The sequence below is a fragment of the Drosophila biarmipes genome, chromosome 3R (genome assembly GCF_025231255.1).
Source record: "Drosophila biarmipes strain raj3 chromosome 3R, RU_DBia_V1.1, whole genome shotgun sequence".
NCBI classification, from domain to species: Eukaryota; Metazoa; Arthropoda; class Insecta; order Diptera; family Drosophilidae; genus Drosophila; species Drosophila biarmipes.
In genome coordinates, this window is record NC_066616.1 from 25,048,560 (window position 1) to 25,157,378 (window position 108,819).

Consider the following 108,819-nt stretch of genomic DNA (forward strand, 5'->3'; position numbering starts at 1 on the left):
ATAAAACTTTAAAATAATCCTAAGCCTGGTACACAATTTTTATTAAAACAAAATATGAGTTTCATAAGATACTCCGTTCTTTCTAGGGCATCTCTGCTTCACGTAAACCCAGGTTGGTTAAACTTTTTTCCAGTCCAGCACTTCTCCGATAGTTTGAGGAAGAAACATTTTGTCAACTTTAATGCGCTTTGTTGTTAAGACGGCAAAACGAAGAAAGCGCTCGGCAGCCACGTTACATGTGCCTGCAAAGCAGGTAAAAGCGCAAAAGTTCGAACCGATTTGCATATAGTTCAGTAATCCAAAAAACGAATTTTTCGGTTAGTTGGCAAAGTACTTGGCTCAGCTTTTATGCATTTTAAAAATCAAACAACCCCATTGACGACACCCTCCTGGAACTCCTTTAAATAGCATACTTTATTTCGTTAAACAAAGGGTTAATATTTCGGTTACAACTGTGGGGTATGGGTCTTTGCATAATGGAATTTGTAAGTAATTTTGATTAGGCATTAGCCAGCCTTTGGTCGAGGCTAAGGTTCTGGTTACATTTCTAGCTCAGCAAGCAGCGTCAAAATAAATAAATGATAAACTTTAGCCAAAAAGCTGGCAAGAACATAATTTCCGTGTCCTGGTTGGGTGGCTGGGTCCTTGTCGAAAGGCAAGCCGCAGGAATTAATTGCGGGTCCTTTTGCTCGCCTTGGTGGCCTCGTTAAACTTTCTACCAGATTAGGAAGTGCGGGGCGAACATTCGTTTGCAATAATTTAAATATTAGTTACACATAATGTAAAGCATAAATTAATTTTGTATTCGCCAACTATTAAAAAACTTTCCACTCCCCGGCCGGCCCCAGCGAGTTGAGTTTGAAGATGAAGAAGGCGCAGCCAAGAGGGACATCCGTTTAAACTTTCTCCTTGGCCAGGGGGCAATTAGTTATTCACGCTTGCGCTTGTCTTTGGAGCAAGTTTGGCCGCTGCTGGCCAAATCTGAATTGCATTGTGCCCCAACTGCGATTGGAATTAAGCGGGGGATTAATAAACGGAGGTATCTCTTATCCATATCCATGTCATACCGTATCGCCTCAGAGGCGCTGCAACATCCGGCCGTAGACTTGATTCCGCTCGAAGCTGCTGAAGGCCTCGCGGAAACGCTGCCGCTGCTCGCCACTCAATTTCGCATGGAAATCTTGTGCAGCTGTCACGAACAATGCAATTTCGTGTTGACCCAATTTTCGGGCCATCGCCGGTGCTGTTGCCCCTGTCGCCGTCGCCGTCGCCGTAGCCGTGGGTGCCACCGAGCTGGATGCCCCGATGCCGAGCACCAGCGGAAATAGTTTAATCAAATGCAGATTTATGGAGGCGGATAAAAAGATGACGCTGAGACCCCAGACACCCTGCTGCTCCGGCTGGGCCAGGAACGTTGGCAGGGTGCAGATCAGCCAGTCCTGCAGCATCTGCAGGTACGACGAGTCGATGGCGGACCGAAAGACCTGCCGTTGGTGGTGGTGGGGGCGTTGGTGGGCGAGAAGATGGTGGTAGAGCGGGTTAAGAGCCGAACAACGAAATGGTTAAATAAAAGCCGGGCCAAGCCGACAATACGGAAATTAAATTTTATTGTGCTGCTCGAAAGGCGCCTCCTTGCAGCATACTTTGTGGCAGAAAGTTGGCTAATGAAATTCCACAGCCTGGGAATCCCAAACCCAGCAAATGACAGTGCAAATTGTGCCGCTCCGGGATGCCGAGGCTGGCCCAGGTGAGCGCCCAGCTTGTTTTTATTAATTTCCATGCACACGCACCCACTCGGGCTAACCTTGAACCTAATGAAAAAATTTTATGGCACCACAGTGGTCGCCATTGACCCACATACACACACACACACATGTGAGTCCCACGCGTACCTGGACAGGGGCCAAGCTGCGGCCATGAATTCCATTAATTTTCAAGCTGCCAAAAATTCCACAGACGCACACATGTTTGCTCACAGATGGCGGCGAGTGTTTTACCCTTTCGACTTGTGGCCAGGGCAGGCATTAGCGCTGCAGTGGCCCCTTTCGTCATGGTCGCCAGGCATGGGGTCCTTGTTCTGGGCTCGTAAAGTAAACCCCCCTCCAGGCCACGCACGAACGGCCAACATCTTTACCTTTTCCCTAGATCTTTTGGCCAGGCCAACAAACAGCACTCACCTGATACACAATCATGGCAATAACATCGCCGTGCGGTTGATTTATGGCCAGAAACTCCTTTATGACCTTCGTCAATATTTCATTCGGTGGCACTAAATCACGAATAATTTGGCACAGCACTTGTCCATAAATCCAGGCGGCATCTCGACTCGATGATTTAATACAATGCAAAAGTATATCGACTTTATCGTTTTGCTGGGCGATTATCTCCGGGTCATCCTGCACGATGCCGTTCGACAGCTCGGTGTTCTCCAGCTGGCCAGCAGAGCCTGCGGAGAGCAAGGGGAAAATGTGTAAGTCACTCGCAGAAAGTGAAACTTTCTAATTAACAAAGCAGCCTTCCAGGCTTTTGGCCAGTGGCCATTATTCACATGCTCGGGGTCCTTCACACGACAGGGATTCTGCTCCTTTTCTCCCACACGTCCATAAATTTGCATTTAAATTTTATGGATTTTTTTTGGAAACCCTGCTCCTCGCTTTTTGCCAAACTTTCTCTCCACCCTGACCGAAAACCCAATGCTTCAAATTGAAAACTAAACAAAAAACGCCACCAGAAGCTGAGCAACCATAGATTAGAGTTGTTCGATTAAGCCCGCTGCAGAGGGGGGCCAGGGGAGCGTAAGGTCACCAGCAAATAAATGTGCGTTCCTTTGGGCCAGGTGAAAAATGATGGTGGCCAGGACGGGGGAGAAAGCGGTGAAAGCCGCAGCCTGTGTGTGGGCTGCTTAGTGCGGTTTAGCGGCATCGAATTATTTACAATGCGAGTGGAGCGCTGCCTGATCCACCTGGCCGCCTTAACCGCCCCATCGCCCCCACCTTAGCCCCCATCATAACCATCACCTTCTATAACCCAGCTCAGCCGCCTTCTGGCCGCGCCAACTTTGGCTTTGGCCTTTGTTTTGCAGCTTAACATTGTTGGTCGTGGCTGTTGGCCTGCGGGCAGCTTGTTTGGCTGGCTGTTGCCAATTTTGGCATTGTTGTTGCAGGCTTTTCAGCGGGCATGAAGTATGGCCAAGAGGCACCCAGAGGGCGCTGGCAAGGGGCGGAAGGGGGCGTGGCCCGGCGCCTGGCCACAATTATGCGCTCCACGAATGCCGCAGGCAATGCACGAATAAAAAAATAAGAAAAAACCCCACAAACTCTAAAATTCGTTCAAGCAAACCAGGCTGCAGAAAAAAATGTAGTACTAAAAAACAAACTGGGAAATGAGCGGCTAACATAGGCTGTTCTGTAATCGAGAAGGACAATAAAGCGAATAATTTATACCCATTTAAATGGTTTACCACCCATTATAAAGATTCATTTATTATGCAAATGATATTCGTTAGATTAGTCTGTTTGACTGCTTAATTTATACAGGATTGCAGAATGTGATGTCAACTTTTGTCATTGAGCTAAATTTATGATTCGAAACCTTTGGTTTTTCAAGTTAAGTTTTGGTTAAATTAGACTATGAAAAAATTATAATTACTACCAAAAAGTTCACCTATAGACACGTATTATTTCTCAGATAAGTCAGAAATTTACATTACATTTGAAAAGTCAATTTAACCTTTATGTTTATGTTTATATTTAGCTTCTCTGACAAACGGATGATTTTATTTGAATAAAACATGTTACTAAACCATTCCTAAATCGATTTTTAAAGGGTGTTTTCCGTACGAAGACTTTCCCATCTTTTTCCCTACAAGCATTTTCCACCAACTGGTTGACCAATATTGCCGCAAATATTTATTATTGCGTTTTGCAACTTTGAGGGCAAAAGTATATACGTTTTTTTCTGTACCGACTTTCCCTATTCTGCTGCCTTGCTCCTTTTTTAAGCCTTCACTCTCCACTTTTTGTGTTTGAGGCAAGGGCAACCTGTATTGTCTTTGGCGACGCGGTCTTTTGTTTATTTTCGCGTGGAGCCGCAACGCTTTAAAAAGCAGGCAGGCAGAAAAAGAGCAAAAAGCGTGCCCAGAAATGGCCAACTTCCGCTAGGATGCGTTGCGCCCCGCCATTTCCGCCCGAGCCGGGATTTGTGAGGGTGTATGGCGTATGGGCAGTGTGTGTGTTTTGGAAGGACCCGAAAATCGGAGGCAGCCGCCGCCATTTAGTGGCAGAAGTAAGCATCGCGAATGGGCTGCTACACAAACATTGACGTTTCTCAAAGGATTTGCGTGCTGTGGCCATGGCAAAAGGGACTCAGCAGTCGGCAATCCTGCGCACTGACAAAGTGCACGGCAAATACGCCAGGCTCCCACTTCCAATTTCACCTACACATGCATCCCGGCCGCGGGGCATACTTCGGCATATTTGTGGAGCGACTTGCATAATTTCTGGCCAGGAGTGGCACGCACGGCAGCTTGAATGGCTTGAATCAGTTGAATCGGCGGAGAGCACATCCCAAAGCTGGAGTTTTGGAAAACCCATTTCCATTCTTGTTTTTCGTACTGTCCTAGTTGACGGCTTTTATTTTTTTTTCGTTAGAGAACGAGAATGAGGAGAAGGAAACGTGGCGGAGCCAAGGAATCGATTGGCTTGGGATGTTAAATGAAACGAGACTGAGCGGATTACGATTGACCCGCTCCGGAGCTATTTCCATAGGTACCTTTAAACAACAGTGCCGCCTAATGAACTAAGCGAGAATGAGAGCCCTTGTGGCATAAGCCTCACCCTAAGCTGGTACTTTTCCGGGGCTCCAGACTTTTATTGGTCAGGCGGTGTGCTTAGTTAATGCTAGGTGTTCTAGAAATCTTCTGCATTTAAGAAATAAAAAGAGATGTCTGGTATGCTTCTCAATGTTACTTTCTTAACCGATTTCTCAATGTAAAGTCAAGGTTAACAGGAAGTTCATATGGTAGGAAATATATTTGGGTAATTGTAAGAAACCCTGCATTTAAGAAAAATCAGTAAGGTGGTTGGAATAGCATTGCCCTTAACTTTTCTAACCGATTTCTCAATGTCATGTCAAGGCTAACATAAAGTTTAGTTATTGTTGTTAAGTGAGATATCTTAAATTTTAAAAAATTGTATTGTTTTAAATAAGGATTTCTGATTTCTAATGATATTCGTTTGTGACAACCAAAAGAGATATTTTATTATAATGCTCCTATTTTCCTCGCCTACTTTTCAATTTTAGGCTTATAGGTAGTTAAATTGCATGATTCATTGAGAAAAGTTAACATGACATTGAGAAATCGGGCATTAAAAACAATAATTATTATCCAGAGGTTTCTAGGCCACCGGCGAAAGTAACTTGTGGATGAATATTATGCAAATGACCGATAAATTCCGGACTTAAACAACAGCATTTACGCTGACTGCCAGCCAAAAACCGGACTTGTGCCCCCGAAAACCACTGAACTAACATTTTAGCCCAAGAGAAACGAGCGCCTGACAGGCGAGTGTGTGCATTTGTGCATGTGTGCGACAGTTGAAACGATAATAATTGTCCTGGAATTGCGCTAATAACAGCAACAGGGATAATTGTTGGCCAGCAGAGACGGCAGAGATACGCGGCAGCAACAGTCGCTGCAGTGCGTCCCGCTGGCCGGCGACAGCAATTAGCCTTTCTCTGGCAAGGGCACATCCACACTCGCACTCGCACTCGCACTCGCATTCGCACGCCCAATGCATTCATGGCCATAATGATCAGCGCCAAACTGTTGACCCGCAAACACACAAAGTGCACCATGGCCACCACCCATCCTGCACCATCTCATCGCATCCTGGCGAGCGCATTTAAAATGGGACAGTGGACAGTGGGCAGGGGACACAGGAAATCGGACGTGGCAGCAGCCAAATAAAGGATATAGGATGTTGGGCGCGTAAAGAGAATAAAGTTCACTTGGCCCGATTGTCCTAATGCCGCCCCTCCGTCAGGATGTTTTCCTTTAAAATTGCGAGTGCTCCTCTCGCTGCCATTTGAAATTGGGAATTTCGGCTTGCCATTTCCATTTCTCCCTGCCACCCCCGAAAACGCACTTGCCCTTTGTTCAATTTTCTTATAACAACAAAAGCAGCAGCGGCGGCAGCAGTAGGGGAAAACCCCTTTTCGCGGCCCAGGCGGCATAGAATGAAATTACAAAATATTTTCGAACCACCCCCCACAAGCTCCCCTATATTATTTTTGTTATTCTCCTTGACAGCAGCAGGCCCCAATACTCACCCACATACATGCAGGACAAAAGCAATTTCAATGCCGGAATCGAAAATTTCTCATTTTCCATTTTCAGCAATTCGAGTGCAAGTTTTTCAATTTTATGTCGCATCTGCGGTGTGACCACGACTCCAACGGCCGCCTGCTCGGCTGCTCCAGCGACGGCTCCGCTTCCGGGTGCCAGTTCATCCTTGCCAGTAGGCTTTGGGCCACCAGGAGACGGCGCTCCGCTATTGACCACCATGCGCTCCAGGCCCTGGTAGAACGACAAAAAATAAAAGAAAAAGAGATAAATAAGTACAATAAGCAATATGTATATATATATAGCCCCCTCTATATAAGGACAGCTCATAGAAATAGCAATGCGGCGGCTCCCGATTCGCTTTTGAATTTTTATCATTGCATACTTAAGTGGGTTTTTCAGTAATGGCCACGCTAATTGAGTGGCAAATTGTTATTGTTATGGCCGCTGTTGTCGCTGCGCGCCATTGCGCTTTCTCCCGCTTTCTCCACGAGGATGATGATGATGATGATGGTGATGCTGATTCGGATACGGAGTGCGGCCATCAAAGCGCAAGGCAGCAGGACAACAACAAGGACACAACAGCCACAAAGTGGCACAATTGAATTGCGTGCAAATTTCATAAATTGCTTAAAAAGTCGAATTTAATTTTCGTCCGAACCGGAAGTATGCAGTGCAAAAACAGTTTTTAATTACTTGCTGCTCGCCATATACTCGTAAACTGCAATTAAAATCTCAACTCTATATTAAATGGCGGGCAAATTACATTCGTATCGCAGGAATTTCTTTTCATATAGCCAGCAGACAGACAGACAGCTCGCAGCGTTTTAAACAAAATGCTCTACACTTTTTCATTACGCTCAATTTGGTAACGGTCGCCAATTGACCAACTGGCCAGGCCAATAAACATTTGGCTCTGTTGCTCCATGGCCGTGGCTGCTCCGTCAGTTATGACAGCACTGGTTGCGGTTCGAGGTTCGCCGGGGATTGAAGCCACCTCCTCTTGCTCCTCCTGCTCCTCCTGCCGCCTGACAGTCCCGTTGCCGTTTGAAAATTGTCAATCAAAAAACCAATTAAGCGCAACGTGGACCGTGCCCGACTGCCGTGGACAACGCGGACTAAGCCACACCAGTCAAGGGATAGAGGTTTTCCCCCACGGTCGATGGCAGTCAGATTTGTTGGCCCGCCAGCCGGCTGACAGTTAGTAAGTGGCCTGATGGCGGCTAGACAAGGCTGACAACCATTTAAGTGGCATGCTAAGTCTGCTTCTCCTCCATAGACCAGCTCCCAGTGCTCCTCCTTTCTCCGGTTCCCTACAGGGCTACTCACATGCAGAACGCACAGATAGAGCTCCTCGTCGGCGGTCGTCTTCAGGAAATTGTTGGCCGCAATGATTGTATTTGACAACAGATGACACTGCGGCACGAATTTCGATGTCCACTCGATCAGGCTGTAATTGAGCGTCCAGACCAGCTTCGTGTGCTCCACGCTGAAGGGCAGGGGGCTGCAAAGAGAGATGACCGAGTTGTGTTTAGTCCAGCAGATTGTAAAACGATATCGGGAATATCGAGCAGAGTGATTCTGCTGCTCCTGCTGCTGCTGCTGCTCCCGGCATGTTTCCATCTAAATTAATTAGAAGTCTGACGACCGCAGAATTGCATCCGCCGATGGCGTTGGCGTTGCCGTGGCCAATGGCCAAAACAGGCAGCTCCTCCTCCTCGTTCACCCTCTCCCTTATTGCTTTTCGCGCTTAAAATTACAAAATAATTAGTTCGGAAGAGGCGGTGGTGTGAGCTGCGCCAGCTCGCTGATTAGTTGCCGTGGTCGTGCCTCCCAAATGCCGGGGCCATCCATTGATTTTATGCTCCTACTGCCGCTGCTGCTGCAGCTGCAATTTTCCCTGAGGTTTTTGGCATATTGGTTACGCATACGCTGCGTATGCGCAATAAAAGTTGCTTGCTCTTCTGAAAGCCAAACGGGGAATGCGAGTTATTTTCGTCAAGGTTGAAACAGCACAAGTTTTGCAGCACAGTTGCCCCTACAACTTGTCAAAAGACACAGAAACAAGGTGCTGCAGTCTATATGAAATTCCATCAAAAGCCGCGAACGAGCAGGCGGCAGCTGCTCAGCCAATAATTAGAATTTACTGGCGAGCATAAACAAGCGAATGCAACGCAAACACAGGAGCACAAACACGAACCACACACCCCGGCTCCATTGATCAGAGGCTGTTTGGTTTGGGTTTGACTTTGGAAAATCTATCGAGAGCAGCGGCAAAGTTTCAATGGCCATGGTTCATCGATGTTCTGCACGTTGTCGAGTTATGGAAACTTCCTCCGCCTGGATATCCTTTACAGGGCGGCGGCGGCGGCGGCGGGAGGGTGTGACTGCTTCCGGCGCAGTCCTTGAAAACTTTTTGATAACACCCTAAACAGAAAGGGGTGGCGGCCAGGTGGAATCACCACAAGGAGCAGCAGCAGCAGCAGCAGAAGCACCAGAACAGCCAACCACAGCGCCCAGATGCCGATGAGCCGAGGTAACTAATGCGAAATGAGAACTTTTGCCATTAGTGAGTGGATCTGTGGAACAGATATAGACCTGCCGGGAGCAGCAGCAGCAGCAGCAGCAGGAGTTGGAGCCATGAAACAGACCCCCGAAGTTGATGAGTTTCATTTTGAAGATGGTACCAGGTAAGTTCCACTTTCAATGCAAAACAGACTGATAATACCGACGGACCAGCTGGATGAGGGGTTGTTAATTGCGCAGAGAGGCAAATTATGGACGGCAGAATCGAGAATCCAAAGTCAGGCTTCCTATATCGCCCACACCACCTCCCACTTCCGGGCTCACCTCTCATCAATGATGCCATGACGATTGATGTAGCCCACAATTAGGGCTCGCAACAATGCCAGCTCCTCGCTGAGCCGTCCCATTGTCGTGTTGGTCTTGCTGCAGCACTCCAGCAGGCAGAGCAGCCCCTGCAGCGTGGCGATGCGTATGAAGCTGTGCGTGCTCTTCAAGTAGACGTTGCCAATCAAGGAGCACAGGACCTGCAACTCGCCCAGGCTGGGGATCAGGAGGGCCTGGCTGCGGCACAGTAAGTAGATTATGTGCTGCAAAGTACGGAGAAACGTTAGCTTTGAAAACAATAGAATGGCCGAGTGGAAGCAACATGAAAGTTGCAAGAGGGAAGCAAAGTTACAAGTATAAATGGGTAAAAAAATGTGCATTAATTAAAGAGTACAAAACATGGGTAAGTTTTTAAGTAAATAACAAATAAATGGACTAAAATTTATTTTATAAAACCGAACGTTTTCTAGAACCTGCTACATACTTTTTACAACTTCTCACAGTGCACCCACGTACTTACTTGATGCGAAATAGTATCGTCCATGGGCACTTGCTCCTGCAGTTTGAGGCAGCGCTCCTTAATCCATTTGATGTGGTCGCGGCTCTCGCAGATCTCGCAGAACTTCACCAAATTGGGCAGCACCAGGATGTGATTCAGCTGTCAGGGAGTTTCGAAAAGAGTTATGGCTTATGGCAAGTTGCAGCTGCAAATTAAATCACTGCCAGCTGGGCAAGCCCCAAAGGATCACCCCGCCCAGACAACACGCAGCAGTAATGTCCGCGGAGCGGCTTGCATAATCAAATTAAAAGCCATCGAAGGCCCGGGCATGCGATGGGCGATGTGCGATGTGCGAATGCTGGCAATGCACAGGACGTGACTGCCGCAAAAGTTTGACGGGACTCACCTCGATCATCTGCTGCAGTACGTCAAAGACCAGCTGCGTGCTGCTGCGAAAGTCAATTCCCGACAGCTGTGTAATATGGCGATAGTTGCGCATTGCCATGTCGGGCACATCCGCATCGCCGGACTGCTTAATGTCCGCCGTGTGGGGTGGCTCTGCTCCTGGCAGGCCCACGCCCGCGCCCAGGCCCAAGCCCACTCCCCCGCCAGCCTGCTCCTCCATTTGCGCCCAGCTGAAATTGAGATCGTACTGATTGGCCGCAAAGGTGCGTGTGCCAATCACATTGTCCTGGGCCGCCAGCTGCCGCTCCAGATTGGGCTGATAGAAGACATTGCACGCATCCACCAGCAACTGAACCTTGTGCAGTTTCTTCAGGCTGCAAAATACGAAATGATGTGTGGGAAAAAGGTTGGTTTGTGGGCTGGCGATAAGGAAATCCTACATCCCCCTCCTATGGATTTTATAGCTCATACGCACTGTTGACAGAGCAGCAGCAGGAGTGGCAAGCGAAAACTATTTGCTTGTAATTAAAAACTAATTTATAAAGTCAACAGTCAGGGCCACAGGGATTTGTCCGGGTTTCGTGTTACCCACAGCTAATACGGAAAATATGTATTTTTCACAAATTTCCTAGGGGTTGTCAACAGAGTTTTTGATATTTCAGCTTCTACACTCTTTTTTTTTTTGTCCCATATTTTTGCCGTTCCAGGCAATTGAATCTCGTCGACGACCAGGAGACATGTAAAAAGAGAGTTTGGCACTCGTTAACTTTTAAAATTATTTTCATAATTCATGTGCTCACGTCACGCCATGCCCATATATGCAATATTCGTGGTACCGCCGACAAAGACTTTTTGTCGCTTTTAATTAAAAACGCAGACATTGTAAAAGCATCCGAAAACTTGTTTACCAAATTGTTTTTGCCCGCTCCCATGTTAACAAATTAGTTGTGCATTTAAAGTTGAGGGATTTTTTTTGCGCAATGGGTAAGGGTATAATGTGTGTGTGGCAGCAGAGCCAACCAGGAACAGCACAAAATCAGGATATACACGCTCATTCAGAGACTCAACTTTTCGGCCATCGTTCGTTCCGTTCGCATTTAATTTGTACTTTTTGCCATTTACACATTAAAAACTTCACCCACTGGCTGCTGCTGCTGCTCTGTGAATTTTAATTTTCATAAATTTCCACCACCGAACCCGAGCCCGAACCCAAACCCTGTCCCCATCTCCACACCAATCCAGAACTCACCTAATGCTGTCACAAGTGATGCGCTGCCAGCGAGTGGTGTGATGGAACTGGCCGTTGGTTTGGCCCACAATGGGAAAAGTTTTGTACGTCATTAAAAGTTCGAGGATGGCCTGCAGGCAGACCTGCTTGATCTGGAACTGCTCCTGCTGATCGACCATGTGCTCGTCGTACAGCTTGTTGATCAGCAGCAGGCAGGTCATGAAGTACTCCTCGAACTGCTGCCGGGTGGTGAATCCGAAGATGGAGAGCCTGCAATCCAGAGTGGCCATGATGAGTGTCAATTTAATTACCGTCGGCCGATGCAGTCGGCTGACCCGGCTATGTGTGCATATAGTATATAGTAACGATGTGTGTAAAGTAAAGTAATTAATTGAAAATTGGAAATTTCTGCATAAAATGTTTTCAGCCAATGCTTGAAATTTTAATTCAATTAGTCCTGGCCTCTTGAAATATTTAAAATATGCAATATACACGATGGCAAACCCATATATATAAAGTGCGTAGTGAGCAGGCCTAAAATGTCAATTAGTCTTCGATTACTTTAGGCAGTCGGTGAAGCGGTAGCTCAATCCCCCCTTGGAATGTGGCCCACGGGCGATGCTGTGCATCGTGGTGGTTTCTGTGCAATTAGCAACAATGTTTCTGGGGCAAAGGCAGCCGTCCGCATCCGGATCCTCATCCACATCCACATCCACATCCGCATCCTGGCATGACGTGCGCCTTTTGTTGGCAGCCATCTGCAACACGCACACATGCATTTATCTCACTTTGCTGCTCATAATTTGTTTATATCGCTCGCTGCCTCGACGGCGGCTCTTCCTGCTGTGTCTTTTAGCCAGCTTTTATCCCACTCCGAACATCCCCCGCCAGTCATTCCCTTCTGGCCAAAATGCATGGCGATGCCGGCTATGCTGATGCTGATCCTGCGCAGAGTTTCCCCTAATGGAGTTGTTGATGTTCCGCTCCGTCAGCCCTTTGGGGATTTTGTCGTTATCATCCTCGCAGCTTTCCGCGCTGAAGCTGCTGCTCCCTGGCTCCGTGGCTCCATGGCTCCACTGCTGATGTGGTTTTGATGTTTGTGCTCTTGTCGGTCGGCCAAAAGCCAGCACTGGATTGGCTCTGCCGGCTGGGGCGACAAAGTGCGAGTGGAGTGCAAGTATGCATGCATTTTTTGGGGGGCAGGCTGGTGACAGAGTAAGGGTAAGTCAAGTTTTAGGCTCCGGACAACCGAACAACCAACGGAACAACCACTGCCGCAGACATCTAGCCGTGTACAATTATTCCGCCCAATTCCTGGCTGATGACGATTCAGCTTTCGGCAATCAGCTGACAGCGTAATGATGACGACTGCCATCGAAACAATGGAGCAATAGCAATAGCAATGGCTATAACGGGGAGTGGGAGCGCCAGCAGGAGCAGGAGCAGGAGGAGGAGGAGGAGGAGGATCCCGAGCCTGTCAAGTGACAAGGACGAGCACGAGGACGAGGCAAACAAGCCAAGGACAATGACGATGACAATGAAGTCTTACGGCCCGCACTCCCGTACATATGTGCGGATGTTTGGCTGTCCCGATGTTTGGATGTTTGGATTTGTGCTTGTGTTTGTAATAGAACAACAGGATGTTGATGTTTCCAGTTGCGGTTTAGCCGTCGCTGCGTCCTCATCATCGCTCCATGTAGCTGCCACGCGCTCGTCAACGCTGTCAGAGCATTGTCAGCAACTTTGTTGTTGTCGCTACCGCCCTGCTTGCTGCTGGACAAAATGACAACGACAGGAGCAACACCAACAGCAACAGCAACAGCCAGGACAATGCAACAGAGCCTGGCCGATTGATAAGGAAAGCGCCAGTTGACCAGCCGGACAATGGAGCCTACGGAGCCAAGGTGGGGCTCATAACTTGACTGGTTTGAGGTGTGACCCAAAGATAAACGGACTTAAATAGCAGGACTTGGGCATATCATATTTCCTATTATTTGGGACACTTATAGAGCGGAAGGCTTACATCCCACAATTAAGAAAGCTTCATATCAATAAATCACCTTTGGCAACATTGTCTGCCGCCACAAGCACAGTATACTGGTTTTAAGCCAACTCAACGTTTGGAGATTTTGAGTAGGATGAGAAAATGGCTCTAAATTACTTTAAATGAACACAGTTCTTTAAAGAAATCTATATTTTAACTCTCCCTTCAATTAAACTTGATCTCTTTAAAGAACAAGGTGTCTTTGCACCTTCGAGAGATCTCCATATTTCACCCCGCCTCACACTCACACTCACCTCTTGACGAATTGACGCAGGATATCCACATCGCTCAGGCTGTCCACAGGAATGGAGGGCAGCTTGCCATCGGCCTGTTGCTTCTGCTGCTCCTGCTGCTGCTCCTCTGGCTGCCTGATGAGCTCGTGCGGAGTGACCGCGTAGGCATAAAACTGGTGCGTTCGCAGCAGCGAGATGCCGATGGATGCCACCAGCGACTGGAGAGGAAGGGCAAAAGAAAATGGAAAGTGCTCCTGGGTGGGACTGACAAATGGGCAGCCGAATGTCACTTACCAATGCCACTTGGAAGCGGGCCAGATCCTGGCCTGCGAACTGCAGTCGAGCATCCTCGGCGCCTGCCAAGAAGACCCTGCCGCTGTCCAGGGACTCGATTTCAATTTGCGTTTCAATCAATTTGGCCAGGAAAATCGCCTGCGGTGCCGGTCCCTTGGCCTTCTTTCTGTCCGCTCGGTGACGACGATAGAAAATTGTGTCCTGCAGAATGCAGCGGGCCACCGAGTCCAGCAGGGCGAGCAATTCACATCGCAGCCCCGGATCCAGGCTGGAGTTAAGCTCCCTCCAAACGCGTGGCTGCTGCAGGAGGGCGTCCACTGTGGCGAGCAGGACGCCCAGAGCGTCTTGTTCCGACTCCTGTGGTGTTGGCTTGGCCAAAATCTGTTTGGCCGCCCCGGCCAGCCAGCCCAGGTAGGCCAGCAACGGCGGCAGATGCTCGGGGCGCAGCAGGTGCTCGACCACGAACTTCTCCATCAGCCGGGCATCGATGTAGATGAGTGCTGTTTGCTCTACATTCCGAATGCAGGCCATCAGTGTGGCCACGGCCCGCGCCACATCGAGCTGCTCTCCGGTGGGTGGTGCCCGATGTTGTGTGACCTCAACGGAGGCCACCTTCGCCAGGAGCAGGGAGCAGGATACACGGGCCAGCGGCGGCGGTTGCATGTAGTTGATATGCGCTGCATGTTGGATGCACTTCTGCCGGAAGGCGGACAGCATGGCGGCCAGTGAGCCGGAGATGGCGTGGCGCAGCAGCCTCGCCTCCTGCTCGGCTCCCAGACTCCGGAGCAGCCGCTGCAGCTTGGGCTCCGACTGGATCTCCAGGAGCAGCAGCATAAGTTGCTTTTGCTGCTGAGGGGCATCTGCATGCTGGGTGGCGAATTTGATTAGCTGCGGGTGAATGGTGGCGGTGGTGGTGGGAAAATGTTGTCAAAGGAGTCCAGGATGGGGTGGACGAGCAAGGAGGAGGAGCAGGATGAAAAGAACAACAAATTAGCTGTGGCAGTGCCATAATGGCCGAGTGCTTGTCCCATTTACCTGAGCAAAGAGCCAGCTCTCATCAATTATGCGCGACGGCGTTGCAGTCTCATTGTCCTGGCGGCACTCCAAGTCCTTCAGTCTGCGATGCGGAGCAATGAAACATAAATAAAAGCATCAAGGATAATGAGAGTCTGCTGATCCGAACTTGGAGTACTCTTCGGTTTGCTTTTAGCGGGTACTCGTTGGGCAAAGTAAGGGAAACCACTTGCACAAGGGTGGTTCGCGTTTCATTGTATTGCATTTAAATAAAGGAGGAAATGTTCCTTAGATATTACTATCTATTAACCTATCTTATTTACTCAACAACTGACAAATTCGGATACTTTTATAAAACATCCAAAGTGACCATTTTATTATTTTTTTTATCTTTTAGTTATTTTTAAAGATTTTCAAGTTTCAATTAGTAAGTGAGTCCTCTCTTCTTTAAGATTTTCTTCTGTTCTATTGGTAGTTCGTGTTATTTAGTTATTTCCCATATATAATACTTATTTACCAAGTCACCCCCATCGAGTCACCCTAGCATGCAGCCATGTAATCAACTGAGTATAAATTTCCATTGCGTGGAATGAATAATTGCAGGAGGATTACTTACAGCAGGGTTCGCAGGGCGTCCTGGTCCTCTCCGCCGGCCAGATCTCCCTCGACCAGCCGCTCGTAGATGGAGTTCCTGGCAGCCGGGCCGCTCTGGGCGCTCAGTCGTCGGGCCAGCCGCTCCATGGGCAGCTGCAGCGAGCGCTCCCCCTCGTGCAGCTGGTGCAGGCGACTCAGCAGTTGCATGGCCTGCAGTGTGGGATCCGCATCGCTGCCAGCATCTCCAGAGGCCGCCCGTTCAGCGGGCTCACAAAGACGTCCCAATAGCCGAAGGACGATGCGAATGGATGGCTGGAGGGGATTGGAATTGGCAAAAAAGGGGACAACATGGCGGATGAAGGGCCGCGCACACAAAAGCTTTGTTATGCAAAAGTCCAGAGTCTCCAACTTGGGCAACTTACCCGGCTCAATCGATGGGCATTCCGGAACAAGGCCACCTGCAGTAATGAGCCGCACTCGGGACGCTCTTGGCATAGCTCGCAAAGGAATTCCAAGTGGTCAGCAATTAGGAAATTCAGATACCGGCCGTCGAACAAGCGGCGCACTTGTTGCGCACTCCAATCGCAGCCCTGCAATTAGTGGACAATCGTGATTGGTTCATGGGCTCCAGAGGATGGGGGTTGGGAACCGGGATTGTGCCATTAGCCAACAAGTGGCGCATGTTCGAGTGGCAATCATTTAAAATTATGGCCGCCAATGAACTGTGCTTTAAGTAAGCCAACCGTTTAAAGGCTCACTGTCGCCGGCGGGACAGTGAACCGAAAGCCGAAACCGAAAACCCGATGCGGTGAACCACAAAATTGCGAGTGCGACAACTGTCAGCTGGAAAAATTCGCATTGTCGTATATGGCTTGGGCTCTGGGTGTGGGATTGGGGAGGATTTAGGGGTTGGCGGCCCGGCAACGCTGTCGTCTGCCAAATTCAAATTAAACTAATGTGTCTGATTTGCCATTACTCCGCTGCCCGCTCTTTACTTAGCTGCACTGCGAGAACAAATCTACCAATAAGTCTTCTTTGAAATTCTAGAGTTTCTCAACAACAAGTTAACAAACAAGTAAATAAGTGGAAATATTCATGGAAACTTCAAAACATATTCTTATTTTGTTCAATTAATTGAAAGCTACGAATTTTAAAAGAAAAGTTAATTTAAACGGAACTCTTTTCACAATACTTAAATTAGTATGCATTAATATTAAAAAAGAGCGATTGGAAATTATAAAAAATAATTTAACAAATTTGAATAAATTATTTTGTTTGTTAATTGTAAAGGGTCCCCTTTAATCAAGGGCTTTACTTTTTCTTTAAATTGGTATTTAAATTTATAAATGCATTTTTCTCTCAGTTGACTCACCACATTGGCACGACAAACTTCGCGCAGCAACGCCCGCTGCAAATTTCGTTTCAGCGGCAGCTGGGCGGCCTGCTCCATGAGGGCCACCGGCTCCTCCAGCCGCATGGCCAGCACCAGCCGCAGGCAGGCGAGCAACACGGCATCCAGTGAGCCGTATCCACCCTGGCCCGCGGCACTCATCAACAGCAGGCTATAGTATTTGCAGAGAAATTCAGACTCGGCCAAAACCAAACGGAAAACCGATTGAAGTGCATCCTTGTGCCGCGAGCGGCAGCAGACGTTGAGCAGGGCGTCCACGAAGCGCCCGGCCAGCTGGCAGTAGGCGTGGCCCACGGAGGAAGAGCAGGAGAAGCCGGTATCCAGGCCCAGTATGGCATCCAAACAGGCTAGCAGCTTCTCGCTGAGAACTTTGGCGAAATAGTTAATTTCGCTGATGGTGGATCCTCTGGAAAAGGAGGCGGCGGCTGCCGCCCTAGCAGCTGCAGCCGCCGAAGACGTCGAAGGAGCCTCGTCCTGCCAGTGAGGAGCCGCCGATGACGAGCTGGGCATCATGGCCTGCAGACGACGCTCGGCCGTGGGATTATTTTTCAAATAAAGTTTTATGTGATTCACCAGATAAATTTCCTCGGTTTTGAGGATTACGTTGGCCAGCATAACCATGGCCAGAGCTAAATCACCAAAGTTCCCGACGCCCTGAAACGAAAATAGCATAAAAATGAAAAAGATATGTAAGTTTGTTGGCTCTGATGACTCCTTTCGTTGTTGACCGCCAGTGCAGTAAAGTGTGAAACTTTGCATAAATTTGTGTGACAAAGTTGCCAGTGCCAACATCAACATATTTTCCGGCAGTAATTAGAAAGGAGCCACCAGTCCCCGGCCCCCAGTCCGCAGCCCCACCATCCTGCACATGTGGCGAATGCAATTCCATTTGCTCCTCGGACCGCTGGCTACATATACATTTTAAATAAGCTTTTTTTTTGCCTCCTCGAGTCAATGTTTACACGCAGAATGTTATTTAAGTTGCGGCGCAATTTCAATTTCAATTAAAATGCTGCTTCCATAAACTAGTCACCTGCATTCCGCAGCCGCCAACCCATCCAAAAACACCCTGGCAAAGGCCAGGCCAAACTTAATTACTCATGCCACCTGAGCGGCAAAGACTGCGTAAAACCCTGTTAATTTCCCTAACCATCTCAGTTTTTTTTTACAACATGTCCAAATTAAATAAACGATAATTAGTTAAAGTTTTTAAGCTGTGCGCATAAGATACCGGCTAAGTGAAGTTGAATTGCCCAAGGCAGTAAAGTGTCAGGTCGCCATTAATACGAGCGATCGGGGATGGGGTGGGGTGATCCCATAGATGACCGGCGGGCAAGGCTGGTGGACACGTGGATGCACGGGAGTCTTCACAAGCAATTGACTGCCTACGACAAGTACTCGACTCGCCAAACCCCCAGAACCACCCACTGAACCAACACACGCCCAGCTGTGCTAGTGAGACTGTGTAATTAAGTTGGTTTTAACTCTAGCATAACGCTTGACTGGTCTATGAGGGGGCGAAATGGGAGGATTGGGTGGCCTGGGGGGGCGTGGCTGGCCCTAAAGGCACGAGCTGCACGGCAGGCAGACCCTACGCGACCCGACAGTTAATGCATGTGTAGCTTAAATGCGCATTAATAGTTGAAAATGTGCGGCGTTGAAGCGTAGGTATTAAAAATGTCACGTATACGACATGTGCCACATTAACTACAGCGCCACATGGATCAGCAACAGCAGTGGCAACAGCAACAGAAACACCAGGGCCAAATAAAAAATTGCACCGTAACTGCAACTAAGTGCATTCGTGTGTATGTAAATGGGAATGAGGATGCGAAGGGTTGAACGGACCGAACCGAACGGACCGGCAATGACAAATCGTTGATGAGCTTGAAGGGTTCGAGCAGGGCCCCTACAGGTGTTTGCCTGACTCCTTTGTGTACTTGTGTATGTTATTCCGGCTTTAACTCTTTGATGGAAGCCCGAGAAGTGAATGCAAATCGTTTCGTCATCTCAGGAACATCGAACATCTGCCGCCGCCGCCGCCTGGCAATTCAATGACATCGAGTTCAATTTGTGATGGCGTTGGCCCTAAGTACCAGTTAAGTCGCACACGGCCATCGTTGCCAAACTGAGAGTGTTGTAATTTGTGGCATTACTTCAATTATATTATTAAGTGCATGCCAGGCACGCCCGATGACACCTACTCAGGACATTCATATGTCATTGGCATTGGCAGCCTGCCAAACCGGCGACTGATAGACAGCTTTATGTTCATTTGCATGTCGGCTCGGTTCGGTTCGGGATTTTAAGTTTCTGTCTGCATTCATAAATATTACAAATTTCCTGACGCCTCCAAGTGTGTGCGGGCATGTATATTTAAACAGGCATTTCGCATATTTATGAGTTCAATCGAGACAGAGCAGACGGACGGATGGTGGATCTACCGGAGCCATCTTAATGCACAGGCCTTAATTGAGCTTAGGACGGACAGCTTGTCAGGTTTAGGCCACTGCATATTTAACCCACCTGCTCGATGAAAAGCTGCAGCAGCTGCAGGAATCCCTTGCTGTCGGCCAGCACATGGTTGCCGTTGTTGCGGAAACAGCTCTCCAGGAGCCGCAGATCTCCGGCGGAGTGGAGTCGCCACTGGCGCGAGCACAGGCCCCGACACAGCGCACCGTACACGGCGTCCGCATCCTGGGCACTTCGGTGGTATGGCGGCGTGTCCAGTTCCTGAACACTCCGCTCGAAGAGCAGGAGGAGGGCCAGAACCTGTTGACTCGGTCGTGCCTCGATGAATTTCTCCAGCATGCCCAGCACCACTTCCCGTTGGGTGTCCAGCTCGCGTCGCTGCGCCAGCAAGACCTCTCTGGTTTCCGGCGTGGGGGCCGCACTCAAAGGACTCTGGCACGCCGTCCGACCTGAGTTATGGCCCTCGGTGTCCAGCGCCTCCTCCAGCTGGCTGTGCATGAAGAACAGCTCGTAGCTGAGGGTTTTGAGTGCCAAGAGGGCTACCTCGCGAACCGATCCGTTGGCCAGCAAGTTGTTGGTGATGCTGATGATCTTGGGTATGGTGATCAGTTGTCGGTCGCTCTTGTGCGTCAGCTGCACCAGGAATCGCAGCATGGGCGGCACAATGATGAAGGCGTTCCTGGAAGAGCCGTTACAACAAATTATATAACATCAGAATTTACAGAGTATATCTCGTATTATTTCAGGTTAATCATTAACTATCTACTTTTCTCACCTATCTATTCCACTTTCAATCAGTTCCATGTTGCTCATTATCTGGTCGAAAATCACATTCTTGGAGTCCAGTATACTATAGGTTACATTCAGCTCCAGCAGTTGGGATAGCAATCGCAAAATGGGTGCCTGAACCAGCGCATTGGATTTCATGAAGAGCTGAAAAGCGGGGAAGGAAACAGAGAAGGGGAATATGTAGCATGCAGGTATACAAGTAGTCGGCAAATTTTTGCCATTAATAAAATATCAATGGTTGCACTTTGAACCCAACCCACACACGTAACAGATTAAGGACTGCTGCCCCTGGATGGTCAGTATTCGTGTCTGTGCATTTTTAATCAAACAAATTGGCTACAACTAAAATTAATTAGCCATCGCTGGCCACCGTTGCGTCTTTACAGTCGAAAAAAGTGGGAATTCGTTTGAAATAGGAAAAGGAAACAATACAAAAGATTTTAAATAATTGTAACATAAATATGAAATGTTAAAAATATTTATAAAATTCATAAACAAATCTAATTCATGAATATAAAATAATGGTATTAAATATATATGTATATTTAAAGTGGAAGATACATTTCTCGAAGTGCACTTACCGTCAGACAGTATATGACCAGCGGCTCGAATAGCTTTATAAGCCGGCCGCATTCGCCCACCGGCGGAGTGCCCGGCTGCAGGCCCTGCTCAAAGAGCAAGCCCATGGCCTGGAGTGGGGCAGTATCAATTGGTTGTGCAGCTCCTGCTCCTCCTCCTCGCAGGTGCTCCTCTCCCTCCGCCGGTTTTGAATTTATTGTTGGCAACAATGTGGAGCCGGCGCCGTGACCCCTGCCCTTGGCCCTAAAGTAGGGACGTATGAAGGCGGCATGGTGGCCAGCTCCACCGATGGCCGATGGCTGCAGCCGCACTTGGCTGGCATAATTTTGGGCGAATAAATATTTCAACAGTTGCCGCAGACATGCAACGCACTCGGCGGGCGCATAATTTATGAGCTTGGTCAAATAGTGGAGTATTTCTTCGATTAATTTCAGCTCCGGCGGCGAGGCACTCACCAAGCCCTCCAGGCACAGGCCCAACGCATTGAGGCAGGTTTTCAGGAGACAAATTAATAAGCTGCCGGCCTCGTGATTTATGCTTATCTGGGGAGGAAGAAATAGAAAAAAAGAAATAGAGTTAGTAGGGGAGAAGGAAATGAGGGTGGCACCTAATGCAACCCGCACATTAAGTCACTCAGCGCCGAGAAGTTTTCTGTTTGAGCTGCGAGTGGCAAGAGTCAAGTGGGGATGCTACGTTGGCTGCATTTCGTCGCGGGTTGCGGGCTGAATTTTTACAACTCATTGCCATTGCCATTGCTGTGCGGCAGTGGAGGCGGTAGAAAGTGTTGCATATAAAACGGTGCATTGCGCTGTACGTGCATCCAGAGGATGGAACTCCATCCCAGCTCCATCTCCGGCTGAATCCTGGATGCTCAATGCTGGCTTGCTGGCAAATCTCAGTGCACGTGCCGCGCAACTTTTGCCATTTCGGCGCCACCAGCGACTTAATGGCGGTTGCTCGCTCCGAATCCGCGAGTCCGTGGCCTGACTTACCTTGTAGCTGTCATTAGCACCTCTTAAAATGTTGTAAAGTTTCATGTAAACGTAATCGCCGGCAAAGTAACCCAGAGCCTGGAGGGATGATGCCGCTGGCGGTTCGCGGCCAAAGAGCTCGCTCTTGGGCGGCTTGGAGCTGCTTCCGCTCCCGCTCCCACTCCCCGAATGTGAACCGCCCGCCGGTGGGTGGCGCTGATTGGTGACCAGGTGGCAGTAGATGTTCAGCATCTTGACGCTGTGACGCAGCAGAAAGTCCAGGTGGGGGGCACTCGGCTCACCTGAGCTCAGCATGGCACCTGGCAGGGATTGAGTGCAGGGGCAGGGCTTATTAATGGCAAATTAAGTGATCCCGCCTGGGCTAATTGTGTTAAAATGCAAACGAGCTCTTAAAATTATACAAATGCGGCGTAATTGCAGCTCACCAAATGAAAAACGCATTAATGGATTTGCAATTGAAAAATGCACGATTCAATGGGATTGCCATGGCAATATCCTATATACATATATACGCGCAGTTCTGAAGGCGGATAAATAATGTGAAATTAAAACAAAAATTGCATAGGTAACAAGCGGAAAACGCTTCAAAGTATGCTATGATTTATCAACGTTAATTAATGTGCGCGAGTGTGCGTGTGTGCGGGTGTGCGACTCACGAAACATTTCAATTTATGTGTCAACAATGCAACATTCAGCGGCAATAAGCAATATAAATTTGTACTTCTGCGGCTGCAAAAGGAAATGCCGTTGCAAAAAATTATTATTTACAAATAAATTAAATTGTATGCGCATAAATATTTATAAAAATTAAGTGTTAAGGGAGCCATTTAAAGAACCCCTTCGGGGATGCCGCAACGGGCCAGTGGATATCGCCCGCGGCCCCGGATCGCCGTTTGCATTACATTTACTAATTAATTGAAAATTGCACACAATCGCAATGAGACGCCGCCATTCTTCCGTTACCAATTTATATTTATTTATCGCACATTTCAGTTGTATTTCCCCTCGCCCAGGCGCCAGTTCAGTGTTCGATTATGGCTTGGAAAAGGTAGGTAGGATGCATTTTTCACTGCTCACGATATGTCCATAAGTAGAGGAATTCAACCGCACGGTGTAATAAGAACATTACTACACGGACAATTGTGATAAATGATTCCCCCGGGCTCTTAAAAAGCATTTATATTAGTGAAAACTTCAAAATTGCTTCATTGCAAAGAACATCACATGCCTTCATTCATTTGTCCAACTTAATCATCTTGAAAACTCATATTAAACAAGAGATTAGGGGTGGAAAATATACCCTGTGCATCCGAGATGGAAAAGTTATGAAGTTTAGGGTATCTATAAGATGACTAAATAGATATTATGGGCAAATATATTATGCCTCTTAACTAAATTCCAAAACATTAGAGGTTCCACCAATAAAATATAACGTATCTATGGAGTATTTAAGAGCTCATAATATCTAGGAAAACTCAGAAGACCTTGTTATAAACATGGCCTAAACGACCCAGTTATTTTCCCTCTCTGCCAACGACAACAACATCATGATGATGCAGGTGGCTCAGTGGCTTTAAGCCATCGGTGAACTGTGAATTTACATAGGCTACAATTAAAGGATTTTCGTGGGCTGTGTGTTTGGGTTCCGGGCATGAATTGGAAACTATTTGCATACATTTTGGCAACTGTCAAAACTTATCACGAAGCGAGCGCGAGAGTGTCGGAAAACATTTGGCGATTCTGTTTTCAAATCGATGTCCAGATAGGCGGGGCACACCAGACACATGGGCCACATAAGTACACGCGGCTTAAATATTAAATTGTTGCATGTTGTCGACTGTGCAATGCGTGCAAGCGGCACAAATGCAAATGCAAATTGTTTTGGGAGAAAGGGCTTTTGCCGGGGCTATTGGGCGAAAGCAGCCGGTGCGGCGCCACTGACACAAAAATTGTTTAACATTTAATGGTTTATTAATAATTTAATTACTTTTTGATTATGGTGGATTACATTAGCGCGTAGCAAATACGCGACTGGCATGATAAATAATTGAGAGGCTGTCGCCGAACCCCCACCCTATCGCATAATGCCCCTAAATTTATAGCATTCTAATGCATGTCGAGCGATTTGGCCGAAGGGTGGGTGCTTCGAGGGTTCGGCGCTTGTGAAATGCACTAATGAAATTGAGTTGAAGTTTGGTTTTCTGTTTGCCGCTTTTTTGTTGGGCGCTAAAAACATTTCGTAAATTGAATTGAAATGTTTATTAGTGCACTACTAGCTGCATTACTGTTGTTGATGTTGCCACAGTTGCTGGTATTTTTTGGACGCACTTTGTTAATGATGCTGTTCAAAATTATTAAATTAAAAAGGGTCAGCTACATGGTGGAAAATGCGAGCATGAATGCCCCCTTTGTTTGTTAACTATATTTAAATCTATATTTATTCACCAGTTTTAGTTTCAACTAAAGCCTATTACGGAAGGCTTTGTCTGCTTGTCACACGCCTGTGGCCAAATGTTTACCACCTTAATAGAATAATTTATACAATTAAATAAAAGCGTATTTTATATTCGACCTCGTTACAATCTGCATTAGTTTTTCATTTTTTTTTTTGATTGTCAGCCTTTTTTTTGGTTAGCCAAATAAACTTTTAGTTCAACGGAAATTTAAAACCATTTATGCTAATTTCCCGTTTTTCTTGATTAAATTTAAAAATAATAACAGCCAAAAAAAATAGACTGCGCCCAGTCACTTACACCGCAGCATGAAAATATTTATGCAAATCTATTTAATGACAAACAATTAATTAAAATGATTTATGCAAACGTTGCCACAGCATTCATTACAGCATAATGCAATTAAATATGCAGTCTGAGACTAAAAATTACTGTTTTTGTAATGCCATTTAAATTAAATTAGCCAAACGAGCCACAAAGCGTCGGCCGTCCGGCCCAGTCGAATAAATCCAATAAATATCGGAAATATCGGCAAGGCATTCAGGCGCACAGCAGAGAAATCATCAGGCACGCCAGCGAGCCATGAATTAATGCGGTATATGAATGCGAATGTCGGTTTAAATGGGGCTGGGGGTGTGGAGCTGGTTATATAGGGATAGCGAAAGCAAGGAAGTCGCATAGTAACCCCTTTTGCGATCGGCGCACTACTCACCTGCCATTAGTTTGCCCATCACATCAATCAAATCGTTCTGGCAGCTGAGGTCCGCAGCTGTTGCATTGTTGTAGTAGGCATAGCTAATGCAAATTTCAACGAAATTGAATTCCAACCAGGCCTGTTGATAGTCCACGAAATTGAAGTGCCTCAACAGGAGGCGCAGCGCGTAAATTATGCCAAACTGTGAAGGGAGAACAGGATGAGATGGTGAGTATCTGGCCTGTATCTGGTCTGTATCTGGTAGCTGGTCGATTCGTTTCGCTTCAGTTCGATTGGCGGCTGGCTGGCAAACACAAATATTTACCTGCACATTTTTATCATTCAGCGTCATCAATTTATTTGTCAAGCGATACAAAACTTTGGCCAAAACTTTTTCCTCCTGCGCGATTTGACGTTGGGATGCCGATGCCAGGGCAAAAACATGCCCCTCGGCGATGCCGATGCCGTAACTTGCCTCAAAGTAGGCCGACGCCGCGGAGACTGCCGCTATGGATGCGGACGAGGCAGATGCCGATGCTGAGGAGCTGGACGTGCTGCCCGATTCGGGATAGATTGAGGCGGCGGCGGCGGCGGAGGAGGAGGAGGAGCAGGCCATTGCATCCAACTCAGCCAGAGGCGGCACAATCGTCGAACTGGCCCGGAATAAATTACGCAACGTCACGGACATGCTGCCAAATATGCGATAGTCGAAAAAATCCCACAGCAAATTGAAATTAGTTTGTTGAGTTTCCACGTTGACGTTGCTATTGCCATTGCCATTGCCTTCGATTTGGCCTCCATCTGCTCGTCCTCCTCCTGCGTCCTCGTCCTTCGCCTCCGTCGATGGATCCTGGCGCGCCGTTTGCATTATAAAGCGGCAGAGACAGAGGGCCGCGTGCTCCCGCACCCGCGCATCATCGTCGCCGAGCAGATGTAAAAGTTCAGCCAGAAACTGCGCCTGCAACGGGGAGCAAAGTGTTTTTGAGTCGGTTGACGGCACGTTGTAAATCAAAAAGTGAGCCAAGTTTTCATTATGCAGTTTGGCAGTTTCGAATGCCCGTGCAGATGCGGTTTGCCTAGTCGATTTGGCCGGGAAGGTAAAACACTGAGGAAGATTGAGCTAAGTTACCTTCAAATTGAAAACTATTTTTCAAACTTTTCTATACTTTTTTCTAAATTGATTAAATTTACGAACAAAAAATTGTTAAACATAGGAAAAACTCTTTTTTAACTACCTTTAAAATCGGATTAATTTTAAGATATGTATTTAACATTTTTAATGCTTCCAATGACATTCTTGAAACTGCAATTTTTCTAAGTGAAGAATAATCAAAAATGCGGAAAACCAAGTTTTGAACTTTGCGAAAACACAGTCAACCATAATTGCAACTGCGATTGGAATACGAAATTCGAGGCAGCAGTTAAGCCCTTTTCGTACCCATACACTTCCTGGGCACTCAGTTTGATCCGTCAATCGTCTTTGGGCCCAATTGTTTGCCGACTCTCGAGCTGATGTACGGTTTCCCTCTCAGTGCCATTTAGTAAATTGCTTAGCTTTGTCAAAATAATAAATAAACAAATATGTGTGTGTGCGGGCGCCACAAAAACCCCGAAGCACCGAGTTCCGAGCTGCGCCTGTCAGCCAGTCCGTCATGTTGTCAGTGGGTCCGTCATTCGGCATTCAGCATTCTCCATTCCCCCATTCGGCAGGATGCGCTCCTCCCGGACTGCGGGAGTCTCCTGCAGAATGCACAAAGAGCCCGGCCGCACACTTGAGTGCACAAATGTTCAATAAGAGTTGTCAGAGTGGATGGATGCCGTGGAAGCCCTCGCCGGGCGAAGAAAACACACTCGTAAAATAATCTGCACAATAAACAAGCTGGCGAGCGGCGGCGGACTACTGCCAGCGGGCCGGGCTGTAATAAGACGATTTAGCTGCTTACCTCATAAGTGCAGACAATGTCCTCGCCCTCCGCATCCCGGCCAGAAGCGCAGGCATCCCCGGACGGCCGCCTCGAGTCCTGCTCCTGCCTGGCGACGCTGTTTTTGTTGTCGGCGATGGCACAACCGAAATTTGCGTAGTACGACCGCAGCAGCACGTAATTTAAATTCGAAATAACTTCGGCGTATTTATTCTGGACCAGCCAATATTTATTGTGATGGCAGAGCCGGAGTTTGCTCAAGAGCAATTTGGGTGAGATGGCAAACACACAGAAGGGTTCAACCAGTTGGGCACTGGGCTTCGGATCGGGCTCATTACGCAACTGCCCAGTGTGCTGCTCCGGCTGCCGCTGCTGCTGCTGCTGCTGCTGCATCCCAGTCGATTGCAATTGGAAATCATTCAAAAGAACAGCCAGTAGCTCATCATTATCAGTGGCCGAGGACTTGGCACATGTCCCGGCATCGTTAGGACGCCTTTGTTGCAGCCGTTGACTGCTTAAGGCATTATCCTGGTCCTTTGCAAAAGTTTGTTGGCCAAATGTTTGCGCCTGGCCCGGACGCTTTTGTTGTCCACTTGAATGTCGTTGCAGGTCCCTCTCGTGGTCCTGGTTTTCCTGCTGCTGCTCCTGCTCCAGCTGCTCCTTCTGTTGCTGCTCCTGCTTCTGGCGCTCCTGCTGCTGATGAGCATGATAATGACATGGCGGCTCTGTCAAATATTTGGACACCACATGCGGAAATATCTTATCGAATGCATTCAACGCTTGTATAACCACTGTGTGGATCTCGTCCTCAAAGCCCTGCAATAAGTGGGGTGGAGAGAGCAAAAAGTTTTTCGGCTAAATTTCTTTATACAGGATCTCAAGAACAGGCATAAGACGGGCTAGCTACGGCCAAAACGAGACGTTGGCTAAGCGAATTTGTGTTTTATTGTTTGCACAAGCAAAAAGTTTTCCACAATCACACAGTGGCCAGCTTTCGGGCAACCCATCCCCTTTCCTGCCCTCCATCCGGGCATCCATCTGAGAGTGTGTGCATTTTTAACGAATCCCTAACAAGCTTTTCCTAGCTGCAGACCCCGGCCAAAGGGCTATTGTTATCAAAGTTGCTTTGCCTTTGGCCTGGGTTGGCCTGCTCCAGGGAAGATCTTCCCACTGGCCCGTCCCCAACCCACAATCCCTATCTCGTTTTGGCTCCAATTTTGGTATGCTGGCAAGTGCCATTGAGACGGATTTGCAGCCATTATGTAGCAGGCATCTAATGTGATTTTCAGCTAGCACGTTCTGCGTCCCATTCTCATTCCCATTCCCAGTTCATCCTGGCCCCGCCTCCGTTTCCTCTTCTTGGGCCCCCATCTGCGCGTGCATCTCGCTGCAACAACATTGCATAATCAAATTGCACTTTTGGGGAGGCCAGCAGCCAGCAGCAATTTAAATGTTCGGTGCCGGCCACTAAATTATTGAATTCAATAAGAAACCATCCCCGCATCGGGCCCCAACTTACTGCCACGGCCAATCCCCAGACAGAAATCAATGTGCAACTTATGCGCACATTCTGCATACCGGAAAGGGTAAGAGGATGGGGCTGGGATGGTGAGATGGGCGAAAGTAAGATGGCAACGGATGCGCGCTGCTCCCTTTAGGGGCATTTGCACTTGCACATTGCGAAGGCGATAAGAATTTTCTTTCTTATTTTCAAATGAAAAACAACCAACCACACAAAATGCCGCCGGCTAAGCTCCTCCAACTGCAACTGGCTTGAGTTGGAGCCGGAGCTGGGAAAATATTCAAAAGGCAGCAGCCATTGATATGGACACGTGTCCGTGTCCGTGTGTGTTTGCCTGCATGTGTTAAAATATGTTAGCTTGATGGTTTAACATAGAAAAAAGTACAGCGAAAAGGTGGGGGCACATATTTATAGATATAGAATGTTTGCGCAGAGGGCTTGCAAAAAAGAGTGTGAGCTACGCCACTGACACATAGGAAACCAGGTCAGGCCAGGCGAAGCTGGAATGCTCTAGGAAGCTACAAGGAATTCCTTAAACTACATGTTATTACGATCAAAAATTGCATATTTTGTGACAGAATTAAGGTTTTTTTTTAATTGTTAACTACTTTTAAACTGATGCCAACTTCCTAGCCGAGTCCCCATACCTTTCGCAGGGTAAAGCAAATACTCTGTCGTACAACGTGGCGTATGCGTTATGCAAACACAAGGGGGAGAAAATGGAGTAACACGGCGCAAGAGCGAGGGACTGCAAGTGGGCGTTCCATGACAAAGATATGGCGCCAGATATACAAAGCGGGTTAGGTTAGCATACATGTAATGTGGCTTACCATTAACCAAGCACCGGCAGATTGGAGCTACCCATTAAAGGAACTTTCATCGGAGTGCCTGTGGCTATGAAATGCTTTGTGCGAATATCGCGTATGAGCTTATCACCGCACTCACCTTCAGCAAAATGGCCAGCAAGTGTTGCAGACCCAGATTACGTTGGAGTTCCAGGAACAGCCCAGCTCCGCTGGATTGCAGGAAGTAGCCCACAACCTGCTGGACTCCACCGCGCAAAATGGGATCGGTGTGGTCATGGAAGAGCAGTATATCCGAAAGTGACTGGCAGCCTTGAGCTGGAGGAGTTCCAGGAGTGGAAGCTAATCCCACAGCTCCAGAGCGACTGCGCGTAGACTTGGTGCGCTTGGGTGGACGTGGCGGCAAGCTCAACGAAGGCACATCCTCAGCCGCCACTGTGGGCTTAAATGAGCTGCCAATGATCTCGGACTTGGAGAGTTTCTCTTCGTTGGCAGATTTCTTTGCAGGATGGGATAAGGAGGAGCCACCACCTAGTAAGAGAACCGAAGAATCTGCACTGCGACTCAGCGTGGGTGTAGGCTGCTGCAGGTAAACTGGACAGGTGCTGGGGCCAAAGTGATCGTCCTTGATGTCCAGCAGGAGAAGGTTCTCCTCCACTTCGGTTTGAATCAGGCTACTATCCATCGAAGGCTTCTCTCCGCCCCCTTGGGAATTATCGCTGCTCTGGGGACTGGATACTTGAGTGCTGTCCCTAGACACGTCCTCCTCCAGCAGCTGCAGTTCCCTATCACTGATCTCCAGGCTGAGTTGAAGAACTCTGGGAGCCAGGCGCACACACTGGGCAATCACGGCCAAGGAGAGACTCTTGATGGACACTCTACTGATGCTATCCGGCTGTAATCCCGCCGCCTGTCCACTGAGCAGGAATCGAGCTGCCACCAAACGAGCCGTATAGTAGACCAAGGACTGCTCCAGGATGCTGCCAATTTTCACGGTGATCAGGGCACGACCGACAACTGTCTGCCGGAGCGGCGAGTTCTCCACCAGAAAGGGATTAGCTGCGGGGATAAAGCTACTAATAAGTGTCTCCAAGGTGCGACAAGTCGCCCCGGCGACTTACCGTTGGGCGTGCTTCGCAACTGCGGTGTTTCGGGCTTAGGAGCTGCCACATCCACGCCCGGAGCATCCATCATGAGGGCGGTGGAGGCCGTGTGGGAGGCGGTCATCGAGCAGGAGTCCTCCAACGGCGTGGGCGTCTCCGCAATCGAGGGCTGTCGCTCCGGCGGCTCCGTGTTGCTGCTGCTGGCCAAGGAGGTGAGCGAAAGCGTGAGCGAGGCCGTTGAGATGGCATCCGATTTGTCGGCGGGCGTCGACTTGGAGGGCGTGGACTTAGAGCCGCTTGATTGACGAAAGAGCTTACTGACCGACTCCGAGGCTGCAAGGATAGGAATAAGCTCCGAGTTAGTGCGTCCCTTTCGAAGGTCTAGCGGATAACTTGGTTTGACACTAATGCCAGCAATGGCGTTGGCTAATTTGCGGCCACTCCAGACGGCCAATTACCCGGCACATTCGTCCATCCTCTATCGGGGCAAACTTTGCGAGCCAAGCAGCCAAGCCATGAGGCAAAGGATGTGTGTGTGTGTAAAACCGCTAAAACTATTTTCCTTAGCTACTTTTTATGTTGTTCTATTAGCTTGCCGCCGCGGGCAAACTTCCCGGGCTCTCCGTCTTGTATTGAAAATTAATTGAAAACTTCAATTTCATGGAAAGTACGAGTATAGAGCAGCCACTCGCTTCCCCCGACTGACCACTTAAGTGGGTTAAAAATGGCTGCATCTTTTAGATGCACTTGTTGTGGCTTTCCCAGTTGTTGTTGTCTGTTTTCTTTTGTTTTTTTTTTTTTGTTTTTTGTGTTATTGTTCTAATGGATGTTCCGGCCGCATGCAAGTGCTGTAAAAATTAGAGCAACCACGATTCCACGACTGCGGCCAACGGAAGCAGCAGAGCACTTTATGGTCAGAGTGCTCGCATGTATTGTTCGGGGGCGATAAACTACAGAGGAAGCCGGATCAGGGTCTCAGCAATACATCCTTGAACTACAAGTGGTAGCCTACAAATAGGCTACCAAAATACCATACCGAAAAACATTTGAATCCCATGTTATCACGAAATTTGTTAACTGAAAATCAATGAATTCAGATAAATATACGTAGTTGATGCAGCACAGCTTGTAATTAACTAGTAGTAATCCCCCAGAGTTATATTAGCATTGCCTCAAATTAGCAAAATCTGGGCGCTCATATAAACACCCCGGAATCAGGGAATTTTATGGAACTTTCATGCTCATACACTCGCCAGTAATTATGTTTGGGGTTGTGCTGGGCTGGGGGTTTTTGGCTGCCATTTTATGCTTTAATAGTTTCGCCTCCATAAAAGTGAAAACGGCAGCCCAGCAGCTCCGCAACTTCGGTCGAGTGTTTTCCTTTTTATTATAAAATCACGTTGAAAACGCAAACAAAAAATGCAGCACACAAAAATGGCAAATAAAACTTTGAAGCGTACGTAGTATAAGCAAAAGGGGAGCAACAAAACCCCAAACTAGGCGACAATGAAAACCGCGTAGGAAAAGCGCGCTCCGGTCGGGAAAACGGCGGGGAGAAGGTCTCATGGCTGCTACTTTATGCCCGGCACACAGACGGGAAAACCTCTCCGCTTACCAGCACACATGCAAATATTTTTTACAGCTCAAGTTGCATATGTGGATGCTGGGAAAGGCTGGGAAAAATATAACAAAATATGGGGGAAAGACAAGAGCAACAGTCGTGAAAAAATGGTTTATGAAAATAGAGCGAGATGGCGGGCCCAAACGAAATGAAAGCCTGGATTCACTAACTAATTTTGAAGATATCATAGATCTAGTTAGATCCCAAAATAAATCCATTATTAAAAAATATCTTATAGACAGTATTAAGATAGAGGTATTCTTAGTGTTTAAAGCTAAAATACCTAAGAAATTCTTAAGACTGTGGATTGTTTTCCAAGCTGTAAAAGACTTTTTATAAAATATAATATAATTTTTATAATGGATCAGATTTCAAGAGTGTCTTCCTAGAGACCCTAGATTTCGGGTTGGTTTAAATGTACAATAACTTTTTATAATATATTTATTTATTTCTTTTCTGTGATCTGATCGCAAGGACATGTCCCTGGAGTCCTTGATAGAGTGTACTAATCGTCGGGGCTCTAATGCAGATAAGGACGGGTGGCTGTGGCCACATATCTGAGCACACATGTACAAGGCCCTGGATATATATGTACATATTTATAAAAGGAAAACAAACAGGGGGCAATAACTACCGCGGACGGACGAGGAAAGCAGCGCAAAAAGGCTGATAGCGCATAAGTGCACAATGGCAAAAACAACTAATACGGCCCAGAAAGGATAACAACAACGGCAATAACAACAGCAGCGGCAGGACGAAAATAAAAACAGCCAAACGCGGAGCAGGCAAAGTGCAGCAACTGATGGCTGGCTCCTCTCGTTTTGGCTGACTGTTCCTGGTCCTGGCAATGCTAAATAAACCGCCACACACACAGTGTACATCGCAGCGCACAATCCCCCGCCAAAAACCCACCCACACACACACACACTCGGCACACACGTATGTATACCGTGACACAACATGTAAGCTTGCATACATGCAATTTGAGTAACCGCATTTTATCACGTAACCCATTTGTCTTAACCACTTTGTTGCCAACTTGCAGTGTGATGCTTTGGCCAAGTGGCAGTGGCGGCGCAAGAAAACCAGCAATGAGGTTGCCTGGTTGGCGGGGAGGAGAGTTTCGGGGCCATCGCACAGCACAAATGCATTGCCATGTTTCAAGCTTAATCCGCATCCCTGGCACACTCACACTCGCACAAGAAATGCCGGATTTAAGCCCAACATTTACGTCAAGTAGATGTGGCTTTTTATACGCACCCCTCCCTCCCGAGCAGTTGTCTTTATTCCCCACCCACGCCATGCCAAGGACCCTACTCCGCCCCCAACTCATTCGCTTAATTAGTACTTCCGGCTCAGTGCAGTACATTTCCTTTGTTTATTACTAGCCCCCACCCGCGCGCACTAACTAAGGACAGGACATGGGTCTGGCATCGTGTCTGCCACTCGTCCCCGTTCCCCTGCCATTCCGTCCGTCCATCGTTTATAGGTCAGGGGAAAAGTGTGCCATACTTATATGCACTTGACTGGCGCTCGTTACTCGTTACTCCGAGTCGATTTCATCAAGTCAGCCAGGCAGTCGAGCGATTTAAATATTAAAATAAATTATATCAGGGGCAGGCAATCAATATGCAATGAAGAGTCAGCAAATAGCATTGAAATCAAAGCGGGGGCTTCTTTGCCCTTGTCAACTGGCAAGACAAAAGCCAACACCGAGTTGCATCCGAAGGTGCACGGGGAAAAATAAGTAGGTAACTATGAAAACTGGAAATAAATTCAGATACAACTACTATAAAGGTTTATATAAATAGATTTCTGAGCAATCCAGTATAGTTCGTTCCATTAATCATAATATATATTTTCCTCCAACCAGTCCTAGATCAGATGACGACCCCTTGAGATCAAAGCTCAACTAAGTTGCCACCATTGATGTGCAGTTGACTGCCTCCTATCCGGAGGACGATGCTTGTACACGAATTGCCTAATTTGGCTCGACAACCGAGAAGGCTTACTAGATGCAGTGGCCACAATTACGCTTCATTAAATCGCAAGTGCAATTGGCAATCGAGAACGCCGCCCGCCTGCGAGTCACGTCTGGGATGCTGCCGCAATTATGCAAATAACGCCATCAAATACCAACCGAACATTGAAAGTAAACGCTGAATTGTTTGGCGCAAAAAACACAAAAATCAAAAGATGGGGGTGAAAATAGAATTTGGTGGCGACTGCGGTAGACCGTGAAATGCAATAACATCGAATGGAAATAGTTTTGAACTTGCTTCGCTGACTTTGAACTTTGCTAATGAAATATTTGCGTCGAATATAAATTCATAGTTATGGCTGACTCACCTGCATTGGAATGCGACAGCAGATTGTTGAAGAATGTGCCAATTGCTGTTGCATCGCCGGATTCCACCGAATCATCCGCCGGAGGATGTTGCTGTTGCTGCTGCTGATGCGGCTCTTTGCTGCCGGCAATTGTGATTTCGGCTTCGAAATCGATGCTGTTGAAAGATTCATTGTCGATGTCACTCAAATGCTGGGATTTGTCATCGCTGCCGGCGAGCAGATTCTGCAGAGATGACTGATGCTGCGGTTTAGGCAGCCCCCCGACATCGGCATCGGCATCGGCATCAACATCAATCAGTTTATCGTCCTGCGATGTTGCTGTTGTTGCTGCAGCTGCTGCTGTTGTTGCTGCTGCCGCCGTTGTTGTTGCGGGCAATTGCAATGCCGCTGACAGCGCCTGTTGTTGTTCATTTAGTTGCGACAGGGTTGTAAAGTCATCACACTCGGCACTCAGCAGCTCCATGTCGTCGTCATCGTCATCATCATCTTGCTCCGCCTGCGCCGCCGTCCGCCTGTCATCATCCTCGTCCCGCCGCCGCCGGTGTCCTTGCCCCTGCCTGTCCTCATCCGGGGCAACGCATTCGCTGATGCTGCGTGCGGCATTCCTAATGTGGCAGCGCTGCTTCGCTGCCTCCTGCCTGGATCCCCCTGGAAAATAAATGGGGGAAAAAGGGCATGTGAGTATGGGTTGGCCTTACAATTTGTGTAAATATTTGTGCAGGATTCCGCTGGCGGCAAATGCAAATGCAAATTTCGCCTGACCTCGTTGCTGCATGTGCCGCGCCGCCTAAAAGCATGCACTAATAATTTTCATATGTGCATTGTGTGTGGGTGTCTCCATCAGCCTGTGCAATTGCTCAATTTTCTTGATTTCGGCATGGTCTGTCTGTTGGTTCCGTCCGCCTGTCCCTGTCCCTGTCCCTCTGCCTGTCCTCCCAGCTCCTCTGTGATCCTCTGTCAGCATGTCACATTTCCACATGACTGCGCGCACACACTCCACACCCAAACCCAGGCACAAACCCGCAAACCATCTCGACTTGCCATAGCATGCCTTATTTGCCATACCTTCATCAGCAACGGAACTTGGAGCCTCGGTCGTGGCATCTTCCCCGGCATTAATTCCCAGCGAGCTGTTGTCAACCTCGAGTCGCTGCTGCTGTTGTTGTTGCCGCTGCTGTTGACACTTCGCCTGCTGCAGTTTTGCATTTGAATTCTTTTTCATTTGCACTGCAGTGGCCCCAACAGCAGCCAGTGCATTCACATCCACATCCTCGCCCTCATCCTCATCCTCGAGCTGCTGTTGACTTGTCGCCACTTCGTAATTTTTCAATTGGAATATTTGATTCTTTAATGATTTCCTTCGCCGCAAATACTCATTGTGCTGCAGTTGTTGATTGCACAACAGTTGGCGCAAACTTTGGCCCAGACTCGGGCTACATTGGCCGGCTACATCCGACGGGGCGTCCAGGGACTGGAGTATGCCGTTGATGACCTCCAGGGTGGCATTTATGATGGCGTGATTCGCGGTGTGCTGCGTGCTCAGCAGGTGCAAACAATAATCATAAATTTCAATAATTTGCCGGCAGTCGGAGGTCGTTGTCTGCTGCTGTTGCTGCTGCTGCTGCTGCTGCTGAGGCTGCTGCCTCTTGCCGGCCAAGGACTCGGAATCCTCGTGGCCATCGGCCGAGTGGCCTCGTATGAGTTGCGGCAACAGGAGGCGCAGCAGACCCAAGGCTCCCAGCACGCTGCTCGTTTGCTGATCCGTCAGCAGGAGTTCTGCAGAAGAAGGGAGAAGAGGGAAATAATAAGGATAAGTTAGTTAATGGAGTGAAACTTATGGCTCTGCTGTGTTTGATACAAATTAAAAACGCTCTTCAAACTTTTTGCGCAGCGTGCGCTGGCAATTCCAATTTGCTCAATAAGCAAGACCCAGATACCGAAACACCGATACCAGATACAGATACCCATGGCAATGCCAAAGGTAGCCCAGCCACTTCCTTCTGCGTTTGGCCGGCCAATTGCAGTTCATACTTCTTTCGCTCGTGTTCTTGGCAACTTTTCCCTCATATGTTTTGCAACAAATTGCCTCCAATTAAATTTATCTCGTTGAAAACTTTCCATCTGATATTTATAGACTCCGCACACATGCACCCTCCCACTGGGACTGCGAGTGGGACTGAAACTGGGAAACTGGGAAGCGGGAAATGGGAAATGGGAACCTCGACCTCCCGCAGTTCTTGCTCTTGTTGTCTCCGCTTATTTGTCGTTTCATTACGTATACGCCACCAATCACAAAACGCCATGTTGGAAGTTTGTTACTCAATTAGTTTTCATTTTCTTCCTTTGGGGCGCAAAATTGAAAACACTTCTCGCCGGAGAAACTTTTTACATGGCCCTCATGGCTGCCAAGTGACTTTGCCGAGCACAACTTGCGGCCTGTTTCCATGTGTATCAATTAATTGCGGCAGAAGCCGCAGGAACTTTCTGCAAAATGGGCGAGCCCAAAATGGGAATGCCGAAGGAGATGGAGACGGGGGCTGCATGCTGGGCACGTTTAAAGACTGCAATTAATAGCCACCTGAAAGGTGTTCAGTTTGAGGTCTACTTATTGGAGTCTCGGAATCGGAGTTTCTTTTTGAAGACCTACAAGGCCTACAAGGTTTTGTTAATTACCTTATTCTCAAATGAAAACCAATCATTAAATATAGTTCATTCTTTTCTTAAAAATTCAGCTTGAATAAAAAAAATTGTTGGCCTTCAGGAGTTTCTAAACTCAACAAAACTCAACTAGTAAAATGATTACTTTGACACTCTCAACTCATAGAGCTCCACTTTCATAAAGATCAGCAGTGATTTCACAGAATGAATTGGTCATTTGGCCATTTTGTGCTGCCCACAGTTGACATGGGAAATAATTTGCACTTTTTGTTTAGCCCGACATCAGTCAGTGGGCAACATAAACGTAAAGCTCCCTTCTGCAGCAGCTGGCTCTGCTGGCCTCGTTCGGCTGGCATTTGTTTACAACGTTGATTATCCGCTTTAAAGCTGCACAGGAATGAATATCTGATTCAATTTCGCATGAATTATTGCATGGAAGTGTCCAAGTGCATAAATTTCATTTCGTCTACGGGCGGAGACAAACAAACGGAGTTGGCGAGGGCGGGCCTGAGGTCTGGGAAGCCAGTTCTAAGTTCTCCGCCGCTCTGAGGACTAAGGACCAGGGCCGTACTTTGTGTCTGTTTGTTGGGCCGTGCCAGGAGGATGCCAGGATGCGATGGTGATGGGTGCCCATAAAAAGAGGCGCCAGACTGTATAAGGATGCGCTGAAGAGCTGCCTGGCATTGTGCCTTTGCCGAGAAGTGGCATAAAGTTGACACAGGACTAGAAGACCAGTCGGCCGGGGTGGAAGCAGCAGTCGGGCCAGGAGCAGGCACAGGAGCCGAAGGAGTTGATTTGAAGGTAAACATTTGGACAGGAAAAGAGCAAAAGGTAACGTCAAGTCGAAGCTTAATTTATATGAACTTAGGTGAGGTCAGAGTTTTGACTGCCGCATATATGAGTCGCAAAAGTAATCCGAGTAAATGAATTAGTTTTTCCAACCCAGACATCTCACTTTAATTGTTTGCAAATGCCAAACACTGGGCTTTATGCACAACCTTTTTCAACCCCAACTAAATGCATTTATTGTACGGCAGAGCAGATCATAAAAAAAGGATTGGAAACTGTAACTAAGGTGCATTTACCTCTTCGTCGACGTTTGCCAATAATATTTTCATGAAAATTCAATAAAAAATGATTTGTGTTTGCAATTTTTAAGCATTTTTCACATGGCTCACGTTGCCATGACTTTTGTTTTTTGCCGCAGTCCAGCAGTCAGCAAATGCTAAAATAAAAACTGCCCGATATCGTTGTCTAAAATCAAAACAAATCTTAAAAAAGCACTATATATATTCGATGACTCGTCCATCGATTGCGCGTTGGTTACCAACAGCAATGTAAAAATATAAATTATATCAACTGTCTAGTTACTCTTATTGTGCCCCGCCCCCCTTAGCGCCCACAGACCACAGACTAACAAACCTCCATGGCTGTGATTGCATTCACAATGCGAGTTTGAATAAAATCCGAAAAACCCTGCCTCTCCCGCTAACGAAGTTCGCAGTTCGATGGCTTTATATTTTGGTAAGGTATTTTTCATGGATTTGCGGCTTTTTAGAATATTAAAAATATTTTTTCCAATAGCGCGAGCTTGCCCAACCATATACACACATATATCAGCAGAGCTATGTGAGGCTTAGTATTTGGCCGTTACACGCTTTTTAAACACCACTTTCATTATTGATGAGAATATAAAGAGCGTTCTGCTGGACGTGTTCGAAGCGAAAATGCGTTAAATAACTAACAGCAATAACACCGAATTGTGGATTAGTTTATCCAAATCTAGACGAACAATGAAGGCTTTTATGAGGGCAGGTGTTTTCGAATTAGAAGGCTTAACTAGGTTTGAAAAACACAATTGCTGGTTGTGCTTTATACAGGAATTAAAAAGTTGTATATGATACATTAAAGATATAAATTGCAACTCAATGCTCTAAAAAGCGGGAACAAAAATTAAACTGCCAAATCCTGGATAAACAGCTAATCATTGAATAGCATATTAGACATCTGTCTAAAAAGCCTTAACCTTTCTTTTCCCTAGCAATTAAAATACCCATCGCTTATAGCAGGCATTTTTCCATTCCCATCAGGCATTTCATTTCCGTTTTCCAATGGCTTACCCATCACTTTGTTGACTCCATGTCTGGCCATCAGGCTCCTATTGCGTGCATGCTCAATAAGACTGATGCAATTTTGGGCCGAGCAACGACGCTTGACGGCGCATTCGGAGCTAATATTGTCCAGAAAGGTCTGCAAAAGCATACAAAGAATTGAGTAAATAAAGAAGTACAATAAAGGGCAAGGATCCCACCTCGAAGAGCTTGCAGGATTCGCTATCGCTGAGACCCTGCTGCATGTAGCGACCAAAGTGCTTTACAAAATCGCAGAGCGATTCCTGGAGCAGAGTCTCCCTGCGCTGGGATATGGTGGTCATGCATTGGAGCAATCTTACGGCATACCACTTAATGTGCTTCTCCTTTATTTGTGGGGCATAGTAAGAGAACAGGTTCAGGCAAATCCTCAAGGATCTGTAAGAAAGACGATACAATTAGTATACGATTTATGTGATGTGAGGATATTTGTCACCTTACCTCTGGTTACCATTCCGCTTGATCTCGCCGTACAGATCCATGAGGATGCGACTGACCCGGGTTTTTTCCAGCGCCCGCAGGATCTTGTTGAGGTTCTCCTCGGCGCTCATCCGGACCACGGAATCCACATCCTCGCAGAAGAGCAGCAGGACATTCATGGCCGTGCCACAGTGCGCGGCATAGTTGATATGCCCCGCCAGCGAGGGCGACATAATGCACTCGGCAATCTGCTGGAAGCAGGTGATCTTCTGCTTTTGACTGTGGGAATTTCAAGTTCATAATTAATAACCTGTGCAGGTATGTGGCATGACGTCATAGCGGATGCGCCCATTTCTTAAGGTTGAAAAAATTACTTGGTAGCTAGGGTAGCTAGATGGGTCCCCTGGAGGGCATTAAACCCTTCCAAAAAACACCTTGACACCAGCATTTAATCAATATTGTTCCGTAATGAGCAACAAACTGTTGCCGGTTCCCCTCCCCAAAACACTCGATGCAACCGAAAACAAACAAATAGGGTGCAAAACCCACCTGCATTCCGTATTACGCAGCTGTTCCACGTAGCCCACGAACTTGTCGTAGGCACTGGACCTGGACTTGTCCATTTTGGAGCGCGAAATAACGCTTTAAAACGCTATTTAAAAACAAAAACACAGAAAAACATTGCTTTGTTGACAAATTTTACCAGCTGCACTTAGAGATGGGTAAGCCACTAACGATAAGTGTGATATATCGAACATGAGTGCTTGTAAAAATCGAATGTTACGACTATCGACGTGAAACATTCGTTTAGTAAGGATATTCCCAATAAGTTTAATTTCTTAATTGTTAAAATCCAATATAACTTTTAAAACAATAAAGTAAGAAATTATTTCTCTTGATTTAAAAATAGTTTTTTAATACCTGTCGGATATCATCAGTTTTTTAGTGATAGAATTTTAAGGAGTGAAAAAACTAAAATCCTATTAAAAAATATAATGCACTAGTTGGAGAGCTGTTTAAAATATAAAAATAAAACAACTCACAGGTGGGGAATACCCTAGTTTTTTATGGTCTGTAATGCGCATGTTAGATAACAGTGGCGCGAATGTTATCGATAACGAACCAATTTAAAAAGCAATTCCATTCAAAATATTCAATCAAAAACAAATCATATATTTTTATTTACTTTTTATTATTATTTATACATAACTGCGTTCACATAGTTAATGATTTACTTAAATAAGAACTTCACTTTTTCGTTGTTCATTGTCTTTTGTTTTGTTCGTTGCGAAATACTTATGCTCTGCGCATAATATTTCCTGAAATAGATTTCTTTACATTCTCTTTAGGGTAGTGTGTACATTATTGTATTTAATTATGTTTTACCTTAAAAACTTAAACCCATACAAAAAATGCTTTAAGCTACTTAATGTTATTAACAAAACCCACCATTGTTTTTGTTCGCTATTCATTGTGTTTTCTTTTTGTTTTTTTTTTTAGGCTTGCCCTACGTGTATTCGCGTGAATTAGGTAGAAAAAACAATCACAGTCCATTGAAAAAATTATAAAATTAGTTGTTGTGTGTGTGAATAAATCGAGAAGAGGTCTAGTACAGAGAGGGTTGCAAATAATGGACATCTAGCAACGGATTACTGATTTCGTGACACAAAATATTTACAACAATTCATTTAGGTGTACCTAAACCTTACGCTTTAAACTACGGAATGTGCAAAACTTAGCCTAGGGAAAAACGAGTGCCGCGCAGAAAGCTAAGGAAAGCTGCGAATGTGCTTAAATAATTTATGACATTTGGGCAGATACAAAAGAAAGGGGGAAGCTTGGAAGCGGATAAGAAGTAGAGCCGAAGTAGGGGGTAAACTAACTAGGACGACGAGGACGACTAATCGTGATCTAAAGTAGGCATCTAAAAATAGCGTAATATCTGCAGGTCCTAGCCGCGTTTGGCTCGCAGCACGAGCAGCGTCAGCACCAGGAAGCCCACGATCCAGGACAGCGTGCTCACATAGCCGATGTACACGTCCGACTCCAGTATCGCCCAGCCGCGTGTGAGGATGGAGCGCAGCGAGGAGGTGGCCAGCGTCAGAGGCAGGCACAGTGATATGTATCTGGCGGATATAATATATTAAACACCTTTTATATGAGATGTAATCCCTGCAGCACTCACCTCAGCACCACGGGCATGCCCTCAATGGGCCAGATCACTCCGGACAGCAGCAGCGTGGGATAGAAGGAGCCCAGCGCCAGCTGGATGGCATTCCTCTCCAGCTCGCACACCGAGGAGATGAGGAAGCCGAAGCACATGCCGCACATGCCCTGCAGCAGGGTCAGCACAATCACCCAGAAGAGGTCGCCGTTGTTGGTGACCCCGAACACCACCAGCATGAAGATCAGCACCAGGGTGGTCTGTCCACACATCACCACGAACTGGGTGATCACGTGCGAGAAGAGGATCTCGAAGGGCGAGACGCCAGCCACCCAGGAGCGATCCAACAAGCCCTGAAAGTATGTAAATAATAAAGAAATTAAATATAATATATCCCTATTTTCAAAATTGATTTTTCTGTCCAACAATATCATTATTTCCTTAATAGAGTAATCATTTCCTCGACTTACCTCAGTGCGCTCAATAATCAAAGCCGATGACGTCAAAGCTACAGCCAAGAAGAAAACAATGCTATTAAATATAACGAAAAAAAACAAACATTAATGACACTCCCATAAAATGTATATGCATGAAACCTACGTCAAGATCACGCCAGGTGCCACGAAATCGGTGAACGATGGATTCATGGTGCCATAGATGGGGTCCCTGAACTGAATGGGCACGTCGCCCAATTTGGGGTTGCTGCCGCACTGGCCGAGCAGGCCCATGGCGAAGTCCCTGAAGGCCAGCTGGATGTCCCGATTGAGCATGACGCCGATCTGCTGGTTGGACATGTCCAGCCAGACCTTGACCTCGGAGGAGTCGATCGTTTCGTCATCGGAGTCGCGTCCCAGATTGGCTCGGGCAATGAAGGCGTCCGTGAAGTTCTCGCTGATGTAGACCGCTCCCCAAGCTGTGCCCTTTCTCACCGCCTCTTTGGCATCGTCCAGGTCCTCATAATATGTTTTGACCACGCTCGTGTTTAGATGACTCAGATAGCGACAGCCCAGGTTCTTAAAGTGGCAACCATCCTCCCAGTAGCAGTTTTCCTGGAGATAGAAGCAGATGAATTAGTTAAAATAATGGAAATTTAATATTAAAATATTTGTGCTGCGTTGCAAATCTTTTATAATAATTATTTTTTGCTTTTAAAAAGTTGCGGAAATTTTTAAAATGGGAAAAAAGATTTTATATTTTTTTTAAGGCAAATTTATGGTTGTGTTACTACTAAGCAATTAATTAAGTTAATTACCTTTTGAAAGCGTTTTTATGAAGTTTGAATAATTTATTTTAATAACTATAATGTAAGATTGTAAAAATAAGTCAAACAGGTTTAATTAAATAATAAACATGAAACATGAAAAATAAAAGTTAATCGGGGTTCCTCTTTTTTTTTTGGCAATTAAAAATCTTAACTTGAAATCAAAGGTGTATCTAAGTGAAATAGTGTATAATTGTGTATCTTACCCTTACCGTGTCGTTCATCTCTCCGTTGACTATGGCCAGGTTGAGGCCCTGAGGATCGCGTCCGATGGCCAGGCAGAAGAGGATCACCTGCATGACGGGCAGGGCGAAGATGAAGAGCATCACGCCCACGTTGCGCCACATGCGGAGCATGTTCTTGGTGAGCAGGGCGCGGATCTTGCCCTTGGAGGTGATCTTGCAGATGTTGGAATAGCAGTCCTGGCAGCTCTCCTCGTCATTGGGATTGTTGTTTCGCCTGGATGGTGGGGGACTATAGGGTTCCTGGTTGAGCTGGTATATAGATAATATTAGTTAGGGAGGGAAACCATAAGGAGGTAATCCAAAACATACCGTGTATATGGAGCCATTGCTGTCGTTGATCAGCACCTCCTTGCTCTGGTGGAAGTTGAGGCCCACCACTCCGCCCTCCTGACTGGAACTGGGCTTGTCCATCTTGCTGCCAAAGGCCATGGCGTGCAACGAGATGTTGTTACTAATCCCGACCAAAAAACCACATACAGATGGGGGGTGGAACACAGATTGCGAGCATGCGGGTGTCGGATGGCGAAGAGTTCAAAGTGGAGAGTTCAGAGTGGTGATTAGAGTGGTGTCTTCGGGTTAGCCACGTGGTGCATGCCAGATCCTTACCTGAAGTTCACATGGGTCACATCGCCCTTTTGGCTCTGGATGCGCGACAGCTTGAGGAACACCTCCTCCAGGCTGATGCACTTGTAGATGGAGAGCAGGACGCTGGGTGACTCCTCGGCCAGCAAATGACCCGATCGCATGAGGCCAATCTAAGATAGTATTCAAATATTTTTGATATATTTTTGAAAAAATTAATCAATATAAAACCTTACCGTATGCGCCTGTCGCGCCTCTTCAATATAATGCGTTGTGATGATGACCGTCTTCTGACCCGCCTTTGTGATGTGCACCAGATGGTTCCAGATGCTCTGACGCAGCAGCGGATCCACGCCCACAGTGGGCTCATCCAGGATCAGCAATTCAGGATCGTGCATCAGGGCCACGGCAAAGCTCACACGCCGCTGCTGACCACCACTGAGATTCTTGACCAGACGCTTCTCCGAAGGCAGATCGAGGAAGTTGAGCAGGAACTGTAGGCGCTCCAAGATCTCCTTGGTCTCCATGCCGAAGATCCAGCCGAAGTACATCATGGTCTCCTGGATGGAGAACTCTCCGTAAAGAGCTATTTCCTGCGGCATGTAGCCCACACGTTTTCCGGGCACGCCTGATCCTCGAGTGCCGGGCTTGCCACCCAGAACGAAGATCTCACCGGCGTCCATGTACCGTCGACCCACAATGCAGGACAGCAAGGTGGTCTTGCCACATCCAGAGGCTCCCAGGAGGCCATAACTTAGGGGGAAAAATATAAATAATATTATTAAATTATAACATTTTTATCAAGAATTGAATATAAATGATATAAAAACCATTTGTGGCGCAAAAAAATTTTTTATTTAAGCCCTAAAAAATTATATTTTAAAATATGTTACTCTAAATTAAAACTTTTTTGGGAAATAGGCTCTGTAATTTTTCATTACCTATTTTTAGACATTATGGTATCATGTAAATGTCGTATGGCTTCTTGGGCCTTAAACGGGGTCACCAAAGGTTAAGAAGCCAACCATGACAGAGAGGCAAAGAAATTTGATGAAAAGTCAGCGGAAAGCGGGAAAAACATTTAGCCAGCTCAGCACGAAAACTGTCGCCACCATAAAAGGTCTATGTGTGTGAAACTGGGTATATAAAAACGCGTGTGGCATGTCGGCGGCGATGTCAATGTTAATTCCAGCAGTTCAAGTTGAATTATTTCGAAATGTTCACCTTGAAATGTAAGAAATGCCCGCGGCTATCAAAAAAGCGACTCCGCCTGTTTTTTTATTTAGGAGGGGCTAGTCTCCCCATTATTATCACCACCACCATCATCATCATCGTGATGATGAACTTGGTGGATGTGATTATAATGATTATCGCTTTGTTACTCTATCGTCTGTTTTTCGCCTGGTCTTCGGCCTTTGACAAAATATTGCAGCACGTAGGTCGCACGTTTTGGCCTGTTATTGGATCTATTATTATAATTAGCACGCTGCGCCAATTAACGAATTAGACGAGACAAAATCTGATAATCTTGCCCCTGGGGAGTGGAGTCTCCGACTGTCTGGAAGTGTTGGCCAGACTTTAATTGACTTCGATCGTTAAATGCACTGACTTTGAGGGCCCCAAAGCAGTTCGTTGACTCAAAAAAAAAGTGACTAACTCGGCGACCTGACCTAGGTCAAAAAGCTGAACGAACCGCGCTGTTAACTGGGTCAAGACTGCTGCACACAGTCTGTGGCGGAGAATAAAACAAAAATCCGTTACGACACAGCATTAATTCGCCGAATAAATCACTCAGAATGCCAAAAAGCAAGCAAGAAACAAACAAAATTTAATAATACCTCTGCTCAGGCCACAGCCAATGCCAAAGGCGGCCAAGAAAAAAATATGAAAAAAACTATCATATTTACGATTGTATTTTTATGGCCCCTAAATGTTTGCCAAAAATTCATGGAGCCGCAATTAGGCACATGTGCCGCGACAGAGATGGAGACAGATGGCTTTGGCTGCTCCAAACAAACATCCATGTCGTTTGGCTGTTCCATTTGCAATCTTCTCCGGCGATAATCGATCAATATAGCCGGGCATATACGTTTTGGTTTCGAGAATAACGCAAATAACCTCAGTGCCCGGCATACAAATAGATTTAGGGATTAATTGCCAACACGTGTGGACATTGACGTCAGTTGGGAAGCGGCTTAATGGGGATCATAGGATCAGAAGATCCGCAGACCTGCCTTTGGGGGAACTTTTCTAGCGACCCTCGTCGGCCGCCTAGAATTATCATGCAAAAATGCCGTTTCAATTGCAAGATAGTCGTACGACTAAACCGGTTTGCCCTCTCTATAATAGCAGCAATTACGGGCAGGCGTAGCCAAGTGACCTCTGATGGAGACAAGATCGGAGATCGGAGATCGGAGATCGGAGATCGGAGATCGGCTCGGCGCGGATTGACTAGGTGCCAGTGGAATCAGATCGCTGTCACAAGGAAATCGCCTAGCATTGTGCCGGCGTGGCTAATTTCGGATTCGAGTTCAGCCAGCATTAGGTGCTAATTACTTTCGCCGTTTCCATTTTATGAACTCGCTAAATTGAGCTGTCAACAATTCGCTTTTGTCGATGAGACCAGCCACTCACATCGTTCCCTTGGGCACAGTCATGTTCAGGTTGTTCAGCACCTGGTTGGCGTTCTTCTTCTTGCCGTACGCCTTGAAGGCGTGCCGCACGGACACGGCGGCCTGTGTGTTCCGGGGTCCAGTGGCCGGAGCGCCCCATGCCGCCACCGCGTTGGGCTGTGTGCCACCGTCGTTGTTTGTGGTGGCCATCGTGGAGTCTGTGGAGATGCTGCAAAGAGATCGGGAAAGATAAATTAGTTGGGGTTTAAGATAGTTCCAAGAACATAAATATATATTATATCATTATAAAAATTATAAAAAAAATTAATACAAAAATATAAGTAAAGGTAGAAATATGATAAGGAACTTCTTCTAAATTCAATATCTTTTAAATATATCCATATAATTACTATAAATTATTAGATTGAACATTTTGAAATACAATATTAAAACTTTTTATAATTCCAGAAACAATCAAAATATTATTTCAATAAGTAAACACAAATCTTGAAAGATATTACCCTTAACATCTGCCAAATAAATATTTTTCTTAAAAAACAATGAATCACTTAATCCCTAAGCCCACAATACATCAAATAATTAAATAAATATTATTTTTTGAAGGGCTATGGCTGAACTTTAGAAGTTTTTAAGTGATAGGTAATAAATAAAACAAAAGAAAAGGTTAATGTGTTCAAAAGTAAACAATGAAAAGCCAATTTCAATGAATAATTCAAATTAACATTTTAAATGCTATTTGTTATTGAACTCGATAAAAATGGAGTTTGCAAAACCTACGTTTGTTCTAGAGATACATTTCAAAATTAGCTCTAAATACGAAGCCGTTTTATGACTCACTTTAAAGTAATTAATGTTACCAGCGAACTACTATTTAATTTAAACGCCTGATGACTAGTCAATTAAAACGCTGACAGCTATTATTTATCGTTACATTTTTAAAGGCCTTAATAATTTGTCAAACGCTGAAATTTTCTAAAATATTTTTTTATGACTCTTAAAGTCCGGATATTAAAGGGAAGATCGATAAAAAAGATCGTAAACGTTACAAAACTGGTTTCGTTAGTACGTTAGAATACATTATAGTATTTTAATTTGTCAGGTATTGCAGCTTCCTGCTGTCGCATATCGCATTTTGTGATTTGCATAACGATTTGCATCCGAGCCCGCTCGAAAACAATGTGTGTTATGGGTTTTGCGGGCTATGCTTCAATGGCTCGGCATCCGAAAAACTATGTCAGCGGCACACATTGCAAAAAAAGCATAAAACAGAGCGAAACAGCTAATACAATGGACAGACTGGGCAACACTTTTCATTTTCCTCCATTTCAATATTTATAGCTGGCCACTCGCAGCACTCGTCTCTTGGGCAACGCGCTTTTTGGCCACTTTTTGGTCGGCCGAAAAGCTGGAGTCCAGCTGGAGTTGACGCTAAAGCCAGAGTTAAAGCCGCAGTGAATGCGCAAAGTGAGCTCAAGTCGTTGGCCAAGTCTGGTTTTGGACCAGCTCTATTCGCCGATTGCCCAACAGCCAGCCATCCGTCCAGCCGTCCACTACCAAGATGGTTGGCCGTTGAGCAAATATGCAGGCCGCACTCTGCAGTTTGCAGTTTTCATTTGCATTTACATTGGCCCGCGTTTATTATGCAATTTCCCCTGCAGTTTTCTGCATGCGTCGCAAAAGTATAAACAAGCCAGGCCAAAAGCCTCGCCAATTTTTGGGTCAAGGTTAGCTGCACTGTTAGTTGCGAGGAAGAAAGCTCATAATTGCCTGCAATTAATCACACTCGCACCTTTTTAACATATTTGGGACTGCCATATATCTACTCATTTTTCGGGCTTTCATATCATTAGCGCTGGCAAACGGGCCAGTCATACCAGAAAACGAGGAGCGAGACAAACAGACCCAAAAATACACGAAAATAAAATGCTGGCCGGGGGGGAAACTAGTTCAAGGTCACTGATTGAACGCATTCGATTGACGAGCCGTGGCTGTTGCTTTTTCCCCGGACTAATGCCGCTTTCGAAAACGTTTTGGCTACGCTTTTGGGCCGCCTCGAGTTTTTGCTAATCGATTGCGTTACTTCTCGTTAAGATAAATATACGATCGGAGGCAAATATTTGCATTTATTATAAGGCACAAGATGGTTTGGGTTTGGGGCGCGGGTTGCCCAACGGTCGAGGGGCGAGCAAACATCCTCGAATACCAAAGTTTGCAGGGAAAATTAAGTGGCTATATTATGCGGCCTATCAAATATTAGCATAATGCGCTGACAACATTTGGGGCTGGGCCGCACGAATTCTGAATACCAAACGCACTCAGAGAAGCCATGCTGCAATTTCAGCGGCCGACCAGGCCTGTTGACGAAATGGTTTCAAGTTCGTTGCCTGAGTCTTTCGATTTGCGTACGGTGGTCGGATTGGAGTTAGTCACAGCCAAAAAGAGCCAAGAGACAAAAAGCCAACACTCGCTGGCCCGCTGGTTGCGTAAATCGCTGCGTCGCCGTGTGTGCGCCAGCCAACAATGGACAAGGTCAGGCCAGGTAGTTTTTATAATGACAACAAAGCGACATATTTTCCCTCCTTTCCTCACTTTTCTGCGCTTGACATTTATGGCTCGAAGATTTTAGCCCGCCGATGGGTGTTTCTTTGTTTTGTGCATGCCTATTGATAATTTAATTAACTATTAGAGCGCTATTTATGCATGCAACGATGTGCCCAGCACGGGTCCCCCTATATTTCACTTCATTTTTTGGGGACCTTCTTCTCCGCTGATTTCTCCAGAGACGCGCCTTTGTGGATGACAGAGCGTGAGAATGGTTTGGGGTTTGTCAACAAACTGAGTTAGAGGCGGAAAAAAACACATATTGCCATAGTCCAACACACACTAGTCACTTCCCCTTAAGCAGAAACCATCAATAATCTTTACTGCCCTACTCTGCCATAACTGACACATTTTCCTTTCCGCCCTTTGCTCACTGTGCCAAAGGCGGACTTTAGAATGTGTAATTATCGTGGCGAATAGTTGCGAATGAAATCGGGGAGGGAGAGGTGCCAAAGTGCACCAAAGTGACTCCCACCGAGACGGCAGTGAGCTCATCACAAGATGTAGTTTGCCTACTAAACAGCCAGACAAGTTGATAAGATCAAGATGATTACATTTGGGATCTAGTAGGTTCAGACTTTTATAGATATTTTACATGATTTTTGAGTGAAATCTTAGATGTATTTATACTAGATAGGCAATTAAATGTATTTATGGGTACATATTTTTAATAATTTTGAGAAGGGCTTCTATGGAGAAATCAGGCAATATATTTAAGAAGAAAAGCAATCCTTTTCTTAGGAGGTGGAGACATCAAAATGAGTTGTTCTGTCTACTTAAGACAGAACTGTGTTCCCAGTGCATCTTTATATAACAGCCTAAGATGCCAGCATTCCGTGCTGCGATTTCATTGATGATCGAGCCGCCTAATCGTCTGTAATCAGCTAAGGGAGAGGCATTATCAAGGGGGACTTAAATGGTTCCTGGCTCCGTTCGGCTGGAGGAGTCTGTCACGCATCGCTGGCGATGAATGGCAACGAATGCTGAATGCCAAGCACGCCGATCCCCAACAGCCCACGGGCTCTCCGGACTTAGGGGGAATTCCAGAGCGACCGGACCGGGCATTATTATTGACAGGCGAGACACCTCTTAGCCATTTCCATACGAGTCGCTGCCACACGCGGAAGATGCAAATGTCGTGTAATTGCCTTTTGTTGTACCACACTGCCTCGTTTTTCTTCTGGCCCGCGCATATATAATTGTGTGCTTCTATTCTTGGGCCAACGAGGAAGCCATTGAAATGACAGACCTGTCATTCGCCGAATAAATCAGCAAACTCCCATGGCTTAAAGGCTGGGAGATACCCAGACAATGTTTCAACTTCACATCAATTTGAGGCGAAAAGAAGACGAATTCGCGATGGCAAGGCGGGGATTATGCAATGAGCCTTTTCGGTATTTGACATGATTACAAACTTGTTCGCCCCGCTGAGAAATGCGGTCGCATTTTTCTCCCCAGCCTAGCTGGCAGATATGCAAAAGCGCCAAAAAGCAACACAAAATATGGCCAAAAGCGGGAAAAAAGAGACACACAAAAGGGTGAAGCGCTGGAAAAGTCAAATCGAAGGCAACCAGATTATGCAATGCCAATGGGTCGACAAGTGTTAAAAAGTCGAGATCGGGCGTTGACAGCAGGAAATTGGAAGACAAAGTCGAGTCCCCGAAAATCTCCGGTTCCGAATCCCCAATGATTGACTTGCCCAGCAAGTGGGTCAACATCAGTGGGTCAAAATGGAGAGAAAATAGACACAAAACACAGCGAAATTATTGCGTTTGTTTCGCGCCTTGATTGCAATTTATGGCCGTAATCTCTGCACGTTTACCCACGAATTTACTTACGTTGATATCAGCATTTTATTTGTTTTTTGCTCGGGATTTGCTGCTGTTGCCACTGCCTGGTGGGTGTTGTATTGTTGGCTTAGCTCTGCCTATTTCTTGGTCTTTTTTATTTGCCTTTGTCTAAATGCTAGTTACTTTGTTAACCGTTTACTTTTACTTCACTTCGCTGCCGGGCCAATCTTTTGCAATGCCCAAGTGGCTGACAGAGGCTGTGCTTTTGATGTGTTTCAGGCACACATTGCTGAAATGTATAAATAATAATCATGTTTGAGCGTAAATTGTTGTTTGATTTATGCACTGGAGACCTGGAGTTTGCCGAGCTTGTTGTTGCTTGCTTTTTTATTTATTTTTTTATTTTTTATTCACCGGCTTTTGTGTCTTTCACCTGGCCCGACGGCATTGCGTATGCGTCACGTTGTACTTTGATTTGGCAGCGATTTAGCAAAGTCATTGCAGCTGTTTTTTTTTTTGAGAATTCATCAATGATTTTGCTCCATAAAGAGCTTAGAATTTGGGTGGAGAGCGTACGAACAAGCTTCTAGAAAGGTGTATCAAATTCCCCAGTTTCGAAAACGTATCACAATCAACACCTTGCGGTATTGACTGCTGCTGTTGTGATCACATTATAATCGCATAGTGCTGACTCACTGCTTATGACTGCAGCATTATACGATCAACATAAAACTGTGAATGTTGTTTCTTCAGCGGCAATTCGATATGCGAACGGGCCAAAAGCCGCTTAGTTCGCCGCAATAACAATTGAAATGGTAATAACAATAATAATTGAGGGGCCGAAAGCAATGTACGCATTTGACATTGGAAATCAGTTGTTTTCGGCTCCAGAGCCACTTGAAGATGTGTGCTCTGAAGCAGCGAAGTTTAAGCATTTCGAGAAAAACAACAGGCGAGTTCTTAGCAAACAGATTGCGATTCGCTGATGCCTAGTTTGCATGCCGAGTGCGTTGCCATACTGCCAAGGTCGAGAGTGGCTGGCGTGCAATGGCGAGTTTCCGTGAATTTCCGCTGCAGCGGAAAGTTTTATCTAAGCGCTAGCAAATGCGTCATCGAGTAAGCCAAGTGAGAACTCAAAAAATACGAGGAGGTATCTACAAGTTAGTCATCCGAAGCTGGCCGTAAACATTGCCCAATCAGCTGGCCAGTTGGGCATGAAAGCATTTAACCATTTAACTAGTTAGCCAGTTAACCAGCTGCAGACAATGCTTGGATGAATTTATTCATATACAATTTAAATTTCAGTGTGGCAATCTCAATGCAACCGCTGAGCGACTTTTCAGCAGCTGCAGACAGGAAAAACCATAATTAAAACGTACGTCATTAAGCAAGTGGGGAAAACATAGGTACGGCCTCGAAACTTTTAAGAATTAAAGTGGAAAAAACATCGATATTATCGATAACTCGAAAAATGTTTAGCATCAGTGAAAACAAATGACAAATGAAAGAAACTAATTTAAATTTAACTACAAAATACTTAAAATCTGTGTTATTATTGATGGTTACCATAACGCAATGAAATTTTCTAAATTTCAAAACCATCGATAGTATCGATTGCGCTATCGATTGTTTACAAATCCCTAAACTAACCCCAAGAACCGCCTTGGCAAGACGACCCGAAAACCAATCTCCCTGATCAGCGATCAGCACTCACTGCCACTTTCAATCTCTACTGGCCAGTTTTCATTTTCTTCGACTGGCTTTTCCGATGACATAATTTCAGGCACGTATGTCTGTGGGTTTGGCTCTCAATGCGCCAGTGTGCGACACAGTTTCGTGACTACGACTGCCACTTCTTCGAGCGACGGGCGGGCTTTTGGCCATTTCTGCAAATGGCAAACCAAACCAGTCGACTGGTAGTGGTAGTTCGCAACTGGTTCTGCAACAGGTCTTTAGACTTTTCTGAGGCCCGTGGCCAAAAATCAATAGTCGAGCACTCACCCGCGCACTCGAAACTCAAAACCAAGGTGTTAGATAATCCAGATGGTCTGTAAAATAATCAATTCACTTTGGGCCACTACTAGCGTGTATCGATCGGCAGAGTTGGTGCTCTACTAAAACCAGTCTGGAGTTCGATTCCTGCGAAAACCCGAAAGAGAATGTCCGATTGCCTCAATTAATATTTAATTTTCTCAATTGTTGTGTGTGCCTCACAGTTACACAATCCACAATACGTCCAGGCAATTAGGAGTTCAGCCGGGGTCACGAGAACCCCGACAAATGTTTAGCTTGTCATGGAATATTTTACCCCTTTTGAATTTATAATGTCCACGAGACTGAATCACAAGTGCTCCTTAAAGGTCTTTAAGGCGAATTGAGAAATCAATGTGACGAACTGTCGAACTGTCGATTGAATCTCAAGCACCTTGTTAAGCGATTTACTTGACTTTATTGAGCAATTAGGGACTGCCGAGCGATTATTAGTTGACCAGCATCCAAGACATTTAGCTCTAATGCCATTGGTTATGCAGCTCAGGGCAATCATCTGGGCTTGGGGAAGTAATACCCGTTCGTTTGAAATCGATTAGAGCAATGCAAATTGTTCGCAATTAGTCTAACAATCTAACAATCCCCATAATCATATCGCAGCGGATCCGATACGATCCGATTGCCAAGTGAATTATCTCGCTCGGTTCTAGCGGCTATTTTTATATAAGCCTTTAGAGCCGCTGCCTTGGTATTAATTAAATGTCGCACCGTTTTACGGCTTAATAATAATGCCTATATCTCCGGCTATCCGATGGATACAACCTCAGTTGGCATCGCTCTGTTGCCGAGTGGAGTGGCTGGCCAGGCACCTTGAACTCTGCTCGAGGCACAGCCGCGACGTGATAAACACAGAGAATAAGAGGCCCCAAAAGACCGAAAGAAAGAAAGAAGGCAACAAGAAAAACCCCAAGTCGAAAATACCAGTTCAAGTTTAAACTTAAAATGCTGCACACTTCGGAAATGCACATGCGGAGCCGAACGAAGCCTTGACAACTAATTTCAGGGCCCTCGCCGAAGGTCTCTGGGTGCACAAAATACGACGATGAATGCAGTTTATCGTAAGATATAATTGTTATTATTATGACTTGTGCAATGGCAATGCAAAAAGTCACAGCATTTAATTGCGCTGAACTTCGCTCGCATTGCAATTTGCAGTGTACGTTGCTGCTGACCTCTTCTCCCTTTCGGGTGGCACTGGCGGTGGCCAGTGGACGTGGGGCACTACCCAAAGTCGGTACTTTGTTGGCTCCCACAGGGCGTATGCTGATCTCAGATAAACGCAGAGAAAACTCGGGGCTTTTAGCAAAATACTTATAGGAGTCGTAGGTCAGAAACGTGTTTTTTACTACCCCCAGGAAAGTGCTGGAAGTCGGGGACCTAGAATGCTAAAAAATTCCATACATCGGGTAGTATTCCAAGACCGATCAATAAAAAGTAAATTAAGCTAAGTGCCATGGCGATAATATCCATGCAGGAATGACACATCGCAGCGATGTGAAATGCAGTTAATGACCGAAATTATGGCAGCATTTGCCACACATTTTTTTCCTGCTTTTATGCAACTCACATCCATCAGAGGCAAAAAGTGTAGCAATATGATGGAGTTGCTTTCAATGGTTTGATATCATCGGGGTGGCCAGATATTCTAACAACGTTTCGGGGCGGCGGATGACGACGATGTCAGCCCATTCCGTCCATTATTTGTATGCCAGGCGCGGAGCACACGCGTTGGAAAATTTTTTTAGGGGGGGTAAGAAAACGAGGAAACGGGGCGGAGGCTTCCACTTTGTTATTGATGATGTGGATCTTGACGATGATGATTATTACTATGATGATGGTGGCAGTTCGCGAACAAAGTAATTGACGACAAAGCGGCAAAGGCAGCCATTTGCGTTTTTTTTTTTGCGCAAAGAATACGCTGTTGTTTGCTGAAATATCAGTGGTGACTGTCGACTGCCTTTTGGGCGATTTCCTGAAACGTGTGCTCAAGCTCGGCGAATTCCAAATAAAAACTCCCATTTTTGTTCTCTTTGTTTGATGAGCAAATTTACACTTACAATGCGCGTTCTAGTTGAACTGGCGATGCGATGTTTGCACACTTAAATAGTCGTTTCGCTGGTTTCGCTTAGTAATCCACTTCTCGCCAAACGAAAGACTTAGGACACGAACGCGATCGCTGTGGATCACTTGGGCGCTGGGATCTTTCGACGTGCGATCAACGTTTAACGCTACCGCGGGGGTTCACACAAAAAGCGAGCAGATGGACGACCGATCGAGAGCGGATTACCGGAGCACTTGCGTTGCGCTGAAAGGTTCGGCCAAGACTGACTTCGAGTCGTTGGCCAAGAGGCGGTTTGAGCCGACTTGAGTGGCGCTGATGCTGAGGCGCTGGCGCTGCGTCGACGTCGCCGCTGCTGGCTTTGCACTTTACACTTTGTCAATGGAGCAGGGGCGGGAAAGAGACAGAGGCAGCTGGCGAGACAGAGACAGGGAGACAGGCAGCCAGAGAGCTTGAGCGGTAAGCCAGCGATTGCACTTTTGCACGTGCGTTTCAAGCGCGACTTTAAACGCGTCTAGACGTTGGACCTGCGACTGCTCGACTGCCAGAAACTCAACTGAATGGCTGAAAGCAAAGCAAGCCAGGCAAAACACCTGCAGCTCAAGCCACTCAACGCGAAAAAGCCACTCGCTTTTGAGCTTTTCAGCGGCAGCGGTCGGTTGCGGGAATGAGCGCGATGCGTCTGGCAAAACAAGTGAACAAGTGGCAAGGTTTGTTGGCTTCGCCTCCTGGCGGCAGTTCACCTTCGCGGCGACACGGGGAAAATACTCTATAAAAGGGCCCCGGTTTTTGGGTTTTTTTTCGTCACGTCGCCGCTGTGACGTTATACAGGTACTTACATACACAGCCTTATGCAATCCCCCGGGCCGGCGACCTTGGCTATCTTCTTTTCCCGGCCAGAATTGCAAAAGCCCAGCGCTCCGCTCACCCATTCACTGCAGCTCTCTTTTAGATCGTTTAATGGCTTCATTTGGCCTTAATTGCCATCGCAATTCCATTAAAATTCACCCGTTTTTTAATTAGGAATGCCTTTCTTTACATAAGTCAGCCAGTCCAGAGCAAAGTTCGACCGCTAATAGATCAAATGGGCCAGGGAGAGATATGGCTTTTGGTTTTTGCAGCTGCCCAAGGCAAAATGGCTTGATAATAAATGCCTTAATTACTATAATTACTATGCCAAAGAATGCTTTTGGCTGGCTGAGTGATGGGAGTGATGGACAGCTAGCCAAAGCCGCAAAATCAATAAACATGTGTATAATAAAAATTTCGTTGTTTGCCTATTGCACAATTTCAATGTCATCCAAGAAAAAAAGAGGGAAAAAATTAACAAGCCGGCGTTAAGGGCGTGACTAAGGGCGTTTGTTAGGGAAAAACGAAGCCAATGGACAAGAAAGAAAAAAAAATCCAAAACAGACCAAACTGTCCAGTTTTGCGCAATGCTGACATTGAAAATGCACAGCTAACTCGGCGTTGTGGGTGTTTTTTTCTGTCTTTTCGGTCTTTCTGCTTTTCTGGCCAAAAGTGCCATCAAATCGGGTGTGTTGTAACAAATCGCGCTCGAACATCTTAAGCAGCTGGTCAATGGTCAATGGACAGCGGCACAATAGCCAGTTGGATTTGGATTTTAACATTTGATTTCTTCTTTTTTCCCCCTTTGCCATTAAACGGCAATTAACTGACAAGGTCGCCTGCTATACATTATAATATCTGCCCGTCATGCATTCCCGGCGAGACCTAAAACAGCGACTTATCTAGCTCTCAAATCGGTATTTAATAAGCGCTATGATATTTTTCCCCTTACAAATTACTCATACGCCAAGTGGAACGGCCGGCGAGATTTAATGAATCGCATAAAACCGATTTCGCGGCTGACTGATGGGCCTGTAAACATCCTCGTAGACGGTGCAATGGACATAATTGTAGTTGAAAAACAAGCAATTCAGGCGGTGGGGATATCAAGAAATGAATAAACGTATCGCCGGGCTGTCGCACTTGACATGGTTTTCGGGGGAACATATAGTATATGCGACAGGCAACGTGCTAATGAGCCCTGAAAACTCGCTTCCCCAGCTCCCCAGCTCCTCATTCATCATTAAGTGGGCATGTGTGGCAATAGTCTTGTATATGATTCACCCTGCTCATCATTATCATCATCTGGTTTACATTTCCAGCTAATTTACAACAAGCAAACTGCCAGGTCATGGTGCACCAATTTGTGCAGTTGAAGAAGCCCTGTCTTAAGCCTTCAATATCTTGGCTTTTACAAGCTGCAAGTGTCGAAATGGGCAACTCCCACACAAATGGAGATCAGCCAACTAAGCTTGCAATTTTCTAACTCAGTTTTATAGTTTAATTTTTGGCCAGTCATGCTGCTCTTGCCACAATAACAACACCTTGAACAAGTTTGTTGACTTCAGGTTGGCAAAACGAGCAGAACAACAAATGGTAAGTGCAAAAATGTCCATTAAAATATTGAAGAAATTGGTTGACAAACGTTTTCGGCTTAGCTTCACTTACAACTTCAGCCTTTTGCCTTGCGATGTGCACATTTCAAATCTACATTTTCGTATTGTTTATAGCCCTTTATTCCCCGTCTTAGTGGCCCATTCACACAGACAATTTCATTTCGGTTTAGTTTCTTCTTTCCCACTGTTTTTTTTCATATTTGGATTTTTTTCGGTTTATCTGTGTGCTTTTATGCTGCTGTGAAAATGGGTACAAGGTCGTCGTTGCGACGGGGAGGAAGTTCGCTGGGAAGCCGGCGGAGGAAAGAGGCTGGTCGGAATTCGAATTCCAGACGGAGTGCAGAAGCTCCAGCCCGGCTCCAAATTAATTGCATCCAGCCACGAGACGACGGCGACGGCGGCAGTTTCAAGCTCATAAAACGGATTGCACTTAACCATAAAATTTCCCTTTCGCTCGAAACTCGTTTTTGCTCACTTCATCGGACGGTGTCCTAATCCCTTCTTTAAATGGTGTGATTCAGAGGGTATTTGAGAAATGAAGAGGCTGATAAATAAATGTGGCTTAAATACTCATTAAAGATTAAGGCAAAGCAAGAAAATGCCAAATGCCAGAATTTTAAGAAGGTATTTTGGTGTTTTCAAAAATGATGGTACATATTTATTAAATTTTAACAGTTTTTACTCCCAATCCGTGATGAATAGTTGAATATACATTTTTGCTTATACTAGTAATATGTATATTTAAACATATAATTAAACAAAAATATGACATTGATCTTGTTGTACCTAAATGAATATCCTAAATAGTTTTTTTAAAAGCTGAAAACTTGAATCTGATAACATCAAAGTTGTAATATCTTTCTTTCTCTCCCTAGCCATTAGTATTATTATTCTACCAAGGAATTATTTATATGAGATATGATGTGAATTTGATATGAATTTTTACTTTAAAGCCAAAGACACCTCTCTATTTTCGTTCACTGCAGCCCAGAGCAATGGAGTGGAAAGCTCCAGCTGCTGCAAAGCTGTACTCAAAAGTGGTTTCTTTCGCGACTTGCCAAATATTATGCAATTCCTGCAACTCCGAGTTGAGTCTTTTGACTGCCTTGCTTTATTTTAGAGCGGCCACATGCAAAAGAGCTGCTAATGCAACAGCTTAATTAATTACAATTAGAGGCTGTGCCCGAGCCATAAAGAAAATATCTACCAAATGGCAAAGGCAAATGCTCCATTGGTTTTTCACTGCCCCGGCAGTAATTGCTTGGTCCACTTCACAAATAATGTAAACACAAAAAGAAGATGGTCAGTAGAATTAGTCGGGCTCACTCGTCTCTGGCTTGAATAATCTGTGGAGATTTTGGCCAAAGCTATCAAAAATACACGCCCCAAATGTGTCAAGGTCTCTTGTAAACTGGCAAATGAGCAACGAAAGAAACAAGGCGCATAAAATCAAATCAAATGGAAACCGAGAGCGGGTCGGGCGATTTGGGACTGGGCTCGACTTTTTGTTTTTTGGCTATATCCAACTATAATTATCGGGGGAAAACTTTTTGGCACACAATGCACGGCATTTGAGTCAGATTTTTGCCAAGTTAATTGGCCGCATTGTGCAATATTTTTGTCTGTTCGACCACATTTTAAGTCAATTAGCAGGCTGGCCAAATTGCTGTTAATACCACGAGCAAATACGCTGAAATAGTGGCTCTAAGACAATGCATATGGCTTCTTGCAGTGCGGTTAAGAAAGGGGTGAAAGTAACGTAACCGAAAGGTATTGACAACAAAAACTGAGACAGCAAGACATTGTTTCACGGAAAAGATCGCCAGACAAAAGGCCTAAGAATCGGCGAAGATTTATGTGACAGACCTTATTCAGGACAATCACTTTTGAGCCTACGTGATGTGGCTGATACCCATTAAGATTTAGCTCACATATTAAAACTCAGAAGTACGTTCTTAAGTTCGCCAGAGGTGGTAGGTTAAACTGAGTCAGCGAGACTTGCGCACTGCGGAAATAAATCTTCAGTTGTCAGTAGTTCTAACGACAGGCGTGTGCTGATTCAGTTTTTCTTTTTTATTTTTTATTATCATCAAGATGACTTCACGATTTTCTTTAAGTTCTATGCCCTTTCAGGGCAAACGACTGTCTCCGCGCTGAGCCGAATAGAAAATAGCATAATATTCCCTAATGGCTAACATTAAAGTCCGACATAGAACATGGAAAGATTCCTATAGAACATACTTGCTAATGTTCTACAAAAGATAGTTTGAGGTAAACTATAATAATGACTTAGCTGTCTGACCTTTGAAGCCTATTAGTCGAGATTGAGCTTATGAATTCTCGGATTCGGATTATAATCGTCTGCGTCTGACTGAGCAATCAAATGCCTATTGAGCTTCCGTTTTCAAGTGTAATTTAATAAGCAGCATTGAGGGTTTTCAAAAAGAATTACACTGGATTGCAAAATAATTGTTTGACAATGCCCCAAGAAGGTAAATTCTTGAAGAGTTGGACATCTAGTTCACAAGAAGTGGTAGCACAAAATTCCTATTAAATATCTTATCTTTAAATTTATTTCTACAAAATGATCTTGTGTCTTCCTTCTTATTTTTAACGGCTTTTTAATCGCTTTGCGCCAGAAATTTAAATTGCAGTATTGACCAACGTTAAGACAGCATTATAAAGCTTTTTTCTTTACGTTTTTGGAAATATCGATAAAAACTATTTAGACAAATATTCCTATAAAAAATAAATGAATAATAATAATCAATACATTACTAAGACTACTTAAATCAAATATCGTGTTAATATATAAATGGTAATTTTAAAGATTTTAATAACTGACTAACGTAACATCACTACGGAACGGGCTTTGAACGGAATTTTTCACCACGTGGTAAAAATGAAAAATGTGAAAGCTTTTAAAGCTCTACATTGTTTTGCTTACTCTCAAAGGCTGACAGAGTTAAGCTCTACAAAGTTGAATAAAATATTTAAACACAAAAAAACAAAAAACAATTTTATATGCAGATTAGCTAATAAATGAGGGATATGTTTTGAAAAGGCAAAATAAAAACAAAAATTTTAAATTCTTAATTGTAAACGGTTTAAAATTTCAATGATTAGTAAATTTAAAACTACCTATTTTACACTACTCAACGAAACTACGGTCGTAATTTCTTACAATAAATTCGTTATTTAAAAATATTTATTAGCAAAATTTATTTAATTAACACAGAAATTTATAGGAACCCATCCCTGAATATTTTCATTTAAATTGTTCTTGGAAAAATAAAAAAATACTTTAAAGCCTTGTTTATAAGGCAAAATAAATGTTTTAATTATACTGTAAAAATAAATGCGCCATAATGTTATTGCTTATGGTTTTTCAGAATTGCATTCATATATTCAGCAGTTAGAATTTAAAGCCCAGAGCGTGCTAAAAGCGCTTTAAGTGGTTCGGTCTGTCGGGGCGTGCCTGGGTTGCAAATCATCACCCATAATCGTCAATAGCAGCAATTATCATTAACGGCACGCCAGGAGCGACAGGTATATTGGTATGACCAAAACATGTTGGCAGAAATCAGATGGAAACCGAAACCGGAGTGATTTCCCAATATTCGATGCCACTCACAGCCGAACTAGTTCATGCGGAAGTGACGTAGCGATTGTACGGCGGAGGGGATGTTGCATAATGAAGGCCTTCAAAAGAGAAAAACCGTTAAAGTTAAAGGCAACAAACACACTCATTTGGCCCATCGACACGGCGGTTATAGACCCGACCCAAAGCCTCATTTTGATGCTAATGAAGTGTTTGAATTTGACAAATAAATTGGTTCAGGGGCGGGGGCAAAGGAGGGGTCCCTAGTATAAACAGAACTTGAAGTCTTACTAAATTTCTATAAGAAAACTCTCAACCTCCTTCAAATTCCTTCACTTCTTATTGCATTTACAATACAAAATACGTTTTATATTTAAATTTAAATTTAAAATGCTTGGAATTTCAGGTCCAAGGTTCTTTGAAATAAGAAGAAATACATTGTAATTAAAATAACTTTAAGGCTAGCTAACTAACTAATATATTTGAATATACTCACTATTTAATAGCTGTTAACTAAAAAAAAAGCTTGGGGTTAAAGTTAAACAAATACAATGTATGGGTTTAGGTAACTCTCAGTATTTTTTCAATATATTAACTTTTCAACAATTGAATAACAAGCTAGTAAAACTTTAAGGAGCTACGCCCCTGTTTTAATATCGCATACAAAATAAGTTAAATATGCTTGAAGTTTCAAATCCAAGGTTCTTTTAAGACTAAAAGCAATGAGGGGGTTTAGCTCTAAAACTATTGAAATATATTTACTATTCAACAATTAAGCTTGGTCTTAAAAACAAGCTTGTAAAACTTTAAAGACTACGCCCCTGTTTTAGCATCGCATGTGTTGCCAATATTATGTCATTCGCAAGCCCAAAGAAAGAAGAAACTTAGCATAAATGAATGACCAGTTCGCCTCTCAAATATTTACATAAAGCCCATACTCATACTTTCGGAGAAGCACACACCTCCCTGGCACCTTCAACTGTATGGATTCATGGCAAAAGTACAATTTTCGCACATTGTGCGAAATCGAGCGATTGCCGGATGTGCCACCAGCCAGCAAAATGACGCTGATTGCGCCGTTGATGGACGTTAATTTGTACGAAAACTCATTTGCTTGCCGTTTATTGTGCGGATTTGCTAGGGAAATTATTGAAATTTGCAATTAGTTAAATTAAATGCCAAGTGCTGAAAGCCAGCCAGCCGTTGCCGACTGAGGCTAAGCCGAGTCTTCTATAGCTAAGGCCTGCCTAAACCATCCGTAGCCCTATTGTCAGCGACCCTGGGTTCTATTTTTATCAGCCTTCGCCGGGGCTCCGTTCAGTGGCTCATCGCTGGCATAACTTGTTATGAATTTGTTACCTTACTACGTATTTATATAATTGCAAATTTCACTCGTCAGCCGAAGTTGGCTGGCTTAGCATGTGAATAAATGCAATTAAAGCCCGGCGCTTAATAAGCATGACGTGGAATTCACTATTTGCGCAGACTATTACGAACTGCAAAAATTGGCGGCGGCGGCGGTGGCGACAAGCTGAGCCAACGAATTCCAATCCCCAGAGCCGGCGATAATGATCGGCAGCAGCATCAGCACCAGCTCCCCCAATGAGCTGTCTAAATTTGCATTTCACCCGGCCACCATCTTGTAAGCCTTGGGCAATGCACCGAGCCCGCGGCCCTATCGAAGTGTCATTCACGTTCGACTATCAAATGAATACCTCAAATGTTTATTCGCTCTGCGGCTCATTTAAATATTCATTGATCGGCCAGCCGCGCTGATAAATGTGTTTTTTCGATACGCTGTTCCCAAAATAAATGACACCGAAACACGTGCGCGCGCGGGTATTATGCAATAAGTGAAACAAGCTTCATCAATAAAACTCAGCTCTATTCGAACGTAACCAATTAAAAGCAAACAAACAAGAAAAGAAGAACACAGTGTTCTTGAGCGGCGACCTCGAATTGTAGTTGCTGGGTGGGGGAAAATCAAAAGACTTAAGCAGCGAACTTCAGCTGATGATCAGTTCCGTTTCGGCGTTTCAGCCTCTCTCGTCTTAACGACTGCTTTATGGACCATTAAGGGGACTGAAACTGGGACTGGGCCACTTAAGGCGGCTGTAATCTGGCTGTGACTCACATGGCACTGGGGTCCGACCAGCTGAAGTGACGCTTTATCCTTTCGAGGTCCATGACAGGCTGCTGGGCCTGCTGCTGGCTCAAGGTTGCCTCCTTCTTGGGCGCCATTTTAGATGATATTTCCAGCCGTGTGGGGATGCACTAGTCAATGGCTCAACGGAGTGTGCGAATAGCAGTTGCACAACTGGTTTCCCTGCCCGCAGAAGCCCGTAAATACTCTTGTTTATTTCGATCGATGTCGGTCTCAGTTTCTCACACAGCAATTCGCGTGCGCCTGCGCACAAAACAAAAGACTTAGGCAGCGAACTAAGACTTCATATTAGGCGCGAGCGTCGTACGATCGTTTTTTAGCTTTGGCTTGTAACAGCTGTTTTCTGGTTTTTCGGGCCAAAACGTGGTGCGTCGAGCGACAAAGGCGAGGGCGCGGCGACAGCAAGGGACTACAGCAAACACGTCATTTGATTTATAACTAAACACTCTGATTTTTTCGTTTTATTGTTTATATACTGTTTATACACGTAATGAGTGAGCTGTAGCCGTAGCTTTGCTGCTGCTGCTGCCTAACGCGACGAGGTTGTGAACGAAACTGAAACCCCAAGAGGCGCGCATCAGGCGCAAGAGCTGCCGAAATGCGACAAAAGCTGCAAAACCAGAGAGTACAAATACGAGTTCGTACAAAAAACACACCGACTGAACTGAGTGGCCGATCGTGAGCGAGAGCGATTGTGTTTTATACGGTGCTGATATAGTTTTTTCCTATAGACAAGCCTGCATGGGATGTAGTCATGCACAGGGGGGCAGCAGAAAATCGAAAAATCGAACCCACCAAGCCAACGAACTTGTTGGGGGAATGAATATCTCTTCAATTATGGGAACTTAAGTATGGCATATACAAAACAGAGTACTTGGAAAAAAGAACTGGACTCTACAGTTTCAAACAGACCCATAAAAGGAGAGACAATGAGATCTGAAGTATGATACATGCAATATAGAGTACTTGGAAGAACAACTGATTTTAAGTTTACTTATCTGTTTCAGAGAATCAAACTCATTGTCGTTAACTAACCATACTTCCTGCCTGACATTAAACAGCAAATCTTGGAAAATCTCCTAGTAATCGCCTTAATTATAGCCATACAAAAATGCTTCGGCACGCCCATTGGGTTCGTTTAACCATTTTTCACGGCACTTTTTGCGGCTTAATTAAGACACTGCACGATGCCGTTAAGAGTGCCCCTAGGCGTCCCAATAACCACCTCTTTCTGTCGCCTTACGCGCTCTGGAAAATTATGAACTACCCACAGCAGTGTGATGAACTTTTAAGGCGATTACTACAAGACCTGGTCCATTAGCCCATCAACGAAAAGGTACAATAAAAAGTAATAATGTGAGCTTGTACTACATATATAAACGAAATTTAATTAGTAGCGCTAATAAAAAGCGAAACTAACGCGAATCGGTGAAAACTTTTCTACATACGACTGGCTTAATTCACACATTTCACATCAACGTGACAGAGATCAAATTAGAAATTCGTATGGCCCCGACCGCATGTTCATTTAAAATCACAATGGAATTTCACGCTGCATTAGTCGGGGCTCGAAAGCCAATCAAATGCATCAAAACGAAGTCAAAACAAGGCAATTTCCCTGATCTCAAGTGGGGGTCAGATTCCAGGTTTTCAGACTGCCAAGTTTCCGGCCAGATGTCCAAGGGGTCAGTGAAAGCGTGGCTAGGTCTTGCGCAAATTGCAGGCGACACTAAATAAAAGCTTATCTAAATATTTATATTTAAGTCGTTTTCAATGGTCCCCGAAACCCAATTGGTATGCAAATGGTGGCCAAACTGTCGTGGTGCTCGGTGCTCGTCGCATTTCCCGAAATGCAAATGTGCCGGCTCTCTTGGCCACAAAAAAGAGGTCTTTCACTCGCCGCAAAAAGCCGGAGGATGGGTTACCTCATCGCCGGGGCGTCGTTAAATTGCAACAATTACGCGCGGCAGCGAGTTGCCGGCGTAAATGAAAATCAATGAAGCGGCTGACAAACGAAGAAACGAATCGAGTCAACTACGAATGTTTGGCTTTGGCCAGAGTGGCGCATAAAAAGAAAGTTTAAGGCACCAGCACACTTTTATTTTTGTTTACCTCGTGCTTTTCTGATATCGTTTCGGTTTCGTTGGCGGTTTTGGTTTTGAATTCGTATTTTGTTCGACCGCTGCGCACCGAAAATAGGTAAAACTGCATTTGATTATTACGAGAGTATGTACAAGGTGCAGGCGGTCTGCGCGGTGATTCAATAGAGGCGGCTCTTGCCTTTTCCGTCGATGCCGGGTAAATAACCAAAATTACCAAACCACCACCGACTGCGCCAAAGAATTTGTGTCACAAGTTGCACAATGCCCAAAGAGCCGACACCAGACCACCATCGCACCGCACGGCGTATGTGCAACGAGTTGGCCATTACTGTGGCCAACAAATACCAAGCCGCCGAAGAAGTAAAACTGCAATTTGCAAGCGTTACATAAGCCAAACTCGACTCGACGACCGGCTTGGCAGCGCCGCCTTGACGGAAGTCGAGAAAACACACATAGTTCCAGGGGAAAATCGCTTTTCCAAGAGCATGGTTGAATAAATTTGCCACAGAAACGGGGCAAAACTGCGTGTAGATATCAAACATGGTCAACGGCCACCCGTGAAGTATGTAGAGTAAGCCAATAAGTAAATTGGCCAAAAGCAGCTACCAGTGTGGTAGTTCGACTTGCCTCGGAAGTGGAATGTTTACTTAAACGTCTCGATAGTTTACAGCCACTTAAAGGCCAATTTAATGTGCTTATTTGTCAACAATATAAACGGCTTAAAGTGTATATGAAGTGCGAAGACATTAAACGTCGATTGTAAGACAAAAGTTACATAAATGTTTTATTACAACTACTTGTAAAATATATATCTATGTGTTTAATTTAAAGAAATGATTTTCATATCTCTAATTTATAAATAAGGTTTGCCTTTTTAACAATGCATATTAAATATTATTATAATTTATTATAATTATTATTATAATTTCAATGTAAATCTAAACAGTTAAAACGGCAAGTTTCATTGGTTTTTCAATTTCAAAATAAATTTCCCTTATTTGAAAAGCGCGCCCAGGCTCATATATTTGTCTCGCTTTGTTTATGTTGCGTATTCACCCGCTCTTACTTTTGTCCCTTTCTTTCAAGTCGAAGATGTCTGCTAGATGGCGCTGGTCGATTATGTCTGCCGCCCTCTAAGGAGAATTTTAAGTAGCTAGCGGCGACATCTGTGCGTCTTCGTTTGAAACCACAAGGTGTACCAAAGTTTATAGCGGGGCGAATTCGTAGGTGAGATTTTTTGGTGTAACTTGTTCAAAAATTATCCGAAACCTTAAAGACGCACTGTTTCGGACAGCTAACAACCAAGGTAATTGATCGCAGTCATTTTTTGGTAGATTCTAAAAACAAAAAAAATTATCAATTTTTGACTTTTTTTACAAGGGGTAGCATCGTCTTTTTTTACCAAAATCGGTCAAAAATAAAATTTTTTAGGTGTGAATGCCAATTAATTCGAAATTTTATTACGAGTTTAACAAGATATGGCATTCCATTTTTGGACCAATACTTTTATTGTTTCGCCCAAAATACTGATATTTTTAAGCGGAAAAGAAGACTTGTGTTTTTTGGCTAAAACTCGTCATTTTTCTTTGACATTTTTTATCATAACTTGGTCAAAAATCGTAAAAAACCTAAAGGAAGCTTTGTTTCGGACAGCTAACAACCAAGGTAATTGATCGCAGTCATTTTTTGGTAGATTCTAAAAACAAAAAAAATTATCAATTTTTGACTTTTTTTACAAGGGGTAGCATCGTCTTTTTTTACCAAAATCGGTCAAAAATAAAATTTTTTAGGTGTGAATGCCAATTAATTCGAAATTTTATTACGAGTTTAACAAGATATGGCATTCCATTTTTGGACCAATACTTTTATTGTTTCGCCCAAAATACTGCTTACTTTTAGGTGGATAAAAGGATCTTACCTTTTTTTTTTTACAAAAATTCGACTTTTTTCTTTGATGTAGATTGGTCAAAAATGATCCAAAACACAAAATATGCAATGTTTGGACAGCTTACAAGCTAGATAATTGATCACAGTCATTTTTCTGCTGCTTCTAAAAACTAAAAAAAAATTATCAAATTTTAACTTTTTTTACAAGGGGTAGCTATTTGCGAAAATCGGTCAAAAATAAAATTTTATAGTTCTGAATGCCAAATGATTAGGAATTTTATTACGAGCTCAACAAGACATGACATTCTAGTTTTTTAACACTGATTATTTTTGGGTAAGAAATAAAGTCTTTTGATTTTTTTCTAAAAACTTAAACATTTTACAAAGGTTGAGTTATTTTACAAGTCCTAGTCTTATTTGGTCTTAATAAAAAAAAACAAGGTATGGAACTTCATCTTTGGATCGTAACTTACATTGTTTCGCTAAAAATACTTATTTTTGTTGGGGTGGAAAAAAAACCATCGAATTTTTTCGAAAAACACATATTTTTGTAGATGTAAAGAAATTTATACAAAGATTCCTCTCTTATATAATCTAAAGATGAAAAGCTTTTATTTATGGTTTATTAGTTACAATGACAATATTTTTTAAAAAAGTACAACAAATTAAAAAATATCCTATTGAATTTATTTAATTTCCGTTTCTTGGGTAATTGCTATAAAACTTTTATAGGCTTAGCAAAGCCCTGACAACCTTGGAACAATATTTGCAATGAACTGAATGTAATTGCAGCAGAAAATGTTTTTTGCTTTATATAACTCTTGTGGGCAGGCCTGCTTCTGACAGACAGATTTTGGGTCCGACTCAGCCGGATCCCAGTGATTGTTGTTTACCAAGATCACTAACTTGGTGTTAGAAGAAGAATGACTAACGATTTTGTAAACCCATTCGGGGACTGGTATTTGTAAAACTGTTGACCATGAAGGTGTGACCATTTTCTCATATAGAAAAATTTCGGTTGGATGATCGTTGGCGTCCTGCAATTTAAGAATACCCAAACCACCAGTGCAGACCTTCAGCACATCGTTATACATTGGTAAACGGGGATCCTTCAACAATCCCCGAACCGAATTTTCTAATTTCGACCATTTTCCCCGATTAATGCTTGCGGATTGGGCGATGGCGTTTAAGTACTTGTTCGTTAGACCCAAAACTTTAAAAAAAGTAAAGTCTGCTGATGGAGCTAGATGCCCACGGTCGAAGGCATTAACTCTTTTAGAAGTCAAATACTTCCCACGTCCTGCATTTAGAATTAATCCAAACCTCTCAAAGATATTTCCATTAGTAAATAAGGCCTCTTCTGCAGGAGTAATCAAATTATCGCGGTCCCAAGTAGTTCTTCTAAAAGATTCTAAATTTAAAGGGAAAGACTTAATAGTTGGGTGGATAAAACTCTACATTCACCGTTCGAACTCACTCATGTAGGTGGGATAGACCTTGTGGATGGTATAATGGGCTGTCATCGTTTTCGGGTTGTAGCAGCTTCGATAGACCTCCAAGAAGGTAGCTTCGAACATAAATCCAACTTTATACAGATTGCAATAAGGATCACCACCTTCCTGCTTAATGTATTCCGGAACTGGCTTTGTGCAGTTTGTAAGGGGCAGCGGTGGATAAAATGTACCGTCTGGCTGACAAGTGGCTGAGGTCACAGGCTCGTTGTCATTGCCATGGCAGAGCAAACTTATTTTCTGATTGGTTTGGAATCGATCCGCAGGCAGAAGTTCGTAGCGGTTGTTAACAGTATGGGCAAATAAGCGATTGGTCCATATGAAATTATCATCGAGTTGACAATACGGTTGCACACTTCCCGAACCTGAAAGTTTAGTTGTAAGATTGGATGTCCTCACTGGTGTTTTTATGCATACTCAGGAGGGCAATAAGAAGTAGAAACCACGGCATCTTCACAGTTGGAGCTGAAAAATATGACTGAGGAGCACAATAGATCAGAGCGCTCTTATCTGGCAAAAATTTGAACATTTTTGGGAACCAAAATTAAATACATATTCTCTATCAGTACCATCAGCATAGTTTTGTTCGGCGCCTCCTAAATCTTTGTTGCCCTCAGGCTGGCCTTTCTATCATTTTCTTATCGCTTTAGCTTGCACTAGGCAAAAAACCGGATTTTTTCCACAAAAAATAAATTATTTAGTAATTATTTTCTTGAGCAAAATAAACATTTAATATGTTTAATTTTATTTGAGTATTTAAGAAGGGTGCCTCGCATATGCCTTAATAGACAGCAGGCAAACTAGACTAGCTTAAGTTGGGATCGCCAATTTTGAGAACGGAGAAGTTCGTATTTACTTTTGTCGTTTAACGGGTCATAATTGCTTCTTAGTAATATTTCTAAAATGGATTAATTAAAAAAATGCTATGGAAACGGTTAAATATACTCTCGACTGCACCCATATAGTTTCGTTTTCATAAAAAAAGTATAAAATAAAAACCCTAGTTGTTTATCTGAATATATTATATTAATTTGAAACTTTCTGAGCTTGCAAATCATCTTTTCAAAACACCCGGAAACCTAAAAAGAGTTTATTTTATATAGTCGATTGGAAAACAACAAAAACAGTGCCCAGGGGCACAAAGCTTATATTATTTTTATTTATTGTTATTTACAAAAAATAAACATCCAATTTCGTAACACTGTGTATTGTCAGAACTATACCATACATATAAATATAAAAAGATTATTGGGATAATTGTGAGTGATCCCTTCTGAGTCTTAGCAAGACCGACTCAAATTGGGGACATTCCTTCTGATAAAGTCGGAGGGATCGCAGCAGAAGGTGTTACCCGCTGTATTAATCCCAACCGGACAGTTTACGATTGTGCAAATCGATGATGGATTCAACGATTTGTTTTCGAATCCATTGTTCGTCATCAAAATCACGACCTTTTGTCCGGTTGAAATGGTAATGATTTTGTAAGTCCACTCTGGAACTGGGAGTTTTCCCGGTCCTAGGTAAATGGGAGTTGGATTTTGCTTGCTGTTCTTCAGTTTCAGAATACCCAACCCACCGGTGCACACCCTCAGGACTTCATTATTGCTTCTGGACAAATCACGAACCCATTTTTCGACTTTCTGCCATCTGCCACGATTAATGCTAGAGGATTGCGCGATGGCGTTTAAGTACTTATTGGTCTGCCCCGAGATTTTGTAAAACGTATAGTCGGCTGATGGAGTCAGATGGCCTCGGTCGAAAGCATCTGATGTTTTGGAACGAATATACGTCTGCTTATTTCCGAAAATGGATTTAAACCTTTCATAGATACTCTCTTTGGTAAACAAGGCTTCATCTGCAGGAGAAATGAGCCCGTCACGGTCCCAAGAATGCCTTCGGTAGGAGTCTAGATATGCAGGGACAATAGCATCAGTTTGGTAGATATATAAACTTTAGAAACTTTGTGAACTCACCCAAACTAGTGGGGTAGACCTTGTGAATGGAGAAAGCAGCCGTCATTGTTTTCGCATCGTAGCAACTTCGATAGATCTCCAAAAACGTAGTTCCAAACACAAACCCCACTTTGTACATGGTATAAGGGCACGAAGAATCTCCATTTACGACCTGAACAGACGGTGGAACTTCAACTGAACAGTTCGATTTGGGCAGTGGGGGATTGAATTGGCCATTTGCCTGGCAAGTGCTATCGAAGACAGGTGTATTTCCACCGCACAGCAAACTTATACGCTGATTTGTTAGGAACCAATCCGCGGGCAAAAGTTCATAGTGGTTGCTAACGCGCTGTGCAAAAATTTGATTGGTCCATATATAATTCGCATCAAGCTGGCAATAAGACTGGGCATTGCCCAGACCTGAAAAAAAAGTTGAGACATTTGTTGCACGTGCTGGAAATGGTTATACTAACTTAGGAACAGGCTCAGTGTAATAACTAGATCTCGTAGGTTGTGCATCTTCACGGTGTGAGCTTTGAAGTACAACTGAGGATCACAGAATGTCTGGATAGAAAGAAACTTCTGAGTGATAAGATAAACAACTGAATCACCAAGGAAACCAATTAAGCAACCATCCTTTGTTTATATCTTATCTGTCAACAGCGCGTATTTTTACATAAGCACTCAATCATTTTATTGTTTACAGATTCAATAAAATCAGAGATACTACGAACTGTATTACCAAAGTTACCACTTCTCTTATTCCGTTTTACTTTAATTATTTTTGTTTTTTATATATTTTACAGCATACTCTTGGGATTATATTCAAAAATAATTATTGTTATGTGGCATCAGGCCGCTATATAAATCTTTGTCCCTCAAGTCAGACTTTTAATTGCTTTCTTATCTCTCCAACTGTGAAAATCCGAACGTTGTTCAACGTCGTTTATTGCCTATTGGGGTAGGTTAGGTTCGGGGAAAAGTTGATTTAGAGATCGTTAAGATTGATTGACTATTTAAAAGGTTAATCTAAATTACCCTCAAAATGCAAGATTCAAAGAGTGCTAAAAATCCCTTGCTCTGATGCATTACTGCTGGCTATTCCCTTATCTCTTCATCTGGAAATTCCAACTTTCTGAACGGCGCACGGCGCTGATAGCTTATCTTTTCATAGAAATCAAATAAAAGTGTATAGTAAGCTTTGTATTGTGTTAAATTAATTAAAATACGTTTATAAATTTTTATTTATGTTACCAGCAACATGTTCTTAGAATGCTTTAGCACACACCAGTCAGATGAGGAGCGTTTCTAGTAATAAAATGGTACGGCTCGCAGCAGACAGTGTGACCCACACTCCTCCCATTCAGATGAAGACCTGTATGACAATCTTTCTGTCGGCAGATCTGGTTTAAGTCCTTCTGACTAGGATTATTAAGGTCGTTATAGGTGAGCATGACCCATTTATCTCCAGAGCTATGGCTCACTATCTTGTACATCCATTCGGGAACCGGAATTTTGTTGTTATCCAAAAGGAAAATTGATACCAATTTGTTACTGGTGTTGTGCTGTAACCTATGCACTCCCAGCGCTCCTATGCATACTTTAAGGACATCGTAGGTTCGCTGAATTGGAACGTTATTCACGATTGGATTGTCATGTAGCCCCTTAACTACATTGTTAACCCAGGTCTCCACTGTCTTCCAGTTGCCACGATTGATTCCACGATATTGGGGGATGGCATTTAAGTACCTAAAGGTGGCCTTCTTAAGCTCTGTGAACATGAAGGCAGAGGCTGGTGTCATGTGGCCACGATCAAATTTACACTGCGGCTGTGCGGCACCCAGGTTAGTCAGCAAGCAAGCCTGGGTTGCTCTGCCCTCGTAGGCATTGTCGAAGCCGCCACTTAATCCATCCGAGTTCCATGAGGGATTGGGACGTGGAGCGGCTGAAACAGAAGTTCAAGGTAAGTAGGTGGCTTTAAAAATTTGTTCAGCTTACTATTTTCGTGGCGGTACGCCTTGTAGATGGAGTGTTGGAACGCCAGGCTGTGGGCATCGAAACAGTTTCTGTACAGCTCCAGGAAGCGTCCACTGACATGATAGCCCACGGCGTACGTATGGAAAGGACTGGGACAAGAGGTGTCTCGTATGCTGACAACAGAAGGTTCAAATGCATCTGGACAAATGAACGTGTTTAAAGGTGGATTAAAAACATTGTTGGCTTGACAATGGAATCCAGTTTGTTGAATGCCTGACTTGCACAGCAAATGGATCATTTGGCCGTTGGACACCACATCACCATGCTGGATTTCATATAACCCATTAACGGGCCTTAAATAAATATTTTTAGTTTGCAGCAAACTTCTATGAATAACACATATAGCGCAGACATCTCCTACAACTGAAGGTTGGATTGATTTATGAGGATAAAGGAAAACTAGGATTATATACTCACAGAAAAACCAAGTCAGGCCAACCCAGAGATACTTCAGATTGTGCATCTTTACTGCCCGGGCGTTCGTGTTGAACTAAAGATTGCAATAACTGAAACTGTTTTTGTATACGTATTCTGAATCAGCATCGAATGCGCACATTTTCTTATCTCACTCTGAGGGTATTTACCAGGTTATTATTGTTAATCAGGTTTTGTTAACCTCTCTTTTCAGTCAGGAAACTTGCTTTTTTTGATTCCAGGGGAAAAGAATTAAATTAGTTTAATAAACGATATCGTAAAATAATATTTGATAAGAATGAAATAAGAGACGAGCCTTTCTCATATTGGGTGTTAAATGTAAACGATAAATCTCTGTGCAGGGGCGTTCAATCTTAATCGAAAATAATTATAAAAAAAACAAAAGACGCATTGTAAATGGGAAATGTTAATATATGTATTGACTGAAAACTACAAACGCAATTCATCTCCAAATGGATACTTCAAATGTTCCAATGCATCCCCCAACCATGGAGCGTTCCTTTTAATAAAGTCTGTTGGATCGCAGCAGAATGTGAATCCAACTCCATTAAGTATCAATGTTGAGGGGCAGGGCACAACTCGGCAAAATGCCTCTGGGCTTGGTCTATAAGTTTCCCAACCATTGTTTGATGTCAAAATCACGGTGGTTCCTCCGCTGTGGATACCATAAATGATTTTGTAAATCCACCTGGCCACTGGGTAGCGGAGGATGAAATGTCTCGTCTTCCTGGCAGTTGGTATCAAACTCGTTGCCATTGCAGATCATAAGCCTTTGCCCATGGGGATCCAAGTGAATATCTATCCCTTCAAACAACTTATTCCCGTTGTCGTCAACTAGAGCACTGGTGATAGTATCCCTTAAAATTGGACAACCATAATCCTTGATTCAAGCTTTACAGCCCAGTGAGGCTATAAGGATCAAGACCACCACAGGCACAAGTATCCAAAGTATCCACATCTCCGTGGCTTCATACAAACATTAGAACTAAAGATTGTAGCAAAACTGGCTTTATATACTGTTGGAAACTTACCTTTCTTGTTAATCTGATGTAAGCCATTCTCGCACTTAATATACTCGTATACATTTTTTTTTAGGCAAATATGTGAAAATAAATCTACAATCTGTTTTCTCCTTCTGTTTATCTTGGTTTACCTCCTGAAATAGATATTAGTCATAGCACGATAAATGTGATTAAGTCTTAGGATAGAAGGGATTAATATGCGTTTCCAACTTAGTTGGCTTTGGCTTTGACTGTTCTTGGCTTTTCCTCATTAACCGAAACTCGTGGGACTTAATATCTGCCCTTTGCAGCATCGCCAAGCAAACTGCCGGCCACTTTCTACTGCATCTCTGCTCGGAGTCAGGGAGACGGGCAAACTGGTCGCAGCACGCCCGCATAAACATGGCCTGATTGATGTTGGTTTTAGTTGGCCATTTATTTGTTATTTGCACGTTACATGGCAGCCAGAGTGCCGAGTACCGAGTCTCTGGGCGCAGGACCATGTACGGAGGTCGAAGGACGAGCCGGCAGCCATGGCCAAACCGATACCGATAGCAGAAAGGCCCCTAATGGATGAGGAGCTGGCCCTGAAGCCCATCCTTAAAGTGCACTGGCCGACTTTAAAGGTGGCGGGCGAAAATGCTGCACATTCAATTTGTCACATGCCAGGCGACCGCATATTTGGACGAAATATTTTCGAATGTGTCACAAATTTTACAGGGATGATGGGAAAGTGGCCCCCATCCAATGGCGAACATGAATTATGCTCATCCACGTGTTAGGCACAATGGCTAGCCGACCTTCCGTCGGCATGGCCACAACCTAATATTAATTTGCTGATTTATGGGCGCCCAGGCCACAGCGAGGCAACTATAAATTTTAATGAAAATTTAATAAATGCCCCGCGTAGAGGGGCGACTTTTTGGCCGCCATTGTTAACGTGGATATTTAAGCAATTATATGATTTTGTGTTGTGGCTTTAAACGGCCGGTGACAACAAAAACAAGTCATTAAATATGAAAATAAACACACACGATGCTGCAGATGGATTAGAGCCAGAGGAGGTGGCTGCGAAAAAGCCAACGAGTCCGCAAAAATGAAGCCGCTTCAGAGCAGCCGCAAAAACAAACTGGCAGCCCGGCGAAACGGAACTCCGAGTCCACAGACAGGGGATCCACAGGGTTTCGCAGACGGTCGATACAAAATGGTTAAATATTTTATGCCACTGCTATTTTACGCTTGTAAATCAGAGTCCAAGCCGCAGGCAGACAGACATTTCAGTTCGGTTCTAGTCTCTGCACTGCTTGAAAGCACCAAAAACACCGAAAACCGAAAAGTTCGCATCGGAAAGTAAGCTGAAATAGTTGGGATTTGCCAACCTCTGGCAGACCGCTTTTGCATATGTCTCCGGGTTTTTGGGAGGTCTACCATCCCGGCAGCCTCTCATCCTGGCAGCCTGGCAGCCTGGCATTCAGGCATGCTGACGCTCAGACCTGTTTAATATTAAAATCAAATTCCTCGAGATAAATTTGATTTTGGCCGGCCCAAATATTTGCCCAGACTCAGGCATTTTGCATTGAATTATTTACCGTCCTAATGCAGCAGGCAGCCGCAAGTTGATGCAGGAGATCAGCCAGTAATAATATGATAAACGCTCCTAAACGGTATGCAACAAATTAACAGTCATAAATTATATTAATTGGATTGCAATCGGTTTACTGTCGGTGGACACCACTACGGCTCAGCCACATGCCAAACTGTCTCAGGTGTCGAAAGGCATACAATTCAATCTGCAGTTGGGAGAGGGCCAGCCAGAACATGCCTCCGGCAGATTCGGAACCACCTGCACCTGCACCTCATCCTGGAACAAACAAAGAGCTCCATTGAGCTTTGTGTGTGGCCTGTTTTCTTCTTTGGTTACCCCCGGGGGGTTCCCCTTACCAGTTCCATGGCCATGGCCTGTTTAGGCAAAGCGGCAAAACGGCAAAACAATACAGGCTGACAGCCAGTCCGTAATGGGTATCGATATTTTTCAGATAGTTGGGCCAAGGGTGGGATGCTAGATGGATGCTCCTACGCTTCCGGTTCCATCAAAGCAGCTGCCTGACAGTCGTTGTACAGTTGGTCCTTCGTGCTGGCTTGCAGCGATTTTAACAAACAAATCAATTTATTTGCCAGATTACAATTTACGTGACTCAGTTACAAATTGCTTTATTTATTTAGCCCAGCACCATGAATAAACCAGGGCTGCCGGTGGGTCGGTTGTTTTTCAAAAGGCAGTCGAGCCCTGGAAACTGAAACAAAACGTTGGCGGGCAAATACATCAATTAGATACATAGCAGCCGACTAATGTAATGACTAATTGAGTACACGATATACGTTCACATGCAACGCGGCCCTCGACGGGAATGTTGAGCTCGTTGGGCTTCAGTGTCCGAGTAAAACAATGGACTAATCCTTGATATAACATGGCAAGCAGGAAACTAGAGCCAGAAAATCCCTTTTCACGGTAATCAAAATACGTTCATTACCGAAATTATTTCATTGTGTTGGAAATATCAATATTATTTTAAGCTAAACGGTCTTAGGGATGTAAAAATACTTTATAACTATACTTTCCCTACTTCCTTATCTAGGTTTCAAGCCTACTTTAAGATCCTTGAAGAGCGAAACCATGGTTAAAGATGGATAATATATAAGTACAAAATATTTTTTATAAAGTTAATTTTATCCATATTCCAATTATGTTTTAAAAAAAATATATAAGTGGTCAAGTAAAACTACAACGCTTTGTTTTATTTCATTTCCTACATGATACATCCTGCTCCTTAGGTACTTTAATTGCCTAAACAGTGTAATTGTTAACCGCACATATTTTTATGATTCCAGTTGGTATAACTGATAGCTCCGGCACACGGGGCGGATGATACCATTCGCCACTCCCAAATAATAAATAAAACACAAACATTTTCACACTGAATATCCCGTTCAAATTGTTATTTTCTTGCGGGCAAAAAAGCCCGAAATCAATAAGCGTTATGGCGCCAACAAGCAATAGCCACAGCCACAGCCACCGTCACAGTCCCAGCCAAAGCCAAAAGCAACGCCAACCTTCTATGAATTCCAATTCATCAGGCCCAGAAACAACAATTAAAAACTGTGGGCGAGGGAAGGCAGAAAACAAAGGGATAAGCGCGGGGGCGGCGGGATAAATAATGGAAAATAAAGAGAATCGATCTCATTACTTAGCAACGGCCGGGAGCACAAAGCCAGTTGAAGTGGCTGTAAGTTTAATAACAGAAATGCTCAAAACATAAGCCACAAAGGCGGAAATCTCATAGAAATGTCCAGGCGACGGCAAACAGAACAAAAAGTCCGTCGAGAAGAGCCCGAAAGCAGAACTCAATCAGGCATAAAACATTAAAAGCTCCCCAAGTAGCACGAAAGAAATGGCACAGCAATCGCTCGAAAGAAAAGGAAAATCCAGCTGGAAAATGGAGGCGGGGGCCTGACCCCCGAAAAATGGCTGAGGAGGCGGAAAAGCGTAGCAGGATAACTGTAGCTGGGGGGAAACGGAAGTAGTGCAAGTTAAAGTTTGCTGCAAACGGACTCCATCTTTGAATTAGTGAATTTCCGGTGGCAGCAACTGTAACGGGTAAAAATGTTTTTAATTCTGTTTTTCTTTTTCGTTTGTTTGTTTCTTGTTGCTGCAGTATTCTGCAATCTCGGTTGCATTGCAACAATTGTAAAGGCCAAAGGGAAAATGCTTCGTCTATCTGCTGGTCATTTGTGTGCTTTCAGTTTTAGTTTTTGTTTCGCTGGACAGCTGCATAGATAGATAGATACATGGAGAGATGTGTTTTATTTTCCCTCTCCAAGCAAAGCTTGGCTCAAAGGAATGCAGAGGGTTTGCTTTGACTGCGATAAGCCGCGCTCTGCGGGCCAGCAAATATGGAATCGCAATCGGAATCGCTGGGTGCCGGCCAAGTTAAGTCAATGCCATGCAAACAGTTGGTTTCGCAGCCGCAAAAACAAACATCCAGGCCCGGCCACAGGAGCCATCAGCAGGCCGGCCCGCAAATCGATTAACTTTGGCTTCTTAATTAACATCTTTTGTGGTCCAGGGAGCCGTTTGGCCAACTCCCTGGCATGTTGCTTGAATAAATTACATGCGACAAGCCGCAACATGTTAATCCCCACGTCAACACACAGGCCCGCTCGATGATGGTCGATGCCACATGCACAGGCATCGCTCATTTAACTGCCCATCAAGTATGGATGGCTCACGATGGGCTTTGACATGGCCGAGTCCGGGGCTGCGGTCTCCGTGCCACCGCCCATAATAACAATAATAATAATAGGTAATTCCGCAGACCGGTGTGCAATCAGCGGATGCGCCTTAATGTATGCAATGATTGATATTGTGGCCGAATCGGAGGGGTCATGTCACGAATTAGGCCATGTCGCTGGCCATTAGTTTTGGCAGCCAGATGGATCGGTGTATCTGTATCTGTAAACCTATCTGTATCATCCATGGCCGGAGTCCAAATTGTTTGCGTTAAATAATGCATTAAATTAAATGGCCGACGTGGAGACTGCAAAGGCAAACAGCTGCCAGGTAAGAGCTACTTCTGGGGAGGCAAACCGATGCCTCGATGCCGGGGAAAAATGCCCCCGCACACACAAACAGACCGTAAATGCAGTGGCAAGCAACGAGCAAGCGACCAAAAACCAAACCGAAGCAACCCAAAAGCCGAAACGCACAGGCAAACCCGCAAATTGCATACAAATGAAGCAATTTGCACTTGAGGCTGCCTGCCTTCCAGGCGAAATCAATTTTCAATTAAGAATTGCATATTTTTGTACACCCGTTTACACACCTTTACATATCTCTGCCTCCCTCTACATCTATAGATATGTATGTATAAAAATAGTTGCCAGACTGCAATGGTTTACGCATTTAACTGGTGAGGCGCTGGTTTAATTGGAAAATCAAATTAAATTTCGAGGCTTAAGCACATTACGTATACGCCGCGTTGCTGGCACATAAAACTCTTGCCACTCTTCTGCCAGCGCAAGTTAAGGCGTTTTTAACAGCTTCCCAGGAGCTGAGCTCAGTTCGAGTTGAGCGCCCCAAAACCATCCCCATCCGGATTCCCACACCCATCCGTACTCTTAGCCCTCGGCTGTTGCTCCTCTAAAAGCTTTGCCCCATTTGCAACAACAACTAAAAAGCAAGAAGAACAACAGTTACAATAATGGCAAACCCAGGAGATAAAAAGATAATATCCATTTGTCTGTTTGTTGGTTGTTGGCAGTAGAAGCAGCAGCAGCAACAGCGGCGGCAGCAGCAGCGGCGGCAGCAACAACATTTTAAGCGGATTTCACTCTGCTGGCTGTCAACTTTCGGTCAGGATCGACCGCTTCGTCCATTTTAATTGATTTGCATGGAACATTTCGCCTGGGCAGATGGATTTTGGCGGTGGGTGTGGCCGAGTGGCCATGTGGCTATGTGGCTCGCTGGCCATTGGTTTTTAGTTTGTGTTGGCTGCACATTTTCGCTGATTTGCGAGTTCAAATGAGAACCGGATTCCAGAAAGTTAAGTTTTTCGCCGGCCGGACAATGTTTTAAATCGAACATCGAACCCGCCCGGCGATGCGTAACGCGAGCAAACTCTAATTGGAATGGATCGGCCGGAAGGAATGCTAATGCGCCGCATAACTTTGGATGAGTAGTGGGGAGGCGAGGGCGGGGGCTACAAAAATCCCACATGCGCGTATGTAGCATGTATAAGCTAGGCAAACACATTTGTCATCCGACGTCAGGGCTTTATTATAATGTCATCATGGTTTGGCAAGTGTCAACCATTAAAACCGAACATCATCATCTATTTAGAACGGCTTTTATTATTATTTTCTGTTCGCCGTTCGCTGGGCGCAATACAAAAATCCACATCGTTAAAAATTTGCGCAACGCAACGACATATTGGCCAAAGTATTTCATCAAATTGAATTCAATCACGTGCCAATGATCAATCGATACTGTCAACGTAAAATACAATGCCAACGGAGCCATGAATGAGGCATCGTCTAACTGGATTGGAGCACTCAGTTCAGTTCAGTTAAGTCCGGGCGGGGTCGACGTTGCTTTACTCTCGGCATTCTGGCATTCTGGCTGATTGAATGACTTTTGACATTAGTGCACAATGTCGTTAATCAAAATGCTTTCGAGTATCCAGCATACGGCATCCAGAATCCAGAATCCAGCAGCTGAAATCCCGAATCCTGAATCCCAAATCCAGAATCCTACACATCCAGCCAACTGGCAGCCTAATGCCTGGCATGTGTCGAATGTCAATGGTTGGCTGGTTCTGGGCTCACGGCTTGGGCATGGATGGGCCATGCTATGCGACCTATGCCCCATATTGGGGCACCCACAAGCGGGCCCACCACACTAATTCAATGAGATGGCTTACGCAGACGGCAGTGGCATTATGACATGCCAGGGAATTCCATTTGGCGACCTTGAAGTGATTTTTGGCCAACCAAATGTTTTGGGCCACTTCATTGAAATCGCCTCTTGTCCTTTTGCCTGTCTGTCTGTCTGGTTGTCCGCCCGCCTGGCTGTGCGTGCTGCAAAGTTAATTCTGGCACAATAAAAATCTGTTTTATGGCGCCGAGTGTGTGCCTGCTCATTAAGCATCTTCCGCTGGCAAACAGCTGCGTGTGTGTGCGCTGGGCGCGCAAAACGGGGGGTTTTTAGGAAGCCCATAAGCGCACTCTTATGTAAATGGAGCCAGGCACGAACTGAGGGGCTGCCACGGCTGTTTATTTCCTGTGCACTTAGACAAATGTAGGTTAAAAAGCATTAAAAATGGGTAACCAGTAATAAAAGTCCTTGAAACAATATTTATTTATACAAGTCTCCAGCCTTATATACAGAATTATTGGCGTTGCAAACATAGTTAGTTTTCATCTTTAATGTTCAATGGTTTCCCAAGAAGTATGCAATACTTTTTCAAACTGAATTTCACCGCGCAATTTGACATCGATAGTATTTTTGCAAAACTATCGATAATGATGTCACCGATTGTTAAAAAAAACATTCCTAAAATATAGTTTTTGAGTGATTAAATATTTAACACTAGAAAAAGACCCTTTTGACTATTATTAAAAATTAAATGTAAATTATTAAATAAAAAGAATATTTTTGTTTAATTATTTAAATAGGGTATTTACTTTTTTAATATTTTCTAAGTGTGCATGTTGGTGTGTTTGCCTGCTGTCCTGCTGTCTGCTCGTCCTGCGTGGTGCATGCATTTCGCAGTAATTGTGTAAACAACCTCACACACGCGCTCGTATGTACAGCAGACACTCCCGGGTGGCCATATGCCAGCCCCCCTGCCCCTAGGAAAACCCCACTTCCTTCAGCCAACCATGATGTTGTTGTTGGTGCGACTCCTTAGTCAAACGCATAATTATGTCACGTAAGTTTAGAGCAGTTAACTGTGATGTTGCAATTTAGTAGCAATTCACGCTCAAGTTTGCAAAGAGAGTCTCGACTGGAGGCGACTTACCATCACCATCAGCAGCAGGAGCAGGAGCAGGCGGAGGAGGAGGAGCAGGAGCCGGAGCGACCCGCAAGTGGCCTTTAGTGTTTTACGGTTGACAGGCTGTCAGCTTGTCCTGGCTCTGTGTCCTGGCTGGAGTGTCGAGTTAATATGACAGAGCCTTGTTTGCCGGTCAGCGGTAAGAGCGCTCGTACGCCCCATTGGCCATTGCCTCGACTTTTCCAGCCATTCTAATTGAGCTGAAAATCACTTAACCCACTTCTGGCCCACCCGAAACTAAAGCGAGAAAATCAACAAAAAATAGTGGTAGAAAAAGAAAGAAGGGGAAAAGTGGGCCAACTATAAGTGCATAAGCACCCAAACTGGAGGAATAGAGACGCAACATCCATTATTGCGGTCATTATGCACCTGCTAAAGGTGAGACTGGCAGCATGTGTGTGCCTTGCCTTTGGGTGAGCTCATGAATGCTCTAATTTGGTTAGATAAGTGAGCGGAGTGAGCTTCTATTTGCTGTTAATGGATTACCGCAGTCGGAAAACTGCAGGGAATGGAACTTCGAAGGACTAAATTAGATTGGATGCGAGATTTAGCAGGAAAAAGGCTTTTCGGCACAATGGGATAATGTATAAAAATTGGTTGCGGACTGGGAAATTAAAGAGGGGTTTTTAAAGAAAATGTTTTATCAAGCATATTTAATACATATTTGTAGAATAAATGTTGAAGGATTTTAAAGATATAAATGGAATGTTTTTATGCCAGATTTTTTTTAAAACTTTAAGAGAGACTGGAATACAGTGGATGCAGTGTAAACTTAAGAATATACTTTAACAAAGGCTTACAATATTTTATATATTAGCATTCCGATTACTTTCAAGCCTAAAATCAAAAAAAAAAATAATAAAATTTGGTGCCACTGTGCCATGTTTAAGAAATTACCCACTCACCCAGTTTGAGATGCATTTGCGCACGTAGCAGAGGGAAAAACTGGCGAAAAAACAAAAGAATCCGAGCCTTTCCTGCCGAATGTCTGCATGTCCCCGCGATGTTTTGTACGCCATCTTTTTAGCTAGCTGCAATAAAACATGCTCAACTATTTTGCATTTATTGCTGCAGTAGCTGGAAAGTCCTTTTGTCGTGAATAATTTATGAAAAACCAGGGAAAAATAGATGCACATTGTTTAGCCGGCCCGGGCATTGCATTGTCTCACTCAGCTCGCTAATAGCTCAAATATTCAGCTGGCAGAGCTACTACTCGTCTACATTTCTGCATTGCTCCGCTCGGATCTCGCATCTCAAAGCTTTGTGCCAGAAAATGAAAAATTGAAAGTTTTCCCTGCCAAACTGCAGCTAATTTCATCTGCAAGTGCGACTGAAGCACCACCACGGCTAGAGATAGATGCAAATGCTTATCGCGAAAAAGTTGAGCCAAGTATTCCATTGTGTCTTTGTGATCCAAATTCGAGACTGCTAAAGCATTTAAAACTACACAGAGACCGGGTGGAAAACCCACACTGATGGGTTAACATTTTGGAAAACTGCTTCGGGGCGACGACTTCTAAGCCAAAGTTTGGCAACTGTTTGTCGGATTAAACAAGCTGTATTCCCCCTACCTTTTTTTTTTTGGGTGCTGTAGTAACCAAAAGCTTGCATGCGAGATAAAGGCCACTTATGAAGCATTCAAACACACATAACAAAAGCCCCGGGGCCAGCAGTTGGTGTAAGCAAGAAGCCAACAAGAGCCCGGGACTAACTGGAATTGGGCGATTGACCAAGTGTTTTACCACTTTTGCGGAGAGGGCCAATTAAATTCAAAACGATTGCCAGTCTCCTAATAATTTCGTCAATGAATTATGACAACAAATTGCTAGTTAGGTTGGAGGGCCAAGAAAAACGACTGCGTGGCACATGGCACATAAATTCGAAGCCAAATTATATGGCGAGTGTAAATAGAAGGGGCGTGCTCCGGCAGGGGGCTGAACTGAAATTTATGAGAGGCACTCAACCGAGTTTCAAAGGGTTTTCGTTTTCGACTCCTACACCCCCACACACCCCCACACACACCCCCGCACACACACACTGCTTAAACAACTCGACCTAAGGACTAAGGATGTGTGCCACGCCCTGCTCGGGGGGAGAGGGGGCGGAAATCCGCAAATGTGCAAGTTAAATATTGAAAAGTATTTGTTGATTGTACGCAGTGAAGGAACATTTTATTGTATTCAGGGCGCACTCAAAGCGAAAGGCAGCCCCAAAAAGTCGATTGGTATCCGGGCAGAGGGTGTTGGGAGTAGGGAACCCGGGTTCGAGGGCAGATTACCAAAGCGTAGCAAAGCCCCGGAGGCGCCGATGCTAAAAGGTAATGCACACACGTGTAGCTGCCCAAGGAACACGATCCCCGAAAACAAGGACATCATTCTGGACATCGAACTGGACATTCGACAATGAAGTGAAGTCCTGCCCGCCAGCCTGCCTGCGTGCCTTCTAATCGAATTTAAATATTCAAATGCTCCCAAGCTCCTTGGGAATCTCAAATGGAATGGCTGGAATTTTTGTAATTTAGTTTGCGTAGTGCCGATGCCGATGCCGAGGCAGAAGCCGAGATATGCATATGAAAAATACACAAACTGATTGCATTTCATTTGCATCCTGCATTCATTTGCATGCGCATTGTTTGCGGCAAGAAAGCTGCTCGGCTCGCAAAAATAAATGACAACGTTTCTGATCCCGAGATGTGCAGAGCTTCTGTCAAATGTAAAACATATAAATTTGTGCGTGCCATCCAGCTGCGCCTCGAGTAATTTGTCAGATTTGTTTGACATTTGTGGGGGCTTCTGTGTGATTATGTCGGATGCGCTAACTTTGCCGAAAAACCCATGTTAGTCGAATGAGAATAGTGCAGAGAAACAGCTGGACACTCAGCAGCAATAAACTCGGAACAAGTAGTTGCTTAAAGTGTTTACAGATGTCTTTCATATATTATGAGGTTGGTATTAAATATTTAATTAAAAAATATACATTTCCAATTAAATGGTTAGGTATTTAAATATTTTTTAGATAATATATACCCTTCAAGTGAGGAGAATATTTACATATTCACTACATGTTCCTGCCTGTGCCTTGGCAAAAAAAAGATTCCGCATCGATGAAATCAACCAGTAAATCTGCCGAATGCATTTTTAACAAATAAAAATGTTGTATTCTGTGGCCGAAATAAACTGCAACAGCAACCGAAAGCCTTTTATAATTCTATCAAATGGAAATGCTGGTACTTTAATTGCTTACAAAAAATCTGCTTCATTTTTATTAAAATTTTAAAACGGAATCCATAATGCTAGAACGAACATACCGAATGTTTTACCACTCCTTTTTCGGTTGGCCAGAAATAAAGTGCTCTTTTAACTCAGCCTTCGGGTGAGTGACTGCTGCAAATCAGCGTCAATGGTTGGCCACAGTAGACACGTCTGTGGAAATCGCTCAGGAGATGACAGTTTGTGGCGGGCGGAGAGTGTCACACATTTCGAGTGACACATTGCACTGGCAGAAGGCATTTTTTCAGTTTTTAATATGCCAGATCGCACAGTTGGATCCCCAGACTGAGCTGGGGGAAACGCTTCTCCGAGCCCAAAACTTCAACTGTTGACAGATCGGGGCACAGGGCAAACTTTCTCAGAGATAAGCTGCACAGGACAGGCACAAAAGTTTCATGGCATAATTATCGCTATCTTCTGATTTTAGGGCCACTTAAAAGCATCGCAGGAATCCTTTGGCCAATCAAAGTGAATTGAATTCAGCTGCCGGCACAGGGATATTAAGCCGTGCTGAAAACTGAATCGCGCCGAATGAAGAGCGATGGCCATGGCCAAGATAATCTGATGGCAATGCTTCCTCTTTGGCGACGATAGCAATTACCCATTGGCTATTGGCCGTTTTCATTGGCAGCCGGGACACGTGTTCCGATTAAACGATATTGCCGCGGAGCATAAAGTATGCCAAAGTTGTTACCTTCCAGCAGACTCACCATCATCGATTGGCCAGCTACATTGTCTGTGGCTCACTGCGTTTTGTCGGCAGGTTTTCGGTGAGTATTTTATGGCCACGTGGCGTATGCGCCATATTGCTCACTATATCAACGGAAAAAATATATTTAGTGCATTCAACAGCACAGGCAACAGCAACAAATGGCGGGCCATATATATTCTGGGGGCAAAAAATAAATGTAGTGTGCGGGTGCAAAATGGAAGCATGCCACCGACAATTTACCCCTGATGCTCCAGCCTCTGATTCTGCAATTCCGGGCGCCTTTAATGCACTTTACTGTGTAACATGGCAGAAGTTTCATTAACTTGCTGCCGCCGCTGCTGTCCGATTCTTGAAAAATAAGCCAGACAAGCCAGAAACAGCCATCGAAGTTCGCTGGAACAAAAAGCCTTGTCTAACCAATCAACTGTGGCTAACTTTTGGCCACAGAACTTGAATTACAGAGTGGAAAGGTTGGGATGGCTGGCTCCCCCACCCCCGTTCCCAGCAATGCGACACGAAGGAGCCAAGAAATGGAGAGAGAAGTCGAGAAAGTCGAGAAAATCGAGGGGGGGAAAGTAGGGAAAATGAAAAAAAAGTAGTCAACTGGCAGACACAAATGAGAAATCAAATAAATACTCAATCGAGCGTAAAGCATTCAAAGCGACAGCGTGCCAAAGAGCAAGAGCAGCAACAAATGGGCCATGCCATGTCGGGTTAAGCCCAGTCGACGCCAATGGGTTAAGTGGGATGGCCGGGATGGCGGTGGGGTTAAGTATACGCCCTGTAGTGCGGTTCACGGTTCACCTTGGCGACGTGTGCATTTCGCCATTTCGCAAACTGCTAAGCGCATCAATCGAGGCATCAACCTCCTTCGGCCCACTCTCCTGCCCGCCGCCCAAAACGCTTATGCAATTGTTTCCCATTTCCGTTTACGACACAATACAAAGCATCTCAAGTGTTTATAGGAAGTCGAAACTTTCTGCAGCGCAGAACGTGATCGGGTTTTGTAATTCTTTAAACAGTCTGTGGCATTTCGGGCGAGATTTACGAGCCCGCTAGAAATTAAGCCACTGAGCAGCAGCTCGGAAGCAGCTTAACTAGCCCTGGGCAATGGGACACGCAGGACCCGTATCCTGGGGGGTGCTTTAACTAATTTCCAATAAACAGCTCGAAAGTTTTTTTGTGCGACGCGCGTGCAAAGCAGCGTAGAAAATTGCTCAGCACTCGCCCCATACGATGTATGTATCTGTGTTTTTTGTGCACAACAAGAAGAGTATCCACTTATACACATGCCCCGGTGTGGGTGAGTATCTGAGCTCAGTGGCGCGTGTGTTTGCGTGCTTGAAATTCATTTAGAGGATTTATATGAAAGCATTGTCTTGCATATTTAATATAATTTACAATACCGAATGGCAACTGCTGCGCGGCTCATCCAGATCGGGACCCCAGTATCCCCGGCAAAACAAGCTCGATGGGGACAATGTGAGGCATGGCATACAATTTATTATACTAAACGTCAATTTGGTATATATCGACCATCGACTTTGCGTTGGCAAACAGCAAGCCAGCGCCGGCTCCTCCTCCTTTACAGCCTTTCCGCCATATCGTGTATGCAAATGATCCCGAGACCCATACGATACCCTTTGATATGGGGGGTGGTATCGGCTTATCAGGAGTTTGGGTGACCAACAATAAAATTTAAAAGCCCTTTTGGTTCTACAGCTAATCCGCCGAAAATTAAAGCACTTTTTATAGTACCTTTTTCATATAAATAAAATGAAATAAATTACAATATTATTAGAAATTTTCATTTAGAAAGTATCAGTGATTATTATATGATACTTTAAGTAAATGTTTTAGCTATGATTTCAATTCTCGGGATCAGGTTATCCCGACTAACTTCCTTCTCCTCCCTACTAAGTATCCCCCCGTCGATGCCAATTCGCATTTGCATTCTAAATTATATATACAGTCGCTGTATGTGGGTCTTATACCAACGGCTTATCTGCTTGTTTACAGCACAACAATTTTTTTTCGCATGTTTATTTTGCAAACAAGGCGACGCCAAGCAAAATCGGCGGCAAATTTCATTTGGCACTTGTTGAACGCACCCTGGCTTATGGCATCGCACGCATATGGTTCCGGCTTGGCCAATTAACGATTCGCCTTTATAAATTATTCAAGTGAAATTGAAACGCCACTTACACCAAACCCAATTCGGGAACTCGACAAATTAATTTCGGGCCATGTCATCCATTCGTATTTATAGGTTGGCTAATGACACGTCACGCATACATGACGGGCTGGCCCGAGACAAGTTACTTATACGGCATATGATGCGGCTCTTAATTAAACGCGACTAACGCCGAGGACACAATTAAACCTCATTAAGCATTTCGAGGACATTGGCATTCGAGGAGCTGTGGCTTTGATTGCCAGCAGCAACATACGTCACTGGGTCCTGGCTGACACTGGCAGAAAGTTTTGTCGTCGGCGGGCGGTCGGGCCGGCAGGGAAATCATTAATTTATAAGTGCGACCGGAACTTTCTCTCTAACTCCAATGCAAAACCAATGAAAAGTGGAAACTTTTGCAATTTGCCGAATGCATTTTTGCAGCCAAACCCATACCCATCCCGAAACTCGACGCTGTGGCGTTTTCGAACAATTGATCTCGATTCGCATCTTAATTCATTACTTAATAGAGTCAACGTCAGACTGACTGGCTGCCTGGTTGGCGGTTAGGGAGCAAAGTTTGCTTTGGTTTCGGCTTTCGTTGATTACATTTGAGATGCATGGCCAATGCAAATGGGGGAGCAGAAGGACCACAAGGAGCAAATGGAGCTGGGAACCTGGAATAGGGATCTGGGTTGTGGGAGCTGGGAGCTGGCAACTGAAAACCGGGAACAGGACGTGGATAACTTTGCATTGTGTCATTTGCATGCGGTTCTGTTGTATGCAAATTGCGAGTAATTGGTGTGAAACGTCTGCAATGAACGTGACCCCTGCTCAGCGGACACCGAGGAGTGCTCGTGGTCCTTGCAGTCCTGCAGCCGAGCGATATGCATTCATTATTTATAAGCAAAATATCATAAAACTTAACAAGAGAACGAACAGCCAGCGGGTGGCCCCACTATTGGGGTAACTACTGGCAACATTTTGTCACGTGCTCCGGGTGCCGGAATAAAATCAGATTCAGTCCATCTCCGAAGGCGGAGGGCTGAGTGTACAAGATGGATGTTCAGCAACAGCTGGAACTACAAGGGAGAATCTCCAGCTGCAGCTAAATCTGCGCTTGGCCCACGGGCCATGGCGAACTAATAAACTACATAGTTTACGCATTAAGTCCTGGCATAATTTCTTGGTAAACGCTCGAGAGCAAAACCGCTGAGTGGCAAAAGGCAACTGAACTGTCGTTGTCCTAGCAATCGGGCATTGATGCAGGACACGAAATACGAAGCCAGCCGAAGGATACAAGACAGAGCGAAAGCTTTGGGGTGTACTAAAGCAGCTAAGAGAGCGCATAAGAGAGTTTGTGGCAACCCTTAAGGGCCGCACTTACGATATTCGCCACTAAAGGATAATGAAGGACCTCCCCTCCCCCCGGAGTCCTGCCCCATGCATGCTTGTAAAATGTTCAACCGAAATTGTTATTTGTGCAGTCCGCTTGTTTAGGCTACATGCAACTGCAGCAACAACGACAGCAATGCTAAACACGACTGCGAATTGTTGAACAGGCCTCGCAATTTCCATTTAACCAGCCAAGTTTCGCATTAACCGAACGCTTGAGCTAATTGACTAGACAGCCAAACTGTAGTTGAAACAATTTTGTACCTGTGTTTCGCAAAAATCCTCGGCTTTTCCTCTTTTTTCATTGCCCTCCCCCACCCTAATTAGCTGGGGAAAACAGCAAAGGGGCGTGCCGCGGTGGGCATATAAATTACGCCTTTAACCCAATAAGTTTACACCTATCGAGAGTTCGTAATGGATTGCATTGCAAATTTGAGGTGCCTCTGCTGCCAATTCAAAAATGATTTATGCACACGCATACACGCACCCCCGAAAACGCTGCGTATACTTGATATATACATATATTTTGGGGCATCCAGCTTCTGGCCAAACATCTACGTACACCCCAAGTTAATTAATGTGCGGTCAACATAGGTTTTTGTGGCTTCCAGCTGCTAGGAGCTGGAGGAGAAGCTGGAGCCCCAGCTCCTCATATATTTAGGTTGCCATGTGTTTTGCATTATTGTGGCCAAACATGGTTGCTATAAGGCTCCGGGGCTCTTCAGCACACACTGGCCAGGAAATATCTGCGGCCAGTGCATATCATTTAATAAGAATTTTAATGCAGACACTCGGCCCGGCACAGTGCACATACACATTCCAGCAGGAAATTGAATTCCTGCCTCATTTCATGATGAATTTATGTTGTGTGGTTAAATTAAATAAGACATTAAGTGCTGCATTATGGCCGAGCTGAGTGCATTCTGTTCCAGCTGGTTGGGCCGCCCAGCTGCCCGGCTGCCCGGCTGCCTGGCTGCCTAGTTTGTTTCTAGTATTAAGATGCCGGCTCGGGCTAAGCCAAATAACTTGCCAAGGCAAATAAGCAGGGCTGCCCGTCTGGGTGGGCCCTTCAATTTTAATTAGCATTCCAGGCCGAAGTCGGGGCCTTCTTATCCCAATCCCAATTCCAATCCCAGTCCCAGTCCCACTCACTTGGGTCCACCGCCAGGTAATTAACAATAACAACTACGACACTCTTGTGACAAAGCCGCCAACCGAAAACATGACATAACAACAGGCCGCCAAGCTTATTTGCCTGGCAATGGTCGGTCAGCCGAGCCGGGCTGAAGTCAAAGTCCTTGGGCCCGGGTGGCTAATTAAAATGTATTGCTTTGTTGCCCTGTTTTGAATAGAATCTGAGGCCGAATCCAGCGGGATGTATTAAGCCGGCGTAGTGCCTTTAAAGACTCTCCTTAAGCTAAGTGGGTTGGGTTTTTCGTGTTTTACATCAACAGCATCATTATTCAAGGAGTAGACGTTTCGCCAAAAGTTCACTGGTAGCGCGCTAACGATCTGCCAATGTCGAGCTGTAGATGAAGCTGAAACTGATGCGAAATCGAGCCGAACCGAACCGAAGCGAGTTGAGCTAAGCTGCGACCATGCACCATTAACGATAACATCATCAAAGAAAATCCTTTACAACCATGTGTCACGTCAGAACGCACCGCCCACCCAACCCAGTACAGCCCATCCCATCCACCCACTCGCCCTGCGAAGGACACATCCACATCCACATCCACATCCTCGCTGGGAGCGGCGCAATAGAAGCCTACGCTTCCTGTCACAGGACAAAACGCACAGCAGCAAATTGGCAGCAACGACAGCAATTGCTGCAAAAGGGACGACCACCGCCCGAGCAGGCCCCGCATCCGAGAATCCGAGTATGCCCGGTATCCCCAATATTCCATCCCCTGTTGGGATACAGTATCCCTGCTCCCGAACATCCGAGCATCCTTCGGCGCCGGAGACGCACGTCGCCAAAGCTCAACTGCACACACATCAAAAATAAACCATCAGGCCAAGGCTGGGAAAAAACCGACAACAAAAAACGACGACATATCAACATTAGTCAATGTCGTGTAAGGGAGTACCCGTGTCTAGGCCACCCAAGCTCCCCATCTCCACTCTGCATACCCGGCTATCAGCGAGTAAGGGGTATGTTGCATTCGGGTGAATTTGCATTCAAGAGAAAATTTTATCCATTCTAAGGGTCTTCTTTTTATCTACGTTTTTTTAGATCCTTTCCATGGTCAAGCAGATTATGATCTTTGTGATATATTATTTTACAAAAGGTAAGGGATCCTTTTTTTGTTTATAACATATATGTAAATGATCATCTTTAATTTGATGATTTTTTTAATATCTAATAAATTTAAGCTTTCAATTATAAACATCTTGATACAAGAAATTGAAGTATTTCGGGGGTTAATCGTTGGAAAAAACGACAATATTTTAACTATAAGAAACGTAAAAACCGGAGCCTATAATCAAACTTAAATATTAAATAATATATGATTTAAAGGCCTTTTCATTTATTTTATAAAATTATTTAAGTGAAGAGGCTGGTAAATTCGGAGGTATGGATAAAGATAATCTCAAATGATATAACTATTTTAAATACTTTTAAAATACCCAGTTTCCTTAGAGTACATTTGTCTAGCACCAGCTAAGTTTCCTTCTCTAAAAGGTATCCCTTAGTCCTTTCCCCAACTGAAACCACTTTCTTTGTTTTTTCGGGTGCGGGCTGCGCAGCTGTTTTGAATAATTGAGCTCCGCTCCGCTTGTGGATTTTGTAAAGTATGAAAAATATGCGTGTCTTACTTAGAGCCGCGCCGGAGGCCTAATGAAGTGCTCGGCCCCCAAAGGTCTGTGCCGCCCCAGCCAATAATTAAAACGTGTCGGGCAATTCCTCTCAATTTACACGCCTCTGGTTCCGTTTATCTATTTTGCCCCTGTTTTTTCTTCATTGTATTTTTTCCCTTGGCTGCCACACAAGGTGGCATCGTTATGGCACTCCTGCTGTCTCCAATTCAAGCTGCCTGCTGGTGCGAATGGAATGGAAGGGATCGAGTGCACCCAAGATGGAGCTGCATTGGCACGAGCTTGTCATTTATCAGTGGGTTTGGGTGCGCTCTTGAATTTCAATGCAGCTTATACAATTTGCCGTACTTTGCATAAAAGCAAATGCTTGCCACTCGTTGCCATCATCGAAACATTTTCAGAGCCCCTGCTTATGTGTGTTCTCCGATGTGCCGATGTTTGCTTAGTCGTGGAAAATTTTAGTTTTTCGAAATTTTTAGCAGCACGCACCGCTCTCTCGATTGGCAGTCCATGGATTGAGCAGGAGCAGGATGGGCAGGATGAACTGGAGTGGCAGAAGGAGCCGCTCCTCCAGCCGCTGGCTCTTTTATTGACTTGCACTTTGTGGCGCTTTGCGGTATTGCGTGGCGCATACGAAATGCCTGCAAGACAATTCGCCAAAGGAAAGCGTCAGTGCCAGAAAAAAAGAGGGGGAAAAACAAAACAAGCCAAACAAAAAACAATTTTCACTTGCGGTTCGTCTTTCACTTTTCGGTTTTCTTCTGTTCTCGCAACTCCGTTTGGATGCCTTGTAACACTAGGGTATCGTCTTTGGTGACTTACACTAGTCTGTAAAGCAGGGAGTTTTAAAGTCATTAAAGCTTCTTATTAAGCTCAAGAATGTGGTCTTAGCTTTGATTTTCAATGATTGGTTTGGTTGTTACATGTACACCTTACAACTCTTGAAATCCAAGCAGTAAATCAAGGTAATTTAAATTGATATACCATCTATTGTTTAAAAAGCATAACAAAATAAATCTTAGGAAGTTTATTATCACAATAATATTTTGTTTCAATCACTAGATATTTTTATCTTTCTTAGATAGCTTAATTTGTTTAAAAATGTTAAGAGTTCACGAACAAAACCTATTTTGTATTGAACTTCATAGGACTGTTATCATTTCTTTCATCATTTAAAAACTCAAGTATAATTTGGCCTAGATAAAAAATGCTCCAAGCTTCAAGGCCTTGTTTTCTACAATTAGCCTGGCACTTTTTGTTGCTTTGTCCATTCAAAACTTGCAATCGCCCCTTAAGCGACCTACGGACCATGTGGCGTATGCGTAACGCAATGCAGACAGGGCAATGTGACACGTAACAGGTGATTTGACCCAGCCAAGCAAATGCAGACAATGGCAAAAAACCGATAACGATAACTTTATCCCAAGATCTTTTGACATGAGCAAACAAATAAAGAGGAAAGCACGCAACAGCCAAAGGAGCAAAAGGCGAATGGAATGGAAATTCTGGGGGGGGGAGAAGAAAAAAACGTGGAAAAATACAAAGTGCTGTCATTCATTGTGCTCTGCTATTTGCCAAGGCAAGGCAGTTCCACTGACATTCTCCTGTCCCCCACTGCTGGCCCCACTTTCGCTCCCCGGCAAAGGACAACGACACCCACCCGCAAGGACATATGGGCGGGTGTGTATGGTGTGTATGTGTTTGTCCAAGTCCAAGTCTTTGTGCGTGTGACGTTTTATCTCTGTCACTAAATTGACACTTTAGTTAATGGATTTTGTGTGTGTGAGTGTGCTATTTGTGGCGCTTACTTTTTATCTGTGCTCCTTGGATTTTGCCACTGTTGCTGGCTCCTTAACATATCAGAATCGGGAGCAAACAGGAGCAGGAGCCAGCAAACAGGACACGCACTTGCCCGAAACGCTCGCTGGCAATCGCAAGTGTAAGTACTTTGAATAATAAGAATGCTCACTTTGATGGATGCGCAACAAATCTCTTTGGATTTATCAGCGGAACGCTGACAACACGGCGGATGGTTGATACATATGTACCTATAGCTACCCACCAACCCCCAGGGGCCTCGAGATCCCCACAACAATTGAGGGATTATTCACAGGCTTGTATCAAAGTGAAACGATTTGCCAGGACTTACGTGTCACTTTGAGTACAGCCCCCAATGTCTAGCAGTGTATAAATATTTGTTAAGTACATGTGCCTCCATTTCGGCTAAACAAAATGCCTCGTCGTGTGCTGGAAAACTACGGATTTGAACCAGACAAGCCCTGTCTGCGTAAGTTCCTCTAAATATTAGTTTTGTTTACATGCAGCATATAGTGTAGATGAGTGCCCTCCACAGGCAAGTCAAAATTGGATCCCAAAGGTAAATGTGGCGTTGCCATCAAGAAACAACCGAGGGAGCAACCTGTTGAGGCGGAGAATCAATTGCGGTTCCTCGAGCAAAAGACCGATGCGGCACTCGTCGTGCATTGGACTCGTGCTGAAGGACGACCCTTTCCACCCATCAAGTTGTTGCCTCCCTGGTAGTAGAGTGTAATGTGCCCAAAAGTTACGATTATCCAGACGCCCGCAGAATTCAGGGTCGTATCAATAAAAATGTGCAGTATTTCGTAGCGAAAAAAAAATCAGTTGAAAGCTTGTAAACTTTTGTTCCGTGTACCAATAAAAAACAAATAAAACAAACCATCAAAAATCACAAGATGATAAAAACAGCCTTGGAAATATATTTTTAAAATAATTATTTTTTGGCAATGAGCTAGCTATACTACACAGTATTTATATACTATTAATATGTATGCTAAGTACGAAAAATAAAAACACTAATATAAAATAAACAATTTTCCATATATTCAGTTTTCAATCGATTTCCGTATTACTTTTTAATGAAAAGCAATCAAAAACCCTGTTCCATGCCAAAAGAGGCCACCAACTTCTACAACTTTGAATGATTTCCATTCACATCATCCCAAAAACTTTTCCGGAATTATCATAGCTCAGAGAGTTTGATGATTGTAAAATCTCTTGGGAAGACTTTTGGCCTGCTCATTCGATAGACCGAATGCCGTACAAACCGAGAACACACTTTTAGCTTACTTTCCGGATTTTCGACGGGGGCAAAGTAGGGGGGGCTGACTCTTTGCCCGGAGTTGAAAATAAAAATAAAATATTTAATGCCCCACGGCTTATGTGCTGGATTTCGAATCGACCTGGACCGCGTGCGATAAATACACATGTGTATATCTGTCACAGTGTGTCAAGTTTTAAATCGGCTTTCGGTTCGGCCGGCAGCTTCAATTTGACGCAATAATTTATATGTGATTTGGTCGCATTGCGGCGGCTTGTCAGGGCTCCATTCGTCCGGGGGCAGGGATTTGTAAGTTCTGTTGACAAAATAAGCAAAATAATAAATTACAAAAGTTGTGGCACGCGCTTCCGCCGGGATTTGGTTAATCGAATATGCACACAGTGGGGGGGGGGGCCTTGGGCTGCCCAAACCAATCACTTTTCCCAACCGACTCATCACCGTGGTCATCAGCAGCACCATCATCATTATTATGATTATCGTACGCAGGCCCTTGACACATTAATTGGCCAAGTGCACGGCAAAGTTGAGGGGCTCCTTTGGCAGTATTAAATAAATATATGGTCATGTGCTTTATGCAGCACCCAGGTGTGCTTCAAACTGGCCAAAGCCGAAGTGGTAAACTTTGCCTGAATGTGCCAGCACATGCAAGTTGCACGTTGCCAGTTGCCAGTTGCCAGTTGCCAGTAGCAGTGTTGCAACATTCCCATCCATCCAGCCATCCGGCCACCCACCACTTGGGCACTGGGCGCGAACTTGGCCAAGCAAACTTTTCCTGTTCGGTTGCGGATCGCTTTAAAGCGACTCTATTTGTGCCAGCGGCAGGCTAACCTCTCACACTTGAAGAAATATAGTTTCAGGTTTGAGTGAGGCAGATACTATGTGGCCAAAGTTGGGGGTAACTTGGACAGGTAAGTCCTTGGTTGGATGGAGAAGACTTTATTGCATTACAAAGACTGCTTAGCTTAGCTAAGAAAAACATAGTTTTATAAATTAATCAATTAATTAAACGATTTATTGTTCGGCAAACAAGATTTATGGGAGACTTCTCAGGGCGGAGATTTTTAATGAATATATTTTATAAAATCTTTTTTCACTTAAATTATTTTCTGAAATAAGTTTAAGGAGTATCTTCAATGCAAAGCTACTTAACATTCACTATTTTAAACTAAACATAAAATTGTTTCCAAACTTTTTTATAAATAATCAGGAAAAGATTCGGAGAAAACCTATTAAAACTTGTACAATCTGAGTTTCTGTGAGTGCAGGATGCAGGCTGAAAGCAGGCTTTGGTCACCGGGTGCTCATTATGCCCATTGCCGAGGGTATCGCGCTAAGTGGCTCCAGCATTGGGAATGGAAACTAAATGAATGGCCGCTCGAAATGCCTTGAAGCCCAAAGGATTAAATGCTCGCTGCACACACAAAGGCGGCGGACTTTGCCACCGCATTGTGAAAACAACTCATTTATCATAAGCGCGCTGCAGTGGGATGATGATGAAGGGGGTGCTGGTAGGGGGCTTGAGAAGGGGATGCCAGGGGCTCAGAGGACAGCGGACTGAGGCTTACTACAAAAGTAACTGACAACTGCAGATGAAATGTTGAAAGCGCGAACTGAACACACAGCGCAACAATTAATTGTCTCCGCATTCGTTTGCCCTTCGCCAAGATGCCAGATGCTTGACACGGCCGGAAGGGGACGGGGAAGGGGTGCCAAGGGTCAGGGGTCAGTCGGCCAGGGGGCCAGGGGGCCAGGGGGCAGGTGGGCCGTCGCCACGGTCACGGGTGCGCCAGATCGTCCGCCCGGCACGCAATAATCGCCCGGCATTTGCCCTTAATTAATGGTTGAGCGCAAAGTAATAAACGATATTTAAACAGAAATTGCTTTGTTTTTTCTGCTCTGCTTTTGTAATTGAAAGCAGACGAAATTCATATTTTATGCGGCTGTCATAAAACTTTAACAACTATTTTGCCCAAAACAAATAAAAACAAAACAACAATGGCCAGCATTTTAATTAACTCAAAAGCTTGAGCATGCGATAAAGGCATTGGCCAATAATTACTTTCCTTTAATTAAAATATTTATTATTAAATTAGACATGGGTGGTTGGCAAAAAAGATGGGAAAACAACGCACTAGATTCAGGTAAGATAAATTATTTTAATGATGACAGGCGACGACTCAGGGGTCTGTGCGTGCCAGGACAAAAGCCAAGACAACTAGGACCAAGGATGGGTCACAGGTAATCAGTTGGAGGAGGGAAAATGTGAAAAATATGAAGGGTATGGCAGAACCATAAATAAAATTCCTTATATACGTAAAGTTTAAAAAATATCTTCGTAGCTCCAAGCTTTAAAATATATCCAATGCAGATTTTATAATTCCGTGAGACGCTTTGAAAACCTAAGCCTTTACCTCAGACAGCCATCAATCAGCGGAGCATTCACCCCGTCGCCTCAATTAATTCCGAATGCCAGCTCTTGCGCCTTGCCGCAACATGACCAATCACTTTCACCAGCCGCAGCGATCTAATTAATTTGTTGCAAAATAATTTATTAATTAGCATGTCAGTGTCAGAGATTTTCGGCCACGGCTTATCATTAAACAAAGGAAAAGCCACGCGGCAGATGGATATTTCATGCGGGGCGAGAGGTAAATAGGCAATTAATCTGGCTCAACTGCGGACAGGTGTGCGCGAAAAAGTTGCATAGGAAAGCGAGGAAAGCGCGGAAAAGCGGCAAAAACCAATGGCCAGTGTTGCTGTAGCTGTGTTTCTGTTTCAGTTTCGCCGGGCAACGAAGAAGAAAATACAACAGGACCGGACTGGACAGACAGGCAGAGTCCGGCGCAATTGGAGGACAGCCAGCGGGAAATTGAACGAGCAATTATTTATTAATTTAACAGACACGCAATGCACATGGAGTTATCTCGATGCGATTCCTGACATCCGTTCCGATTGCGAGCAATTCGAATTTTTGCATTGCACTGCAGTTGAATGTCGGGATGTCCAAGGATGCAGATGCAGATGCAGCCGGAGAGTGCTGGTGCAAATGCAGCTGCAGCTGCAGTGCGTGTGTGTGGCCATTAACCATTTATGATGTGCATGTCAGCGTCGGGATTCCAGCTCCAGGCAGGATTCGCCGGACTCGAAGGACTCGCAGCAGCCAACGTGGCACTGATTTCCCTGGCGCCCTGGCAACCTGGACTTTCCGGCTGGTCTGCTTTAATGCAACAGCCCGGCTTAAGATTCATAAGACATTTAATCAATTGCCCCGATAAGTTGCCTTTAATTGGACGGCTCTCGACGGAATGAAGATATCTTTGACACATCCCCTTAGAGGATATCAATATAGTGTTAATCAAAAGTCAGTTGTCAGCTCTTGAGAATTTAATAAAAAGCAACGCTTGGTTTTTGGCTTTGGCCTACTTTTAGCCATCGCCTGAAGGGCCTGGCATTTTGGCTGGGTTTTAGCAAATTGCAGGGAGGCATTTTTCCCAAAATGAAAACTAAAACGTCGCATTTTGCACACTCACATCTGCACATCTGCAGAACTGCATTCGAGTCTCTGGGTCAGCAATTTGCTGGCAAGTTTCTGGCAAGTGAAAAGTGAAAGCCCTGAGTGTCCGTGTGTGTGTGCTTGGGCTTGCAACGGAAGCGGGTAAACAGGGCCAGAAGGAAATGTGCAAATAAATATTTGCAAATGAAAATGAACAAGGAAATGGAAGCGCCATGTGGCAGCGACAAGCGCTAAAACGTTCTATAAACGTATGTGTGCCGAGTGTCCGAAAGGATAATAAATGCGGCTGTTTTGGCCACACAACAATTTGCAGCAACCCTGATGCCGAAATGCCTCAAAGAAAATTCTTTTGAAAATTCGTGCATTGTTTTATTACTGCACAATGGGGCGGAATTGTCGTTAGATTTTTATTTTTTCCCTGGCACAAAGTCAAATTAATTTTCGTCCAAAAATTCATGGAAAATGCACTGTCCTATTAATATTATTCACAATTTCAAGCTGTGCGAAAATATCAAAAGCAGCCCAACAAAAGCTGTTAAAGCTGAGATTAAAAGTACATAGATTGATTTTTTAAATATGAAAGATATGCTGATATTGTTAAATTTCAGGCAGTTTATTAGGCCTCCCTTAACACAAGCTCTCATTTCCTCTTAGAAGTCTGAGCCTCAAATCATGATTGAAAATTTAATGCCCTACTTTAAAGCCAAAGATTATCGCCAGTGAATCAAATTAATTCGAGTGCAGAAATTCCGGATAAAAAAGGAGCAAAATATGTAAGGCAAAAATGCTAACCAACTGAATTATTTTCAAATCATTCTAGGCAAAAGCAATTTGCATCTCAATTGGTGCTCAAAAATCGAGGGGCGACGGAAGAGCAGAGGATAGAATTTGTATGGGGATGGTATGAGGATGGAATGGTAGCACAAAAAAAAGAAAAATGCTGCCACAAAGCGGCAATCAGTAACAGTTATAGCGGAAAATAGCTATAATATGTATAGAGCCTGATATGAATATCTAGCCCAAAACAGGCAGAAAATTGCAAAAGTGCCTAAAAAAGAGGAATCCACAGAGCAAGAGGGTCGCAGGCAGTTGCACACATGACTGAAATTAAAATAGCAATAGCAGAGGCCCAGTAGAGGGGTATAGGGTATGTGTGGGGTGTATATGCGGGGGGAGAGCCAAAGAAGGACGACCGGCAACCACACAAAAGCAATTTCGATCAGGCACAAAGATAAGGAGCGGATTCGAGCTCGGAGAGAGAGAGCCAACGCAGCACATCAGTTACAAAAATGTAGGCTACCCCTCAAGAACCCCCTTAAAACACCGCCTGGAAAGCCCCCGGAAAACCCCCGAACCATCACCATCCCCACACCTCAACAAAGGACCCGTGAAAGCAAAGCAGATAAAGACGAGCCGAAAAAACGAGCAAGTATAAAGGGCCCGAGTATCAGGCACACACAAGGATGCGCTGGAGGATTCGTGGTTTAGGCCTCTGCTTTTTTTTTTTACTTATTTTTCTTTTTTTTTGCGGCTGCTGTAGGTGCGCTAAAATTATGCAAATCATCGTAATACTTTCCCGGCGAAAGCAAAGCGGAAGGAAATTGTGTAAAAGCGGCAAGAGGCGACGGCTTCTTGTCTGTCTGCTGCTGGCAGCCTTTTTGGCAGGCTACAAAGCAAATAATTGCCCCAGAAATTGGGGCCATGCAAACTGTAATGTAATGGAGCCGTTTCGCTTTGAACGTTCCGCTCGTAGTCGCATGTGTAGTCCTAATGATGATATTTCCAAAAAAAAAAAAGAAACCCCGAACTCGGAATCAAATAAAGCGCTTGGAAAACAGTAAAATGAAGTGAATTTCTCTGGACAAGTGTTTACTCAAGCGACCGCATTCGATGGGGGGCAGAAACTTAAAGAGTTTAAGCTGCCGCGCAGTGGAGCATAAAGTGCAGACCCACCCCCAGAAGCCAGGATGCAGGATTCAGGAGCTCGGCCTGCCAGCTTCCTTGGTTTCCGCTTCCTGTGGTTTTGGTCGAAAAATTTAATAAACGTCAAGCTGCGAGGCCAAACATTGCACCTGCCGTTGACCGCATTCGAGAATGTTAGTGAAAAGGTGGCGCTGCGAAATGCATACTTATACGGCCAACCGTTCGTATACGTGTTGTCCACACGAGCAGGCGGTTCGGGGCAACTATGCAATATAGCGTATACGACCCGTGACACATTTGGGACGGCTCCAGCTCGCCTCCCTGATCCCCAGTGATATCTGAGCGGAAACTTCATAAGTCCCATCTCTGATTTATGGTCTTTAACTTGCTTAACTTGCCATCGCTCATGTGTCTTTTTCGGGGGGGCTGCCCTATAATTGCACTTCTAAACATGGACCATTTATAAATCTTAGACTTGCAAAACTTTTCCCATTTCCCATTTCCCCCCAATAATTTCGCGCAACATTAACGAGCTTATTAATCGTTGGCCACACACACCCAACGCGGAACAAGGACATCAAGCACGTCTTCAGGATTCACGAGTCTGATCCTGGAATGAAGGACGCGTGAAAGGACACACATTTCCCTCAGAACCACAGTAATGTGGGGTTTGGTGGGGGGTTGAGGAATTTTATTGGTCCCCCGGCCTTTGGCATACCTTTTTTGAATAGCGCGACACATTAACTTAATAATTTAGTGGGTGTCGAGTGGGCTGTTATAAATATTTATAAGCGGTGGGCGATTGGGCGGTGGGCGTTGGGCGTGGCCTGAGTGGGCCGTCGATGGCAGGTCTAGATCTGCTGCTAAGAGCTACTCCAAACTATCCTGCCGTACAGGGATTCTCGGGGCTTCTCAGGCTCAATTGCGCGTAAAAGTCAAATGTCTTTGCCTCTTCGCCAAAGAGCTTCCCTGCCACATGCCACTTGCCACTTGGCTAACACACACACACCGCCCTACACATGCAAAGTTTGCACGTTTTGGCATATCCATACACATAGCTCTCTAAGTCGGCGTTATGTAAGTTAACAACCAACTCCCAACTTGGGCTGAGCAGGCCAATTCATATTCCCTTTATTAATATTAATCACTATTATTATATTATTATTACACTTCTTATACCACTCGTGTATGGTTCGCCTCAATTTGAGGTCCACCCTAATGAGCCCAAGTGCTGAGCCAACATATTGTGCCAACATATGGGCCGTGGCTTTGTCCCATTGGCTGACAGCGAACGTATGACTTCTGCAAAATGTGCATGGTCAGCGGTCTGCCACGGGCATCCGGTCATGCATGAGCCTTTGTTAATTCTTAAGTTCAGTTCATATAGGATATTCAATAAATAAAGAGCACCAGCTCCTATTAATGAAACTCCGGCACTTAGCCGTTAAATCTTTAATTAAAATATACTGACTGAGTCTCTAGGCCAGCAGGTAAAGAAGGGCAGTCACCCTTCCAACGTAAACTTCCTAATCTTCAGTGGATAGGAGTAGCCAGCCGGCTCCTCAAGAATCACCAACACCAAGTACGCGTGATCCCCCCTGGATCCAACACCCGTCCCATAAGAATTGGGACTGATATTAGTGACTGCTGCGTGGGACCTGCCCGCCAGCCGATCTGTATTATATAACAATTAGTGACTACTGCGTGGGACCTGCCCGCCAGCTAACCCCCATTAAATCTATAATTGGCGCCCAACTACTCTTCGAATCTCACCCTGAGGAAAACAAAATGTAAGTGACTGTGCGACGAAGATAGGTCACCCAGGTCAATACGAAATATTGTGACAGATAAGTGCCTACACAAATTCTCCATATTTACTTACAAACTTGTGCCAGAGCTAGCAATTTAAATTTAAAAATTTAAATTTAAAAATACACAAAGCAGTTATATGAAATATATATTTGTTTGCAATTTTAAGTGGTTATTACGCGTGGAAAATTTTCCCCTCCCCTATTCCCTTGATTATTCTATGATTATACTCGATTTGCATGCGTTTATTTTAAAAAAAAAAAACAGAAATTTTGTGTCCAGTGTACCTGTGTGATTACTAAGCCTGTTGTTTCGACCCAGCCATTTTCCAACCGGAATTTTTCTTGAGATATATAAATTCAGCGGGTTTTTTATTATAGTTTCTCTTCAAATTCGTTGTGCTTCACCCACCGCGCAGTTACTCCCCTAAATAATTGTCCATCGTCGCCTTTATTACTGCCGATTAACTCACTCAGCCCCATTTGCGGCCGATGAGTTGGGAATATAGGGAAGTTAAACAAGAAGTAGAGAGCGACGACAGTGAAGAAATCGGATTTTGCCCCACAACGACACAACCAGACTCAGAAATGAACCCAGAAATGATACAGGCCCTCATTACAAATGCTGTCAACGCCGCGCTAACCGCACAGGAGCAGCGCTGGCGGGCAGAAATTGAATCAGTTAGAAATCAGGTCAGCTCGTTAACTGTGCAGGCACCCCAAGTAGAAGTTTATGAAAGGGTAACACCGGACCCCGCCATAAAGTGCGATGTCAAATTAGATATTGTAAAATCGCTCCCAACCTTTAGTGGCAGCCACGATGAATACGTGTCGTGGAGGCAGGCCGCATCAGATGCGTATGAGGTATTCAAGAGATACAAAGGCAGCGAGGCCCACTATGAAGCAGTGGTTATTATCAAAAACAAAATTTGTGGTAATGCGCGATCGCTCCTCACGTCCCATAATACAGTGCTAAATTTCGATGCAATTCTGGCTAGGCTGGATTGCACATACGCGGACAAAACGTCCCTACGCGTACTGCGTCAAAATCTAGAGATGGTTCAACAGCGCGATGCCGATCTCATGGCATATTATGACGAGGTCGAGAGGAAACTCACGCTCGTCACGAACAAAATAGTTATGTCGCACACTGCAGACACGGCAACCATCCTGAATAAAGAAGTTAGGGGCGACGCCTTACACGCATTTATTGCTGGACTGAAAAGACCCCTTAGAGCACTGGTGCTGCCAGCACAGCCAAAAGACCTTCCGTCTGCGCTTGCGCTAGCGCGGGAGGCCGAAAATAGCATTGAAAGAAGTGCATTCGCGGCTTCCTACGCAAAAGCAATAGAAGACAAGTCCCTTGTCCACGATGGAAACAGGCGTAACAATAAATTTCAGGGAAAGCAATGGAAAGGAGAGGATAAAAATCCACACTTCGTTCCGAAGCAAAGCCAAAGCAAGCCCCAGGAGGACAGCCCCTGGCAGAAGCGCGGGGACCCCGAAGTTACAGACCATAACAAAGTACAGCCTATGGAGGTCGACCCTTCCACATCAAAGTTTAGGCAGGAGACTAATTGGGGAAAGCCTCAGAATAATAACAATCACAAAAGACAGAATTCATCTCAGCGTTATTCGGGGCAAAGACGCCAGCGCGTCAATAACATAACCCAGTCCCATGAGCAGGAGGAGGCAGATTACGCCGCCGCAGCTGAAGCGGAAGTCGCCAGCATTGAAGAAGGTAATGACTCCGACGAACTTAAGGACCTGCTACATTTTTTAGGGAGCGCTCCCGACTGCCGTTCATCGAACGACAGTTGGCTGATAGAACATTAAAAATACTTATCGACACGGGGGCGGCAAAAAATTACGTTAAGCCCGTAAAGGAGCTAAAAAACGTAATGCCGGTCGAGAACCCCTTTACTGTGAGCTCTATTCACGGCTCCAGTAGCGTCAAGCAAAAATGCATGATGCGCATTTTTGGGCTAAACGCCCCATTTTTTTTGTTAAATACGCTAAGCACGTTCGATGCCATAATTGGCTTTGACTCGCTAACGCGAGCAGGGGTCGCATTGGACTTAGGCAATGGCGTAATAAAATTCGCAAACTCCACGGAAAAACTAAAATTCTTTGACTGCGATAACGTGAATTTTACAAAAATCGACGACATCGTGGTACCAAATTCGGCGAAAGCCGAGTTCAAAAAAGTTATTCTGAAAAGAATAAAGGTGTTTTCGACCTCTAACGAGGCCCTAACATTCAACACCTCGGTCATCGCCACTATCCGAACTAAGAGTGACGAACCCGTCTACTCCAGGTTATACCCCTACCCCATGGGGGCAGCAGACTTTGTAAACAGCGAAATCAAGGAACTGCTGAGCAATGGCATAATCAGGCCTTCCAGATCCCCGTACAACAGCCCTACTTGGGTAGTTGACAAAAAAGGGACCGACGATAATGGCATCAGGAAGAAACGTTTGGTAATCGACTTTAGGAAACTAAACGAGCAAACAATTGCCGATCGCTACCCTATGCCAAGCATTCCCATGATTCTAGCGAATTTAGGGAAAGCCAAATACTTTACTACCCTAGACTTGAAGTCAGGGTATCATCAGATATACTTGGCCGAGAAAGACCGGGAAAAAACCTCGTTCTCAGTTAACGGAGGAAAATACGAATTTTGTCGACTACCTTTCGGATTAAAAAACGCAGGTAGCATATTCCAAAGAGCCATCGATGATGTACTGCGGGAAGAAATAGGCAAGATATGTTACGTGTACGTCGATGACGTTATTGTTTTTTCCGAAAACGAAACCGAACATGTTAAGCACATCGATATAGTGCTTAAGCGACTGCTCGACGCCAACATGAAGGTGGCTCGAGAAAAGACTAAATTCTTTAAAGAAAGCGTAGAATTTTTAGGCTTCATAGTTACTAGAGGGGGAACAAAAACAGATCCCGAAAAAGTCAGGGCAATACAAGAATTCCCAGAACCTAAAACCCTCTTTAGCCTCAGGTCCTTCCTCGGCCTGGCGAGTTATTACAGAAGCTTTGTCAAAAATTTTGCCTCCATTGCCAGGCCCCTTACTCATATTCTCAAAGGGCAAAACGGAGCAGTCAGTAAAAACATGTCGAAAAAAGTTCCTATTACGTTTGATGAAGCCCAGCGCAATGCGTTTGACCACCTGCGCAATATCCTGGCATCAGAAGATGTCATTCTAACGTACCCCGACTTTAAATTACCATTCGACCTAACCACCGACGCTTCAGCCAGTGGAATAGGCGCGGTATTGTCCCAGAACAAGAGGCCCATTACAATGATATCGCGCACGCTTAAGGATTGCGAGCTAAATTACGCTACCAACGAAAGAGAATTGTTAGCGATAGTTTGGGCCATAGGCAAACTACAGAACTACCTTTACGGCACTCAGGAGGTTAGGATCTTCACAGACCACCAGCCGCTGACTTACGCGGTATCTGACAGAAACACCAACGCTAAAATCAAGCGATGGAAGGCCTTTATAGACGAAAACAACGGGAAGGTGTTTTACACGCCAGGGAAGCAAAACCTTGTAGCCGATGCGCTGTCTCGGCAACACTTGAACAACCTAGAGGCTGAGCCTCAGTCCGACGCTGCCACGGTGCATAGCGAGCTTTCGCTCTCATACACCATCGAGACTACGGATAAACCCCTAAACTGCTTCAGAAACCAAATTATTTTGGAAGAGGCAAACCAACCACTTCGGCGAGACTTCATTGTTTTTGGCAATAGAACTCGCCACGTCATTTACTTTAATAACAAAAACCTACTTGTCCAATCTGTTAAAGAAATTATCAACGCCAACGTCGTAAACGCGATCCACTGCGACTTTCCGACACTAGCTTGTGTTCAACATGCCTTGAGGCAGGAGTTCCCTGCAACGAAATTTTGGCATTGTAAAAACTTTGTCACTGACATTACAAATACCAATGAAAAGCTGGAAATTGTTAATGCCGAACACAACCGCGCCCACAGGGCTGCGCAGGAAAACGCCAAGCAAATTCTTCGCGACTACTATTTTCCCAACATGTCAAAGCTGGCCAGCGAAGTCGTCGCAAATTGCAAGGTCTGCAATAAAGCCAAATACGATCGCCACCCCAAACGACAGGAGTTAGGAAGCACCCCAATTCCTTCATATGTAGGGGAGATGTTACATATTGACATTTTTTCTACCGACAAAAAGATCTTCCTAACTTGCATCGATAAGTTCTCTAAGTTCGCCATCGTACAGCCCTTATCTTCTAGGGCAATAGTTGATGTACGGGCCCCTATACTCCAATTGGTAAATTTCTACCACAAAACTAAAACCATCTATTGTGACAATGAGGCTTCCTTCAATTCTGAAACGATTACGTCTTTGCTGAAAAATCAATACAGCATCGATGTCATTAATGCGCCACCGCTTCACAGTAGCTCCAATGGCCAAGTGGAAAGATTCCACAGTACCTTGGCAGAAATAGCCAGGTGCCTCAAAATCGATAAAAAAATTGACGACACTGTGGAATTAATTTTGCGGGCTACAGTAGAATATAATAGATCGTTGCACTCAGTCACGGATTGTAGGCCAGCAGAAGTTATCCATGCCAGCAGCGACGAGGCTAATTCGGCTATTAGAGCCAAGATCGACAAGGCGCAACAAACCAACCTCGATAGAATTAACACTTCAAGACAAAACAGAGTCTTTGAAGTTGGGGAAAAGGTCCTCGTGCGCAATAATAAAAGACTCGGAAATAAGCTGACGCCGCTCTACTCGGAAGAGCGCATAGAAGCAGACCTAAAAACGTCTGTTCTCATTAAAGGGAGGGTGGTCCATAAGGACAATATAAAATAAACATCTCCGCCATCCATACTCGCCCTTATGTTATTCAGAACTCAACATTACTACCATCTCCACAGGCTTGCCGTTATACTCGTCTTACTGCTGTCCATAGCGAATGCGAGAATTACCGACTTCTCTCACGCGAAGTATATTCCGGTACTGGACGGGAATGTCCTGGTGTGGGAACAATATGGCCTAGTTAGGCACTCGACAAATTTGTCTGAGTTCTCCAGCATAATTGACTCTACGGTCAGAATGCTGGAGCTGTTCCCACAGTCGCATATGAGGAAGTTATTGGAAGTGGACGTCGATCATGCCCAGAACATTCTGGATGAATTAACCGTGCACCATAGAATGGCCAGGAGCCTAGATTTCCTGGGCACTGCACTTAAGGTCGTGGCAGGCACGCCCGACGCGGAGGACCTCTATAGAATTAAGACTAACGAAGCAGCGCTGATCGAAGCAAACAATAGGCAGGTTGTAATCAATACAGAAACACAGAAACACATTAACCAACTTACAGATACAGTAAATAAAATCCTCAAGGAAAAAAGGGACGGGTTAGTTGACTCCGGCCACCTTTTCGAAACACTTCTAGCCAGGAATAGAATCCTCATTTCAGAATTACAAAATTGCATGCTCACAATCACACTTGCCAAGAACAACATTATAAATCCGGTTATATTTAATCACAATGACCTTAAATCTATCTTTGACGAACAGCTCACAGAGGTCCCCATAGTCAGTCTTATGGCTGTATCTAAGATTAAAATTTTTCAATCTAATGTCTTTATCCATGTCTTAGTTCAGTATCCTAAAGTTAGGCGTATTTGTAAAAAAGTCCTGCTCTTCCCGGTCGCGCACTACCATACTATTCTACAAATAGAAGATAACAGCGTGGCGGAATGCGACGACGAAGTCCTAGCAGTTTCCGACTGCGCCTCCACCAACTTGGCCACATTTTGTAAAAAGGCGCCGCACGACACCTGCGCCAGGCAATTACATGCAGGCGGGGCGGCTACATGCCGGACGCGGCCCAGTAATCTGGAACCACTTACAATCGTGGACGACGGAATAATGATCGTCAATGAAAAACTCACGAGGATCACCATCGATGACGGTCCCCCAACAACCATAATAGGGACCCACCTTATTACTTTCGAAAGGAAGGCGGTGGTTAATGACTCCGTGTTTTTGAACCTCGGCTTCTCTGTGAAAAAGAGCCCAGGGATCGCGGCCTCCCCATTAATCAACATAACGGGACATGATCACATATTGAGTTTGCCATTACTGCAACGGATGAACGAGCACAACCTGCGTCTGATGCAGGAACTCAGAGATGACGTGTCGGCGGGAGGTGCACCTAAGATGTGGTTCGCCGCGGGAGTTGCCGTCAGCTTTACATTATGCGGCCTGGTCCTGCTCCAACATCACTGCAGGCGCAAACGAGAGGCATCCCGATTACGAAAGTCCATCGACGAATTGGCTGTCACCGAGGACGGCGTCTAATTTAAAGGGGGGAGTAGTTAACAACCAACTCCCAACTTGGGCTGAGCAGGCCAATTCATATTCCCTTTATTAATATTAATCACTATTATTATATTATTATTACACTTCTTATACCACTCGTGTATGGTTCGCCTCAATTTGAGGTC

At 44.7% G+C, this 108,819-nt stretch overlaps 6 protein-coding genes and 1 long non-coding RNA gene across 15 annotated transcripts; 2 read left to right on the forward strand and 5 right to left on the reverse strand.

The window, feature by feature from the left end:
- Window positions 1-396: 396 nt before the first annotated feature.
- Window positions 397-40,157, reverse strand: LOC108024625 (uncharacterized). The gene is made up of 30 exons (XM_017094664.3): window positions 39,992-40,157; window positions 39,464-39,721; window positions 39,184-39,400; window positions 38,993-39,122; window positions 35,280-35,990; window positions 34,215-34,862; window positions 30,263-30,577; window positions 29,284-30,200; window positions 26,838-27,632; window positions 25,220-25,852; window positions 24,913-25,096; window positions 21,748-22,046; window positions 20,758-21,297; window positions 20,163-20,320; window positions 19,442-20,066; window positions 16,877-17,569; window positions 15,927-16,094; window positions 15,527-15,816; window positions 14,932-15,013; window positions 13,897-14,784; window positions 13,624-13,820; window positions 11,347-11,595; window positions 10,099-10,471; window positions 9,714-9,851; window positions 9,194-9,456; window positions 7,673-7,847; window positions 6,331-6,577; window positions 2,178-2,446; window positions 1,068-1,484; window positions 397-1,002 (listed from the first exon to the last, which is right to left on the reverse strand). The coding sequence occupies exons 1-29, from the start codon at window positions 40,063-40,065 to the stop codon at window positions 1,077-1,079; spliced, it is 10,944 nt and encodes a 3,647-aa protein (XP_016950153.3). The 5' UTR covers window positions 40,066-40,157; the 3' UTR covers window positions 397-1,002; window positions 1,068-1,076.
- A 458-nt stretch (window positions 40,158-40,615) lies between these two features.
- LOC108024681 (ABC transporter G family member 20) lies at window positions 40,616-63,538 on the reverse strand. Of its 8 annotated transcripts, none has more exons than XM_017094757.3 (11): window positions 54,825-55,366; window positions 50,767-51,007; window positions 46,329-46,535; window positions 43,931-44,447; window positions 43,719-43,867; window positions 43,422-43,527; window positions 43,080-43,361; window positions 42,207-42,655; window positions 42,077-42,137; window positions 41,628-41,959; window positions 40,616-41,568 (listed from the first exon to the last, which is right to left on the reverse strand). In XM_017094757.3, the coding sequence occupies exons 2-11, from the start codon at window positions 50,778-50,780 to the stop codon at window positions 41,394-41,396; spliced, it is 2,292 nt and encodes a 763-aa protein (XP_016950246.1). In that variant the 5' UTR covers window positions 50,781-51,007; window positions 54,825-55,366; the 3' UTR covers window positions 40,616-41,393. The 8 variants fall into 8 exon arrangements, with proteins under 8 accessions (XP_016950246.1, XP_016950244.1, XP_016950242.1 ...); XM_017094755.3 differs by having other exon boundaries at window positions 43,422-43,563; XM_017094753.3 differs by having other exon boundaries at window positions 43,074-43,361; window positions 43,422-43,563.
- Window positions 63,539-63,592: 54 nt separating this feature from the next.
- Window positions 63,593-64,584, forward strand: LOC122817807 (uncharacterized). Of its 2 annotated transcripts, none has more exons than XR_006367375.2 (3): window positions 63,593-63,734; window positions 63,788-63,997; window positions 64,064-64,584. It is a non-coding gene; the product is annotated as an uncharacterized LOC122817807 (long non-coding RNA). The 2 variants fall into 2 exon arrangements; XR_006367376.2 differs by having other exon boundaries at window positions 63,593-63,693.
- Window positions 64,585-67,779: 3,195 nt separating this feature from the next.
- LOC108024303 (uncharacterized) lies at window positions 67,780-69,003 on the reverse strand. Its single transcript, XM_050888757.1, has 3 exons — window positions 68,922-69,003; window positions 68,523-68,796; window positions 67,780-68,456 (listed from the first exon to the last, which is right to left on the reverse strand). The coding sequence occupies exons 2-3, from the start codon at window positions 68,620-68,622 to the stop codon at window positions 67,780-67,782; spliced, it is 777 nt and encodes a 258-aa protein (XP_050744714.1). The 5' UTR covers window positions 68,623-68,796; window positions 68,922-69,003.
- A 698-nt stretch (window positions 69,004-69,701) lies between these two features.
- LOC108024430 (uncharacterized) lies at window positions 69,702-71,063 on the reverse strand. Its single transcript, XM_017094348.3, has 3 exons — window positions 70,982-71,063; window positions 70,530-70,928; window positions 69,702-70,462 (listed from the first exon to the last, which is right to left on the reverse strand). Exons 1-3 carry the CDS (start codon window positions 71,025-71,027, stop codon window positions 69,837-69,839), a joined length of 1,071 nt encoding a protein of 356 aa, XP_016949837.3. The 5' UTR covers window positions 71,028-71,063; the 3' UTR covers window positions 69,702-69,836.
- Window positions 71,064-71,690: 627 nt separating this feature from the next.
- Window positions 71,691-73,031, reverse strand: LOC108024409 (uncharacterized). Its single transcript, XM_017094324.2, has 3 exons — window positions 72,963-73,031; window positions 72,507-72,908; window positions 71,691-72,453 (listed from the first exon to the last, which is right to left on the reverse strand). Exons 1-3 carry the CDS (start codon window positions 73,006-73,008, stop codon window positions 71,786-71,788), a joined length of 1,116 nt encoding a protein of 371 aa, XP_016949813.1. The 5' UTR covers window positions 73,009-73,031; the 3' UTR covers window positions 71,691-71,785.
- Window positions 73,032-94,095: 21,064 nt separating this feature from the next.
- Window positions 94,096-94,602, forward strand: LOC108024474 (uncharacterized). The gene is made up of 2 exons (XM_017094395.3): window positions 94,096-94,247; window positions 94,314-94,602. Exons 1-2 carry the CDS (start codon window positions 94,193-94,195, stop codon window positions 94,499-94,501), a joined length of 243 nt encoding a protein of 80 aa, XP_016949884.1. The 5' UTR covers window positions 94,096-94,192; the 3' UTR covers window positions 94,502-94,602.
- Window positions 94,603-108,819: the final 14,217 nt, after the last annotated feature.

Bases quoted from the DNA above. Each gene is read 5' to 3' on its own strand.
- LOC108024681 (XM_017094750.3), bottom strand. From the start codon at position 63,133: ATGGCGCCCAAGAAGGAGGCAACCTTGAGCCAGCAGCAGGCCCAGCAG. The intron at 46,536-63,026 runs GTGAGTCACAGC...ATCTCTTTGCAG, and splicing joins TGGTCGGACCCCAGTGCCAT to CATCTCCACAGACTCCACGA. The intron at 43,564-43,718 runs GTAAGGATCTGG...GGTCGGGATTAG, and splicing joins GTGACCCATGTGAACTTCAG to TAACAACATCTCGTTGCACG.
- LOC108024430 (XM_017094348.3), bottom strand. From the start codon at position 71,027: ATGCACAACCTACGAGATCTAGTTATTACACTGAGCCTGTTCCTAA. The intron at 70,929-70,981 runs GTTAGTATAACC...CTTTTTTTTCAG, and splicing joins TACACTGAGCCTGTTCCTAA to GTCTGGGCAATGCCCAGTCT. The intron at 70,463-70,529 runs GTGAGTTCACAA...CTGCATATCTAG, and splicing joins GGTCTACCCCACTAGTTTGG to ACTCCTACCGAAGGCATTCT.
- LOC108024409 (XM_017094324.2), bottom strand. From the start codon at position 73,008: ATGCACAATCTGAAGTATCTCTGGGTTGGCCTGACTTGGTTTTTCT. The intron at 72,909-72,962 runs GTGAGTATATAA...TCCAACCTTCAG, and splicing joins TGGCCTGACTTGGTTTTTCT to TTGTAGGAGATGTCTGCGCT. The intron at 72,454-72,506 runs GTAAGCTGAACA...CTTCTGTTTCAG, and splicing joins GGCGTACCGCCACGAAAATA to CCGCTCCACGTCCCAATCCC.
- LOC108024625 (XM_017094664.3), bottom strand. From the start codon at position 40,065: ATGGACAAGTCCAGGTCCAGTGCCTACGACAAGTTCGTGGGCTACGTG. The intron at 39,123-39,183 runs GTGGGATCCTTG...ATGCTTTTGCAG, and splicing joins AATCCTGCAAGCTCTTCGAG to ACCTTTCTGGACAATATTAG. The intron at 22,047-24,912 runs GTGAGTAGTGCG...AATCCCTGCCAG, and splicing joins GATGGGCAAACTAATGGCAG to GTGCCATGCTGAGCTCAGGT.
- LOC108024474 (XM_017094395.3), top strand. From the start codon at position 94,193: ATGCCTCGTCGTGTGCTGGAAAACTACGGATTTGAACCAGACAAGCCC. The intron at 94,248-94,313 runs GTAAGTTCCTCT...TGCCCTCCACAG, and splicing joins ACCAGACAAGCCCTGTCTGC to GCAAGTCAAAATTGGATCCC.
- LOC108024303 (XM_050888757.1), bottom strand. From the start codon at position 68,622: ATGTTCGAAGCTACCTTCTTGGAGGTCTATCGAAGCTGCTACAACCCG. The intron at 68,457-68,522 runs GTGAGTTCGAAC...CTTTAAATTTAG, and splicing joins GGTCTATCCCACCTACATGA to AATCTTTTAGAAGAACTACT.